We start from the raw sequence: 144,179 nt of genomic DNA on the forward strand, positions 1-144,179 counted from the left end.
CCCTTACACACGACGTGTGGTAGAAAATCTGAGAGACTGAGCCTCTGTGCCGGGGGTTCTAAAGGGGTGGTCTCGCTTGATTGGATGAACTTTGGGCCTTTCCTAATGAAGCTAATAAGTTAGGAAAGTGGATGTATTTTTGACACTGACTGCAATGAAAAGGAAAGGAAAAAAAAAAAAAAAAAAATTCTACTGCTTTCTATGTACCGTGGGGCTCCCACTTCAATGACTGGGAATGATTCAAGCATGTGAATCTCTGAAAGATACCCCAATACTAGAGAATGGTACCTAACCGCCGTCAAGCAGTATGAATTGGATGGCACTAACGGATAGAACTGCTCGAGGGGTTCACCGAAGCTTGGATCTTAACCCATATTGTGTGGGGTTGCAGTAAACTGACACATTTTCAGGTGAAAATTCCCAGGGACCTAGGAGTAGTACTACTGGGGGCCAAAGGAAAAGGGGAAAGATCACTGGGGACACTTGGGGACAAATAGGTATGGCAATAGCTACCGCGCTCTTGGTGGTCTTGGGTGTGTGTGTGTGTGAAAATCCTATAACGTTATACTAGATTCACAGGATGGGGAACTACCAGCATCGGAAAAGATATCACATCAGAAAACAAGGCATACGAGGTAGATTGAGGCACTATGCTGGCTTACTTACAAAAAGAATTCAGGAAATTGATGTGTCTGGGTAACCTCAGGGTGCTTCACTTGATCCCAGAAGAGAAATACAAGAACTGACTGATGGGTAGGGATAGTTCCATTAAAAACTCCTGCTGCATCTTTAAACCGTCCGATAAAAGCTGTAAGACACCTATGGGGAGTTAGACTCACTGGTGTTGCAGGGGAATATTGTGTCATGTTGAGTTCTAGTTTTTTTCTCTTTTTCCATACCTAAAAGATGATTATTAATGTGAATCTCATCTTTCAGACGTAGGGGAAAATCTGTGAAAGCATGATATACCAAATAAAAAGAGTTAAACATAAACATCACACCTTGCATACATATGTAGATACTACCCTGAATTTTTTTTTATGAAATCCCAATATCTGTATTTTAACTATGGACCTACCAGTGCATGACCGATAACCTCTATCCTCCACACACAGACAGATATTATCATTTATAACTACATACTCTGAGAAGGCCAATTGATGCATTCCTTTAAGGTATACAGCCCTTCTACAAGAGGTCAGATAGTCACTGCTCATCACAAAAGAAATGTTTGTCTGACATTTGTAGAGGAGTCACTTGGAGTGACGCAGATCCTTGCAAAGCACTGTTGTTGGGAATCTCTTTAGAACAACCATACAAATGGATCAGCCATCTCTCTGCAACACGTTTGCTTAATAGTTGTACTTATCCAACTGTTTCCATCCGAATTCCTGGGATACAGCTCTCCTGATACAACGTATGAGTACAAGTCATTCTATGCAGTATGAATATTAATGAAGATCCAATGATAACAAGCATTTACAATGCAACAGGTCTCGCGTTTGCTCATGCTAGAGCTGATCGCGTTGTAAACTCCTAACCCGACTTTTCACCTATCGGGCAAAAGTGCATTTATGTACACAACCCAAAAAAGTGAAATTAACTATGTAAAGCGCTCGACTTCTGCCAAGCGAGATCGCGCTCGTAAATTAGAGAAAAAGAAGTCCACGAGCCCGATGGAAAACAGCGAGCCTCGCATGTTTTCTGTACTTGGTCTCTGCGCTCGAGGAGGGCTAGCCACCGGAAAGGGAATGACGTATGCTTGCCTTCGACTAATGAAAGCAAGCAGATTTTATTAGGTAAGCCCACGAGCCAATAAAAAACACTGACGTGAAGTTGACAGGGCTCCAAGCCCTTTTCTAAATACTATTGCGTCTCGCTGCGATACGCATGCGCGAGCGCATGCAACGCAGGCTCGACCCTAAAAAGGCCAAATGTCTCGACTTGTAATCCTAAATCTCCATTCATTAAAACAAACAAAAAAAATAATTTCTAACTGGAAATGGATGGAGGATAGATTCCGTTATTTGCTTTGTCGAATTTGCCAGCTGAATGAAGATGACAGTGGACAGCCAATGAGGCTGTTGCTGATCTGTCCCCATTTATTGTATTTTACCTCACCAAAATAAAGCCTTAGAAACAGTGTTTCAGATCCGCTGCTTCTGTAACCATATTGTTATTTTGGTAATTATAAGTGAAACTTTAAAAGTACATAAAATGCTGCCTTTATTTAATGCATTGTAAAACACAATATCTCTCTAAACAAGTAATCCAGGGACGTGTACCGAAAGAATAGGTATTCAGTAATTATCAAGTAGTAATTAAGAGCACGTGGTGGATAACACCATGTTTCAGTTTCTTAGGTATAGGAGTGAACGTAATAAGTACTTTCCCAAGGCATTCCAAACCATAAAAACGTAAAATCCAATCAGCTATTTTAATGGTGACATCAACACATCATTTGAACAAACCAAAGTAGATTCTACCAGCCAACAACATAACCTCTGCTATTCCCTAGTCCCAAGGAAAATTCCTGGTTTAGGGAATATGCTGCAATAATCTCTGGAGTCATTTAATACTCAAATTAGCTCCCATTATTTTATCGTTATCAAAATGTTGCAAAATTCACCCTAGTTCCTTACTGACAAATTGACTACAGTCTACAGTGCATGTGCTTTCTAGGTATTTTGTGACCTACATGGTTTCACAATTTTAGGTCCACCTTGCAGTGCACTCTTTTTAAGGTATATATTTCTCATACTAGTGTTCCATACAGCTGCTAACTAATTAAGCTTATCTTTTAGACTAGACAAATACCCAACCAAATATTTCAGTGTTTATTTCGTCTTTATCTATTAGGTTTACTCAAGAAATTTTAAGAGCATCCTTTTGCTACGAATTCCAGTTCTGCCCTGAAATTGCTTCGCATATGTATTCTTTTTGGCAAGAAGTGTAGCGGTGGCATGGTTGCTGTCTCTGAATATCCCATCTACCTTGCTATCAAAATCTGCCATGGACGCGTTCATAGGTTGGTCAATGATTACAATGCAAATTTCAAAGGTGGCTTAGCTGGGCAATTTTATTGAACTATATGAATTAAACAAAAAAATGCAAAAACATATTATATTAGTGTTTTATTCACGGTTTATTTTTAGTGGTTTCAAATACAGCATATTGAGTTTTCTATGCCAACAGAATGGAAGATTCTAATGTACCCATCACACTGCTAAAAACAAAACGTGAGACAAGAAGAAAAGTCTAATTTAGGGTCTTTTCAAGCAACACCATTGTGCAGAAACAGTAACAATAACTGTTCTTCACATATTGCTTTGTCTAATGAGCTTTTCCAGTGAAAGGCAACAATCACAACACACAAAAGGACAGTGACTCGTACCAAGCTTTCTCCACATACAGGGTGAACAAATAGAAAGAGGGTGTGTAATGTCAAAGGGGCAATAAACAAGACACATTTATGAAATACATTACAAAAAACTCCCTTTTACATACAAAGTATCAATGCTCTGCCATGGACTCTATGCTGGGTCATGGGTAAACTTTGTGAATTTCATAAAAGATTATTAACTTTTAACTTAAAATTCATTATCTTTTACTTTAAGACTGGTAAACTTTTTCGAAAAGTCATCTTGATTTGTCTGTTATTTTTCTTTCTGTTATAAATAGAACTATGTAAAAAAAAGAAAAAAAGTGCGACTGACACCTTGAAAGCATGATCGGAACATATATCCGCGAAGGACCTCAGTGATCTGCAAACGCAAGACTTTTCTTGTTTGTTTTTTCATCTCCAAAATGTCATCCTTTTCTCGAGGATGAAAAAGCAACATTAGCAACCCAGACAAACACTGAAAGGTACACTAGGTTCTGAAGGTAGCTATGCTGTGAAATATTTGTAAATGATTGTGCAGTTCCCATTCCTATGGCTCAAATTCAAGTCCTAAACCAAGCTTGTGGCCACCAGCGTTCACGTTCTTCCCATCCAGCAAAGCTGATAGTGTCAATTTGATACCTGTAGGTTAATAAGAAGAAAGAAATAATGTAATAAACAGACTACATCAGAAGAATATAAGATGTAATAAAAATACCAGAGGAAACGCTGCTACATTTCCCTCTTTTTACCATTATTAACTAATGCATACTAAATGTAGCAACATGAAACATATTGGTTGTAATGTGACGCTAGGTTAAAAACAAGCATTTGCAATGCAACGTGTCTTGCATTTGCTCAAGTTAGAGCAATTGGAGTTGTAAATTCCTAACTGGACTTTTCTTGCCACATGAATTGAAAATGAAGTGTAAAACAGTTAACAGAAGCAAGCCGATTCCAAGCACCACGAGTAAGAGTTATTAGCTCCCTGCCTGAATATCTAGAAAGGATCACGGTTGGGATGTAAGGCAAACCGAAACTGGAGGAGGGGCCATTACATGCTTTAACAGGAGGAAGCGTGACGTAGTGTGATGGCCAACAGAAATGTTCAGGAATGTTCACTTAGTTAATGCGTCAGGGAAGAGGACTCAGCACACAAAGGAAGGGCATTTCACAAAATGCACTAATAAAAATGAAGCATTTAAGACAAGCACAACAACGAATGAATAGCAAGAGTGGGTGTGGTTAAAAGCCCACAGAGATATTACAACAGGCTCTAGAGCGCTTACGTGCTTGACCTTAAAAAGGACTCCATAACAAACCCCTTTTGCTTTTTTATATGTATGAACTGGAAGGCAAAGCATTTTTTTTTATTTTTTTATTTTTAAATCCGACATTTTGCTCTCTCTTTTATGGCTGCTCAGCATTATATAAGATGTTAATCATAAATGTTTGCTATTTATACATTGATTTCTCTGTGTATTCACTGTCTTGAAGGACCGAATTTTAGTGGGACCAAGCAGTACATAGGTAGATGTGTCCTTAGCCAGGTGCATCTTGCTGCTCACGTCTACATGGAGAGAATAATTTATGAGCTATTAGGAGATTCCGAATGCCTGGATCAGCCTCCCATGTGGCGTCGCATTTAGTCAAGAAATTAAGGTCTTAAAAGAATCAGATCAAATTGCTTACCTCTCCAGTCTATGACATGTAAACGCTTAGGCATTGCTGGTATTACTCTACAGGATAAATCTTACAAATCCTGGAGTTCCACACCCTTCTTTATGTATATAATAAACAACAAACCACAATCTCAGGAACAAAACACCACTCAAAGTCACACCATTGCAAGACTTGAAATCATCAAGTGCAAAAATGAAGAGCAGGAGTCAACATTTTCCAAATCCCCAAATGGATCGTACACACTCATTCACAAGTCTAGCTCAGAAAGGATTTGAAAACAAACTCATGTCTTCAAGGGACTCTTCAACTTCCATGGAAAAAGACACAAAGGTGGTCATTACGACCCTGGCGGTCATGAGACTGCCAGGGCCGCGGTTGAGGTCAGACAGCCGCCAATGCAGCAGTCCAGCCTCCACATTATGATAGTGGCGGAGCCGCCACGGTCGGACTGCAGATACCGCCAGGGTGTTGCCAGCTGACAGCCTGGCGGTGCCGGCGGTCTCAATCCCTGCCATGCAAAGGCTGGCGGAAAGAGGGAGCCGGAGGCCCCTGCACTGCCCGTGGACTTGGCATGAGCAGAGCAGGGGCCCCCATGGACAGCCCCTTTGCGCTTTTCACTGCCCGAATTATGGGCAGTGAAAAGCACGACGGGTGCTGTCGCACCCAACACACCGCCACATTGCTGCCGGCTCATTATGAGCCCGCGTCAATGTTAAGGCCTTGCTCTTTGCTGTGCTGGGGGGCATCCGCCGCCCGCCAAACTCATAATGAGGCCCAAAGAGCTTTCACCCTTAAGGTGACTCCAGGATTGCTCTGAAATGGAACTAACTAAAACAATTTAGGGAGCAGCGTGGACCTACATGACTGTCTCCCATCACTGACTTTCCAGGGTAGATAGGGTAAATGAAACCAACAGAGGAATTTAAGAACCAGAGAAGCAAGACAAAACATATCCCAGTCCAATTTCCTGATAGCATAAAAATTTAACACAGCAGTTAGGAGAAACCCAGGATCAAACAAAGGACAAGAGAAACTTTATCATCTAGAACATGGCTGCTTCGTTAGGTGGAAATACCTAGAAGCAGCAAAGATCAAATGCCTGGCAGGAAAGAAGAAACAGAGCTCAGGAGTGTGGCTGATGGATCTAAAACAAAATCAAGTGGATTTGTGGACGTCAAGCAGTTCAAGACTTCTTTTTTGGGTGTGGTTGCAGAAGCTTAATGGACATGGCCAGGTGCTCCAAGAAGCTGAGGAGAAAACACTATTTCCAAAGTTCTTTCAGTGACCCACCATTCCCTGAGACACAGATACATCGCATGAAATGAGTAGAGGAACTTAAGCTTGTTTTGTAGTAAAAGTTTGAGGAATACAGCACAGGTGGTAATAAAGTTTAAAGTTTTGGTAATGTGATTCCTATGGTCCTTGGACAGCAAATGGAACTAAAACAGCAAATTTAGTTTTGGCAGCTATAAACAAGTCATGGAGGAATGAGCTTAAGGACTTTTTATGTTGTCCAAAAGGGATCATTCACACTCTCCTGGTCTTGTGAATGTGTTTTCCAGGGCATCCAGCAAGTTCTAAAATATTTCTTTTTCTCAGAAAAATAGTTTTTCTCTTTTTCAAAATAAAAGCACAAATAATTAACATTTTCATGGAGGAAAACTCAGATAATAGATACAAACTACTTTACTCATTATGAAATGTTGGGGTGCAAATCCTAACACATAGTTAATGATAGCACTGAACATCTGGTTGTCAGGAACTCTGTATGATGACTGGCGAAAACAAGCGAGTCTTCATGACAGACTTGAACTGGGCTATATCTATCTCAAATGTTTAACAAAAATGTCTTTCACAGGACAACAGCCTGGATAATTTTGTCTTTCCAAGAAGTGAAAGATTCTTAATAGTGTACAGGCTGCATCTTTGTTTTATAACTGAAAATCATATTGTGGCAAAACTCTAAAACTAGTACTTTTAGCCTCCCATCCTAAGGTCAGTGGTATGTTCTCCTAACCTTTATAAAACAACCTAACAACCAACATGTTGCCTAGATTGACAAGTGGTTTGAGATAAGGCTTCATGTAAAACAGTTAAAAAAAATTCTTTGGATTCATTTATAAAATCCATCTCGGAATTGCAGAACCTGAGCAAGGCAAAGACGTCCATTTTGAAACATAAAAGTAATGGTTTTAAAATATGTGAGACCTCTTACGCCATTCGATAAATGGCTCCTGTTAAAGATAGATGATAAAGGAGTCATCTCAGAACTTTATCGGATTTTGCAGGGGGGAACAGCGCCCGCCTAGGACTAGAGGACAGTTGCGATGGGAGAGGGAGTTGGAGAGGGAGTTCTCGGATGAGGAATGGGACAGTATTTTTTACAGAATACATCACACAGCCTATAACGCAGCGGGGACGTCATACAAAGTGGCCTCCTATTGGTATTACACTCCGGCGCGTATACACGCATGGGACCCTATTAAATCGGACCTCTGTTGGAGGGGGTGCGGAGGCACGGGTACACTTGTGCATCTGCTTTGGTATTGTCCCACACTTCATCGCTATTGGGAGGGCATTATTGATGAGATTGACATAGCGTTCCACACTAAGATCCCCAGATTTCCATCATATATCTTGCTGGGACTTCCTAATCCCCTTACCTTTCCCTTGAGGTGGTTGAGTGGGAGACAGGTGGCTCTGGCACTTAACGCAGCCTTACAGCTGATCCTAGCCATGGGGGGTACTGATAGGGTCCCGACGCCTAATGCGTGGCTCCAGAAGCTTTGGTTTATCCTTGCCATGGAGAAACTCACACTGGCTTCGCAGCAGCGGATGGGTGAATTGAGTGAACTATGGAAGCCATTTCTGCAGATTCTATCTGCAGAATTTACGGAGTTGACATGCCCAGCTTATTTGAGAGTTCTGAGGCTGACCTGAACCCGGACTAGAATGCTTGATTGAGAGATTTCAGAGGGCTGTGATTTGGTGGGAGGAGGGATGGAGTGGTGGAGAGACAGGAGGATGACACAGACGCTGAGGGGGAGCATTGTTAATGTGTTTTACTTTATTTGTATGTTTGTTTGGTTTTCCTAAATGGGACTCGCAGTCTGGAAGATCTTTAGACGTGCTCCGCATGCTAATTCTATTACTAAGAGGAGACTAGTAGCGAGGCTCGTTTGAGCCAGAACTAGAATCTGTCTAGAAGACTTTTGTCAGTGGATTTAGTGCTCCTGCAGCGGAGATATATACCATTTATTGTACTGTGATGTGCTGTACTTACATTTCGTATTTTGTATTTGCATGCTTCAGTGCTTAAAAATAATAAACAGATTTGATCCATATAATATGTGATATGTTAGATGATTCAGAGTGTCTTCTATTTTGATGCTTAAATAAAAGTTATATGTCTGACTTTTCTCTAATAAGCTATAAATTTGTCTCAGACGGCGAAGATTTATTCTCATTCAGGTTAACTCTTCCCTCTTGGTCTTCTAAATCCTACATCTCTTATTTAACAGAAAAAAACACCTCCCAGTGACGAATCACATTTTTTCCAGATGTGAAAAGTCTTCACAGAGGTAATTAATGTTATGTTCTAATAATGCTACATGTAAACATGAGCAGTATTTACCAACTTTGCTTTACAAGACTTAGGAAATTGTATGTATAACTGTCTCAATCATCAGAACGCAGGAACTGATTAGAGAGTATGGAGGAAGGTTGTGTGGTCACAACACATGCAACATTTGATCACTTTTCATTATAGTGTCCACAAATTATAAATGGCTAAGTCAATCTATTGCTGGTGCATATGGAAACCCAGCAGCGCAGGACACCAAGATGTTAGGGACTAAATACAGTTTTAATGGTGGACTAATGCATTTGACTTTAAATGCAGTCTGCCAAATACAGGACTACACCAAGGCATCATTCCTGTTTTACATAAGGTTCAGACTTCTATTCATATTACACATGCAGACGTTTCTCTCTTGTTTAAGAAGTTATAGCATAATAAAACCAATTCATGGTAGAGGTAGAAAGGAAAAACAAAGGTGGGATGTGTAAGGCCTTGAGCCAACCAGGTTATCGGCACCAGTTGGGAGGATGGGTTGTAATAGGATTTATTGGAAAGGTATGGACGTCTAGAGATGGAAAATATGTGAGAGCCAGTCATAACTCTTTACCTTTTGTTAGTTACCATTCACTCCCAAGATACCTTAATTTAAATGGAATTTATTTCATCATTTACATTATCGTGAATTTTATTATTAAAAATTACAAATACAGTAAACGTGATTATATAAATTGATAATTATAATAGAAATTATGATTATATTAGGTACACCAAGTATAATTTATAAATGTTTTCATTAATTTATTTTTCCAGAATGGCCGTACAGCATCATGAAGAAGACTGAAACAAGCACATCCTGTCCCTCACCGCAGTGTATAATTCATTTATGGTCAAATATCCAATATGGAGTTACGTTGAAAAGGCAGCAGGACTACTCATCATGAGCTCAAGTAAGGAGTCACATTCCACTGTTACACACTGAAAGAAATGTTGAAAGCAACACAGCTCCCCAAGAATTTTACCACAGGAAGTGCAGGAGTCTGTTTACTATGAAGAGAGATTAAGCCACGGAGGTTAGAGTTAACAAAAGGCTTCGAGATTGTGCAACCATTAATTGTGATCCAAAGATCTTAGCAGTTTGTAGTAGGGACATAGTGCCTAGAAGACCATTATCATGCATCTTGGCCATTATCATGCATATATGAACTATGCAAGGGTTAAAGCAAAGGAGGAAGATCATGCATTTAGCATTCACACAGATGATCACTACAAAAATATGAGAGGAAGAGTATGATGAACTATTTCAAAACATTAAAACTGTGATGGTTCCTAACAAAGAGGTAATACTTGTGACAACTCTCACTGAAAGGCTTGTAACCGTCATGACATGCAGAGGAATACAGAGAATAGACTAATCAACCAATAGGCATATTAGAAGAAAATTGGACTTCAAGTTCAGCGACAGCCTCCACATGTAGGAGGCTGGCCTGGCTTATAGTGGGTACCTTGTGGTACTTACACCTTGTGCCAGGTCCAGTTATCCCTTATAAGTAGAATAGTGGTGAACAAGAGGCCAGGGCACACCAAAGAAAGTTCCTGCTGTTTACTGACGCCTCGGGCACGGATTTAGTTTTCAGTTTCGGGCATATCATGGCCTGCCATTACCGCCATTTTCTGGATGTCATTGCTCTTCTTGGAGACTGAAAATCAGGCACGCCTTTCATGGAACTCCTCTTCTATATTCCTACTTTTACATCCTCGCACTTATCTGAAGCCTTGACAAAGTCTAGGAGACGAAACACGTGTCGGCTGCTGGCTGTATTTTAGATTGTTTGAGACACATGTGGTCTTTGACCTGAATATTGACCACACCCTTTCATCTGCCAATAAAAGTCCAGTTTCACTTGTTCTTTGGACTTCGACTGATTGAATGAGCACTTGGATCAACCACACGGAACTTGCTTTGGTGTGTCCTGGCCTTTTGTTCACATTGTTTATGTAACCACTGACTGTTCTCCAGTCAGCGGTTTTTGGACACCTTGGGTGGTAGGTGCCCGGCCAGCTTGGCACCCACCGTATTTCCATTGTTGGATGTGCTTAAAGACTGCTGTATATGGACACTGCTCTAAAACTTGTGTTGATGTGCGAGCACTGTGGCATCTTCCACTTTTTCCTTTTGTGCGTTAGTAGACGAGAAGTGTTTCTAGCAGCTTAGGCTGATAGAGGTAGCTATAGATGAGCAGCTTAGGCTGAACTAGGAGACATGCAAAGCTCCTACTATACCACTTATGTCATATTGCACTATAACACAAGAAAACACAATACTCAGTTACTAAAAATAAAGGTACTTTATTTTAGTGACAATATGCCAAAAGTATCTCAGAGGATACCCTCACTTAGAAGGTAAGTAATATACACAAATTATATGTACACAAACCCAAAACAGGTAAGTAACAGTAAGAAAAGTAGTGCAAACAATGTAGAATCACAATGGGATGCAATAGGTAGAAATAGGCCCAGGGGCAACACAAACCATATACTCCAAAAGTGTAATGCAAATCACGAATGGACCCCAGGCCTATGGTAGGTTGTAGAGGGTCACTGGGACTGTGAGAAAACAGTAAGGGTGTCCGCAATACCCCACCCCAAGACCCTGAAAAGTAGGAGTAAAGTTACCCTACTACCCCAGAAAGACAGTATAGTCGAGATAGGGGATTCTGCAAGAACCACAACTGCCAGCAAAACACTGAAGACGGATTCCTGGACCTGAGGACCTGTAAAGGAAGGTGACCAAGTCCAAGAGTCACGTAAGTGTCCGGGGGCAGGAGCCCACTAAACCCCGGATGAAGGTGCAAAAGGGCTGCCTCCGGGTGGAAGAAGCTGAAGATTCTGCAACAACGGAAGGTGCCAGGAACGTCTCCTTTGGATAGAAGATGTCCCATGGCGTGCTGGACGATGCAGGAGTGTTTCCACGCAGCAATACCGCAAACAAGCCTTGCTAGCTGCAAGAGTTGCGGTTGAGGATTGTGGGTGCTTCTGGGGCCCAGGAGGGACCAGGATATCGCCCCTTGGAGGAGGAGACAGAGGGGGTGCTCAGCAACTCAGAGAGCCCCCACAGAAGCAGGCAGCACCCGGAGAAGTACCAGAACTGGCACTTAGAAGACCTGAGGACAGCAGTCGACTCATAGTCACAAAGGAGGGTCCCACGATGTCGGAGTCCAACTCAACGAGTTGGGCAGTGCAGGACGGAGTGCTGGGGACCCAGGCTAGGCTGTGCACAAAGGAAGTCTTGGAAAAGTGCACAGAAGCCTGAGCAGCTGCAGATCACGCAGTACACAGGATTGCTGTTTGGCGTGGGGAGGCAAGGACTTACCTCCACCAAATTTGGACAGAAGAGCCACTGGACTGTGGGAGACACTTGGACCCAGCTCCTGTGTTCCAGGGACCACGCTCGTCAGAATGAGAGGGGACCCAGAGGAAAGGTGATGCAGAAGTTCGGTGCCTGCGTTAGCAAGGGGAAGATTCAGTCGACCCACTGGAGATTTCTTCTTGGCTTCCAGTGCAGGGTGAAGGCAGACAGCCCTCAGAGCATGCACCACCAGGAAACAGTCAAGAAAGCCTGCAGGATGAGGTGCTACAATGTTGCTGGTAGTCGTCTTGCTACTTTGTTGCAGTTTTGCAGGCGTCCTGGAGCAGTCAGCAGTCGACCCTTGGCAGAAGCCGAAGAGGGAAGTGCAGAGGGACTCTGGTGAGCTCTTGCATTCGTTATCTGAGGAATAGCCCAGAGGAGAGACCCTAAATAGCCCCAAAAAGAGGATTGGCTACTGAGAGAGGTAAGAACCTATCAGGAAGGGTCTCTGACATCACCTGCTGGTACTGGTCACTCAGAGCTGTCCATTGTGCCCCAACACCTCTGAATCCAAGATGGCAGAGGTCTGGGATACACTGGAGGAGCTCTGGGCACCTCCCCTGGGAGGTGCTGGTCTGGGGAGTGGTCACTCCCCTTATCTTTGTCCAGTTTCGCGCCAGAGCAGGGCTGGGGGATCCCTGAACCGGTGTAGATTGGCTTATGCAGAGATGGGCACCCTCTGTGCCCATCAAAGCATTTCCACAGGCTGGGGGAGGCTACTCCTCCCCAGCCCTTCACACCTATTTCCAAAGGGAGAGGGTGTAACACCCTCTCTCTGAGGAAATCCTTTGTTCTGCCTTCCTGGGACCAGGCTGCCCAGGCCCCAGGGGGGTAGAGACCTGTCTGAGGGGTTGGCAGCAGCTGCGGTGGAGACCCTGGAAAGCAAGTTTGGCAGTACCCAGGTTCTGTGCTAGAGACCCGGGGATGCATGGAATTGTCCCCCCAATACCAGAATGGTATTGGGGTGACAACTCCATGATCCTAGACATGTTACATGGCCATGTTCGGAGTACCATGGTGATGCTACATATAGGTATTGACCTATATGTAGTGAACGTGTGTAATGGTGTCCCCGCACTCACAAAGTCTGGGGAATTTGCCCTGAACAATGTGGGGGCACCTTGGCTAGTGCCAGAGTGCCCACACACTAAGTAACTTGGCACCTAACCTTCACCAAGTGAGGTTTAGACATATAGGAGACTTATAAGTTACTTATGTGCAGTGCAAATGGCTGTGAAATAACATGGATGTTATTTCACTCAGGCAGCAGTGGCAGTCCTGTGTAAGAATTGTCTGAGCTCCCTATGGGTGACAAAAGAAATGCTGCAGCCCATAGTGATCTCCTGGAACCCCAATACCCTGAGTACCTAGGTACCATATAAAAGGGGATTATAAGGGTATTCCAGTGTGCCAATGAGAATTGGTAACATTAGTCACTAGCCTGCAGTGACAATTTTAAAAGCAGAGAGAGCATAAGCACTGAGGTCCTGGTTAGCAGAGCCTCAGTGATAGTTAGGCACCACACAGAGAACACATATAGACCACAAACTTATGAGCACTGGGGTTCTGGCTAGCAGGATCTCAGTGACACATATCAAACACACTGACAACATGGGGTTTTCACTATGAGCACTGGGCCCTGGCTAGCAGGATCCAAGTGAGACAGTAAAAACACCCTGACATATACTCGCAAACAGGCCAAAAGTGGGGGTAACAAGGCTAGAAAGAGGCTACCTTCCTACACCACATATTTCCAGACACCAAAGGAAAAATATTTACCCAACCTGATAGTATCATGCTACAGGACTGTTATGTGATCACCCAGTCCATTTTATGCTCAGCTTCAGGTGCCGTCACAGTGGCAGCTAAGGTATTTTTCCACAAAGCTTGTGCCCTGCAGCGAATGCGTTTTTTCGCTCCTCTCACCAGAGCAAGAAACATATTGTGGGGGATGTGGAAATGATAAGAGTGTGCCAAAGTGAGAATGTTTTCAGCAGAGGAAGGTACCACTCTGTCTCAGGAATGCGCATTGGGGCCTGGCCAGTTCTTCTATGTGTTTTCAACATAGACCAAGTACAGCCAGCATTTAAAGTCAATAACCAAAGGGAGGGGTCGATTACTAGAATCTTCCCTCTGGAGCTAATTTAAGGTATATAAAGTGGAGAAAACTTAGCACTGACACAGAGGAGCTTGTTTTGGGAGTGGGTGCACTGCCTAATAAGATGCCATTGGGGAAGTTCTCCTGTCTCAGCCGTTCAGGGTTCCCTGGCTGGATGCTGGCAAGGATGATGATGGATCCGACCCCCATGGCGATGCATTTTAACTTTCAATTATTTAGATTATATACATGTTTATGCTTTGTTGATGCACCGCACAGTTTTTTCTCTCAAAATATTTTTTGTATATCAACGTGCTCTATTCCATTTGAGTTAAATGCATATTTTCATGTATTTGAGTGCTTTTATTTGATATCTGGGAAGTGCCTTAAAATATTAATTACTCAAACTAAGAGTGCTGCATTCCTTGGCATAGTTTCCTCTTGGTTTAAAGCAAAACAAGGATGTTGTAAGAGAAAACCAGAATTTGAAAAGAGAATTATCAGTTTTAAAGGTTAAGGAGACATGAACAAGATCATTGATCAAACATCACTGCACATAAGAACAATGATTAAAACAAACTTGACAGCAACACCATGGCCTTATGATCCATCTGACATTGATAAAGATTCATTTACAGTGCCTGATTATCTTAAACGCTTCCTATTAGGACTTCTGACTGGAGATCCAGAAAACAGAAAGTCATCCAAAAGGGTTGCCTTACTTATGCAATCATTCAGTCAGGACATTATATATGCAGTTGCAAATCACCTACAGAAACCCCCCAAGCAATTGTTGCTCCCATGTGTCATAAAAACAGTGACGGGCAATGTTGAAATCATTTGCACTTTAAACAGACCTGGTCATGGGATTTCATACTCACAACTGGAAGAAATTATACCGCAGCTACCTTAAATGAGCAACTTGTTCTTTCGGCAGACATTCAGCCTCATGCTTTCACTAACTTTGCATGGGACAACATTGATAAGCTGGAAGAGACTCTTATTAGTAAGGGGATAACTCACTGTCAGCGCTATAGCTGTGCAGCTCAAGTTGTTTGGACACAACCTTTCAAAGCTCCTCTTCCAAGCATTGAGAGTCAAAAGCAAACAGCACCGACCACCACAAATACTGACGAATTGTTCATGTACGTTTCTGGTGAACAAGTTGGGCCTCAGCCATTGATGACAAGTACCAAAGTCATGCTGGAATGTGTTGCCCAATTGAAGATTGCACAAAATAAGAACACAATCTGGGTTGTTACAAGACAAGCAGCGAGCCTCGCATAGATAATACCAAGTTCGACAGGATTTATTATCAGTACTAGAAAACTAGTTAGTGTATCACAGGATTCAATCGGCTACTTGCCCACCATTAATGCCCCTGCAACAGAGTTGACAGCTGTTTCTGAAATTTTGAAACAGTCAGAGCTGATAAGGGAATCACTGCATTTGGCGAAAACTGTAGTGGTCATGGATCAAGCTCTTTATGCAAAACCAACTAAGATCATGCATTACGCAACGTACAACAGAATCATTCTTCGAAAGGGCACCTTTTATACCATTTGCAATGTCATGTCAATTCTTGGAAAAAGCTTTCAAGGCGCTGGCCTTCACAACCTTTGCATTGAAGCAGACATGATAGCAGAAGGATCAATATCGTCAGTACTAGAAGGTCATAGGTACAATCATGCAGTTTGAGTACACAAGCGCGTGTATGAAGCTATATTGAGATTATCCCCGAGTGGAGATGAATTACAAAGAGAATATTCAGGTAGTCTACTCCTTCATTGAGCATGTTAATGACTCTGCAAAAGACCTATGCCAACAGAGATTAGACAACCTCTTGCAGAATGGCGCCTTTGCTGAAATAAAACAATTTTGAGATGTATTCCGGGATCATATTCATCATGACAATGGAGATCTCTCTGCATTTTTTGGATGTCGTATATGGATAGTGTTGAAAATGTCTTTCTGGCTCTGCTCCGTGCTGCTTGAGAAGGAAATTGGCATTTACATCTTACCACCATACGCTCTATGATCCCATGGTGTTTTGCATATGATAGAATGAACAATTCTAGATATCTTCCTGAATAACTATGATGAAATGACATTTCTTGCAGTGCAACATCCAGAGATACACCACAATCTCATTAAAGGATGTTTTTCAGTTCAACTGTCAGATGTTAATCCATTTGGATTAATTCTGGTCGATGAAGAGATAGAGGCAACAGTCAACAAAGACAAACAGACTCCGGGTGGTGCAACAAAGTTCAACCTCAAGGCGGGTGATGTGAAAAGATATTATACGATGGCTGAATATAGAAGTACTTTTTTGGGTCACGAAAGGGAAATGGTTCGTAACAGATCAGACCTTACTCATGCAAACCCACAAATGACACAAATTGAAAAAGATGAAGATGCTGTTACGAGGGCTGTTAGTCTGGTTTAAAGCTGAATAAACCCATTTGTTGCGCCACATGATCTTATTAGTCTCTCCACAGCAAAAAAGGCATCTCAAGACAAAGTATCCAACATAATGAAGGCACATGAAATAGGTGAACAGTGCTATACAGACTTCAAACTTTAGAGTTTTGAGAATAATCCAGCTATTAATAAGCTTCATGACCCGATGAACATGAAGAAACTAAAAACCTTCACTAACATCTTCAAGAAGAAGGCAGTGAACATCAATGGAAGGAAAATCATCATGAAAGCAGAGAACGCACTATTTGGTCGAATCATTGTGACAGCACAGAATTGGAACCTCGAAATGGTGGATGTACTCTCTCATCCCTTAGGACGTTTACCAACTCCAAAAGGTCTTTTGCGAAAGACAAACAAAGTTGTTTTAGCACCATACTTGCAGAAAAACATTACCCCTGCCGAGGAAATATCTGCAAATTCTACCACGCTGATTGACGGCATGGTTCTTGTTCAGAAAGTAAAAGGAGAGGAATCAAACTTTGATGAGGCGGCTAGGTCTGTCTTGTCCACGGCTTTGCAGGACGGAAACAGGAGTTAAAGAATCAATGTTGTGTTTGATACGGATAATGAGACATCTATTAAGAACAGTGAAAGGACAATCAGAAGGGAAGAACTCTGGCACCAGTTACAGAGCATCTCACCTTTCCAGATTGCCAGACAGTGGAGGAAATTCCAAAGCCACGTAAGGAATAAAACTCTCATCGTATTTCTGGTTAACGAAAGGAGGAAACCAGAGTATTTTGTAAAACTTAAGAGTAAAACACTGTTTGCGAACTGTGAAGATATATGCGACAAAAGCACATCTGAAGGGAGCCATGAAGTGCCCGAAATCAAAAGTGCACATGAAGAAGCAGATGGTAATTTGTTGATACATGCTGCACACGCTGCTAATGAGGGTTAAGAGGCAGTAATGATAAGCTCAGGTGACACCGATGTTTTTATTATGCTTTGGGATTCCATGAAAGAATCACGGGTAAGTTGTTTCTGAAATGTGGTACTAAAATACGCATTTGAGTCCTTGACACTTGAAAAATAGCTTAAACTCTTAGTGAAAATGTTTGTCAAGCTACGATAGGTCTCCATACATTTACCGGATGTGACACAGTAAGCGCATTTGTGGGAAAAGGAAAAGTGAGTGCATCTAAAGCCTGTCTGCCAACAGACAAATACAGGAAATGTTTTTGCAGCTCAGAGACAAATGGAATCTCTCTGAAGGACTAATGGACAAATTGGAGCAATTCTTGAGCTTGCTGTATGCACCAAAATCTTCAGTTCATCACATGAATGACTCGAGATAATCAGCCATCCTGTGCAAAGAAGGGTGCGATAGACAGTCTTTAACTTTCACCTTTCAGGGACTGTCTGAAAAAACAGTCTGAACATTCAAATTATCAAGCCGCTATAAGCAAGAGATGTCTTCTGAATGATCCACAGACGCCTAGTCCAATTGGGAGAGGGTGGAAGTTAGAAAAAAACAAGAGGGACCAGAGCAACTGGTAGTGGACTGGATGGAGGGGCAGCCAGCACCTCAGGCTGTGTTAGATCTACAAGCTAGCAATTGCATTAGGAACTGCAAACCGCCAACATGTGTCTGCTGTCTAAGTTAGGCTCAAGTGCACTGACATTTGTAGACTTCACATCTGTGAAAATCAAACAGATGCAGAGAATGATGAACAAATTCAGAAGAAGATGACGACGACAAATGTGAATGATAAAATTGTGTTTATATTCACTCATGACAAATTGCCTATGTAAGATGTGGCAACTATAATTATTTGAAATTGTAAGTAAAAATTACGCATATATTCTATATCAATATATGAGGAATACAATGAAGTTGTATTGTTATTTTAAGGACTATATTGTCATTACAATGAATGAATTATGATGAATGTGTATGCTATTTATCAAAAATATGAAAAACATTATTTTTTTTGTCAATGGTGCTAATCCAAAAATAATCAGACGAAAGGCAAACAGTGATGACTTGCTATCACATATTTTCCATCTCTAGGCATGCATACTTTGCAAAAAAATAACGAGTGGTCCCAATGGCCTAAATATAGGGTCCTGGCTCATGGCCTAGGTAGTAAAAGAGAGAGGTTTACATCTATGTTGGCCTATCAATGTGTCATAAAAGGGATAGTAACGTTTTCTACCTTGGCACCCCAGTCTCACTCAGCAGCTTCCATACATCTGTACTCATACTCACCTGGCTTTAGAGTCTGAGTGTACCCTAATCCAATCAGGCTGGAGTTATTCACTTTAGCCTGCAAAACAAACAAATAGTATTATCAATATTTATTTAGGGTAAGTATGTTCAAATAAATATACAGTTTATTACCAAGAAGTAACCAAGATGTCTGATTTCTGTACTGTAATGGGACTGTGGGAATAAAGGTTTCCCCCAGATCCACTAAAAAGTTAAAGTTACTTACTTGTAATCCTAGTCATCCATTATAGCTATCTTCTTTAAATTCATAAGCTTGGCTCTGACCTCTTGTTGAAGGATGAAATGCTGTATGGAAAACCCCACATTTCACAACAAGCTTCTTTTTTTTTTTTTTTTATTACTTCTTGTTTTGTCAGTGAAGCACATTAGCACTTTTTAGATTTAGATTGTGAACAGATTTCCAAACTGGAGGGGGAGGACTTGGAAAAAACAATGAAGGGAACGTTTGTGAGGTAGACATAATTATCATTAAATGCCTCCCTCAAAGAGTACATCATAGACCCCTCACTAGAGCTCACTCGTGCCTGGTCCTGCTCCTTAAGGCACCAGTCTCACTCCCTTCTTGGTTGCTATCTCTCACAATCTTTCTCGCTCTCTTGGCTTTGTGTCACCCATCTGTGACCTCTTGATTTGTGCTTCTTTTACCCATTTTTTAAAACTCTGCTTGTCTGCCATACATCGCTTATCAACACTTGCTTTGTGCCGCTTTTGCATATTTTTTCACTCTGTTTTTGTGTCATAGCTATTCTGTAACCTTAGCTTAGTGTCTCTTACTCTGTTTTCACTCTGCCTGCTTACAACCTTTGTCTTTCTGCCAGTTTACCTTAGCTGTGGCATTGGTTTTCCCACTCTTTTTTCACCACATCAGTGCTTGTAACCTGCTCCCACGCCCACAGTCTCTCTCAAGGTCCTACTTAATGGTGACCACAGTCAGTATGCCAAAGGCAAGTTAGTCTGTGTCTACCTGCGCCTGGACTGCATGCAGGGATAGGAAACCTGGCCCTCCCCTCACCCACCTCTGCCCTGCCGTGCTCCTCAGTCTCCTCAACTCCAACCACCACTTGCTAGGCTGCACTACTGTCATACCGCACCACACAACATGGAGAGAGGGCGGAGATGAGCCTCCTGCAATTTCTTATGCACTCCTCCACACCTTACATCCTTTTCACCATGCCTCATGCTGCTGACAGCACCGCAAGACCTTTGCAACAAGCTCTCACAATACTTATGTAACAAAATCACCTCCATAAACTGGAACTTAGACCATCAAAAGGGCTCAGTCAATGTCACAACTCATCTTCCCATCATGGAAAAAGAACAAACCTTGACCTCCTGGACTAGCATCACCACCATCGAAACCACTGCTACCACGAAGGCCATCCACTCCAAGGGCCCCACTGGACTCTTACACCCCCCACCACCACGTCTTCAACAAAGGACTCCTACTGATCAGAGACACACAAACTCATTCTCACCTCAGCTACATTCCTGTGCCACTGTCACATCCCTGATCAAGAAACTATCCTCTGACCAGGTCACGTTCTCCAAGTACAGACTCATCTCCCACCTCCAACACAAGGCAAATATAGTTGAGAAACTAACCAACCATCACCTCCCTGACCATCTCGGCCACTACCAGCACCTTAACGCCATGCAGTCCGGATTCAGGACCAACAGACAACATCAGCATGATCCTGGACAGGGGAGATATGGCAGCTCTCATTCTCCAGGACGTCTCCGCAGTATTTGACTGCCTCACACCTCATCCTCAATGGACCCTTACCTGAGACTGCCATCTAAAGCCGTGCTCCTAACTGGATTTGATTCTTCTTAAATGGATAGAACACAAGCTGTCAGCCTGGTATCCTACTACTCAGAAGCTTGCAAAATCATCTGCGGAGTACCTCAAGGTTCATTGCTCTGAGCCACACTTCTATGCATACATGATCTCTCCGACCAACGTTATCCAGGCACATAACAATATCATTTCCTACGCCAACAACATGCAACTCATACTCTCCCTCTCGGACAAGACCCACAAAACAAGAAACTAGTTCCCTGCCTGCATGACTGAAGTTGCTAACTGGATGAAAGCCTACTGTCTCAAGCTCAACAGGTATAAGACAGTCGAAGTGATCTTCGGTAAGAACACCTCACCATTAGGGGTGGGTGGTGAACTTCGCTCTCGGAGTTTGCAGAGTTTTTCCCAATCCGCGGTCCGCTTAGTGCACGGAGTATGGAAAAACTCTGCAGAGCGGAGTTTTTCCTCTTTTGTGCTCGCCAATGTTTCATTTTTGAGCTCTAATGAGGAAATCACCACCTCCCAGCGAGATTTCTCAACTCGGTCAGACGCGGATAGTCGCTACCGCCAGAGTTCAGAAATTTCCGTTCGCATTGAGGAAGTTGGGGCTTGAGTAGAAAATCCACTCAAGTGGCAGAAAAGAAGCAGCACCTTCTTCTGCTGCGCGTAGTGCTGTTTGCGCTGATTTTTCAAGGCAGGACAAACACCTGGCGATAAAAATTAGCCTGAACAGTGTGACCTAACGCACCCCACAGTTTTTTGGTCACTTCACAAGAGTTCTGCGCAGCGGAACTCCACCCAGGCCTACTCACCATGAGAATCCAACTGATGGGTGACTGAACTTGGACCCAAACGTATACCCAGAACCCACACCAGGAACCTCTGAATTATCAACAGCAAACTGGACATGACCGCACAAGTCAATGTTGTCAGTGCATCCTGCTGCTAGACTCTAAAGATTCTGAGGTACCTCTTGAAATGGCTCCAAAGCATCACTAGAAAACTGACACACACACACACGAGTCACCAGAAAATTGGACTTGAAGAACCTCCTCTATGCTGGGACACCAAGCAACTCAGTAGAAAACTACAAACCATCCAGACTCAGCAGCCAGACTCATCCTCAATCTCCCACATAGAAGTCGCATCACACCACACCAAGAAGTTCCACTGGCTCCCATTACCCAAACACATTCCTTTAAAAAAACACACACAAACAAACACACACAAAGTAGACTTCACTTGCACATAAACAGTTGCATCTCCTTCCACCAACCACACAGACACTCCACTCCTCAGGACTCCTGCTCGCACACTTCCCACATATAAACAGAGCCACATCAGGTGGGCAGGAGTTGGCTTATATCGTTCCTATAGCATGGAACTCCACAACACATCCTCCGGCTCTCATCTTGAATTCCACAAGAAGCAGAAGATCTGGGTTCTTGATTACCAATCTACCTGCGGCAAGACTAACCACGCACACCTGCTCCACACATTTGCTGGTGGAACAGCACTATACAAAATGCACACAGCATATCATGGTACATAGTAAAGAACTCAATGGCATACAGAGTCAGACATTTCCTTAAAGCCATAATGAAGGCAACCTTATATCAATGATATTGGAAGTTTGCCTAATGCAAAGGTGAGTTCATTTTTTTTTTTTTAGGAAAGGAGTACATTCAATTCCAATGGTGAAAAGGTATTTTTGCAGAGGAATAATAGACTGACTCCATAAAACATCTTACTCACTGGAATGGTAAAAAAGTAGATCTGAGGAGAAAAATGTTTTCTGTATGCTTTGTTAGCTGTTAAAAGGGACTAGAGTCAAATTGTATATTAGACTTAAATAAGAAAATAAGATAAGGCTGTACCGTATATTGTTGGCATGTTCTTGGTTCTACCATATTATTGCAGCACTATAAGCAACATTTCTTCCAAGTGAACATACACTAAGAAATATCTAGTGGTCTTGATAAAAAATAAACTTTAGAGGAGTCTGGTGTAATATTTCAAAAACTGTACTGCAGCTATTAAGGAGTTATTCTTTCACAATCAGAAATGACAAGACGATATGTAGTGAGTGTTACGGCTATGTCAAGAAGGAAGATACAGTTGATGTGGCAATCTTCTGTGAGGCTGATGAAATGCTTGAAGACGATTCAGGAAACCACAATGGTAGTACCTTCAAGATTAACCTTATTGTGTACACTCCACTTGAAGATGGCCTTCAGGAAAAAAATAACCGGGGGGAAAGAATAAAGAAAAAGCTAATACAGCCGATTAAAAGTACACTACAATTGAAGTTGGGTTCTGGGTACACAGATGCAAAGTCTCTACTTTCTGGATTGCTGCTGTTGCAGAGAGCTGAAACTGGGAGGAAACATGGCCAGACAAATATTCTCCAAGCCTTTCGTTGAACAATTTTGAAAGATAAATGTGTCCAGTCAGCAGTAAGTGGCAGGATTTTGGGTGATATCTGATGGTTATGTCATCTGTCTGAACAAGCACAGTCTGTTGTCATGCAGTAGAGGAAGGATTTGAGACCAGATTAACTACATTCACTGCCACCCTATGCCCTACTATGGAAGTGTAAGTCACCATCAAATGAAAACTAATTTGCTCATTGAAAACTATTTCGCCATTTTAATCACTTGGTATCACTAGGAGAATGGGCAGTCCATACGGGGCCAGCATAGCACCTGCATAGGAGCTAACTTGTTGGATTTAATGCTAGAGGTCTTTATGGATTAGCTGAAAGCCTTCAGGGATTTTCTGCTGTGAATTTACCTTGTGAAGCCAGCCATCCAAGTATAAGTAGTCCCAGATCTCCACTGTCCATAGATGGGCTACTAAATAGCCATGCATATAGTAAAGGTTTGCAGAGATAACTTCAGGCCAACAGGAAGGTCAGTTACTGGAAATTAGTGTTTTTTTTATTTATTTTTTTACCAAGGAAGGCATAATGTTTCCTAGTGATAGAAATGTGGAAATTGAATCCTGGAGACCTACAATGCACAAATAGGTCCAGGTTCAGAAAATTCTTAAACAAGCAACATCCCGGACTTTTCTCTCGCATTTCTTTAGAGTATTCAGATCAAGGGTTAGTCTGAATTCATCTTTCAGCCTTTCTTTCTTTCTAAAATTAGCAGTAGTAGAGACCACTGCTTCAAAGATTCAGTTGCTGTTTGTCCTGGGAATCCATGAGAAAGGTGCTGCTGGACTGCTGAGTTGATGATGTAACGAAGTCATTGTACACACTGATAAAGGGCTAGTTCTTGTTAACTTGAATTTGTGTAGCACTGTAGGTGGGCATCCACTGGAAGCTCGAGCCAGGCTTGAGCTGAAAGCCTGCTTCTGGCTTAGTTCTTAGTAACTCCTGGAAACTTGAGCCCAAGAGGAGCCCAGCTTTCATCTGGCCCCTGCCTTCCTCCCTCAATCTACCCTCATGCACAAAGAATTAAAAGCAAATAATTAACATAAGAGGTAAAAAAAGAGACAACCATCTCATTCAATGGCACAAAATGCTTCTCTTAGAGGCTCTATCGGCTGCCGTCCTTGCAAAACAGCGCATTGTTAAACTCATCACAGACATCCTGATCTCCCAGGATATGAAATAAAGGTGGGCTCACCCATTCTGTATTATCTTTACTTGGAAGGGCAGTACCCATGTCACAGCCTCTCTCCAAGAAGCCAAACAGATCCTGAACTTGTCTGCTGGCAGTCCACTGAGCTCTCCCTCGGGGGGTCAAGAGAGTGCCTCAAGTTAATGGCTTTGGTTGGGAGAAGTTTCTGGATGCAGCGGAGGAAGGTGCCAGCATAGTTCCACAGAGATCGAAAACAGCAAGGTCAAACTTATGGAACACATTTGACAGGCAACTAATGAAACACAGAACAAAGAATGATCAGCTGACCAAGATAGCTTTTCTTTCAACGAGACCCACCTCCCAGGGATCTTCATTGCTTTTTAGGGGTGTTCATTACTCTCACCAATAAGACCCCAATTGTTGTTTTGTAAATACATGATTTGTCTTCTCATTTTGATGGTTCTATGCATTTGTTTTCAGCCACTGTTGGGCAATCAGCGTTTCACAGTTCGAGGTGTTTTTGCCGAGGCAGGACACCAGCGGCCTCATCTTTACACACACACATAGCAAACATTTGGGGCTGGGCCGACATTCACTTTCTTTCCCATTAAGTTACTGTGACACGACTACTACATACATTGAACTGAAAGCTGTCACCTATAATGTCAAAGGGCTAAATAATCCCTCCAAACACATTGGCATCCTGAGTGAAGTTAACTTCATAAGAGCACACATTTGTTTTCTCCAGGAGACTTACCTCCTGGAGATGGACTCATGCAGATTGCGATCTCATGCATTCACAGTAAAGTACCATGCCTACTCATTGGCCAAAACGGTAGGCATGGCAATCCCAGTCTCCAGATCAGCACCTTTTGATGAGCACAACCATCCCCATAGTGCCGAAAGATGTTTCTGGAATCTGTCAACCTACCTCAACTCTCTGCGGACTCCGCTGGGAAACCTAAAGTTCCCATCTGAGTGGCTGAAATTTTGGGGGCATCAACAAACTCGAACTTTCTAAAGCCTTGGGCCAAGACAAGTTTACCCCTACTCTTCTATAAATGTTTTGCCCCACAGCTCTTCCGTATACTTAACACTCTCTTCAACTCCTTCAAGACAGAGAAGGGAGCCATCCAATGCCTGACAGTTAGTCGTACATTGCATTGATAACCATACCAGGCGAAGTCCCGACCCTATCGACCAATTTCCTTACTTAAGCTCAACATAAAGCTTTGTTTGAAAGTCCTGGCCAATCGACTCAACAAAGCGATGACGGATCTGCTACATACTCACCAAGACAGCTTCATACTTAACTGGGCCATGAGCAATAAGACTATACTCGCCCTCCACTTCATCGAATTGGCCAGGAAAAAGGGAAGGCAGCATTCCCAGCAGTCCTCCTGTCACTCGACGATGAAAAAGAGTTCAATAGGGTGGACTGGGGAATGCTGTTCAAAATCCTCAAGAAATATGGCCTGGGCAATGGAATAATGGACACTGGGGTGGATTTCTGTACTTTACTGCAATCCCAGTGTGAAGGTAAAAGTCAATCTTCAGCACCTGTCCATATCCGCAGAGGCACCCAAGAGGCACCCAACAGGTTTGCTGCATATAGCCCCTCCTTCATAAAATTAGTAATGACCTGCAGATTCATGTCATCTTGTTCTGCCAAGATATGTTTAAGGTGCCAGCCTTTGCTGACAACATCCTACCCACACTCAGAGCCCCAACACTCACTTCACTCCTCGATCCCTCTTCTAGAGTAATTACAAGCAGTTTCCAGCCTACTGATAAAAATTACCAAATTTGAAGGCTTAATCTGGGTGGGAGAGAATCCTATACCAGACTACCTAGTCAGAACAACGTAATTACGTTGGAAAGAAAACTATGAAATATTTGGGCATCCTTCCAACACCAACCCTCTCCATCTGCACTAAACTCAACTATGAAATCCTCTTGCACGAGGCTAAATTCTCACTGGCCGGCTGGGAGATATCACTTCTTTTTGTGGGCAGAGAGCATTGTGGCCCCTAAAATGACTAACACTGCGCATCTTGAATTTATTCCAAGCAATGCTACTCTCCATGAACAAGGAGGACATCCCCTGCTTCAAGGTTGGCTGTATGTCTTTTACCTGGGAAGGCAAATTCTCCAGATTAGACTTCAAGTCTTGCTGAAAATACTCCAGATAGGGCTTGTTGGGAGGCCCGAATATACTCCATTATGATGCATGGTTGAATGGTTTTGAGGGGAAATTGATAAACAATGGTGCTTTGAGGACCAGGAACTTGAAGCCTGACCACTGGGTGTGGTTCCGTGGGTTTCACAAGACCATGGGAGCAAGCTCATTTATGTCTCCACCATCACCAGAGTGATTCTAGCAGCTCGGGATTCTGACGGTCTTATCTCCATTCTCTCACACTTCACACCAATCACAGATAACACAGCGTTCAGTTCGGGCTGGGCAATACAGGTCTTTAAAATTTGGAGAAGGAGGGTTTGCTTTGTCTTTGGGACTTCTACGTTGAGAGATAGTTAAAACCTTCAAAGACCATACATCAAATATGAATGGGATTCCCAAGGCTGAATGTTTTCATTAACTCCAGATCCACCACGGAGTCTCACATAGTAGCATCAAACTACACATTTTGAGCGCACCTACACCATTTGAGAAGTCCCTCCAGTACCTCTGCAAATTCTAACAGTTGGTCTCTAGCATCTGAGGCCTACTCAACACTCGAATATAAGCAGGAAAATCATCCTTTCATCTATACTGGGCATAAGATTTTAGAATTACATTGGATGCCAAACAGTGCCAAGAGGTGTTTCATCTTTGCCCAAATGCTTGTGACATGGAGATTCTCTATTAAGTACTGTTTTGCTTCCCACCAAATCCAAATTAACAATTCCACCTATTCCCAAGACCTTCTAGCAAGAATAAGGAGACGTAAGCTCCTTCATGCATATAGTGTGGTCATGTGCCCGTCTGAGGGACTTCTGGGACACTATTTTTCTTGTATTCTCCCAAATCTAGGGCCAAGACCTGGACAGAGTCATTGAAATTGACCTCCTTGGCAGACCCCTGAAGGGATGTTGTCCACTCCAATCCAATGCAGGCAAAATAATTTCCCATCTTCTTCTTGCTGCCAAGCACAGCATTCTTTCACCTGGGGAAATAAACTATCCCTACCCTACATATGAACTGTAGCTCCACAAGCTCTAGAACACAACTCTGCTGAAACACAAAAAAATGCATACGATTTGGTGGGCAAACATCAGATCGTTCCAAAACTATGAAGCCCTGTCCTTTCGTACTTAAATGCATAATTCCAGGGTACGACATGCATGTAAACCCTATGAGCATTGGGGGTGCTCGATTTTGTACAGATGCCTCACTTTGGATCTTCTGAAGCTCTACACGATGTGCAATGTATGTTGTTTACCATGCAACTGGTCTGGCATGGGATTATGGTGGAGGAAGATATTTTTTTGTTTGGAAATATTCTACTGTAGTAGTATTGCCTGACTGTTTATTATTTGTAAAAAAATCAAATACATAAATAATACATTTGTTTTCCATATCTGGGCCTTACAGGACCCAAAAGTAAAAACCCACAAGTTAGAAAGGGTATCAATACTACACCAATGACATTTGTTTAAAAATGGAACTTCCAGTGTCTAGCTCGCAGGCTACCTGCTATGGGCTAGCAAAGGCAAGGTTTCACTAAGAGTGAATGCTCTCCATTAATGCATGCTGTCAATCGGTAAGGTGACCCTAGGCATCATCTAACAATGTAATATTAGAGGTAAAGCAAGTGCTTATATAAATTAAAAAGATGTTTTTCTGAAACATATACTTGCAGGCTCGGAGGGAAGAGCGTGCAAACTTTAGAAACACAGAAGGCCCACACTGACCTTGTAAGCCGAAATTAAGCCTGAAAACTTCAAATAAGGAAACATTTTTATTAGATATTGCTTCTGATGTGCCTCCAACCCACACAGGAGGATTCTCAGTCACTTTACCAGATTTTATTCGCTCTTCCAGTAGGTTTTATGGAAACACTCAACATTACCTCCTCTGAAGACACTATGGCAATCGTGATTTCTCATAACACAGATAAGCATGACTCAGATGTGGGAGCGTTGGGAGGGGACACTGTGGCAGAAAAGTGCAGGCGACTGGCAATTCCAAAATCCACTGCATGGATTTTTTCCTTCCAGTCCTGAGATGGAAACATGCTGAATGCAAGAGCTTTCACTTGCTTACCAGACGACCACTCTTTGAGCAGTGGCAAAAGCAACAAGTACAGCTTTGGCACATTCACGCTTATTCAGCATCTTAGTGTCTAACAAGAATCTTTTTTTGAGAAAAGAAGAAAAAGCATTGGGTGAAGGGTCTGCAAATCCTGTCGAAAAAAATGACATTTTCTTTAAAAATGTTGTGGCCTGGTGGGTCCCTTTTTGGTTCCTCCGCAGTGAGTCTCGTCGAATGCCCCCCTGCATCTTTATAGTCCATTTCAATGTTTTTCCACAAAGACCAAGCCTTGCCTCTATTAACGCAGCAACAACAGATTTTCGTTCTTGTCAACCAGAGAGATCGAGTTGCAGGCCCAAGTTAAGGTTTACTAAATCACAATGAACGAGAGGAGAAAATGCCACGGCGCCTTATTACTTTATGGTAATCTGCTTATCTTCTTCTTCGCACACCTAAATTCAGAACTCTTACAGCACAAAGCAGTCCTTCTCTGGGGCAGTCACTAAAGCCCTGAACTCTTTGCTCCGACCTTTGTAAAGCACCCGGACAATGAGAGGTCCAGATACACTATGTAAATGGATAAACATGTGAGCAGTTCTTCTGCAAACTGTGTTGATGCTGCTTGATTTACCAACAGTGACTAATCTTTGACGCTACCTGAATGCTTAAACTGGGTACTTCCTTCAGCTCTGGGAAGTAGTCAAGTGGTAAATCTGATAAAGAGATCTGGGCAAAGGTGCAAGTACAAAGGAGACCCCTTAAACCACTTCATGGATATGCAAAGATTTTTGAGAAAGATCACTCAGAAAGGCCAAGCTGGAGATCTCTGAAGTGCAGATGTAATGAGGCTGTGGGTTTGGAGCCCAGTCAGGGGGATAAAATTGCCTCTTCACCAGAGTTACCACTAGGTTATCTACCAGAGCTACAGAAAGCACACCATTTAACAATTCATGTAGGGTTCTAGCCAAGGTCCACTGTTGATGATTCGGTCAGCAGGTAAGTTACCCAAAAACAAAGAGGTACTCAAAGTCCATGATGTGAGAAAGCCAGACATGCTTATATTGGTATTTTATGTAAGTGCAACTTGAGAATATTGTAAATATAAAGTTCAGTTGATTGGGCACATTGTGACTGAGACATTATTACTCTAATCAAAAAGGTCTGTATAAGAAAATACGGTTTTACAGCATTACAGCTGCTCTCATACTTACAGAAAAAGATGCATCAGAGTCAATCTGGTACTTGGCAGCTATTCCAAAACGTGTATTGCTGTTCCCAGCCGTCCAGGCAAGATTGACAGCTGTTTCCAATTTATCATTTACCTTTTGGTAAATTGATCCACCAAAATCTGTACCATCATTCCTGTTAAATAAAAGCGAAATGGTAATCATGAAATGGACTTAATGTTAGTGAATATTAAAGCTGCCCCTTTTCCCCTAGGAGGGTATGTAATTATCAATCTGAGAAGGCATTTATGCAAAAACTGATAAATATTGCAAATTAAGTTTACTTGGGTAAAATATTCAAGGTAATCCACCAGGTTGATACTAAAAGGGTTGTTTTGTCTCATATATATATGTTCAATTATTGTATGAGCAACATACCGGAACTGAATACAAATCAGGTTTGGGCAGAATCAACACTATGCCACTCTGTAGGACTTTATTACCTGCATCAGTTAAGTGCTTTTTTTCCAGTGACTTGTTAGTTCTTTAAATGTCTAGCGTTCAATAATGAGCAATTTGTATATATTTTTTATAGTTTCCAATGTTACTTTGATTTTGCAAACTAGCAACTCCTGTCCCTGCCATCGAAGCTTCTGTCTTTTCATTTCTCCTGAGGCTGAAAATATTTTCTCCTTTTATCGCCTAAGCTTTTTTCTAATCAGCTGGCTGCACTTCACTGAATTCTGGCAAAGTGGTCCCTTCTCTGCAGAACCATTTATACATACCACCGAGGCCTCCAGCAATCAAACAGCTACTTTTGTTTAAAAAAAAAACTGCACAAAAATAAAATAGTAACACTTCTACACTAGTCCTAAAAACACATCCTCTGCTACAGAGGTACCTAATGCATGCATTGATATGGAAGGATTTCATATTTTATGTGCAGAGTTTGAAACACCGACAAGACATGCCGAAACAAAAAGGATATATGGATGTTTTTCAGCAATTTTACAAATTTATAAGACTAACTCTAGTGAAGTCATAATGCCACAGATTTAAGGTTAGTTTAGAATTTTATAAACACTAAACAATTTTGGTGTCAGGAAAACTATGGGTAAAATAAAAACAATTAGGAAACACCACAACTAACAGCCAAATGATTAAGAGCGATCAGCTCATTGGCTGCAGAGCCCACAAAGAAGTTAGAAAGCATGGTGAAGCTTGAAGATAATTATTCGCAGATTAAATCATATTACTTTAAAAAGATTAGCCAATTACCTAAAATGGAGAGAAGCTCATTGGACCACGATGATTGTCAATAATCCAAGTTGGATATAAGACTAAGGAACTAAATACTTTTCATCAATGATGCAGAACAGTTACATGAGAAAGAAGTGATCCAATCTGCACTTATACTTAGCATGCCAGGTAAGGAATTCTATACTGCCTGGCTCTAGTTCAAATCCCTTATTTTGTTTCTCTCAAAGTGCTGTTCCCAGCGCTCTCCCTCACCATCCAGGCAACTTGGTATCAATCCTGTGAACTATGAGGGTGACTTGATAGTAGCTTCAGTAGCAAGGAATGGCTAGCTGATGTTGCAGTCTGTGGCTGCATTTAAAAAGTAGAAATTAATCTTAAACGGAACATAACTAACTATATAGAGATGAACGTGGGTTTATGAAAGAATCACTAATCGAGAAAATGCTCGCAAGACTTTATTCTGTGCATTAAATTCGTAGAACGTGACTCAAACATATTACAAATACCACTTAATTTTTGCAGAAACACAGTACAACAAAGGAAATTAAACTATAGGCAACAAAACGTCTAAATAGCAAAAATAGACACACTGCAAGTATAAAGCACTGAACACACTGCCAAACAATACTGAAAATGATTGTTTCAAGTGTGTCATACTTTGGAGGATTTTCGTAATAGGCTGCAAGATTTGGGAAAAATGTGAGAGTCGAGTTATGCCTCAAATGGGTACATACAGACTAAAAACTACAGCCACTCACAGTGCATGTTAAGCATAGTCCAAAAGTGTATGAGATATTACAAACACCGTTTTATTTAACCCTACTCACACATTGGTATGAAGTTGGAATTCATCCGTTTTGTAGCCAACAGCAAAGTTGCTTTGGGAAACTCTGGACTTCGTTGTTTCAAAAGTCATCTGGTATCCAGCCAGCCACCCCTCATACCCGAACACTGCAGCTCCACGTATTGATGGTCCAGCAATATCAAAATCCATATCACAGCCAAGATGAATGTGCTCCCGTTTGTAGGCAGACTTAATTTTTGCATTCTTCTTTCTAAATAAAGCAAAATAGAAAAATAACATCTCGGTCAACCAAAAAACAAAACAAAATCGTACAGTGGTCTTTATGGATTTTGCTATATGGGGAGCTTCAGTTGATTCCTTAAACAGAATATGGACCTTCGGTGATAGACTCTCTGCATATATGCTTTTATTGGTCTAAAGGGTCTATGATATGTTGACAGTGGGTTATAGACTTCGGCATCTCAAAAGCGATTTAAAAAATGCTCAAAAATACATAAGCTATCAATTAAGTAACAGGACACACTTAGAATTTAAAAGAACTTGTATTGCACAGCCATGACGCAAGGAAATATATAACATTTAGTAATGTGTGCATACTGGCACATCCATGTATGAAATCTACCGTGCTTTCCAGGGACAATAAGATTTTATTATGCAAGATTTGTAATAATTCCATGATTTCATGCCTTATTTTACTAATATGAAAACTGTTTTTCAGGAGAAAGTGAAACATATTTACAAAGTTTCAGAAGACTGCAATTTTCTTTAAAAACAAAATAACGTCATGTTAGAGACATTATCTCTCAAAAGGATCTCTCCAAATATACATGCAAATCTTCACTAGTTAGCCTTGCGACCCTGTTTTAAAACTGCTTGATGTATGCTATAAAAATGAAACAATTTAACTGAGCTATGTGAAGTACACAGAAAAACCTAGGCCTGATTTACAAAGGAAAGTTTTGAAAGCTACAAATCTCTGTAAATATCCAACATTCAGGGGATTCCCAAAGATCACTTGGAGTAGGTATGGAAATCTTCTCATGGTCTAGATATCCATAGGTACTCCTACTCTACAATCACTAATGTGGATGTGTCCACAAGAAGGGCAATGTTCAGGAGTAAAGAACAAGTTACTTACCTTTGGTAACGTCTTATCTGGTAGGGACACGATCTAGCAGCAGAATACTTACGTTAGAAGCTTCCCCTTGTGGAAGCCTGGATCTGGGAGCTTTTTCCCCATAGCATGTCCGCGTGTCGGGACAGGGTGTCGTGACTCCATACTGACGTCGTCCACTGGATGTGATGTCTGCAGAGTCCCTATAACCCGCTGAAGTCAGTTTCTTCTGTGACTATTTTCCGCACTCAAAATGTGGAGCCACATATAGGAACTGTCTATTGAAACAGTGTGCTAGAACAAAGACACCCCTGTGTAAATATTCACCAAATTCATAAGTGTAGATTTCCATAACGAAATCTCCGAGACCAAAGAGGACTCAGTTCACAGAGCGGGAAGGATGAGAGGGTCTTTAAGGAATCTGTGGCTAGATCCGGTCTCTACCAGAAAACGCATTACCAAAGGTAAGTAACCTGTTCATCTGATAGAGACATCTAGCCGCAGATTCCTTACTTTAGAATCAGATACCAAAGTCATAGTCACCTGAAGGAAGGACTGCGAACTGAGACCTTCAAAAAAGTCTCTAATTATCACAAAACCAGTCTAGAACAAGAGAAAAAGACCAGACAATCATAATAATTAAGTTGAGTAATAATATACCCTAAAACATCAAAACCTGTGGAAGGAACCACAGATAAATAAAACCATAAGACATGAAAAACATGGGAACAAGGTCATCCATGCTAGTATGTCAAATATGTGTCAGAAGCGACCCAATAATACTGAGAGTCTCTCACCAGAGGAAAACCTGTCTAGTACCAGAGAAATAGACAGTGCATTCATAAGAATACCCACGAGGAAACACTCTCTTTACTAAAAGATTTGTGTAAAGGACCACAGTAAGAAAAAGTCACAAAAAAGTTAGGAGCAAGGCGAGAGCATCATCCGTGATTGCGACCATTAAAAATATGTCCTGTGAACAAAACCGGGGTGGAACAATTCAAAAGGACCGGGCATTCATAATAATGTAGGTGAGCCCTAACATATTTCATGACATTAAGCTTGTGGAAGGAACCACGGATAAGGTGTGATAATCATTCAAAAACATGAAATAAAGAAAATGTATGTTAATATGACAAATCAGTGTTAAAGGCGAACCAACAAAATGAATATTAAGCTCACTGCTCCCTTAATGGGATGCAAACCCATGCACGAACACCCCATCAATACTGTGGAAGAGACCACAGCAATGACATCATAAAGACAAAGAAAACATGGGTAGGACACGCTACCCCTCACCGTAGGACAGTACAACCAAATAAGTAAGTGAAGATAAATCTACTTGTTCTTATATGTAGACCAAAACTGCATGTTCTACCTTGCTGGAACACAGAGCAGCATAGCAAGCCATTGAGCAATACCTCTTGCCATGTAAAGGTATATCCTAACCAAAACTACATTAAAAAGACACACATAAAATGCTGATCTCTTGCAGAGAGAACATACAATAGTCCTCTTTAAAAAGAAGTTGATCACAGCAATACACATAAATATACTTTTCCCCAGGAAAAGTAGAGATATTAAAAGAACATCTTCAAGATATTCTCACTATATATACCTACTGTCATACAGGTATAATTAACAAATGCCTATGCAGTAGCCAACGTAATATATATATTTCTCTTCATTTATTACATACCATTTCACATATATTTTTTTTTTTTAAAGCTGAATTAAACAGCAAGTATGAAAAAGAGGCCTTGGTAGTGAGGCAGAAACCAAGGTGAGTATCTGAGTCTTATAATGAATTAGACTTACCTACAGATGAGCTAGAAAAGGTGTCAATGGCGCAAAAGCAGAGAATTTACAAGATTCTGAAATAAAAATGATCTGTCCGATTTGGTATATTCCATCTTATGGCAACACTTCTAAAAGTGTGAACTCAACCTAAAACAAATCGAGTCAGGTAACGATGAAAACAGTTGTACCTGGATGAGGTATTAACATCTAACCTCCACAAGCACAACAGATATACATATCTTCATAGGGAAGAAAAAGTACCCCTGATATATAAATGCTCACTGGGCATACAAGAAAATACTCCACTTAGAGTATGGTACATACCATTATGGTATTATGGTATCAACACCTAAGCTTTTCTTCAAAGTAAAGTAAACAATGTCACCTTTACAACAGGTATATTAAAAAAAGAGATACATCGCTAAGAAGCGGTCATTGACAAACCTGAAGTGGAAAGCCACTACTTCTACACCTAATAATAATAATAATAATAATAATGATAATAATGAAAGTAGCCTTGAAACATCTGGCATGAAAAGCACCATAGGGCCCCAAGGTAATAGACACTCCAATAATTTATCCTTGACAATTTAAAGAAAAATAACATTTGCCAAAAGCAGGAACACTCCACATGGTGCCACCATTAGGTGGAATACACATAGAAAAGAAAAAACCTCACAGCCCTGCAAAAGCATGGCTCCCCTCCAAAATATGTGTAGACAAATAGCCCCATACAAGCCAGTACAGGAGTTATTAACTAAGGCAAAGATTAGAGAGGAACAAAGCTAATTCTCTGTTCCACTCCTACTGTCACAAAAACGCCTGAAAGCAGAGTTGGCCTGTGCACCAAATAAATGGGACACCATCAAAAGGCATGTCTATGAATATGGCTTGAACTGTCTCTGAAAATGTGGAGGTACGAAACGAAACACAGCTATGTAGAGCAACTGGAAAAGCCATGGCCCAACCCATAGAATCCGTAGTATCCATACCACAGCGAATGATTAATTCAGCTGCTTGCTAGCCATCTTGAATCATATGGGCCAGAGTGTTCCGGAGATCATCCAGAAGTGTAGGCAAGATGCCTGCCAATGAGTCCCATAATGAATGAGAAAAACGTCCATGAATACATGGAGCCTTACCAGAGCATAAAGCAAAACTTGTGGAGGAAAAAATATTCCTGCCACAAAAGTCCATACTCATGGAATATGTCAGATGGGACATGTGGGAGAGACTCAATATCATGAGAGCCTAAAGCAGCCTGTACCACCAAACAATGATGAGTAGGATGTCTGAGGACACAAGCCGGATCACCGGGGGCAGGTCATTGCCTATGGGATATAACCTAATCAACAGGGGTCTCTGTATCAGGCTTAGTCAAGCCCCCAACAAAATGTCATGTAGGCCTTCACTGTAAGGAAGCACTGGCTCAATCACTGTTTGGGTTTTTATGGATAACATCAATCAGAGGATCAGAAGTTAATTCCACTGAAGGAACTTTTGGAGCCAAAACCACAACAACCTGTCTCAGCAGGTCAGCCAAAGAGGAACTCGCCTCCGTACCAAGTACAGGAGTTGAAAGTAGGCCTGAGGCTGGGAAAGAGTCCAAACCACTCGCCTTAGCTAGGTCAGCTAGCCAGCTGTCCTCTATATGAGGCTGCTCCATCTGTAAAATAATGTGTGGTATATCTTCCACAGCCTCTTCACCATGTCCCTCAGAAGGATAAACCTGAGGAGACTCCCCACATTGTGGAGGGAAGTCAAGGATAACAACATGACTGGCGTTGTACCCGATGTCAAGAAGGTGAATCTTCAACGTCGATGTCAACTTCAGACGGGGAAAGAGATGTGATGTTGATTGGCGCCACCAGCGGAGTCGAAGTCAGCTGTTTGATTAAAGGCGCAGAAGGTGGAAACCCCAAGGGGTGTGCACTGACGCCATAACCGCTTCTTTAACAGAAGCCAAAGGTCTAAATGAAGCCAAGGGCAAACCTGCCGTGTGAACTCAGTCAAGACCTCTTGCACTTCCTTGGGGCCTACAGACACTCTCAGCGGAAGGTGATTTCCCAAAGATAGCGTGAAGTGAATCATAAAATTCACGCATCTGGGTCAGAGTCACCCCGGGAAAGGAAGGGAAATGTGGGGCAGACTCGGGCCTCGACTCTTCACCCAAGGAATGTTGAGAGGCCATAGGCGGTGAAGTCGGCAACTTAGACTGCTTGCGCCGTGACTTACCTTGTGACGCTGATGGAGAATGACGCCCACAGGAACGACTCCTTGAAGGGGCCCGCAAGCGGCCTCAGTACGAGGAGGAGATTTTGATTGACGTGGAGAGTGGGACAGCTCCGACATCCGTGCAGCTAAAAGCTTAATACAACGCCACATAGAGCCTTCGGCCAGAGACGACAACAGGAGTCGCACTCTTCAGCATTGTGGTGCTCACTAAGGCATCACATACAAATCGAATGGAGACAGTAGCTGGAATTTGTCATCCATGGGACCCACAGGGTTTGAACCCCAAAGACCTACAGGAAAAAGCACACCATCGACAAAAACGCTGAAGTAGGCCGAAAACGGCCTGACTAACCACTACTGGATCCACATTACAAGCACAGAAAAGGAGGAATTGACTTTGGCACGTCAGCAAGGGGGCTATATGGACTCCACTGACGTTACATCCGGTGGACGACATGCAGCGCAAGAGAAAGAAATGGGAAAGAAACGGGGAAGGAATCCTTTAGCACAGCATGGCATAATGTTTCCAATAGGGGAGCAGGTGATAGCTCTACAGAGCAAGTCACTCCTTCAGTGCAGTAACACGACTAGTAAGGATTACAAAACTGTGAAGGTAACCTCAGCAAAGTCGACTAACTCTCAGTTCACATCAACAGGCAATTTACTTTACTTCACGGTTTGCCAAGTCTAATATAAGCCCTATGTTATGCTTAATTTGCGGATAACTCATTCAAAAGGAAAGCAAGGCCCTCAGTTTGAAGAAGGCTAAAACTACAACTAAAACTCTACAATAAGTTACAGGTAGGAAATGGCATTAAGCATCTCTGAAATCAGCACCTGTTAATGAGAACCTTAGAAAAATACGTTTACTTTGATCTTGCTCTTTTTACTTCAGCAGCGTTCTATTTACATTTTATTCAGATATTAATTTTACTGCTAGAACTATTTTTGCATCTACAGGACTGAGCTGCACGTTATTTGATGGACTGGGAACTGAGGACTTCTAGAAGAAGAGTCGCTATGATAAACTTGCACTTACATCCTCTAAGCGGACAGGGAGATCAAAAGAAATCTCAGCCACTGGATCACAAAGGAGAGGAGGACCAGAGGCCTCTGCCACAGGCAAGGAGAAGCTTTTGCAGCTCTCACAGTACCTCAAAGCAAGGCAAGAAAAAGTAATTCAGAAAAAACTTTAAACCCAACAACTACCATAAGGAAGGACAGAAAAAGTGAAGGTCAGAAATCAGAGGATCTAGGAGTGACGATGGATAGATTGGTGGACGGATGGATGGAGAAGGGAATGTTATTACACCACTACTTAGCACACGTCATTTCTTGGCACAGTGTGATGTTAATATTACTCAAAAGAATGGTTCTCACTTTACTGGCCATGAAATGAAAGGAAGTCTAAATTGGCCCTATCGAGGTTTGAACATATGACTTTAACGTCACAGAGGATGTCCGTGTAGGGCATTTAGTTCAATGACAAATGAAAGAGCTGAATCTCCCTTAGAAGAGGATGGGTGAGAATCTGTGACTCCAAAGACATCTGCAATTCAGGAGTCAGATTTAAAACTTTTATCCCTGAATAACAGGGTGGCAGAGTTCCACTACGGTTGTTTATGTGTGGCAAAGCAGAGAGGGTATCAATCAGAAGAGTAACAAGATGGGAAAACCAGGGTCACTAAAACACTTCAGCCACAGGGGAGGAAGAGGGTACATAGTATAACCTTTTAGTTGACCCCAACCAGGTTCCGGAACAATAAGTACAAAGCCATGTAAAACCAATGAAGCTAATGTAAAGGGTCCCAGAGGAGCTGGAACAGAAAGACGACTACTAGAGGACATTTTCAGTGCCTCACCTACAATGATTTTTTTGCAGAAACACAGCATACCAATACCCCATTGGTGTAGTACAAAAAATATTTTTTTTAAAAAGATATCCGGGCGGGATTTCAAAGTGTGCACTGGAGCCCATTCAAATCGTACACCAGGTCATACCTCTGGCTCCTCTATAAACAGTGTGCAGGGCAGTGCAAAGCAAAAAACTGGTCTAGAATCATACACTTTTTCTAAGAAGGAAAAGATCATCTATGCTAAGGACCTGTGCACCCTCTGCAATACACGCCCATTATCTGACTGCAGTTGCTGTCAAGACTGGGACTGCGTTAATTTGCCACAGTTCAACAAAATAAATGTGGAAGACTTCTTCCTAGATACTCCAGAATGTGAGATTGTGAAGTTTCCCAACCCAGTCGCTGTGTTCTGTTGCAAGACCTTGGATTAGACAGCTCAGAACTTAGATCGCAAAGGGAGCTTTCCAAGTTTCTGAATGTTTCTTAAGCACATCCAGTAAGCACACAAGCACTGTCCAAAGAAAGAAGGTTCCAAGGACATTGGTTCTCCGGAGAGGCATAGCTGCTGCTATTCCTGGCTAACCACAAGCTCCTTTAAGAGCTACTTGAAGAAAGGGAGTGAAAGGGAAAGATGCCACAGCTCTAGGGTGTGGGCAGAAGTGTAATCCTGCATGGTTCCTTCAGACTAACTGAGCCTAAGGATCTTATAATGTTTCTAGAGAAAGGGATGGATCTGTCCAGCAAACCTCAAGGGAAAAGAGAATTTAGAGTCCTCCATGGGGAAAGAAGGAGCTAAGAGGCTCAATTACAGTTAGCTGGAACAAGGGTCTTGTATGAACACTGGTTTCCTACTTACAGCAAGAGCATAAAGTCAAACCTCATCTTAATAAACTGTTCCTGGCACGCTCGTTCATAATTTGGGAAATGTGAAGTGGGGCGGGAGTAGGCTAGATTGGGTCATCTTATAAAGGCATGGATCCAAAACTTTACTAAGAGATATTAAGATCCACTGTATGTCAGCTAAAAGAATCTCCCCTTGACACAAATGAACCTTGGGGATGCTGAGGCAGTGAATATGGGGTGGGCGGGGGGGAAAAGAAGCTTGGGCAATCTGCAGATGGGCCCCACAAGGCAGACATAGGTGAGTACAGGGAAGTTAGATAGATCACCACACCCAGCCTTTACAGGGCACGCCCACTTATTGAGGAGACTAGTTTTAAGGGCAAAATCTAAAGCTAGGACAAAAACACTTCATATTCTTTTTCCACTTCTTAGTCCAGTGGTTCCCAAACTGTGCGCCGCGGCTCCTTGGTGCGCCGTCAAAATTAGCCAGGGGCGCCGCACACAGTCTGGAAACCACTCGGAGGTGCTTTTAATCGGTAGCTTTTCACCGTGGTATTAGAAACAAAACCCCCTGCATTAATTATTGTGACCAGCGGAGGGCGCCAAAGTACCATTAATAATATCCCTATGACAAAAGAACAAAAATAGTTTCCAATAAATGGTTTTCAGGAACCTGAACGAGAGAATAAAGAAGTCAAACTGTAAATAGTGTAGGTACAGGTACAGGCTGGGATTACGTTCTCCCACCCGCCAAAAAAAAGTAACATAATGGGGAGCCGTGGCCAACACGGCCAATAGGTCAAAGGAGCCGGGGATCGAAAAAGTTTGGGAACCACTGTCTTAGTCAATGGGCTTGGCATGTTTAAGAGATGAGGTGCAAGATCATAACGCCATGGGAACAACCACAGAGCAAAAGGGCAAGGTGACATTGCACTGGGAATGAAGCGTACCAGACACATGCACTGGCTTTGAGGTGCATGGCCCCTTGATCCATATTTGAAAATGTGTGGTCTGCAAACCACATGGTACAGGTTACTCCATCAAAATATGGACCTAGTATTGCACCAAGCCAAAGGAAGCTGTGAGAACGAGGCTCCACCTTCCAGATCACAATGCTGCAAAGGTGATATGCAATGTTACCACACATGACAACATTCTAATACATAGGAAGTGTATCCTTGCTGGCCTCTTGATCAAAGGAACCACTTCAGGAGCAAACCACGAACAGCTAAATGATGCAGCTTTATAATATGTGCTGAACCAAATGATGAGGTGGTGTAGGCCAGTAAAGAGCCTTAAGAAGCAGCAAAGGGAGAAATCAAAGACGGGGTTCGCAAAAACATAGCTGCCTGACGATTAATGTTGAGAGCCTGTAGCAGACCAAAAGACATGCCCTGGTTAAGTCTCTCTAAAGGAGAAACTTGAGCGAGGCCTCACGTCAGTCTTAAAGGAAACATGAAAAGTCTCAAATCAAACAATTCAAAGACAGACTTACAGGTATAGCAGGTGGCAACACCCACACAATACCCCTCTTCCTCTCCTCCCCGGAGTGCAACTCACTTATGGGGAAAAAAAGGCGATTCCAAATGGTACTACTTCATTCAGGGACAAAGGCTTGAACAGAAATTTAAAAAACAATAAGATCTGAACAAAAATGCTTTCTCATGCTATCAAGCAGAGGGGAAGTATGATGAGGGAATCAATCTATTCTGCATATCTCTTAGCTACTACACACTATGCCACTGCACTCTACGACAAACCATTCTGGACCTTTCAATTCTACGCCAATGCACAGTATGCCATTGCACTATAGTTTGCACCATTTTAGTGCACTGTACTCTACACCACTGCACTCTACTTTGCACATCTCTACTCTAGGCCTCTACACTCACTCTGCACCACTGCACTCTACACCACCGTAGTTTAGGGCACACCACTCTACCCCACCGTGCTCTAAACCATTCTACTCAATGTCACTGTGCTTTATGCCACACCACTCTACTTTAGGCCACTGCAGTCTACACCACTCTATGTCACTGTACTCTGCGCCATTGCACTCTGTGCAAACATACTACACTCCATGCCACTGCACTCTGCACCACTTTACTGCACTCTGCACTTTACAACACTCCACTCTGCACCTCTCTATGCCAGTCCACTCCACTCCACTCCACGCCACGCCACTCTACACCACACCACACCATTCCACTCCACGCTGTACAACATGTCAGAAGGTATTGGCAAAGCCAACAGCTCTCACGCAGCCAAAATATATTAGCTTTGCCAATGCTGGTTTAATTTTGCTTTGTGCTTGGGAAAGAAATCTTGCACGGCGACCTGCTGTAAGGATATCCTGAGATTCACATGGAAGACTTAACATGCGTTTTACAGTTCCTTGTACGTTTTTTTCTCATCTAGTGCCCTTGTTCCCTTAGGCTTTTTCATAGTTTTGGTACTATTTTGTGGCTTGGATCCTTTCCCCAGACAATGAGTAAGTGAGAAGCTGTATAACACTTCAGTCTTATTGTTAGGAAACTAGGAGACAAAAACAGGAAAATCAGAACAAATCAAAAAAAATTAAACGCATTTTAAAACTGAACAAGGGAGATCTCTTTATAAATAAGGAAAACAAAGGGATAACGCTTGTAAATAGGCCTGATTTCTGATAGATAAGCATCGAGCTCAGTGATCAAAAAAGTGGCATCATAGGAATGGTCAAAACTAATCTTCAGTTATTATAGCCAACATCAAATGCACAAGGTTAAACGCTTCTAACTGTAATGCAGTGCTGCGCAAACTTGTTCGCTTTGGTGGCCTATCAGGCATCCAGATTGACTGAGGGAAATCTAATATCTTTCCTTCAACCATAACTACACAGAGATTTCAACTGGGCTTCCCCTTGAAGTGGTGTCAATCAAGTGTCAGATACTTGGGAACAGAGGAGTCTAGAGACCTGGAGGAACTGATGCGTGCGAATTATCGTACTGCGTTGTTTAACGTGACGGACAGCTTCTCTCACTGGATATCCCAGCCACTGTCGCTGGCTGGCCGTATTTCCCTTAAGAAAATGGTCATATTGCGGAAACTGCTTTACCCGTTTCTTAATATCCCACACTCGCCGGGGTGACATTTCTTTAACATACTTAAGACACAAATGATTTGCCCAGCGTCCGTGGGAAAACAGCAAAGGCTAAAATGGGAACTGCTTACTCAACCTTTTGAGCAAGGTAGTTTTGAAGCACCCGATACGGAGTTGTATTATGCATGCTCACAAGCTCATTATGCTATCTACTGGTACAAGCCTCCACCTTAAATGCTACACCTAGTCAGTGAACAGGTTTACATGGCCCCAATCCCTTCCACCACCTACTTCGGACCTAAGGCACACCCCTGCAGCGCCTTCGGACTCCACTGTTGCCTGCACGAATGCAGGGTGCAACCACCAGACCAAAAAGGCTGGAAAGCCACTATTGTACTCGCCCTCTATGCCACTTCATTATCAAGCTGTCACCCCATTCACATGCGAAACTGTGTGCCGCAATATGCTGACCGGGGCCGGAGTTCTTTCCTGGGGACATATATATGTAGGAAAGTACCATCTTGCCCGGCATGTTACTCCCATTTTTACATGTATATAAGTTTGTTTTTGCCTGTCTCACTGGGATCCTGCTAGCCAGGACCTCAGTGCTCATAGTTTGTGGCCTGTATGTGTGTACCTGTGTGGTGACTAACTGTGTCACTGAGGCTCTGCTAACCAGAACCCCAGTGCTTATGCTCTCTGCCTTTAAATTTGTCACTATAGGCTAGTGACCACTTTTAACAATTTCAGTTGGCACACTGGAACACCCTTATAATTCCCTGGTATATGGTACCTAGGTACCCAGAGTATTCGGGTTCCAGTAGATCCCTGTGGGATGAAGCATTTCTTTTGCCACCCATAGGGAGCTCAGACAAACTTTTACACAGAACTGCCACTGCAGCCTGGGTGAAATAACGCATACGTTATTTCACAGCCATTTTCACTACACTTAAGTAACTTATAAGTCACCTATATGTCTAACCTTCTCTTGCTGAAGGTTAGGTGCAAAGTTACTAAGTGTGATGGCACCCTGGCACTAGAAAAGGTGCCCCCCACATAGTTCAGGGCTATTTCCCCAGACTTTGTAAGTGCGGAGACGCCATTACACGCGTGCATTACATATAGGTCAATACCTGTATGTAGCTTCACAATGGTAACTTTGAATATGGCCATGTAACACGTCTAAGATCATGGTATTGTCCCCCCCATGCCAAATCTGGTATTGGGGTGCCAATCCCATGCATCCCCAGGGCTCCACTATGGACCCCGGGTACTGCCAAACCAGTTCTCTGGGTTTTTCTCTGCAGCTACCGCTGCTGCCAACCCACAGACAAGGTTCTGCCTTCCTGGGGTCTGGGCAGCCCAGTCCCAGGAAGGCAGAACAAAGAATGTCCTCTAAGAGAGGGTGTTACACCCTCTGCCTTTGGAAATAGGTGTTGTGGGGAGGGGTAGCCTCTCCAAGCCTCTGGAAATGCTTTGAAGGGCACAGATGGTGCCCTCCTTACATAAGCCAGTCTACACCGGTTCAGGGAACCCCCGGTCCCTGCTCTGGCGCGAACCTGGACAAAGGAAAGGGGAGTGACCACTCCCCTGTCCATCACCTCCCCAGCGGTGGTGCCCAAAGCTCCTCCAGTGTGTCCCAGACCTCTGCCATCTTGGATCCAGAGGTTTGAAGGCACTCTGGAGGCCCCTGTGTGGCCAGTGCCAGCAGGTGATGTCAGACTCCTCCCGATAGGTGCTTACCGGACTAGGTGGCCAATCCTCCTCTGAGAGCTATCTAGGGTCTTTCCAGTGGGCTTTTCCTCAGATAATGACTTACAAGAATTCACCAGAGTTCCTCTGCACCTCTCTTTTTGACTTCTGCCCAGAATCGACCGCTGATTGCTCCAGGATGCCTGCAAACCTGCAACAAAGAAGCAAGAAGACTGCCAGCAACATTGTAGCACCTAATCCTGCCGGATTTCTCAACTGTTTCCTGGTGGTGCATGCTTTAGGGGCTGCCTGCCTTCATCCTGCACTGGAAGCCACAAAGAAATCTCCTGTGGGTCGACGTAATCTTCCCTCTGCTTCAGCAGGCACCAAACTTCAAACTTCAGCATCACCGGTACTCTGGGACCCCTCTCATCCTTACGAGCGTGGCCCCTGGAACACAGGTGGTGGACCCATGTGACCCAGACTGTCCACTGGTCCAACTGTCCAAATTTGGAGGAGGTAAGTTCTTGCCTCCCCTCTCCAGACAATAATCCTGTGCACTGTGTGAACTGCAGCTGCTAGGGCTTCTGTGCACATTTCCACGAAATTCTTCATGCACAGCCATGCCTTGGTCGGGCCAGCATTCTGTCCTGCGATGCTCAGCTCCCTGAGTTGATCTCCGGCTTCATGGGACCCTCTTTTGCAGTGTTGAGAAGACCGACGTGGTCAGTCTTCCTGAACCTGTGTTCAACTACTTCTGCGGGTGCTACCTTCTTGTGCATAAGCTCTCTACATTGCTGAGCGCCCCCTCTGTCTCCTCTCCCAAGTGGCGACATCCTGGTCCTTCCTGGGCCCGGGAAGAACCCTTTTTCTTCAACCGCGACGCTCGCAGCTAGCAAGGCTTGTTTGCAACTCTGCATCCTTCAGCACTCCATGGGACATCTTCTGCACCAAGGAGAAGTTCCTAGCACCTTCTGTTGTTTGCAAAATCTTCAGCTTCTTCCATCCGGAGGCAGCCATTTTGCACCTTCATCTGGGGTTTAGTGGGCTCCTGCCTCCCCTTGGACACTTTTGCGACTCTTGGACTTGGTCCCCTTCCTTTGCAGGTCCTCAGGTCGAGGAATCCGTCTTCAGTGCTTTGCAGTCTGTTGTGGTCTTTGCAAAATCCTCTATCACGACTCTAGTTTGTTTCTGGGGAAATAGTAGTACTTTACTCCTACTTTCCAGGGTCTTGGGGTGGGGTATCTTGGACACCCTTAGTGTTTTCTTACACTCCCAGCGACCCTCTACACACTACACTAGCCTGTGCTTTGTGTTTCCCCTAGGCCTATTGCATCCTATTGTATTCTACAGTGTTTGCACTATTTTCTAACTGTTTTACTTACCTGACTTTGGTTTGTATGTATATTTTGTGTATTTTACTTACCTCCTAAGGGAGTATATCCTCTGAGATATTTTTGGCACATTGTCACTAAAATAAAGTACCTTTATTTTTAGTAACCCTGAGTATTGTGTTTCTTATGATATAGTACCTATGTGATATAAGTGGTATAGTAGGAGCTTTCCATGTCTCCTAGTTCAGACTTGGCTGCTCTGCTGTAACTATCTCTATCAGCCTAAGCTACTAGAACACTAGGGGGCGGATTTTCTTCAGTTGGCCTGGCCATGCTCCCAGGTCTTGAGTTACTGGGGGGAGGTCGAGAATGCACTATTGCACATGATCTCTCAACCAATTACCCTCACCTCAGTGATGGCACTCCTGGGGCATACTGGAGACATTGAAGTGGGTGTTTAGTAAATATGTTTCACTCAGCCTCTTACTAGCTAGGAAACAAGTTGCGTGAAAATGGGGTAGGGGCAGCCCACCGAAATTCAAAGAGTGGTTGCAGGATCTGATATAATGCAAGGATCAGCTCTCTGTGTATGCTGAACTGCTACCACCAAGTTATAGACCACAAGATATCTCGAGCCCTCGAGGTGTGTTTGCTCAGCCGCCCTTCTGATGCTGTGACGGATGCAGGTAGGCTTTCAGATATAGGTTAAATACTAGCATGGGACAAATGCTAACCCGTCGCACTAGCCCTTCTACCCGAAGGAATGTTTAAATTTCGATATCAGGGACAGCCACCATGGCGTAGATGCTTAACAACACTGGCTGAGTGCTTCCTTTCACTGCATTGATGAACTCCAATAAAATGCGCTGCATAGACAGACACTGACATGACTATCTCATAGGGTGCTTTAAGGGCAGGGGGTTCGTGATCGGGTTAGCCAGTATTTGCGATGCCTATCCTATATACGAATTACATGCCAGGAAATGTTATTATTGTTAATTGTGTTGTCTGAAGGATTCTGCACAAGTTATTTGAATCTTATGTAACTTCATTGAAAAAAAGACAATAAAGAAATACTTTTTTTTTAAAAAATAACTGGCTGTACGAGATTCTCGTTTCCATTCGACGTTAAAATGGGCAAATTAACCCCTTAGCTGCTGGGCCTTTTCCCCCCCCCCAGTGCTGAGCCCTTTTTTGGCTATTTGGGGTAGTTCGCGCTTAGGGCCTCATAACTTTTTGTCCACATAAGCTAACCACGCCAAATTTGCGTCCTTTTTTTCCAACATCCTTGGGATTCTAATGGTACCCAGAGTTGGTGGTTTCCCCTGGAGGAGACCAAGAAAATAGCCAAAATACAGTGAAAATTTAGTTTTTTCCAAAAAAATGGGAAAAAAGGGCTGCCGAAGAAGGCTTGTGGTTTTTTCCCTGAAAATGCCATCAACAAAGGGTTTCTGGTGCTGAAATCACTATCTTCCCACGTTTCAGGAACGGGCAGACTTGAATCAGAAAACCAAATTTATCAACACAAATTTGGCATTTTACTGGGACATACCCCATTTCTACTATATTTGGTGCTTTCAGCCTCCTTCCAGTTAGTGACAGGAATGGGTGTGAAACCAATGCTGGATCCCGGAATGCTAAACATTTCTGAAAACTAGACAAAATTCTGAATTCAGCAAGGGGTCATTTGTGTAGATCCTACAAGGTTTTCCTACAGAAAATAACAGCTGAAATAAAAAAATATTGAAATTGAGCTGAAAACAACAGCCATTTTTCTTTATGTTTTACTCTGTAACTTTTTCCTGCGATGTCAGATTTCTGAAAGCAATATACCATTTTGTCTGCTGGACTCTTCTGGTTGCGGGGATATAAAGGGCTTGTAGGTTCATCAAGAACCCTAGATACCCAGAGCCAATAAATGAGCTGCGCCCTGCAGTTGGTTTTCATTCTATACTGGGTATACAGCAATTCATTTGCTGAAATATGAAGAGTGAAAAAGAGGTATCAAGAAAACCTTTGCATTTCCAAAATGGGATCAAGATAAGGTTTTGAGGAGCAGTGGTTATTTGCACATCGCTGAATTCCGAGGTGCCCATACTAGCATGTGAATTGCAGGGCATTTCTCAAATAGACGTCTTTTTTACACACTCTCTTATATTTGGAAGGAAAAAATGTAGAGAAAGATAAGGGGCAATAACACTTGTTTTGCTATTCTGTGTTCCCCCAAGTCTCCCGATAAAAATGATACCTCACTTGTGTGGGTAGGCCTAGTGCCCGCGACAGGAAATGCCCCAAAACACAACATGGACACATCCTATTTTTTTTATAGAAAACACAGCTGTTTTTTCCAAAGTGCCTACCTGTAGATTTTGCCCTCTACCTCAGCCGGCACATAGGGAAACCTACCAAACCTGTGCATTTCTGAAAACTAGAGACCTAGGGGAATCCAAGGAGGGGTGACTTGCGGGGCTCGGACCAGGTTCTGTTACCCAGAATCCTTTGCAAACCTCAAAAAGTGGCTAAAAAAACAAGTTTTCCTCACATTTCGGTGACAGAAAGTTCTGGAATCTGAGAGGAGCCACAAATTTCCTTCCACCTGGCGTTCCCCCAAGTCTCCCGATAAAAATGATACCTCACTTGTGTGGGTAGGCCTAGCGCCCGCGACAGGAAACGCCCCAAAGCGCAACGTGGACACATCAAAATTTTTGGAAGAAAACAGAGGTGTTTTTTGAGAAGTGCCTACCTGTAGATTTTGGCCTCTAGCTCAGCCGGCACCTAGGGAAACCTACCAAACCTGTGCATTTCTGAAAACTAGAGACCTAGGGCAATCCAAGGAGGGGTGACTCGCGGGGCTCGGACCAGGTTCTGTTACCCAGAATCCTTTGCAAACCTCAAAAAGTGGCTAAAAAAACAAGTTTTCCTCACATTTCGGTGCCAGAAAGTTCTGGAATCTGAGAGGAGCCACAAATTTCCTTCCACCCGGCGTTCCCCCAAGTCTCCCGATAAAAATGATACCTCACTTGTGAGGGTAGGCCTAGCGCCCGCGACAGGAAACGCCCCAAAGCGCAACGTGGACACATCAAAATTTTTGGAAGAAAACAGAGGTGTTTTTTGAGAAGTGCCTACCTGTAGATTTTGGCCTCTAGCTCAGCCGGCACCTAGGGAAACCTACCAAACCTGTGCATTTCTGAAAACTAGAGACCTAGGGGAATCCAAGGAGGGGTGACTTGCGGGGCTCGGACCAGGTTCTGTTACCCAGAATCCTTTGCAAACCTCAAAAAGTGGCCAAAAAAACAAGTTTTCCTCACATTTCGGTGACAGAAAGTTCTGGAATCTGAGAGGAGCCACAAATTTCCTTCCACCCGGCGTTCCCCTAAGTCTCCCGATAAAAATGATACCTCACTTGTGTGGGTAGGCCTAGCGCCCGCGACAGGAAATGCCCCAAAACAGAACGTGGACACATCAATTTTTTTCATAGAAAACAGTGCCTACCTGTGGATTTTGGCCTCTAGCTCAGCCGGCACCTGGGGAAACCTAGCAAACCAGCACATTTTTGAAAACTAGAAACCCAGGGGAATCCAAGATGAGGTGACTTGTTGGGCTCGGACCAGGTTCTGTTACCCAGAATCCTTTGCAAACCTCAAAATGTGGCTAAAATACCACGTTTTCCACACATTTCGGTGACAGAAAGTTCTGGAATCTGAGGGGAGCCACAAATTTCCTTCCACCCAGCGTTCCCCCAAGTCTCCCGATAAATATGATACCTCACTTGTGTGGTTAGGCCTGGTGCCTGCGACAGGAATAGATCACACAACGGTCAATGTTGGTCCTTACGTGAGGCAGCTGTTGACCCTGGGGTGATCCATTCCTGACACAGGCACTAGGTGTAGGCACTCAAGTGGGGTAGTGTTTTTATCAGGACAGGTGAGGAGTCACTGGGTGGTAGGAATGTTGTGGATCCCAGCATATTCCTGTAGTTTGTGTGACAGAAATGCGAGAAAAATAGAGTTTTTTTTCAACATTTCAGCTTTGCAGGGTATTCTGGGTAAGAAAACTTTGGGGAATCCACACAAGTCACACCTCTGTGGACTCCCCCGAATGTCTAGTTTCCAGAAATGTTTGGGTTTAGTGTGTTTCTCTATATGGCCGCCGAATCCAGGACCAAAAACACAGGTGCCTGCCTTACAAAACCAGTTTGTTTTGCCATAGACAATTTTGATGTCTCCACAATATGATTTGGGTGGTGGAATTTGGGGCTGAACTAAATTGGTGAGCTCCCAAGAGAGCACTCTCTCTCTGCTTGCCGCCGCATTCACCTGCTCTCTGGGTTGGCCTAACCCACTATTACCCAGTTGCACGAACAGCTTGCGAAGGGACAGCAGGACTGTCCTCATCACCTCCCTCATAATGTACTGGAAGAGGAGTTTTCGAATGGGACTCCTTGGACTGAAAAATCACTCCCAGAGTCTGCGCCATTGTCCTATCCCTCAGATGCTGTCTCAGTATCTGATGTCTCAGTCTCTGATCCTATGTCAGAGCGGTCCTCTATAACCCGAGTGCAGGCAGCAGTCATCCATCAAGATGCCATCTCTGCTATTGGCTAAACTGTTGCTCTAAAACACTAGCCTACGTAGACAGTCACAAAATCGATGGTGTGTGTGAGATACGTGCAACAGTAGAGGCCACCTTACCTGCGCTTCTTCCCTCAATCAGCACGTACTTTCAAGACACTCAAAAAACACCTTGTCACATACCATTCGTCACAGTCTTTAGCACCTCCTGCGCCCAGTCCAACAATCATTATTGGTGCTCCCACTCCCTCCTCCTCGGATTCCCTCATTACCACCCAGCAAAAGTGCCCTTCATCTCTCCATAGACTTTACTAATGTACTCAGCTATTTACATAAAATACAGATGTGCTCTTTGCAGTAGGCATATAAACCTTCTGCGCTTCTTTATGGCACTAAAACTGCCACTAGACAAGTCGGACCCTTTTCCCCCCAAGGAAACCACACACATATTGACAAAAGTGATGTATATATGACAGCCAACCACCTGAAACTCAACTCAAGCAAAACTGAAATAATCCTCTTTGGCCCTCACCAAAAAAACCTGGGACCCCCCATGGTGGCCCACCACGCTAGGCCCTGCACCCACCCCCGCCAACTACGCACGCAACCTCAGCATCATCCTAGACTCCTCCCTCTCTATGACCCAACAAATCAACGCTCTTACCTCCTCATGCTTCAACAAACTCCGTATACTGAAAAACATTCAAATGGATCCCCACAGAGACCAGAAAAACTGTCACTCACGCACTCATCAGCAGCAGGCTTGATTACAGAAACGCCCTCTACGCCGGCACCACTCTAAAACTCAAGTGCAAACTACACGCATCCAGAACTCAGCAGCACGACTCATCCTCGACCTCCACCGACACGAATACATCTCTCCACACCTCAAATCCCTCCACTGGCTCCCCATTGACAAAAGGATCACCTTCAAGATCCTCATCCTCACACACAAATCACTCCACAACACAGGCCCTGCCTACCTCAACGAGAGTCACCTTCCACACCCCCACACGAAACGTCCGTTCAGCTGACCTCTCTCTCGCCTCTGACCCCCGCATCAAACACACCACCACCGGGGGCAGATCCTTCTCCTACATTGCACCCAAAACATGGAACGCACTCACAACCCACATTCGCAAGACCCAAAACCTACTTCTTTTCAGGAAGGGCCTCAAAACCTGGCTTTTTGAACAGTGAACCTCCTAGCCCCTTTCCCTCCCCCCCGTAGCGCCTTGAGACCCTCACAGGTGAGTAGCGCGCTTTATAAATCGCTTTGATACAGATCTACCTATATATATATATATATATATAAATATATATCTACATAGATATATCTATAGATATATCCATGTACCTAGATATATCTATCTACATAGATATATACATATATTTTTTTTTAGTTGTTGTATGGTTTCCTTGGGGGCCAAAATGGCCCCCAGGGAAACCCTACAACATCTAAAAAAAAAATTGCCCCCACAGGGGGTCACCCTGCCCACGGGCGACCCCCTGTCATTTCATTTTTTTTTTTTGGAAAAAAAAAAAATCCCCTGGGGGGGGGCGCGATTGCGCACCCCCCCCCCCCCCAGGGGGCACCTACCTTTTTTTTTTTTTTTTTTTAAGAAAATTATGCCGGGGGGGGGGGTGGGCGGCCCGTTTTCCGGGGGGGGGCCGCCCCCCAAAAGTGAAATCCCTGGTGTCTAGTGGGGTTTCCTGGCCCCCGATCGCAGCTGTGCTGCGATCGGGGGCCAGGAAACCGTTTCAGAAGGCCTCATAAGAAAGGGGAGACTCTCCCCTTTCTTACGAGGCCTTCTGAAACTGTTTCTGGCCCCCGATCGCAGCTGTGCTGCGATCGGGGGCCAGAAACAGTTTCAGAAGGCCTCGTAAGAAAGGGGAGAGTCTCCCCTTTCTTACGAGGCCTTTTCAAAATGTTTTCTGACCCCCCCGATCGCAGCTGTGCTGCGATCGGGGGAGCCAGGAAACCTGAAAGTGTTTCCTGGCCCCCGATCGCAGCACAGCTGCGACCGGGGGCCAGGAAACACTTTCAGGAAGGCCTCGTAAGAAAGGGGAGACTCTCCCCTTTCTTACGAGGCCTTCCCGAACGTGTAAAAGGCCGTTTTCCCCATGAAAGCAGGAAGCGGCCGCAAGGCTGCTTCCTGCTTTCATGGGGAAAACACCTTTGCAACGTCAGCGCGCCTCGCGGCGCGCTGACGTCACAAAGGGGCGGGTGGGGGGCGGGGGGAGACACGGTAGCTTCCGTGTCTCCCGGGGGGGAAAAAAATAAAAAAATAAAAAATCCTCGGGTGCGACGCACCCGAGGATTTATTAATGCCCTTCCTGGTGTCGGCCACTGGTCGTGACCCGCACCAGGGAGGGTGTGTGGGCGTCGGCCAGTGGCCGACGCCCGCACTTAAGAGGTTAATATTTTTTAAAAAATCAAAGTAACTTCTTTCCAATTTTTGGACACAAAATGCCAGAGACGTTTTAAGACATGGGCAAAGTGAGCGTTTCCGGTGCCCCACAGATTTAGATCAAGCTCTGTTCTGCAGTCTTGTCCGGATTAACCTGAATAATTCTTAAACAGTTTAAAAAATGTTTTCCTTTCATTTTTTATGCGGGTGATGTGTGAGTCTATTACAGACATTTTCCAGAGAAATGTGTTCGCGTTTCATTAAACATCCATAAAAAAGTTTCTTTTAGAATAAAACAGGATCCCAGACACGAAATAGGAGGGCTGCAGAGAGTATTTGCAGTAATATTCGTGAGCTACTGCAATGTCACAATATTGAAAATACAGGTCACTATCCCTGAATATTAAATGCAAACACATTCAGAATTTAAGGGAGTGCGCCTGTGCACTGTCAGTGGCCTGGCCAAAGGGCATGAAAGAGCTGAAACTGAATCATAAATTCAAAGGTGTTCCAAGCAGAGACCACAAAATACGTTAGCTCAGGGCCCCCAAAAACCTTAAACATTCATAGTTCGACAGGAAAGTCAGCTGGAGGTCTAGGAAGTCAAAGTTAATAAGCGATCTGGAAGCAAAAGAGGAAATACCATAGGAATGTAAAACCCAAGAAGCGCAGTACTCCCCCCAATGCAGACCAACAATCTGGTTGGTTAATCAATACCAGGCAGGATCGGTTTGCAAGAAAATAGGGAAACTACAGCAGGCTTAAATTTGCAAACCGGAGTTTATTTGCATCCAAAGGTGCAGCCACAACTCAACCTTCTTATTAACGCGTTCTCATTTACCAGCAAGCATGGTTATTTACTTACCTTATCCTTAGAGCCAGAGCCCCCTTCCGGAGATATCCTTCTCAAATAATAGTCATTTATATTACCCTAGGCTGATAGATTTACTGAGTGAGGAAAATACCTCCTGATCTGAGTTGTCCTCTAAGCTGAGAATCAAGGTCTCTGCGAAGCCATGCTTCAGATCTAGCCTTGGATGTTCAATACACTGAAGAAGAGAGAGGAACTGAGAGGCAAAGCAAGAGGGCGAGCAGGTGAAAATAAATGAAGCTAGCATTGCGTAGATCAGTTTGTTTTTCCGCAAGTCGACATTAACGCCACGCTGCAACTGTACCTAGCTCTGAAAACTGGAAGTCGTAACCAGGATTGAAAATGGGTAGCAAGCGTTGTTTTGTCATAACAAACAATTATACATTGTGTGGTAAAGGAGCCCTAACACAATGTGATTCAAACATTTCAAACACCCCAGTGATACATCAAGTACAACAGAAACGTTTTTCCGTTGAAGATGTGTTACATGTTGACAACATGGAATGATTAATTAGGGCGGAAGAGGCGAGAAAACAATTCAGGAAATACCGTCTTTTCAATTAGTGGCAGGCCCAAAGCCCAGTGCCTTAGCACAGCTGTAAAACGCTCTGGCAAAGACAACAGGACTAGCCTTACATATTGGCAATGCCAACCCTTTTTGCCGATAGTGTGCAGCATAGGCCAAAAAGAAAAAAAGCGTGCATGGACGTGACTGCTGTTGAGGGTCATGTCATTTTGTAGGCTCGTGTCTGTATTATAATATAGGTGCACGTTCGCCCACATGACGTAACTGCACTTTAATTTGTCTATTTGCTGCTCTAAGATGGTGTTACCCCCTACATAAGTAAATATTTTTTTTAAATAGTATTTAAATAGCGCTCACTACCCCTGACGGGGCGTCGAAATGACATTTTAAGTGTGCAAAATAGCTTTTATTGTAGCAGAGCGCCTGGCAGCAAATGGTAGCAACCTAAAAAAAAAAAAATCAAAGTAAATGCTTGCAAGAGGGAGCAACAGTGGACATGGGTGTGGGAAGCAATAGGAAGTAAGGTGGAAGGATAAAGATTTTAAAAAGCCAATTAGGGGGAGGTGGGTAACATGGAAGAGAGCAACAGGAGGGGGAGTAACACATTAGCAAGAGACCAGCACATGAGGGCGAGAGCAACATGGAGCGAGGGGGAATTTGGCAAGGGAACACAGTGCGTTTAACAAAAAAACAAGTAATGGAATGGGTCTCAAAATTTACTCAAATTAAAGCTATTAGTGCTGTAAACTCCTAACCAGACTTTTCTTGCCACAAACTGAAAAGTAAAACAGTTTCACATAAGCAAGCCGACGGCCACCATGAGCGCAAAGCAAACAGAAGTTTACTCGCAGTGAAAAGTATCAACAAAAGTGCAATTATCCATGTAACCAGCAAAAGGGCAAATATCCATGTAACAGGGTTGATGTCATGCAAAGCACTCGACTACTGCCCAGTGAGATCGCGCTGCCTACAAAATAAAGAGAAAAAGTAGTCCAGAAACCATACGGAAAATATGGAGCCTCGTCTGTTTTCAGTAATTGGCCGGTGCGTTCATGGCAGGCTAAACACCGGAAAAGTCATGACGTATGCATGCCTTTCACAAATTAAATCAAGCGAATTTTAAAAGGCAAACCCACGAACCAACCAATAGTTATAAAGTAAGGTTTTGTTTTAAGGTGTACGTTAGCACAGGATCAGTACACTTACTCTTGAATCCATTTTACTCAATGTAGTGGTAATCTCAGAAGAGGTAATCTCTACGGTGGTAATCCCTGCAGTGGTAATCTCATCGATAGTAATCCCAGTAGTGGTAATCTCAGCAGTGGTAATCTCAGTGCTAGTAATCCCAGTAGTGGTAATCTCAGCAGAGGTGATCCCTGCACAGGTAATCTCCATGGTAGTAATCACAGTAGTGGTAACCACAGCAGTGGTAACCCCAGAGGTAGTAATCACAGTACTGGTAATAGCAGTGCTAATCCATGCACTAGTACTCTCAGATGTAGTAATCACAGTAGTGGTAATGCAGCAGTGGTAATACCTGCAGTGGTAATCTCGAAGGTAGTAATCAAAGCAGAGGTAATCTCAGCAGTGGTAATCCCTGCTGGAATAACGTCAGAGGTAGTAATCACAGCAGTGGTAATCCCTGCAGTGGTACTCTCAGAGGTAGTAATCATAATAGTGGTAATTAAGCAGTGGTAATCCCTGCAGTGATCATTTCAACTGTGGTAATATCAGCAGAGGTAATCCCTGCAGTGGTAATCTCAGAGGCAGTAATCACAGTAGTGGTAACCTTAGCAGTGGTAACCTCTACAGAGGTAGTAATCACAGTAGTGGTAATATCAGTAGTGGTAATCCCTATAGTGGTAATCTAAGAGGTAGTAATCACAGTAGTGGTAACCTCTGGAGTGGTAATCCCTGCTATGGCTATCTCAGAGGGGCTCTTTCAATGTAGTAGATTCTATGAAGTGGTACATGGACTCGGTTGTATTTTAAGCGGTGACATACAACTATTCGCGCTGGGTCCTTGGTCTGATATATTCATTGCATTTGCCTGTGAATAACACTCAAACATTTTCTGTTTATACCAGGCTTCCCTCAGGAACATGTTTAAAACCACTTTCTCCTCAACCAGAAAAAGGACCTCTGAACTGAGTACAGCACAGCGCCTTCCTGAGGGGGCACCTTCCTCATCTAAAGGTAAACATCTTAATTTGTTTAGTTTTTACTCAGCAGACTACGGCCTTATAAAACAATGGGACTCGGATAGAATCTATTTCACAAGTATTTGCAATGCAATGGGTCTCGTGTTTACTCGAGTTAAAGCTATTAGCGTTGTAAACTCCTAACCGGACTTTTCTTGCCACAAACTGAAAAGTAAAACAGTTTCACATAGGCAAGCCCACAGCCACCATGAGCGCAAAGCAAACACACAAAAGGAAACAGAAGTCCGCTTGCAGTGAAACGTATGGACAAAAGTTCAATTATCCATGTAACCGGCAAAAGTGCACTTATTCATGCAACCGGCAAAAGTAGAATTATCCATGTAACAGGGTCAATGTCATGCAAAGAGCTTGACTTCTGCCCAGCGAGATCGCGCTGCCTGCGAAAGAAAGAGAAAAAATAATGCAGAAATACGAAAAACATGGAACCTTGTATGTTTTCAGTAGTTGGCCGGTGCGCTCGAGATGGGCTGAACACCAGAAAAGGCATGACGTATGCATGCCTTCTACTAATGAAATCAAGATAATTTTAAAAGGCAAACCCATGAACCAACTAAACGACTGGGCTTGACATGGGCATGGTTAAAAGCCCATAGGGAGATTAAATCCGGGATGGAGCGCGTTGCGCTCGACCCTAAACAAACAGTTCCTTAAAAGGAGACAGTGGAAGGATATAAGTCAATCAGTCAAAAAGATGGTAAAGAGCTATGCCGCTTGGGAGGGACAGACATGTTCCAAACTGATCAGTACATACCATCATGCAAAGTAGTGAATGTTCTAGATGTCCAACTTACCCAGTGTTAGGAGAAAATGACGAGTCAAACGTCAACTTCAGTCCTTTTGCAAGCTGAACAGAAAACACATTCATCAGTTCATTTATCAACAGAAGTGCAATAAAACTTGAACTTTAAGATTGTGTCTTTCTTGCTCTGATATGTACCTGGTCCTCAATTGTGATTTCGGTGCCCAGAGTATTGTCTGTATTCCACTTCTCTGTAAAGGTGAGACCATATTCTGCCCACTTGTACTTTGTTTCAAGACTACCAGTAACTTTACTGGTCTCAGAGTTTGCTGAACCGGAGCTTGTAAATTCCTAAAAACAATGAGAAATACACTTGTATTTTATATTTTCACTATGAAATAATGTATTTCAGTCTAAAGACTCATAAAACGATTCAGATTAGAATAACAGAGGATGAAACAGTTTTCATAAATACCATAAACTGTAATGCCCAAATCAATTTGAATCAACCATGTATTATGTAGTTAAGATATCTACACCCTCAAATGAGGTTTGGGGTAGATAGTCTGAAAGGTTTTATGAGGTGTGGATCTAATTTACAAGTATGAGGATCGATGAATCCCTCAATGAAAATAGTTACAAGAGTGGTTAACACGACATTCCATGCTCAAAAGAAGAAACTATACTATGCAACTGTATATACAATGCTACTGGAGTAGGGTTTTACCCTGCTCCTCCACCAATGACCAGTGCAAACAGAAGCTAGAAGAATCAGGATAAAAATATTATTTTCAGGCTTGCACAGGCACATTTCCCTAATACGTTTCCTAGCAAACAAATTCCCATTTACATTGTCTGTTCGTTGCAGGAATTGTCCCTTACCTTCATACCAATCAAGTCGCTAACCAACAGGAACCACCATCGGCCTAAATATTTAAGTTGTCTAATCACTCCTCTCTCACGCCTAAATCATAAATTAACAGCACAAAGGACAACACACTGACACCCAGAAATCGAACGTCACCACTTATGATGCTCCTGGAATTTAATGCAATGATCATCCTTCATGTTATACATTGAACACAACTGTGTGAGAGATGTCAAAACTAAACACATCAACACGTGAAAACTCAAGACACTGGCCTGCAAGGAAACCAGCAACCATGTAGAAACGAGCATCTCAGACAGTCCCCATGTGCCAATAGGGCATTCTGATGGTACATGTGCACTACGCACAATCTGAGCACATAAGCTATTATCTTCACTTCTTACAGTGGATCACATCTTTCCTCAAGAGATAAACTGTAGGTCCTTCAACTCAGTCTACAGCATTCATAAGTAGCATTTCCATGGGTTCCTTTCCTTTACCATTGCTCTTCGATCTGTACATCATTTCCTTCAAGCATTTCACCCACTCATCTAATCGTTATTCATACGTATGAGGATCGCATGCAACTACTGTAGAGTTTACATGAAAAATTACACCCTACTGCATCCCAATAAGCCCTCCGTTTACAGGCTATAACAGAGTGGAAACAACTCAAGTTAAACAGTTTTATAATTGATGTTGACAAAAAAAAACATTTCACAAAAATGTCCATCTTTGGCTATTTTCTGTCCTTGGGTAATGGGATCCTGCTTGATCGTTACTTTGTTATTGCATAATAAAATTAATCTTTGATTTTCCAGGTTCACGTTTCAATCACTGAAAGGTTTTCCAAAACAGTCTCTTTATTTTTTTCCTCACTGTTACCAGAGTCAATGCTGTATTATCGCATTGACTATGTAGATAGCTCAGTGTTTGGGGATACCAAAGTAACAACTTTTGTCACCTTCAAGGGACCCGAAATGCCACTGCAATCCTTTTGCTAAAGGCCAAAATGAGCGATCATACACATATCTCACAGTGTAATACTATTTAACAATATGTGAGATGATGTAATTTAAATATATATTACTGTCAATCCCTAAGTGATAAAAGCCCCTACTATGCATTACCTAGTTCCTTCACTTCAGCCTACGGACACCTCTGCTTCAAAGGCACACTATGTTGTGAAAATTCATTTTTTCTGATCAAATCACAAAGCTACTTTGACTTCTTAATGAACTCCTTTGTGAAGAGTTACTTCCCTGTGTATCACACAGCAAATTAAAAACGTGTGCTGACTAGCCACTAGCAAGTAGTATATCGCCTTTACCTTTGAAAGACCATGGCTGGTTGCGGTTTTCCATATTTATCAGCTTGCAAACGCAATCACAACTAGTCCTCTTCTATTTACACCTTGCAGTATGCTGCCTTTCTTTACACCTACATATTTTATATGTACTTCATAACAATGTTTCTTTCTGAACAGTACCATTATGATTAGTTCATACAAACAGATCATATTTATAATAAGTAAGCCTGGATACAATGCAATTTCAGGCTAGTGTAAAGAATGGATGGAATAAGCTCTTATCATTATCGGTTTAGTACTGAAATACCTCCAGGCATTATGCACTTAGATTTCATGAAGGGATGCTCTTCAGTTAAGTTTTTAAATACACTTACACGACAGTGTAATTTAGAGAAACTAGTAGATAGCATGATTTGGTATGTAGCCTTACTTACGTTCGGGAAAAGCAAATCTGCCGCGCTTTGCGGTTACCAATACTACCAATGCAAATCTGGATGCCTTTAAAATGTGCCAACACTGGCAAAGCGAAAAGGGGCATGTGACTGGTAAACTTGAAAGTCAAATTATTATTTTTTTGACTTTTCAGAAGACTGCCACTTTACATGATGCAACTCGGGTTGATGCATGAACAAGATTTTCCTACTTTCGAGATGGCAGCTATGTTCCATGGCGCAACACAGTGGACACCCTAAAGTATGGAATCTAGAGTTTTCTATACATTTAAGTCGGCAGCCGGATTCCTTCATATCAAGATGCAGCGTGCACATGGGTAGCCATCTTGAAAGTATGAAAATAGACTTTTGAGATGGTTGGATGTTGCTACTGGCTTTGCCAATGCTGGGAAAGTGTTAGGGACAACACCCCGAGCATTTGCACGACTGGCACTTGCGTCTGTTGTGCAGCAGAGGAACTGAGCCCATCTCTGGCTTTACCTAGTGAGGCACAGATTGGGAGCTAAAGAGGTGCCTCGAGTGGGGCAGGATAGGGGAGGGAAAATAAAAGAACGGGAGAGGTGAAAGAGCTAGAGGGAAGAAGAGGACAAGCTCTCCCATGGAGTGCTTCATATAAAATGAAAAACGTTCCACTGATTCAGCAATGGAAGGATACAATTCAGCAAAGCAAAACACAAGGTAAAAAAGAAATGATCAAGGGCCTGAAAGAAAACACGAGCAAGGAGGAAAGCTCCCCGATAAAAAAATAGGAAACTCTGATGGAGAAGAGAGCCATTCAACGACGTGCAAGAGGCTGACACTATGTCCACTGTATGGACTGCTGGCTGCGACGGTCAGATGAGGCATGCTGTAGTGTGACTTCACAAATGTGGGATTATATATGCGCTCCCTGCATTTAGGATATGCTTTGCTGAATTGCGGCAAAGCGGCACACCAACTGGCAATGCTTTCAACCAAACCATGCTTAGCCAATATAAGACAGTCACGATGTTTGACATCGACTGCCACCATAACGAAGATCATGGGTCAGACCATGGGTACTCGCAAACATTTTCCCAGGGGCCAAAAAGTTTGTTCTGTGACGTGCCTGGGAGCCGCATTGATGTCAGGGCAGTGGCGGTCGGGTGGGGTGGCTGGGGGAATTGGTGGCAAAGTAGGTGTAGGAGAAGCAAATGATATACATCTAGTGGCTGAAAAAAGCAATGGGAAACCAGAAAACCTGGAATTAATCCCGGCTTACCCACTTTTCCAAATTGTGTGATCCTAGGCAATTGTTTAGTCTCACTTTCCCTCCTTTTTCTGCATTATCACATTTAATATGACCTCGAAATACATGATTCATGGTGTGCGCTGCACAAAACCTGCTTCTATGTTTGATTTATTAAACTATAATGTTGTTCATGTATGAAAGGAACCCAGGCCACCCATAAAGTAAAGTGCACATACCAAGTGACTTGCCTCTTTAATTTACTATTAGTGGTGTTCTCAGGGTAAGGGAAAGAATTTATGTTTCCAAATTTATGTTTGAAAACTATCACTTTTAAATGAATGCATCTCAATGCACTGATAAAATAAATTGTACTAAGGCGAAAAGGTTCTGCATGTTAACTAAATTCACTTTTTTAATTTTGAAGAGACTGTCTTAGTTTTACACTTGTGCTGCAATATGTCTTTAAAAATGAAGGCATTTCTAAAGTTAAGTGCAGGAGTCCCTAGTTACTTACTTTCTATATCACCAAATAAGTTTGAAATAAATCATTGTGTGTCTATTTAATATTTTTATTGTTAGTGCGGAGTCGAGCAAACAGCTGCCTAGTGCTCTTGTTGTCCCAGGGGCCACATGTAAAGATCAGAGGGGTCGCATGAGGCCTGCGACTTTGAGTATCCATGGGTCAGACACTCTGCATCTTTTTCCCTTTGATATTAGTTCTGACATCCTGAGATTTTGATCATGGTATTTTGTACATATTTCCAATATGTTTCCCCACTTAACTAATTTATGTTTTGAAATTATATTTTCCGTCTACACTTTGCATGCAGTACAAATATCTCTCAGCTTAACTGTATTTTAAATGCATATTGACTACACAGATTTATAAAGCTGAAGATACCTACTCATAAATGTGTGAGCATTTTTAAAGCACGTTTTATTCCAGAAATCCATCTTTTACAGCAGAAGAAAATTCAAAGCGTCAAGGTTATGCTTTCAGTTTCCAAAAGCCTTGATCAAAGTTAATGCCTTTTATTAACGGCTGTTTATTAATAAGCACCACAAATGAACTCATTTCATCGACCTTGGAAGGATGAAAGACTGACTGGACCTAGCAGGCGGTGAACCTGCGGTCCACACAGAGGTTCACGAAGGGGATGGGTTAATCCACCGAGCCGCCATGTCCACCATATAGAGCATGTGCGTCAATGAAGGGGGCGGAATCTGACTAAAACACATTTCTTGTAATTATGAGTGCTTGCACCCCATTGAAAACTAATGCAGACAATGATGAAAGTGCAATTAAACCTGAAACAATACTTCTGGATGCAACACACCCAGCAGTATAATTTTCACAGTATTACCAATGGAAATATAAAGTGAATAACTTTTAAAAACCAATAATTACAATGCACAACGCGATATGCGTAAAGCTCATAGGTGAGCAGACTAGCCAACAATTTGTTCACTTCTTTTTCTGAGATCATGCGGTTGGTGTCCTGTTTTCCGAGGTCTATAAAAGTAAAATGGAAAATCTGAGTGGGAGAGGACCTTGCGCTCACGTTTCTGTTTCACAGAAACACTCAGAGCCCAGTGTCTATTCTGACAACATTCCAGTGATTTGACAAATTTCAGCGATTTAGTTACTAGTGTTCAAGTATGAACTGAATAAAGTGTTCAAAATGTTTCTTGGCTAGTAATGCCAGATCACACATTTACTATTATTTAAAGAACAACCGGTTAAGTGTGCATGGTTTCAATGAAACCCTCTAAAGCCCGGCCATTGCAGCCAGAGAGTCTGAAAATGTCAACCTATTTAGCTGTAATATTTTTTTTTAATCATTAATGGCATTTGTTGATTTTCCATGGTTCATGCCAATTTAAGAAACTGTTCATTTAACCTTGCAAAACTAGCTCTTCTATCAGCACCATGAAGGCAGTTAGAGTCGGAATTATCTTACTGGTTCATTGCATTCCACAATAGTAGCAAAATGTACACATTAAAATGCCTCAAAACGTCTGTGTAGATGTGAGAACAACTGCCCTGTGAGAATCATGTTAATGAAGTTGCGGATCAGCCCATACAACTCTCTCATTCATTATAACCACACACATTTCGGTGGGCCTACACATTCTATGTGCACTTTGGTTCAATAATCAAAACTATATTTCAGGCCCTCTCTACATTCTGGCTGTCTCTCGATGTTTCTGCTCTTCTGGTGGTTAGTAGTCAATATTTCACTTTTGACGCCTGTCTTTCATTGCCCACTATTTTTCTTACGTCTGTTTGGACTTAAACTCAGCTTCTTTTTTCGGTTTCTCCTTTTAAAGTCTCACAACAAATAGCTTTAGCTCTTTGTTGTCAAACACTTAATTCTTCAAAATACATTAAAATATATACATGTGGAGGGCTTTGGGTTAGCCCCTTGCTCTCGATTGAAGGGCTGTCCTGGCAAATGTGTGCATAATCACAAACAAACCACATATATGTCATCAAACTGGACTGCTTAAGCATCATGATACATATGCATGCATGTATGGGAGCACATACACAAGTTATGTTGTCTAGTTAGGTGTATTTGTAAAATGCACTATCACTCCTGAGAACATCCTGGTGCTGAGGAAGTGTGAACACCTAGACCTACCCATGGTAAGTTGGTTAATTAAAAAACTAGATCTTCTGCTTCTTGTGGAACTCAAGAAAAGAGGAGGCTCTGATGTGGAGTGGAAGGCTGTTCCATGCTTTAGGAGCAAAGTAAGAGAGCGCCTAATTTCCTGATCTGGTTTGGTTAATGCCTATAATGATGGATGGAGATGTGACTGTTCAGGTAGGTGGGGCCTAAGTTGTGAAGTGCAGTGAATGTGTGTGAGGAGTTTGAAATGAGCAGGTTTATTAATTGTGAGCCAGTGGAGCTCTCCGAAGTAATGTGATATGAGTTTTGTGTGGAAGGGTGAGGATGAGTTTAACTGCCGAGTTGTGGATGGTTTGACCATTTGAAGATCTTCCTCAGCATCCTCAGAGTCTGGACGATTGATGCAGTGATGGCATTGACTTGGGAAGTCATGTCCAATCTGATGTTGATTATTCTGAGGTTCCTGGCATTGTGCTGGGTGTGAGCCAAGTTGGGCCGGCGACCCGTTGGAATCCCATGTTGAGGTGCACTACTTCTGTCTTGTTGGTGTTGAGTTTTAGACAGTTGGCTTTCATCCAGTTAGAGACTTAGGATATGCATGTGGTGAACGTGTTTCTTGTGTTGGGGTCATGATTAAGAGGGAGAGTAGGAGTTGCGTGTTACCTGTGAAAGAGAGGATGTTGATGTCATGTGCAGAGATGATGATGGCCAGAGGGGTCATGTATGCTTTTAAGAGAGTGAGGCTGAATGATGTACCTCGAGGTACTCTGCAGATGAGATTGAGGGCTTCCCAGGAATGCTGTGCCAAGCTGACAGCTTGTGTTTTATTTGTTAATAAGGAGCACATTCGACAGAGAGGGAGTTCTTTGATGGCAATCTCAAGCAGGCACCTGATGATGATGGGGTGTAAGCCCATGTCAAATGCTGCAAAGAGGTTAAAGAGAAGAAGGGCTGCTGTGTCTCTTCTGTCCAGGAACATATGAATGTTGTCTATGGCGATCAGGTCTGTACTGGGGTTGGGCCTGAATGCAGATTGAGGCATTGAGGAGCGTGTGGCTGCTCAGGTAGTCAATAAGGCATCAGGTGATTAGTTACTATAAGACCTTTGCTGGGTATAGTAGGAGGGAGATGTGGCTGCAGCTGAAAAGTGTCACTGGGTCAGCAGATAGCTTCTTGACCAGGGGAGTGATGGTGGAGCTTTTCCAGGTGTCCAGGAATGTGACTGAGTCGATTGAGGCACCGAAGATGGGTGTTAGTGCTACACTGATTGGTAGACCTGTGGTGAAGGGGTTGTTGGGGGCCAAGGTTCTGATGGAGCCCCTAGTGGACGATCATCACGGTAACAGCAATTTTGTGGGCCATTAGGTCAGAGTTCTTCAGCGGTAATGGGAAATTCAGTTGCAATGGTGAAGAGATCCAGTGGAGGGTAAAAGTTGCCGTATTTGGAGGTGATTTGGTTACAGAAGAATTCTGAGAACTTGTTGCAAAGGTCTTGTGACGGTGTGATTTTGCTGGAGACTGCAGAAGGCATGGTGAAATATTTGATGAAGGCAAAGTTCTCCTTGCTGGCATTAGTGCAGGCGTCAATGCGATCTGCAAGGGCTGTGTGCTTGGTGTTCTGTATACTCAATACATATTCACAGCAAATTTAAACACACCGCCGCCAAAATATTAAGTTTTGAGGAATATACTCTATGTTTGTCCAAGGCAAGCCGTTTTGTTTTGAAATCACATTACTTAACGCATTACATAGAGACAGGCGACCCACTGAAAGCTTGCGCAAGGCCCGAACCTGAATTCTAGTTTCAGCTTGAGGTCCTGATAGAGCTTCGATCCAATGAGGAGCTGAGCTTTCATGTGGCATCTGCCTGCAGCCTTCGTTCTCCCCAAGACGTGGCCTTACGGCTAGAGCTGCCAACTTTGGAACTGGAGGACCAGGTTCAAGTCTCAGTGTCAGTTCAACATCCTGCGACTCTAGGAAAAATCACTTAAATCTCCAAGTGTCTTAAAAAAAAGATAATGTGACCTTGTGTCATGTAAGTGGTGTTTGTATAAAATGCTTCAGTACCTTTGGATCGAATTTTCCGCTCTATAACAACTGCAGAAAAATGTGCAATGAGATTAAAAAAAAAAACATTAACATAAATAGGAGACAAGGAAGCTCATTTTTTGACTATTTGTGCAAAGTGAAACCAGAAAACCCGGAAACATTGCCAGTTTCCCTTTAAATTGTGTGATCTTAGTCAGATATTTGATTTAAAAAAGAAGTATTTTTCCTTATATTCATGTGTGAAAGCGCTTTCGAAATGTTTGAGTTCAGAATACAGGGTTTTTATGACAAACGTTTTTCCTATTGGTTCACTAATGACACTGAATGGCAGCTGCCACACATTTCAAGAACGGTGGGGGTGGGTTGGGGGGTGTCGAAAAACAAAATAAAAAATTAAATTAAAAAAATAAATATTTTTTTTTAAAAAAAACACTTACTTGTCCACCACTGGCCACCTCACTGCTCTCCCAGTGGTGGTGGTGTCTTAGTAGTCCCTGGGACACCAGCACAGGCTCCCCATGCAATCTCAAACTTCTTCAGGGCTCAGCTAGTGCACTGGCTTTAAAAGCCAAGCCAGACTCTTAGCTCGGTTCTACCTCTTCATTTCTTGCCTCGCCCACATCTAACATTACATTAACTTGTTACTCTCCTGTTACCACTGAACTTTAAGCTACCAATACTACCTGAAAGAACATTATGAAATGGTATTATAGCCAATTATTTTTTAGCACTACCATTGTGATTAGTAGGATACTGATGAGGGGCTGAAAAATATGAGCGATACCTTCTCTGCAGGAGACTTTAATAAGTAGAACAGCAGCCACATTATCCACACACTAACGTCTGCTACAGTTAGTCTACACAATGACATTTTGTGGCAGCTGTAGCATGAACAAAACGGTTGTAGTGGCCAAAAAATGTTCATGCCAGACAAAAATGGCATTTAACCTGGGTTAAGAAAGAACTACTGGATAAAAGACGATCTGTGACTGAGTTAAGCATCAATAGGCACACCAAATTTGCAAAACTGGACAGCATGTCACAAACGTTATCAAACAAACAGAACTATCCAGAGTAGATTCATTTTCAAGTTTGAAATCACAGAGTTATAGAAAGATGATGTCCAACAGACATCAATCTCTGGCAGAAAGGGTTGAAAAGGCAAAGCATTATTCATTTTCATGAAAGTACATGCGGGTGCCACTAGCAAACATATTGGAGCACAGCAGTTTACAGCAGACTGAATCGGTGAACTGCCAAGGATTAATTTTAAATAATGAAGGATGCAGGGTCAGGCTCTAAAGTACATTGGAGTTAGGGTCCCTAGTGAGGAGACAAAAGGACTTAGTATGACATCTCAGGCTCACCCTAACAGAAAAGAAGCCAAGCCACTTACCTTGAGAAACAGCAGCCTTTACCACGAGAGCCGAACCACACCCTGGACCTACAACGCTGTCATTGCATCAGATGCGTCTTTACCACACATGTCGTTACAATGCCATGCTTTAGAGAAAGCAGCATTGGACTTTTAAGTCCAACGCTTCCCTACTGTTGCGTAGACTGGAGTTGGAATAGTAAATTATTCTGCTCCAAAGTCCAGCGCTTTCCCGAAGGAATGTTGCTGTAATGATATGATTGGTAAAGGAATGCATGTTAAAGACACATCCATTGTAATGACTGAGTAGAAACGGCATGTGCTGTAAAGGCACGTGTTCTTCAGACATACAACTGTTACCATATGCAATAGATGCGAAGGTCTATGAAGTTGTGCTATTTTCTGCTTGAAGATCAGGAATCCCCTACCTCGAAGGAATTTTCTGATCAGGTAGTTTTTGTAGCAATTTTCTGAAAAGGTGTAGTACATAGACAAGTGTGTGTTTGTATGTGTAAATCAGAAGAAGAATTTGTGTGCAAAATGTTTCTCATACTAACCAAACCGTACAAGAATGTCAGACTGCAAAACGCCACCTAATGAAGCAATAGGTAATGGGAGGTTGTCTTACAAAGACTCCTCGTTGAATTTGCCAATGGGTTAAAATCGTCTAACTTACTTGGTCATTCCTGGGCTTTTTAGCTGTATACATTTTTTTAACACTACCTCTTGCACATGACATGAAACAATGTGTCTTACACTTGATGGGATTACGTCATTAATAACTCACCAGTCCATTTTCAGATTTTGTTTTCACGTCAAGCTTTATTAAACCAAAACCTAAAAAAAAGACAAAAAAGGGACATGTTCAAATGGTTAATGTAAAATCTTAGTTTCTTGTTTACAGCTGCCCTGTAGCTGCTGAATTCAATGCATTTTTCTGATATTGTTTTTCAAAGTTGCGTGTACAGTAAAATAAAGATTTAATCACAGGAGAAGTTCTTATTTTCATTTGTCCCTATATTATGTAACGATTTATCTGCCCTGATGTCAATCAGTGGGTCATTTCAAGCTACCACGAACAGGTGTCTTCAGCCATCTTTCTGCATGTCCGATTAGCTTTCAGAAGTAAAGGCAACAAGGTTCTGCCTGTCTGTGAATCTAACAATGACCCTTTAAAGAGTAAACATTTCGATTTCAAATAATTTTCACCCTGCAATGAAGTTTTGATTCTTTACTCATTCCCTTAAGAGAAATGTTTGAAAGGCCCGATATCATGTGGTCTACTGTTATAAACGGAGGCATTCAAGGCCAGGTTTCTAAACAAAAGAGCAACAAAAGTAGATTTTGAAAAATCCATTGTTCCTTGAGCGCAGGAAACCATGTCAATGTCTATCAAAAACATGATTTAGTCTTATCGCTTCAAACATTAAGTCTTGAGAAATGCTGAATTCCAAAAAGAACGAAAAATAGAAATTTGGTTTGCAACCGCATTATCTCAGACCTTGACCAGAACCTACCCAAATGAATGCTGACATCGAGCACAAGAACCTCATTAGAGATATTTGCATTCCACTGGCTTACCCTGTGGTGCTGGAACAATTTTAACAGTGGGGGTGCTGCCATCATTGTTATTGTATGTTGTATCCAAGTGTCACACAAAAGACAAGTGGAGCAAATGTACCACGCCCCTTCAGCAGGTGAGTAGTAAGGGTGTGGTATGTACCCGGTGGTGCATTTGGGAGCTGTAGTGAGGCACTGCTCTGTCATTTGCAGATAACACAATTTCTGTTGAAATGGCTACGAAAATGTTAATGGAAAAACTGTCTCACTGATAAAGTATATGTTGCACAAACAATAATGTTTGGAAATTTAGTTCCAGCAATTATTGATCGTTTGCACATCACTAAGTAAAGTGTCTTAATTTGTTTTGATCTTATTCAAATCTTTTTTTTCCAATCCCACTTCAGAATTACAAAAATACACAACTTTGGCAACATGACCTAATAATTCTAGGCTAGAAAGAGGTGAATGAATTTAAGAGAATGAATAGTTGAGAAGCGTGTATGGGATTTCTGCCATGTTTAAGTGTAAGCGTAAATAAGTCTACTGAATAGAATGCTACGGAGAGGCTTGACCAGAATGGACGTCTCAAATTAGGCCCTTCAGCCTGGCATTTGTCTGGTGCCAATATATACATTTTGTGAAGTCGCTAGGAGTCAGGTACTAGTGAGGCAGTCTATTACACAGAATTTTGTGTTCCTGGAAAACAGTTTTGGAAACCCAGTACTCTCAACTATTTCCACTTGGTGAATTTCTGTCTCTACTGTCTGTCCACACCGTTTTCATTGTCACTAGATTCATCTTGGCCATGTTCATCAGTGGTAAGTATAACTGCATCACTGCTCCAAAAGCAGCATTGGCATCATTCCGTGGGTTTGCTGTTTCCCATCTTTGGATAGTCTCATCAGTGCATAAAATGTTAAGAACTGCACAGATAGTAGAATATGTTTGTTGGAAGTTTTAGAATATATGTAATCTGTCACTGCCCCCACATTTCCCAATGTAGCGATGCCTGTCCGGCTAAACAGCGCCAAGTCTGCAGTCCATTCGTCTATCTATGTTCACATAGTCGGTTAGAACCTATAACGATAAGTCATGCGTAACCCACTTTTGTATTAAACATGAGCAGTACTCTGCGTCAGCAGAATTTAATAACGTCCAGTTGCTTGGGGGAGTTGTCATGTTTACTCTTGTCTGTAAATAACAGTGTCAGTATTAGACTATCACTGTGTACAGTGAGCACGCACTATACTTTTGAATTGTCAGGCCCTGATAACCGTCTGGCTAACCTTTGGAGCTGGGCAGCCAAGTAACAGTTCAAATTCAGGGACACCCAGCCTGCTACACGACATAGGTTGTTGTGACAGAAGTAATGAAATTCTGTGTCTGCGTCCCCACCATAACTTACACATCAATATACTATTAACTTAGTCAAACAGACGCTCTGTCATGGTAGTGAAAAACTGAAGACACTGTCGTAGGACTGTCAGATCAGTCAGTGCCCCTCTACCGAGGGCTGTGAATGGGTAGTCCGCTCACAAGGTGCAGGGTTTTAAGAATTTTGTGTAAGGTATTCCGTATGTCATCACTCCCTGAACTTGTGCAAGCTGCAGGATTTTTTTCTAGTCTTGAACAGAAGGCATGTGTGGAAGAACAGAATAAGAATTTGACTTCAGCAGGATTAAACGTATGCCATGTGTCCATTGTTAGGCAGTTGGTGAATTCTATGGGTATCTTGGCTCTAAGCTATGTTTGGCAAGGAAGGAAAACACCCATCCTTCTCCACACTCAAGACACTGTCAAAAGTCTTGTCTGAACAACACTGGGGTTCGTAAAAGTGAGAGCACACGGGCTTGTTACTGACTGCAGGAACTCTGCTTATGAAACTTATCTACAAATGATTGTGAATAGCTGTCCGTCTAATAGACCAAATACTATTCTAAATCTACCTTCTGGATCTACTTTTATCACATTGGCTACAAAAGGAATTACATTTCTGATGCATAATCAGTGCCCTTCTGGGATGAAATGAACATGTGGTGCAAAAAGCTTACTTTTACCCCTTTCAGGCCCTCTACTTCAGCCAAGTACCTCTCTTAAATAGAGGCCATGCTAAAGCTCTACCTGTGTAAATAGGTGTGCATCGTATACCTTTTCGGCAGGATCCCTAGTCCTCTCATATTCCAGGTTAAAATCATGTATGTTTCTATTGTAGGCATTCGTGTGTACTCCATTTGTGCCAATCATTATGATACTTCGTACTACTCAGGCTCATCTACAGGTGACAGTTTCCTGCATTAAATTATGTTCTTGCCGCCTAGCTCTCTGTGTGCATGCAAACATGGCAACTAAGTAACACTTACGTAAAAAATAACTGTTACTTTACTTCTTCTCCATGATGAAGCTTGAAACTATCTGGTCCTAGTAAAACATAACCTATCATGATAGACAAGGAACTTTTGGGACCTTGAATGCATGAGGGTAGTAGCCATACAGATAAAGGAACCACCGTCAGTCACTGGTGTTACAGCTAATTTGCGAGAAGCCACCTTATCATAGCTACCCAATGTGTTATGCATCTCTACTAGTGCCTAGAACCATGTTCAATATTTATGCAATATCACAGAATTTAGCTGCCTCTGAGCCTTTGATTACTTGTCGGTCATTAGTCTCCATCCGCTGAATCTTCTATCCATTGCCCTTTTCGAGGACTCTATCACATTGATCAAAGCTCACAGACCATTTTTCTGCCAATACTCTTGCCACATGTAAATGCGTGAAGAAGTATAGGTCTTTACCATTTTAATTTTTCTGGAAAGACCTAATACATATTTCAGCCCTGCTGATCTGAGGTATCTCTTAACCTCAATCCTAGATCCTCACTTTCAATACCATTCTCCACTTTTCAAATTGAATGATCAGAAGGGCCTAAGGTTCCGACTTCCACATGCGCTCACAGTGATCTACCCAAGTGCGGCCATTCCTATGCGTGTCTTCTCTCACTTTCGCAGGGACTATCTTCCTCCAGTCCCTGGCTCAGCACCTTGCATCCCAGGCTCCACCAGTACCAGCTCCAATTGGCCACACTTATTGTTCCACCAGTACCAGCTCCAACTGGCCACACGTATTGTTCCAGGACTCAACTCAGCAGTCTAGTTTGTGCCTGCAATGTTTCAGATTCCAGCCTGCCAGTTTTAGGTCTTAAGATGTCAACAGTGACAAGCTTTGTCAGGATGCAAGTGAGGTGAAGGGATCTTCGTGGAAATGCATCTATTCAGCCACCTTGCAAGGCAACATCTACCCACACTTGAGTCTTATAACCCATGAATTTTGTTTTTTACTGTATGCTTACATGCAGGGTCCTTGCCTCACTGTTGTAAAGACAAGAAAGTATTGATTCTAAAAAACAAACATGATACCCCTATTTAGATTTAGGAGCAAGACTCATTGTTTTAGAATTGTAAAACTTCAAGGTATAGGAGGTAGCTTTTAGTTGGTTCTGGAGAGTGAGCCAAAGAAGCTTGTGCAGATCTACGACAAAGGCTGGCTGAGCTAGGGAGAAAGGTGTGTGTGGCATGTGCTTATTTAAGAGCGATATTGAGGTCCTGTAAACTGCTTTCAGTACCAGGAACACAAAAAGAAGAAATGATGGACGGAATGTGGAACATTATTAAACATTCACCCCCAGTCACAAATCGTTTTTTGCTTGCCACACCATTCCAGTTGGGATCCAGCTATATGCAAATCAGTCTTCACCCTGCTCCCCATAGGAACAGGCCAGCCCAAACTGCCAGTCCCTTCCTGTTCCGGAAACAAACATCCAGGGAACAGTTTTGGTGTATCACTCCACATCAGCTAGGCTAGCTTGAATCCAGTGCCACAGAAGGCACAGGACCCACATCTGGGCATCCCCTTTCCACTTGGGGTGACAAGCACCAAAATCCCCCCACAACAAAAAAAAAGGATGATGCACGGAATGCTGAACAATGTCAAACATTAACTCCCAGATGTGCCTAAATCCATCATTTCTTTGCTCGCCAAGCCATTCCAGTTTGAACCCATCCATATGCAAATCAGTTTAGATCCTGCTCCATATGTAAATAATCCAGACACCGATACACCAAAACCGGTCCTAGATGCCTGTTCCCAGTCCAGAGAGGACCTGGCCTGGCAGTTCAGGCTGAACGGTTTCCAAGGGAAGCAGGGTCAAGACTTATTTGCATATGGCTGGGTGCAAACTGGGGTGGCATGGTGGGTAAAAAAAAAAAAAAGAAACGATGAACTGGGTTGCAGCTCGAGCGATCGCCACTGGCAGAGATTAATTCAAGCATTTCATCCATCACCTTGTTGTTTTTTCAGTAGTAGGGTGAGCAGCATGTACTGTATCACAATGGTTCCCAACCTTTTCACTTCTGTGGACCCCCATTTTATCAATACTGGAGCCCGGGGACCCCCACTGAATCATTATTGGAACCGGGGGACCACCACTGAGTCAATACTGATAGCTGGGACCTAATATTATTACATTTTTTAAGCAGCTGCGGACCCCCTAAAGAGGCTTCGCGGGCCCCCAGGGGTCCCCGGCCCACAGGCTGGGAACCACTGCTGTATCATGTGTCTAAGTTACAGCCACTCTGCCTGGTTTAGGCGAGATTTGTTCCGTGTGAGCAGATCTCAAAGGTCATGGGTTTTGTTTAAGAGAGTGAATACATACTAGAGAAGTTAGCACGTTGTTAGAATAGTCTAGTCTGGTCATAACCAGAGCTGTAACCACATGGATGGAACTACGGCATATTTTTGGGATATTGAAGAGGTAGATTGTATCTGCTGTGAGGTAAATAATGAACGACTTCAGTCACATGCTGGAATCACACTGAACCCATACATTCATAGGAGAGAGGGAGAGTGTCAAGGTGATGGCAGGATCACAGGGAAGGAGCAGGCCATGGGGCAGATGAGGAAAGGTAATTTATGGTGTCCATCTTTGAAGGGGTGAGCAAAAAGGAGTGGAGAGCCACCAGTTTCTAAAGACACTGGGAGACAGCTGCAGAATTTTAGCTTGGAAAAGAGGGATGGCACCATTAGTGTTGTAAAACAACCTCAGATTTTCCCTCGCGGAAAACAAACATTTTTGATCAAGTAAACTGGGATCTTGTCATTCAGTAACACCCTTCACTAGTACAGAACAGCGCCAACAAATAGTTTCCCACCCTCCTCCATACAAGAAACAGAGTTTTGAAAAAGTAAAAAAAAAATACCATATCCTTTTGTGAAAACATCTCTGGCAGCTTTTCCTAGGTCAACATAGGTCGGAGGGACGGCCATTGTCTGCCAAAAGAAGAAAAAAAATAAAACATTTACGTCAGAAAAGATTTCTTCCTGAACAAGAAACCTGCACACTTGAAGTGTTATTCAATATCATACTTTTTTTAAATAAGCGTGAAACAAGAAATCTGGAATACAAATATTGTAATGCTGTCAATGATACTTTTAGAGGAAATAATCATAAATTTAGTGCTAACATGTTCCTACCGTATTACGAATGTGATTTTTTTGTTGGAAATCCTTTTATTAAACTCGTAACAGACTAACAAGAGAATTAAAACTAATCAACTGCAAAACTGTTAATGCCTTTTTGAAATTCAATAAAAAGTAAAGCCATTTAGATATTATGAACAGAAGTAGAATATTAACAGTCCAATAGTCGGTTGTATTGTGAAGTGACTGCATAATAATCAAAAGTAAAGTTAACATTTGTTTTAAATTACATGAACAAAACCAGGAAGGGTTATAAAACGTAATTCCATCTAACATGTTAAACCATAAACAGATGAAAGCATAATCTCATACGTTACTTTCCCATTGGCAATTCTTTTTTTGTTAGTCACACTGTGTTGGCACAAAAAGTTCTCCTTTATGGCTCTGAAGTGTGCATCCCTGCTCTGACGCTCTCATGTAGTGGGTCTGAATATGTGTGATTTTTAATCGCAGCGTACAAGACATTAATGTGTGTATGATGAGGGCCTGTCTAGAAAAGGACTGAGAATCCGAATGGGGCTCTTTGATAAGGAGGATCAAATGTGCTCCTGTTTTCTAAGCAGGATTCCCATTTGCTCATTAGGATGGGGAAGACTGAAAATGGAGTTAGCAATTGATTATACCTGAGAATGGGACTTTTCCTTGTTGCCTGTACCATGAGCGCACCCTACTGGTCTCGACCATTTAAAAATTGTCTGTCAGTCCCTCATAACCTGGTCCTTCGCCTCATCCCTCGGGAACATTGAAGTTGCATGTATATTCATCCTATGTTTGGATAGTAGGGAAAATGGAAGTTTGCAATGTTTTGCCACAAGTTTAAAGAGTGTAAGGAAAATCATAATTTCACAAACTCAGTTTTTATTTCTGATGGACACTTATGAAGAGAAGATTTTTGCTCGTAGACTAATATGTTCATTAAAATTGATAGGTATCTCAGTCCAAAAATCGTTCCGAATCAAAGAAATTGTATTAATTTCAAAACACTACATTAAAATGCGGCTACAGTATTTTGGGCCAATTCCATTCAGTGAGCAGATTTTGGGGCAAGCAGAATTAATATAAAGTGTTATTAATAGACTAACTTCTTTTTACAGTGTGTTTACATCTATTTTCATGAATGTATTAAAACCGTAAATGCAATACGATTTATCAGTCCAAAGTGCACTGACACACGAGTCCAGCGGTTATGCAGAGCATCCCAACAATGTGTAGTGAACGACACACTTTTTTTGTTTTCGGTTACATTGGGTAACCCTAAACGGCGTTTTCAATGCGTGCTAACGCGTTCACAAGCAATTGCAACATTTTCCCCCGAGGAAGGGCTTACGCCCGAAACGCATTGTGGGTAATATCGCCATTACCTTTGGCGGCACAATTACAATATGGGAACATTATTATGTTTGGAGAAAAACTGTAATTATGATTACGAGTTGCTTAAAAAAAACTATCAATAAATATATATTTTTACTCTGATAAACGACTGATGAACTTGAGCAAATTAGCAAATATAGTTTTTTTCCCCCCAGCGGTACCCAGCAGTATATTCTAAATTATTTTTCTAAGCAATTAATGTTTACCCAGACACAGCAAGCTTTTCAACTTGCTGAAACTCTATTTATTACAGCTATAAACAACAACAAATTAAGGTGTCATTGGAAAGAGGGGGACCGCTGATTTATGTTTACTGCTCCGAGTACTAACGGGCCACGCCCTCTTATCTGTCTTCGGGTGCTCCTTTGTCATCTTTAGTGAGTTTAGAAGATGACAAAGGTGTCATAACATCCACATCTGTCAACTTCCAACCACTTAACTTTGGTCGCCACCATGATGTCTCATTTGAGTAAAAACCCGACCTTTGACCTTCTCCACATTTCCACGAGACCGGTGTGCAGTTTCCTACTCACAGTAGCTCATTCATTCTCAGTGTCTTTTCGAGGCACATGTACAAACTCGCTCTCCCCAGCCCTCGCTCACTCAGAGTACTTGGGACCTTCCCCACCCGCACCTGGTGGGGTTCAAGACGAGGGGTGTCTCGGCCGTAAAGCTATCTGTGAATGGAAAGTGCCACAGCCTTTTCAACTCTGCCTGTTCCACCCTGCCGATGCTCTACTGCTTTCCAACTCGCTATCAACTCATCAATTTTCGTACAAAAGGCAAATATCGATCTATAAATACAGGTGAAACAGTATTCTTTATAGGACTGACAGGTTTGAAGCATAAAAAAGTGTTATTTGGCAGCAAAACTACCCCTTTCAACTATTTGCATGAAAATTGGATTTGCACCTGATGCTTAATTCACTAAAGTAGTTCAAAGTTGAAAAACAAGAGACGCCGTCAACTGGGTACAAACCTACACGAAGGCCTGGACCACAAAGTGTTACTCGCGCACTGGTCCCTTCGAGAGGGCCCAATTAGGACTTGCAGATTTGTCACGCCAAGGTAGCTGGATGCAAATCACAAAAGACCTTCTGTGTTCGTGGCGCCAGCAGGCTCGTGATTTGACAAGACAGCCCAGCTCATTCTGTTAGATCAGGAACCGAGTCAATGCGGTCGAGTCCTGGGGTAGAGTGTTTGCTGGGACGGTTTTTTGAGCGGTGTGAGCGGCTCGCCGTGCAGAAGCATGCGCTCAGTTAACTGGGTGGGTGCAGTACAAAAGCAGATGGAGCCAGTGGTCTCGAGTGTGGAGACATCCATCTTTCTGCTACGACCACATGGAATATTTTGTTTCGGGCACAACACCATGCTGTTCAAAACAGAGACGAGTCCTTTTAAGTCCTGGTCATTTTAAACTGGCGTTTGTGCGCTCTAAACGTCGGGGCGTGACTTTTAACAAAGAGGTTCAGTGTACTTAGAAACAGGAAAACGCCCTGTCCTCTCCAAACCATGGGCACACCCCACGAAACATTTTACGCATTAGGCAGATCTCCAAGTTGTCTTTTCATGTTTCATGCAAGAACAAACTGGTATGTGCGGAAATTAAAAAGAATGTTGCTCCGACAGTTGGATTTAACCAGAAAAGGGGTGGGTAGAAACGTTTGTGAATGTGTCAAGTAAGTACCCGATTTATTTGGCTCGAGCCACCGGTGTGATTACAGCGTTAACAGAACAGCGACTTCAAATTATGATAAGCCAAGTGCATTAAACTTCTTTTTTTAAATACACCTTTGCTGTCGAGGCTCCTTGAGAAACCAACTGTAGAAACTGACCTTTACACTGCAAAAAAAAAAGAAAAAAAGAAATGAGGCGAGACTGCTTCGGTTGGCATGCCTCTGCTTCACAATGCCAAGCATTCGAATTGAAGCCTGCAGCTTTGGTTTTCCCGGTTGTCCCGACAAACCATGGTTCTCGTTTTCATGGGGTCGGGGCAAGAAGTAGGCCACTGCACCGCAGAGGCACACTGAGGGTCCACTGAGAGTCATAGCGTGCTCTACAGCCATAAGCTGATAACTGGGACAGACAAACGGACGGATAGATGGATGGATGGCTTTCATACGAGAATGATGCAATATTAACACCAATAAGGAGCCATGCTTACTAATGCAAAATCAATCCCACCAGGTCCACGAGGGTCAAGCCAATTGAACACACAACTGATATACCACTTAGCTGAACTATGCTCAGAAGAACAGACAATAACAACACGGAAGGCATAAACGGGATGATACCTGGAGACTCAGCAGCATACTGTAAATATGAGAAACAGGGGTTTACTGCACAGATGATACACTTGTTTAACCAGTTCCAGTAAAAATCAAATCTGCCTCTAGTAGAGTCGTCTGGATTCGCTTGGTGAATTGAAGTGGACGAGAAAAGCATGAATAAAGTTTGTCGCAGGTCAAATGATTGGCTGTTCGGAAATTACCCTTTACCCCCCTTACACCAATGACAAGACAATTGATCACTTTTTCGCTTCAACATTTACATTTAATAAATATCACTCATTGTAGTAACATAATCTAATATACTTAACAGAAACAAAGGCTGAAGAAACAACTTATTTATTATTTGAAAGAGTTACTATCACTTTTTATTACATGGTAGCTGTCGTACATTTTAATATGCCATAAGTGCGCCGGGTATTCCCAGACGTGGGTCCCGGGCTCACTATGCCACTGGATTCAAGCTAGCCTGGCTGATGAAGGGTGAAACCCTGAAACCGGTCCCAGGATGCTTGTTTACAGTCCAGAAAGGACCTGGCCTGGCAGTTCCGGCTGGACTGTTCCCATGAGGAACAGGGTCAAGACTGATTTGCATATGGCTGGGTCCAAACTGGGGTGGCATGGTGAGCAAAAGAACGATGGATTAAACCCAGATCTGTGACTGGGGGTGACTGTTTGATTGGTTCCGAATTCCGCCCATCATTTGTGTTTTGCTTTGCTATTGCCGCCATAAGTGCGCCGGGTATGCCCAGACGTGGGTCCCGGGCTCCCTCTGCCACTGGATTCAAGCTAGCCTGGCTGATGAAGGGTGAAACCCTGAAACCGGTCCCAGGATGCTTGTTTCCGGTCCAGGAAGGACCTGGCCTGGCAGTTCAGGCTGGACTGTTCCCATGAGGAAAAGGGTCAAGACTGATTTGCATATGGCTGGGTCCAAACTGGGATGGCATGGTGAGCAAAAGAACAATGGATTAAACCCAGATCTGTGACTGGGGGTGAATGTTTGATTGGTTCCGCATTCCGTCCATCATTTGTGTTTTGCTTTGTACATTTTACATGCCACAGCGATCGATGACTTGGCTCGTGCTTAAGCTCTTAGTGCTAAGGCAGACCTCTGGCTTAGCTTAATATGCAAGTGTCAACAATCTCCAATAGTATGCCGCTGTGGGTGCCCCAAAGAATCCCACATTAGCAGGTGATAGGGAATTTCGACCAGAAGAAAAGTAGGATGTTCTTTTGTACAACAGTATACTGCGGAGATGGCAGTGGCCAAAGGGTGCCAAAACATGCAGAATTAACTGGACTGAAGATATCCAGGAAAAAAGTGGCCAAGGGAAGCTGTGGTGAGCACAAGTAACAGTACGACTGCTGGGTGATGAACACCAAGGGCAATGGCAGCTGGCCTGGGTTGCTTTTGACATTGGCTGAATTACAGATCTCCGAAGAGAATGTAGATAGTAAAACAAAAATATTCCAAGAATTGGTTCAATTCTGAATACCTGTGAGATACAGGTGAATGGTACAGGCTTGGTTACAGATACCCAGGGTTGGCAGCTGGTAATGCCGATCTTATCCAGTAGAAATGTCCTTTGGGTAACAGGCTTGTTTTGGGAAAAGACCAATAGATTGACAGTAGATGCTAGTCAGCACTAAGAGGGGTCTGTGGCAAACCTTCTCCCTGTCCTTTTACCCAAAAGGTTTAGGGCAGTGGATCTTTTTCAACTCTGTGTAAGCACATGACCAGTACTGGCAAGAATGGCAACTTTCACCCACAGCAGGACTTTGGACAGGAGTGTGGAATTTAATAAAATATCTACCTGTCCATGTGACAAGTTGCTTTATAAATCTACTTGTCCTGTAAAAAAAATCTACTTGTCCCTTTGGTGCTATGTAGTGCAACGACAACTTATGGAAGCAATCTCATTATATAGGAGCTCTGATAATAGCCTCTCTGATTAAGCCAGGGAAAATATTATAATACAAGTTTGTTTTTATTAAAAAATATCTCTCTCTATCCATCGTGTTAGCTTTCTTCAAGGTGAGTGATATTAATCTAGCTTTCTTCAAGGTGAGTGATAGTAATCTGAGCTTTCAAGAGAAGCGTAACTGCACACAAAGTAGTTTTGTTCAGTGCCAGGAACTACTGTGGCAGTGTGTGCTTTCTGAGACTAGAAACATTTTGCCAATGTTTGTTACAACAGTGAGGGCTCAACAGCTCCCACAACAGTAACGTTTTACAAAATCCATGTCAAAACAAGATATGCACTGACAAAACCAAACGACTGCCCACAATATCCAACCTATTGGATTTGCCAATGCTTTTTATGTTCAGGTTTCCCATAATCTTGTTGAAACTGGTTGTACTGATTTTCCATTATGAATTTTTTTTTGAAAGACTAGAATGCATCAACACATTTTACTAAATGATGTTTCAAAGAAATAGTATCTAAAATTTAATGTTAATTTAGCAAAACAGTTTTTCCCCCTAGTGGTATTTTCTGTGAACATTTTATTTTGAAAGCAAGGAAGCGTGCCGCACGCTTTCAAGCTTCTGAACATATTTGCATCTAATCAGAGAGCCTCCTGGGAACATTATATGTAGCTTCATATTCTTTAACTTTGCAAATGTGTGTGTACACATCTACTAAAACCACTGTCAGTAGTGCAGGCTGACCTTGCAACTTGATTTAGCGCCCCACCCTAATAATAAAGGCTTTGCATTAGTGAACCATTAACAGAAGTTCGACCATATGGACACAAATATTACCTCAACTGCAGACAATTCCCTTCCCTTCTTCATAATGTGTTACTGTAAACTGGTAGCCAAAGGGTTTCTGTTGTATTGAGTTGGGCCTACTTATCTGAAGGACAAAATAAACATGAAAATGTGTTTTCCTTGACCCCAAACAATATGTACAGGGCATCGGGCTATAAGAATTCCACACCCCTGTTTGGAGAAGTGTGATAAAGAGTGATAAAGAGTCTCTCTTGATCAGCATGACCTTCATTAGTTAACCACGCAGTGATAAGCATATTTTAAAAACAGATGTATTAGGGTGCAAGGAGACTGGGGCCATTGTCTGGCTTTGATAGCCCTTCAGCCAGTAGAAGATGTAAATTGGTCTGTTCAGTCATCTGAGGGCACTCTTGGTTATCGTAAGAGTGGCTGCACCATTGATTACCCTTAAATGGTTCTGGGGCTAAAGTTCCTCTTCTTATAAGGGGGAGGGAGGATTTAAGCAGTGGTGTAACAAAACTTGAGGGCCCCCCTGCAAAGTACATAGCGGGGCCCTCTGACCCAGTCATGAGCTCTCAGGACAGTGGCCTGCCACCCGTGCACAGTGCCGGTCAGTGCGGGGTGTGTGACTGCATGCACAAGGGTATTAAACTAACTGGTCCAAGACCCAGTCCATGTACTGTGCTGAGGGGGTCCCCAGGAGCTCAGGCACCTACACACTGCGCGGGCTAATTAAACACCACTGATATCTATATAGTATGTGGGACTCTGGCTTGTTTTAAAGCAATTCTAAAATATTTTTGCAATAAATGCAAGTTTTATAGATGTGTTTAATTTTGCACTAGATAATCTATTTTTATTATTCATGTTTACAAACATGCTTCCTCTTTCTTATGACAGAGCTACACACCAAGACTTTAAGTGGTTTGTGGGAAAGGAGATGGCAAGAGCATTTATTATAAGGAATATATAACTCTCTGGAGTACATAATAAGAATGTTGAAAGTCATCTTAGAGTTCCATATCCTTATAAAGGAACTAGGCTGTTCCACCATTTGGTCATATAACTCCTCATTGACTTACACTATCCTTAATATGTACAGCAGGGGACACTTTATCTCATAAAGTACCCCCACCAGTTTAACTGTGGCCTAATGTGTACCCCTACTAAAATTCACTTCTAAGGTCACTACAAATAGCCTGACTAGTGTTTTAGTGCATATAATAAAAACCCGTAGAGAAAAAGTGCATATATATGTGATGGCCCAAGCAAGCATTGTTAATTGCTGTTTTGGTTCAAATTTAAAAAACATTTTGATGGGTTCCCATTCATTATAAGAGGTGCTGTTACCTTTTCTATGCACATGAGCGGATTGAAATAAATGACATCCTCACACAACACATCCCCTTGGTTTATTGCATTTGCAGATTACACCAGGCCTGCATAAATGCTATCCCTGTCCACTGGCAGCAGGCTGTTAACGAAACAAGATACCTGTGCACAACGCAACTGTGTTAGTCACTGAGAAAAAAAGGCTGGTATTAGAGGAGAGTATTTTGCAGGAGGGGGTCTTCTTCCTTAGCACTCACCCACTACAATCACACATGTGCAATAACCCCTTCAAATCTTTCACCACTCACTCAACGCTCTAGCTATATTTTGTACCCTCCACTACCTCAGAGCAGAGCCCTGGTTATGTTAGGATTGCCACCTAACCGGTTTTATATGAGCAAGAGGTACTGTAATGTCCTGGCCGGGAGAACAATTAATACAATCAGGTTGGTATTTTTCCCACTTATCAGTACATAGACAGGTAAAGTAAGAAGAAAACACATATGTGTTCTACAGCTACCCTTCTGACCCCTGATTAACAATGTAAATAAACAAAGTCATAAAAATAAAAATAAAATGGATATAGATGAATTCATATAAAGTTCTACTTTAGAATTATGTTGGGGCCATTGCAAAATATTAAAGTGTGAACAGATGGCCATACTTTCTTTTGGAAAGGTGGCAACCTAACGTCTGCCACAATATGTTTTGTGGTGCCTTTTGAGGGGGGGGGGGAGCACCTTCTTTTAAGCCTGCCAGGCTTAGAGTGAAAGATAAACACAAGCTATTATTTTGTTTCTTTTCACTTCTGAGTCAGTCCGTCAGCTCAGAGCAGGCTGCACTATGCGGACTCCTACCGAGAGACACACACCCTAGACAGAGTAGCTGAGAGGACACCTTCATATGTAGAAGACTGCACAACCATGTGGGTGTTCGTTACGCCCTTCGATTTAAGAACTAAAAACACGAAAGCTGGTGCAGCAGACTTCAGGCATGGAAGTATCAAAACTAAAAAATAATAAATACAGGCATTTTTATTTCAGCAATCTTTTCACAAGTTTAGTTTACAAGATTGGTTGGAGAGTTAAAAAGCTATTTTGACTGACTAGCACAATGTAGTGTGTGGCTGGAAGGGACTGCACTCATCCCAACAGCATTTCGTCGTGTTCTATAAATTAGCTCATTATATCTTGAATGTGAGAAAGTACCCGTTTTGAAGCACACACCCCTGTTTTTTCTGGACTGATGCTGTTTTTTGTTTGTCTCTATGCACTGGGATACTGCTAATCAGGCACCAATACATGTGTAGTGACCCCTAAAATGTGGTAGATTTGGATAACCATTTATTAGCATATTTAACTTTTCTATGAGGTCATAGAATATGGTGCCAAAACACACACATGGCATGGAAAGTGAATGTCACCTGTGGACTGCAGCCATTATTGTGTCATCTACTAGTGTGTCGGAGAAAATATGGCTTGAATCTACCAGAGTAGTATGACTGCTTCTGAACCTGCAGTCTGACCTGTCAGGGAAAACTCCCTTTTAAATATTAACAGGGAAGCCCTATGTAGACCTTGTCGCACAAGGCAGGGTTAAAGTTATTTAAAAGTGGGACATGTAGAAATATAATGTTACCAAATTTCTGGAGTGTCAAGGTCCCAAAGACTATTTACTCTGTGGAAGGTCTCCAGCTGTCCTATAAGGAAAACTAGAGAACAGATTAAAATATTAATTCTGCATCTTGGGTTTGGAACCTGCTAGAAAAATAGTTAAACCACTATTGTTAATAACAATTAAAATCCCAATTCAATGGTGAAGTTGGGCTTTTAATAAATATTTAGGAAAATTAAAGTTCAGAAAGTTGTCGTTCCCCTGTTTTGGAAGCTCCTGAGAGCTAATTTGCATTAGCTCTCCAACAGCTTCCCAGGAGGTTCCCAAAACAGGCCTGGATGTGAGGAGTTGTTTTTCTTTCCCTTGCAAGAAGACTGATTAGGATGGACTTAAGAACTTCATTAACTTGTAAAGATGCCCGTCCTTTCACAAGCAAAGGAAAGGTGCCACCTGGAGAAGGCAACCCTTAGTTACCCTAGTCAGGCTGGCACCAACCCCAGTGGAAGGAGAGCTAGCTCCCTTAGAATCAGTTTCTAGTGAACAGTGAGGAATGGACTGCTTATTTCCTTGGCCACACCTATGGATGGGCATACAGGCTCTGGCATTTTTCATTTTGGGGACAGAGAGCAATGCAGGATTATTTCTGGATGGGTAAGCAGGAAATGCTTCAAAAGTGAGTAGGGTTGCCCCTGGGAAAGTTTATCACACTATTTAGGGAGGAGGCAGGAATCACCCCATCCACTAGCTGGTACTAACCTAAATGTGTCACCCCAAGGCACTCTCCTCAGAACACTCTCTGGACTCTCAGTTGAAGAACTGAAGAATTACATCTGCCTTTTGAGACCTGTGAGGTAACCCTAAGAGCTGGACTTGCTCCCAACTTATATCCAGGGCAATGAAGTGAACTTCAAGGGTCAGTTGTCTGACGTCCTGTGTGACTACAGACTCAAGTTGCAAGTGTCCTTTTCCCTACAGTGACAACTTATCTGCAGCAACTGGATTTGGACCCACCTAGTTGCCCCTACTGGAGTGAGTCTTGACCCAGAGTGCGTTTGTAAGGCTCTGGGATTCTTGGCTTTAACTCTAATTCTCCTAACATCTAAAGAGTTGGGACTTTGAAACTTTTTGTACTTCCACAGCTCAGGATTTCCAGGACCAACCACCCAAGCCAATTCACCCAAGGCAGAAGTTCACTGTGCTGAAGAAGCAGGTTTTCTCATCTGGAACTGCTCCAAAACAACAAAATCAGTTTCAGTGGGTACTCAGGAAGAGAAGAAGATATCCAGCTTTGTGCAGGTCTATGTCTGATAGAGCCAGAGATCTTGTTTCACTGGAGGATTCTGTGCTCCAAATAAAGAGAACAAGCTTAAATGTAGAAATGTTAACTGAGCGAAGTATCTGTCTGACACAAGGAATTCTCAGAGTGAGAAATTAGCATTTTCCTGATCAGAGCTTTTCCCTCCAAACTAACGACTGAAATGGGACCTAGTCCAACAGCCAACTTAGAGAGGACTTCCTCTGACACAGCCTGCAACCTTGTCCCACTGGAGGATTTTGACTTTTACTCCGGGTACCAAGTCCCAAGGTAAAAATCACTGAATAGGACAAACCTGGCTGGTGTACCTGACCTGTTTCATCACATTTGGCCTGACACTGCTCCAAGGTCCCAGGCTTCTGGCTCCCCTTACGGGATTTTTCTAATTTTAATTATTACATTTTACTCTATTTTTCTAAATTGGACTGCGTTTTTTATTGTGTTGTGTTTCTGAATTTCTAACTGTTTTGGTACTTCTGCATGTTTTGCCATTTTCTTTAAGGTTAAGCCTGTCTGCTCTGTGTTCTAACTTCTGAGGGTTGAGCTCAGGTTTAAATTACTGAAACCTTTGATTGGACCTAACAGATGATTGACTTTATTACTTGTGGAGGACTTGCATCCACCGTAATTATTTCTTAAATTCTAAAGCAAGGGGCATAATTTTTTCTCTAATGCCTATTCGTAGATAAAAATAAAGTAGAGTGTTTAATGCACATTGAAACTCATAAATTGTCTGCGTGGTTACTAAGAGGTGGTTCTCGGTACTAGGATACTGATTCAGTAGTAGTAGTGTGCAACTGCCTCGCTCTTGGAATACAAAAAAGCACGGTGTGGTGAGGGTGAGCGCCAAGCAAAGGATGTTAAAGTGAATATCGTGGCGCCGGTGTGCAGCAAAGAATAATAAAGCAGGCATATGCAGGCCAGCAGAGGAATCGAGTGGTGTTAGCAAATTGTGGCATTGGGGGGTGGTAGTGAGCTGAAAGAACTGAGAGAAGAAAATGGTGCCCCCAAGGAGTGCTGAAGTATAACTAAACAAGCATTTGCAATGCACTAGGGACTCACATTTCTCCGAGTTACAGCTATTAGCAGTTGTAAACTCCCAACCGGATTTTTCTTTCCACGGTGAAAGAAAAAAACAGCGCGATCGCGCTGCTATAGTTCACTCATAATTAAACCTACCGGCAAAAGTGCAATTAACTATGTAACAGGGTTGGTGTTATACAAAGCGTTCGACTTCTGCCAAGTGAGATCGCGCTGCGAACGAAAGATAAAAAGTAGTCCACAAACCGGATGGGAAACAGCGACCCTCGCATCTTTTCAGTACTTGGTCGCTGCACTCGACGTATGCGTGCCTTCGACTGCTGAAAGCAAGCAGATTTCAACAGGCAAGCCCACAAACCAATCAAAGACAACTAAAGTGACGTGAACAGGGCTCGGAGCCCTTTTCTAACTCCTAAAGCATCTCGCAAGCAAAACGCATGCGACGCAGGCTCGACCCTAAAATGTACTGCCCACATATCAGCAGAGGAAAGTTACCAGTCATCCCATCAGAAATGATGTAAACTAACAATGCCCTTTGGGGCGGAAAACACACAAGAATAAGAAGACCACTTAATATTTAAGAGGGAACTGACACAGACAAGAACACATTCAAACATGAGCAATGGGTCGGACCCACAGCCCACTATAGACACAGTATCACAGCCAATAAGTCTTCAATAAGAACAGCTAAAACAGTCGGTAGGTGAAACCTAAACATTGATGAGGAGGTGGAAAGGATCTGACACTGATTTGCTTTTTTTATTTACAGTTTATAAACATGTGGATCACTTTTAGTGCAGATATTTTATAAACCAAAAGTCGATGTGATAATTGGTTAAAAAAAAAAAAGTTCTCTAATTTCCTGCATTGGTAAGCCATACCTGATGCTTTCAAAGTCTAAAAGCATTTGGCATTACCATTACATGCGTGTGGCTACCAGTCCTCCACAACTATAAAGTTACTTTCAAGGCCTGGGGCACAAACCTTCATGAGAAGTCTATTAAAAGCATATGCTACTGTTGCCATTAGGTTATCGAAAAACTGCTAACATCTTGAACTATAACTGGAGAAATAAATAGCTATAACCCAAAGAATTATTTGCAACACCTTTAGTCATTAGCTTTGCAATAAATGTGAGTAACATTAAAGATATGAATGTACTAATAGGCAGGATGTATTTTCTTTAAGTTGTTTTGGAATTTTGCTGCCAAACAATCCACATATAGGATAGAACAGTGTGCATTCACAGATTTTGTAAACAATACGCTTAAGTGCAGAAAATATAGCAATAACCTTACATGCTCTACAACTGTAGCTTTTATAAAGAGGGTCACTAAAAGAGGAGTTGGTGCAACGTTGGACATCTCTCTTGAGCTTTAACTTTGAATGAATCAAAGACTGGCCACTTAAATAGGCTACTATAACTCTGAATTCTTTCTTCTTGCAGATATACATCAAATACACTTCATTACACAGTTGTAATCACAAGTTGCAAAATAGCAAATAAGCCTGGAGTTAAGTCGGTTTGCACAAAAGGAGCAAAGTAGTAGTAATTTGTTGTTGGAAAGTATAGATGAAAGGCTAAAGAACAATGGAACACATGGACAGATTGATGAAAATGCATGAGCAGAGCCCATTAATGAGTACCTACAGATAAAAAGAGTACCAACGAGTGTGGATGTAAAGATGAAGAATGTGAGGAGAGAAGTCTAAAAAAAGAACATATTTAAGTTATTGAAAGCGTGAAGATGGGCAAAAGGAAGAATATTTACAGAGGATGGATGAGTGGAGATGGATCGACAAGTTTGGGGTGACGAGGGATTTGTAAGTAATTCAGTGCAGAGGACGAACCCAATGGATAGATGAGTATTTCACAATAACAGATGTGGGGCTTGATAAGTTATTCAGAGTGAGACTGGATGGGTGGATCAGTTAGTAATTCCGACTGAGAATGAAGGGGGACATGAGTAATTCAGGTTGAAGATGAATGGACAGACTTGTAATGCAGAGTACAACGAAGAATAGGCCCATATCAGTCTATGGATTAGGCACAAGGGTTTTCGTGAGGCAAAAATAAATGGCTGATTGGGTTGTAGTGGGTGAATGAAATATGGTTATGTACAGCGAACCATTATTATTATTAATAATAGAATTTATATTGCGCACAGCTACCTCAAAAGGTTTCCCGGTGCAGACCGCATGGCAGGGGTAGGAAAAACATACAGCTTAAATAGCCAAGTCTTCAGGCCTTAACGAAAATCAAGCAAAGATGAGCAAGCGCTAAGGTGTTCATGGAGAGAATTCCACAATTTCACACCCAAATATGAAAAAGAGCGCCCTTTTCATGCGTGAACGGCGAAAGCTAGGTACCATGAAAAAAGATCTGGAAGAAGATCTCAAAGGTCGCAAAGGATGCTAAGCAACAACCAATTTTTTTTAATATAGTGGGGCCAAGGCCAACTTTAGCTTTAAACATATAGCATAAGTCTTGCTTATTTTTCTAAGCCGTATGAGCACCAAAAAGCAAGTAGAGATTACTTTGATTACTTGGGGCCACATACATAATGCACTGTCTGATAAGACCTACATTTTTTTACTTGCGAGGAAGCAGTAGGAAGAGGCCCAAGAGAGGTCAGCCAGTGTTGTGGTCCCCATAGCAAATGGTGCTTACCAAGGATCACAACCTTTGTCTTATCTTTGTTAAGTTTAAGCATATTGATGTTCATCTAATGAGCAATACGACTTAAGCACAAAAAAAGATCAGAGGGAGGCCTGTGACTGTGTTGAAGACAGTGAAAAAACAAGCATTTGCAATGCAATGGGTCTCGCATTTGCTCGAGTTAGAGTTATTTGCATTGTAAACTCCTAACCGGACTTTTCTTATCACATAAATTGAAAATGAAAAGTAAAACAGTTTTACATAACTAACCAGACTTTTCTTGCCACATAAAATGAAAATTAAAAGTTTCACATAAGTGAGCCCATGGCCGCTATCAGCGCAAAGCAGACACACAAAAAGAAACAGAAATTCGCTTGCAGTGAAACGTATGGGCAAAAGTGCAATTATCCATATAACCAGCAAAAGTGCAATTAGCTATGTAACCGGCAAAAGTGCAAATATCCATGTAACAGGGTCGATGTCATGCTAAGCGCTCAACTACTGCCTAACGAGATTGCGCTGCAAAATAAAGAAAAAAAGTAGTCCAGAAACCATACGAAAAACATCAAGCCTTGTATGTTTTCAGCAGTTGGTCGGTGTGCTGGAGGAGGGTTAAACACCGGAAAAGGCATGATTTATGCATGCCTGTCACTAATGGAAGCAAGCAAATTTTAAAAAGCTAGCCCAAAAACCAACCAAACTGATGGGAGTGACATGGGCGTGGCTACAAGCCCAAAGAGATTACAGCAGGGACAGACCGCTTTGCGCTTGACCCTAAAAAGCAGTGATAGAAAACTCACCAGAAGTTTTGATTCAGTGAGAGACAGCTGTGAAGCTTGCAATTTTACTGATCGCTCGTTGTTGTACAACAAAAAAAAAAAAAGAAAACGTGAGATTATGCATTGCGATTATTTTGGAATTAATAACAAACACATACATACATTACGTTCATTCTTTTATGTAAAGGAGCAGATAGGGCATGGTGCTCGTGACTCCACCAGGAGATGCCGCCTAATGCAGTGAAGTGAAGGCAGGCACACTAAACAAATAAATAATTCCCTTCATGGACTTGCCTATATTGGGTCACAATTATGGTACTGAGAGAGTAATTTATGCACCAAATAATCAATTACTGTATAGCCAAATGTAAACCTCACCTAGAATAAAAACCCACAAATACCAACTTTTTCTAAATACGTTTTATTTTATTCATTTTATTAAAAAAACTCTTCAAAACATTTTTTGTCAGTTTATAAATTAACTATATTTCTATGCGTCATCATGCATGGTTTAAAACTTCAAAGAAGTACAACATTACATTTTTTTTCATCTTTAAACAATAAAAAAAGGTGTTCTTCATATATTGACAATATATCGCAGTACCATAATTGTGCCCCAATATTGGCAAGTCCATAAAGGGAATTCTTTATTTGTTTATATATTTACCCTGTCCCCAATTGGTAGTGAAGGGTATCTCTCCTGTTTCTTGGAGTGACAGCACACTAAACGTGAGCCAGTCTAGAACTACTGCCTGAGAGGTTTAAGGCCAGATGTACGAAGCATTATTCAAGTCGCAAACGGCGAATCGGGCCATTTGCAACTTGAAAAATGCTATTTGGGATCTACAAAGCCTAAGCCTAAACTTGTTTACCGAATCGCAGTTTGGGTTTTGCGATTCGGTATTAGGAAGGGGCATGACAAGGGCATCCGTTTCAAATACCGAATCCAGATGGTATGTATGATTGTTTTGTGACCACAAATGCGCTTGCAAAACAATCGCAGTTCGCACTAGTTTCAAACTGGTGCTAATACGTTCGCAATCGGGATGGGGTCCCCATGGGACCCCTTCACCTTTGTGAATGGCAGCGAAAAATGAAAAGAAAACTTTTCATTTTTGATTTTGAAATGCATCTTGTTTTCCTTTAAGGAAAACGGGCTGCATTTTAAAAAAAACTGCTTTATTTAAAAGCAGTCACAGACATGGTGGTCTGCTGTCTCCAGCAGGCCACCATCCCTGTGAGGGCAGCCATTCCCAATAGGGTCGCAAATAGCGAACTACCTCATGAATATTCATGAGGAAGGTCATTTGCGACCCCATTGGGAATCGCAAACAGTGACATTGTTGTACATCAGGTTTTGCGACTCGCAAAGCCTGAATTTCCTACATGTGGCCCTTAGTATCAATGTAAATTAATGAAAAGTCGAAGGCCACATCTGTGAGATGCCCAGTGTGCGCGAGACAGCCACAGTGGATACAATCTCTGCTAAAGCTCTCGTGACATCAACAGAAAGGGATGCAGTAGCTGCGAACCACCTCTAAATCATACACGTGCAGTGGGATGAGAGGAACTCCTGCGGCCGCTGTTCAGGAAAGGAGCAGAAGAGTAGGCATCAAAACAGCCCTCTTCCTGCTTAGTAGAAACATGCAGGAACTGGGCGACTGGGCAAGGCAGGTGTTAATTACAGTCCCGGGAGCTGTCTATATCTTTAGAAACATTTTCAGTTAAATTTGAATCTCAAACAAAATCCTTCCTACAGTTGACAGGAATAAGATAACCCAAACTAGATTGGATTGTGACGCTTTCCTACAATCAAAGAAAAACTGAGAAGCTGCAGCTGGGGCGACTAACAACATGGTAAAGAGTTTCCCCGCAGGCATTACTTTCCTCACACTACTTGAAGCACAGCAGAGTTAAAAGCTCATGCATGGCAAGGTTCACAAGGGCTGTTTCTTCTGCAGAGACACACATCCGGTCATTTTTAGGTCTTGCATAGGCAGCTCTTGCACTGCCTTTACAAGGCATAGTGTAACTCATCTGTGGGTTTGAAACACGCCCACCTCTTTATTACTTTGCATGCCCATTAAAAATACTTGTTTTTCTGTGGGACGCTGCTTACATTTGTCCCTCCTTTTGGTGTGCTGCTACCGCCCATGGGCCTGTTACTTGTAGACTTTCACTTCTGGGTCATCTGTCTTACATTCAAGCACTATTTTTTCTTTTACAGGCTCGGGGAGCAGCTGAAGTAAGTGCTGTACAACCCTGCATTTGAGCCTCTCCTAATTCTTGTTTTTTGTTGTCACTAGTAGTGCGCACAAAGGCAACAATAAACAGCAGGGTTTCACCATTGTTTTACACAGTTTTAAAAACTCAATAGGTGTCAACATTTTATTTTTGGAAGGTTGACTTGAACCACGTTCCCAGTTCCGCAGTTCGTCTCTCCAAAGCAATTGTCTTTTTTAGCGGGATTTGTCAACATTTCCCTCAGTCAGTTACCCTCCCACCACACACCCACCCTTAATCCAGTCCTCCCTTTTGCTTCCCTGCGCGCCTACGTGAGCACATGGGAAGGGATTGCCTTCATTACACAAAAGTGTGCTGTTAGGAGGGGAATGTAAGCATTCATGAAGATGGCACTTTATTCAATTTCAAGGCCCCAACGCAAGGAGAGAGTTGTCCTAAATACAAAGCGCATCACTAAGGTAAGAACTTCATAAATACTACTTCATGTACAATGATTTCAGAGACTAATCACATTAGAAAGGCAAGGTGCCAGCACAGGACAAGCACATTCACTTAAAACTGACAGACTTGCATCTGGGGTCAGTCAGTCTCTCGCTCTCTCACTCTCGCTGTCTCTCTCACTTCCTCTCGGGGCCCCTCCCTGCCAGCCCTCACAACATCCAGACACCCATAGCCTATCTCCTTCATTGGGGCCATAATTCTTCTAAGATTGCCTTTTTGCTTCGATCTCACGTCCTAGTATGCTACGTTCACTTTGATTATAATTTGCTAGCCAACATATTTTTATTTAACTTAAAGCATATGTGCTGAATTTGTCAAAATGTATATTGTGTGTGGATATTTTTTTTCTGATTAGGTAGTAGTTAGGTGTGCTTTATATTTCATCTGCACTGAGTTTCCTTACAATTGTCCTTCTTTTTGGAGGGATTTAATTTTTCCTCGCAATCAGGCCTTTCCTGTACATAGTATTTGCAAATCTTGGCTGCACTAAAACACACAGTCATTAAAAGAAACACATTTAACAGACAATATGAATACCAGAATGGAGCTACTAATCTTTTGTTACTATCAGCTTTAAGAACGCGTGCATTAAGGAAATGCTTGTTTGGTTAAATAGTTTGGGTTGTCTAAAACATGTTGCTTATCCACAGTACGGAAATGCTGTTTATTTAGTGCAAACCTGCAGAAATACGTTGGGGAAAAGGAAACGCTGAGTGATGAGAAAAAGGCAATTTTGTTTGCAAGTGATACTATTTTGCTGTATGCTTTAATTGTGGCTATTAGTGATTTTCCTGGTCACTCTCCGCAGGCACCAGCCTTTCTCTGGCAGCTTTCTTGCAATACCTTCTCACCTCTGGTATGTTTGACCATCTACCTCTTTCTCTCTATGCTAACTCTTGATAATGCTTTCAGGAATGACTCATGGGGGGTTCCCAGACTTCCATGAAAATTCAGCGGGGGTCCCCAGCTTCCAGTAATTAAGTGGGGGTCCCCAAAAATCTTGCATTGTACCTTCCCTGTGGGTGCGGTTTGATTTGTGCCTGCTGTGTGAAGGAAGCTTGCATTGTGCCTTCTCTATTAGGCAAGTTTGCATGGTACCTTCCTGTACCTTCTATGTGAGGGAATCTTTCACTGCTGCCTGCACTGTATTTGTTCCTTGTAAAAGGGAAGCTTGCACTGTACATTCTCTGAGACAGACGCTTGCATTATCGCTGTATCTACTCTGTGTGAAGGAAGCTTGCATTGTTGCTCTGCTGTATCTGTGCTGGGTATGAGGAAAGCTTGCACTGCTGCTGCCTGTGCTCTATCTGCTGTGTGAGGGAAGCTTGTGTTGCTGCTGTGCTGTATCTGAGCAGTGTGTAAGTAAAGCTTTCACTGCTGTCTGTGCTGTATCTGCTGTGTGAGGGAAGCTTGTATTGCTGCTGTATCTGAGCAGTGTGTAAGTAAAGCTTTCACTGCTGCCTGTACTGTATCTGGTGTATGTGAGAGAAGCTTGCACTGTATCTTCTCTGTGAGGGACACGTGCATGGTGCCTTCTCTGTGACAGAAGATTGCACTGTACCTTCCATGTGAGAGCAGCTTGTATTGTACCTTCTTTGAGAGGGAAGTTTGCATTGTACCTTCTCTGTGAGAAATGCTTACATTGTACCTTCTCTCTGAGGGAAGCTTCCACCAGTTATTAAATAAACTACCTATCACTCTCTCTCTCTCCTTTCTATCTAATCTATGCAACTCTCACCCACATATATTCAACATGCCACATAATTCCACTGCACAAATACACTCCATACCACACAATACAATTCCACAAGTAGCAAAATACATATAACAAATTTCCACTCCACACCGCATACATTCCTTACACTCCAAACCAAAACACATCAATAAAATATATTGTCATTTTCAACGATTATAGCTCTAACTCTCGCAATTGTGAGACCTATTCCATTGCAAAAGCTTTTTTATTCAAGTGAGCTAAAATAATGAACGTACTGGGAATCGCCATAATTCTCCAAACCTCACAAGTAGGTCAGGTATTATGGAGAAAAAGAAAAAGTGCTTGTGTGTAGAATTTTTCAGACGTCATTAAAATTGCTCATTTTCCTTCAATATTATTATTGATAGGCTTGAAAACGTAGGACCATTATAAGCAGCACAAAAATGACAAATCCGTGTGAAAAACCTGCCCCTGGAAAAGCTGGTTCATGGGGAGAAAATGTGCACATCCCGCAGCCCACAGATAAAACCAAGAACTGACTGAAGGTGTGGCTGTTGCAGTATTTTCACACCTGGAATGTGCTTTTTCACGTTCACGCCACCCTGCATGCAGACGGGCGAGGCAGGCGCCCAAGCATTGCATGCTACAATCACAGTTCAATTGTTTTAAATAGGATACTAAAGCGAGGGATTTACGTCCACATCAGATGTGATTACTTCCCCTCACTCAAACACAGCGCTGTCAGATCCGATTAGTGCAGGCCAAGACACTTCATTAGGATGTAGGGCAAATGCATCTCATGGGAAAAACAGTAGGAGATGAGGAAAAATATGGGTGTGACTGAGGTTAAAACAATGATCACGGACATGGAAAATGTTAACAAGCGACTAAACTATGCTCCAAAGTCAAGTCTTTTAATACTAGCGAATTTCGTGTGCTTGACCATGTCTTCGTGTATGCAAACCAACCGATTATCGCTTACAATGCAGTCTGCCAGATAGAAGTGTTAACGCTGAATTCACTAATGATTATTCATGTATTTTGACTGTTGGATTTGCGTAAAAATTGTATAAACTTAGAGAAAAATAATGCATGCATTTGAAGGTGCACCCTCCAGAATGGCCACCACTGTTCACAAAGTTTACTTATTAATGGCTTATTAATATGAAATGATGAGCTTATGTTTGATTAAAGTAGTAATATGTCATATAATACATTACCCTTAATCTTTATTAATTGCAGGCCTTAACGAGGTCTTTGCCTAGATACACGGCCTCAAGTCAAGCTGCATTTCTTGATCGTCTTATAAAATGGATTTTTAGAGAATTAAATTGTGATTTTCCACTGTGCTGACCAAGTGCTCCTAGCTAAAAATCTTTCTCATGAGAACTGCTTGCTAGGAGATTATGTATTTGCTGGTGAAACAATGTGTAATGTAATGTGTGTAAGGCTGACCTTCCCAGGAGAAGACAATTAATTCCCTGACTAGAGTATAAGCTGCAACAATATTGTTACCTGATGAGCGCAATAATGAGAACAGAAGAAAAGGGAGCCAATCATCGGCATGTGAACCATGTACTAGTATAGATTTTAAGTTTTTGTTTCGTTGGACTAACTGTAGAATATGCGATTCTTAAAACAATAGGGACATGGGAAGTAGTTTTAGGAAATCTAGCTTAGCCGGACTGCACTGGGAAGAGAACACCATTTGCCCATTTTCTGTTTTGCCATAACACCATTATTTCCTTGACTGTCCTGAGAAGAGACGTGCATAAGTTTATTGCTTAAAGAGAGTATGCTTTTCCAAACTTTGATGCTGAATCCTGTCATAGCTGGCTGATCCAAACTGAGGAGAGGTTTACTGATAACGTTATTGGTTGCTATGTTTATTTGCTTTTGTTTCTAGGTACCATCGCTATTTTGATAGAGCCATTGTTAGATGTTTTTTGCAAATTTGTGTGACAAAACTGTTTTGCATGAAGTCCAAACATGCTGTGCTAATCTGATGTTAGTTAAGTTTCTCACTGATGAAGTTCGCTACATGCAATAACAGTTGATGTATTTTCTTTGCTGAATCTAAATGTATGTAATATCATTTGCGCAGTTATTCTTGCTATTAATTTGTACTGTAACTTTAGAATGTGTAGTAGCTCAAGCTTGGATTAGATTGTGATTCTTTTGCCGATTTAGTAAGCCAGTGTTGTTATTGTATGTTTATCATTTGACTTTGAGACTAAGTTACGTGGCATTAACATTGTTAATATAGGGAAATAAACATTCTAACTTTTACATAAAGATGTGGTTGTTGATGGCCGAAAGGTCATGGTGTGTGGAAATTACTGACTCCTATTGATTATTGATATAGATTGTTATGATTGTTGATCTGTATTGGTACGGAGGTTTATGCTGAGGAAAACTCTAAGCGCAGACAAAGAGGTCCATCGGCCTATTCGCATCTCCCTTGTAAGTTTACTTGACAAGGTCTGACGCGCTAACAGAAGCTCTGTCCTGGTTACGATGGCTTTAACAAGAGCAGCGGCACACCTAATAAACAACCGCCAACCAATGGATAAAATGATAGAATCAACCCTAAAGCCAACGCCATGATGGCGGAAGCTATGTTTCATTTCAAACTAAGGGACTGCAACAATCAGTCTGGGGAGGGAGGGGAAACATTAGAACCGTATAAACTGATCCATACCATATCAACTAGACTGACTTATGGTAAAGGGAGAGGTGACCACAGCGTGCAATACTGGGGTACTGCCACTGCAGTGTCAGGAGTGGATGAAAGCTGACATGAGTTTAAAATAAATAGTCTGGCTGCTGTCTGAAGAGCAAGAGTCGCTCATCTAAAAGCATTCCCTCATCCAGGAGAGAAACACAGCATGGTCCGATGACTAAGAACTAGGCCACTGTGCTGCCAGTGATGTATTTATTTTTTTACATAGCGCAAACTCAAATGTACTGGGGTGCTTTACATGAGCACCAGTGACATTACACAGTCATTTTTGGTAGGCAGGGGGAGATTTAAGTGATTTGCCCAGAATCATAGGCTATTGAGCACACCGAGATTCGAACCTGGTAAAGTCTTAAAAAGTGTGTGGCCAAATAAGCTTAACTAGGCATTATTGTCAAGAAGCAAATCCTAGGTCATTAACGGCGTGACTTAAAACATGTAAACTAAAATCCTGTGCTCCTCACAGCATGCCTGACCACTATCTGATTGTAAATCTAATTTTCCGTTACTACCTACAGACTAGAGATGGGCAAGCCAAAAAATGAACAGTGAGCCAAACTGGAGCCGAGCCATTGGTCTGGTTTGGCTCTTATAGCCTGGGCACTAGACGAACCCTGTAAATGTTTGCCATGTCAATTATAAAACAAAACCACATAAAATGTTATAAAATGTCTTCAAAATCCAAAAAAGTGTATTTAATATGTGAAATCTCTGACATTAACACATCATTTTAGAGCACTGCACTGAGAAGTATTTATTAGAAGTGATAGTTTTTAAACAAGAACTTAGAATCATCACTGCTACTGTCCCCACATTGGGGATAATGCTACTAGTGAACCAAGAGAGACAGATGGCAGGTAAACCCTGCATGTGGCACAGATTATTATAGACAGAGCAATATCTGAGCCTACTAAATCAAACTGCACAACTGGTATTCTGATCTCACCTACAGGAAAGTGCTTTCGTAAGCAAGTATAAGAAACGGAGTTTGGTGATATAAAATATTTGCATAAGACCAAACAATTTAAGAGGGGAAGCTGTAATTTATCCAAGTTTTCTGTTTTCACTGCATACACATCACCCACTAAATTGGTATGCAATTGTCTCTCCTTCTTATGTTAATGCTTTATTACCTCTTTGTGCAATGGTTCTGCAGTTTTGTATATAGCACAAACTCAACCCAACAGTACTGGAGGACCTTACATGAACGCCAGTTACACTACACAAGTTCTTATAGAATTTTTTTTTTTTTTAGGCACAGGAAGATAAAGTGACCTTCCCAGAATCACAAAATGTTGAGCTGAAGCCAAGAATCAAACCTGGTTCCACAGTTGCAAAGCCAGCAGCTCTGGCTATAATGTCACATCCTGGTTTTGTAAAGTGAGGGTGGCAGGCAGAAGCCACATGACAGTTCGGCTTGTAATTGGCTCAAAGTTCCCACAGGACCTCAAGCTAGGTCAGAACCAGGCTTTCAGTGGCCCACCGACCTCTACTAGACATGTCACATAACAACCAACATGTATATCTATAATAAGCCAGAGATACTGGATTTTGTTAATTACAATTGAAAATGTTTCAGTTCTGAAAATGTGAGACAGTAAATTATGTATTACTGAGGTATGTGAAGAGGTAGTAGTTTTTGGAGTGTCTCATTAATCAAGTTATCCCCCTCACACCACTTTCCTCAGCATTCTCTTCCTCCGTTGGACGTTTAGGCCTTTTTTTCTCCCCACATTGTTCTGAAATCCTCCAAAGGCATAACTCACACTTTCCAACAATTACAATAGAGATATATGCAACCACTGTACTATATGCTCTGTAGAAAGGCCAATGATTTATGCGCTTGTATATCTGCACACCTTTAAAATTCACTGACTAACACTGTGAGAAACACACAGTGCCTTCTGTCTCGACTCCAGAGCTTTCAATCATGCACAGTCAAACACCCACCCACAACCTGAATTCACTCAGCCACCTAGAGGTAACTCATATTAAAATATGTACTATGGAAAAATCGTATAGTGCATTAAATAATTACGGAAACATGTTCAAAAAAGCAAAACTCTGTGGGAATGCTGGAGGAAATATAACAAGAAAAGTAAACAGGGATTGCATTGCTGTACATAACAGCTTCAGGGCTTTTAAAGACATTGTTGAGAAATCTATCAGTGTTTTATGATCAAAGCTAAGGACACGAAAAGACAGCGAGATAGAGATCAGGTTCAAATGTGTCAAGGCGGATCTTGCTGGTTATCAAACCGTCAAGACCCAACCGACTTAAAGCGCTGCCTATAAATCTTTTCTCCCGAGTGCATATCCATAGCTATGGCAACCTGGATGCAGACATTCCTCCTCAGTATATGTTCACGCACACGCACAAATGCAGAACACATTTATAGTAGATATAACGCATGGAAGCCTGCAATGCCACCTGTATAAGGGGTCTCCAATTTCCTTCTTACAGTCAAGTTGTGACAACCACAGTGACCTGTTATAAGAAAATGGTCTAGCTGCTTAACTGTAACCAATTATTATAGCTGAGTTGTGACATTATAATGCCTGCTGGCAGAACCAGCAGCCAAAGTGAAAGGCACGTCACAGAGCTTAATTACAGCTGCAGTTTAAACAACAGAAACAAAACATGCCTTTTCACTGTTATGATCATTTTCTTTCCTAAAAAGAATACTAATCAGCTTAACACACAGATGTATGGCAACTTAATAATTGCAAGCTATAGCTCATTACAGGAAAGAAAATCTCTCTACGTGTTACTAATCATTCTGAGAAACAGACTTTCAGTTTTTATCTGATATAGACACTAAACTGTTTCTAAATTGTTTTTGCAACAAATTACTATCTGTATATGTTGTGTTTAATTTCTAATAAAGAGCCTTTTTTCTATTTCCGCAACCATATTAACTGTTACACAAGAAAGAGCAAGACACCAAGAACTAAGCAATTTGTGGGAAGTGCAATGGTGCGAGTTCGAATTATTAGGAATAAAACACCCTCTGCCATATGTTAAAAGGATATGGCAAGTCACCTCTGAGTTACATGGCCTGAGAAAGGGAACTCGTCTTTCGGCCTCATTGCTCTACAAGTTCATGGAACTCCTTGGTGGCGTGCAATATGCATATGATGTACATCTAGAGATAACTTCATCCTTATATACGATATAAAAATAGTCCCTCACCCACACAAATTAAAACTTTATAATACCCTAAACTGTATTTCTCAGTTATGTAATTTATGGTGGTTAATTTATGTTCCTGTCCTGATCCTAGTTTATGCCTTAATTTGCATTAACACTCCCATTTAACTCGGTACTTGAAAACTGAAACAGAATTAACCTCCCACAGTCAAGGACGGTCCAAAGTGAACTGGCTACCGCTTATTATTAATGGAGACTACGCTTTATCAGAGCAGGTGACATGATGAAAAAAACTGGATTCATACAGGGAAGTACCACTGAAAAGAAAAAGTTGAAATAAATATTTACAGGAGAGGGAATAGTAAAGCTGAGAATTGTAACACTGGACTAGAAAGAGAGACAGAAACTTCTGGGTTGCAGGTAAAGAGGAAGGATGATGAGAATGGACTAGAACATACAGAAAAATAATAGAAGGATAGTTTTCGGTTTGTATTGGCTGTGCAAGTAGTTGCAAAACATACTGATAAAATTATCTTCTTCTTCATAGTCTATGATGCCTGATAAGATTGATGTTGTGTCTTTCAGCAGTGTGTGAAATGTGCATCTGTTTTTGTGAACTTACATGGAATTTCAGGAAATTATGTGATGGTATATGAAATACAAATCCATCATTTAGGGCTATATTTTAGCATGAAATGCTTCTTTGTGTCATTTTGAACGTGAGGGTGCATTTCATGGTAAAAATAACAGCACGAGAAGTGACTATCTGAATTATTCCCACTTGTTCACTGTAAACGATGGCTGTGAATATGTGATGTGGCACAAAAGGAACATTTTGAAAATTTGGCAACACGAAATTCACAAAATTATACAAATTACACCAGCGCAATTTAGATTTTGCCCGGGCCTAGAATCTTCCCATTCATGCGGGCACTTAAATGAAGCAAACTGGTGTTGTTTAACATTGAAACAAAAAAATCTACTGTAGGAGGGTCAAACAAAAATGGAGGAAAGCAACACAACTGAGATTGGCATAACAGACATCCAATCTTGAACAAGGATTAGGTCTATGAAGTAATGTGCACACAGCTGTCTCCTATATACAGAGTGAGCTTTACCAAGAGGAGTATTCTTTCACCTCGTGCTATTGGCTGTTTGCAGCATCCTTGCACCTTCCACAAAGTGATTCCATTGGAATGCATTAGGAACTAATTTACATCTGAAAAGTACCATGGCCATGCTAACCCAATTCAATAGTTTTTCTTCTGTATATTTCCTATACAGAGTGCAATTCTTTTTTGCTCAATTGTTCCAAAACTGCAAAGCCAGTAAGTCTGGCTTTAATGTGCTGAACCGCATATATGCATGATAAAGCAAATAGCTGGAAAAAGACATGTACAGTTCTAGTGGGTTATAAAACCTTGAGTGTTAGGACCCTTTCAGAGGGGCACTGGGTACACAGGGGACACTGGGCCCAACTGCGGTGGTTGAGGCATTTTACTCCTTATGTCCCCGGGCCTGACATACGATGGATCCTGAGAAACTGGGTCAAACACACCTTCTGTACTTGACTCTCAGTATTAGCTATGGCTGGGCACTTCAAGGCTCTTGCAGGGTGTGCGGGGTGGGGATAGATACCGATTAGTGAGCACAAACCACTCATAACTGTAGGAGACTGGACTGGCTTGTAGTGAGTACCAAGGGGTACTTACACCTTGCACCAGGCCCAGGTATCCCTTATTAGTGTATAGTGGTGTCTAGCAGCTTAGGCTGATAGAAAAGGTAGCTTAGCAGAGCAGCGTAGGCTGAACTAGGAGACGAGTGAAGCTCCTACAGTACCACTAGTGTCATATGCACAATATCATAAGAAAACACAATACACAGATATACTAAAAATAAAGGTACTTTATTTTTATGACAATATGCCAAAAGTATCTCAGTGAGTACCCTCAGTATGAGGAGAGCAAATACACACAAGATATATGTACACAATACCAAAATATGCAGTAATGGTCTTAGAAAACAGTGCAAACAATATATAGTTACAATAGGATGCAATGGGGACACATAGGGATAGGGGCAACACAAACCATATACTCTAGAAGGGGAATGCGAACCACGAATGGACCCCAAACCTATGTGACCTTGTAGAGGGTCGCTGGGACTATTAGAAAATAGTAATGGTTAGAAAAATAGCCCACCCCAAGACCCTGAGAAGTGAGTGCAAAGTGCACTAAAGTTCCCCAAAGGACATAGAAGTCGTGATAGGGGAATTCTGCAGGAAAGACACAAACCAGCAATGCAACAACGATGGATTTCCAGTCGAGGGTACCTGTGGAACAAGGGGACCAAGTCCAAAAGTCACAAGCAAGTCGGAGATGGGCAGATGCCCAGGAAATGCCAGCTGTGGATGCAAAGAACCTGCTACTGGACAGTAGAAGCTGAAGGTTCTGCAGGAACGACAAGGGCTAGAGACTTCCCCTTTGGAGGATGGATCCCCCACGCCGTGGAGAGTCGTGAAGAAGTGTTTTCCTGAAGAACGACCGCCAACAAGCCTTGCTAGCTGCAAATCGTGCGTTTAGGGTTTTTGGATGCTGCTGTGGCCCAGGAGGGACCAGGATGTCGCCAATTGCGTCTGGGGACAGAGGGGGACGATTCCGTCGACCCACAGGAGATTTCTTCGGAGCTTCTAGTGCAGAGAGGAGGCAGACTACCACCACAGCATGCACCACCAGGAAAACAGTCGAGAAGGCGGCAGGATCAGCGTTACAGAGTTGCAGTAGTCGTCTTCGCTACTTTGTTGCAGTTTTGCAGGCTTCCAGCGCGGTCAGCAGTCGATTCCTTGGCAGAAGGTGAAGAGAGAGATGCAGAGGAACTCGGATGAGCTCTTGCATTCGTTATCTAAAGAATCCCCAGAGACAGAGACCCTAAATAGCCAGAAAAGAGGGTTTGGCTAGCTAGGAGAGAGGATAGGCTAGCAACACTTGAAGGAGCCTATCAGAAGGAGTCTCTGACGTCACCTGCTAGCACTGGCCACTCAGAGCAGTCCAGTGTGCCAGCAGCACCTCTGTTTCCAAGATGGCAGAGGTCTGGAGCACACTGGAGGAGCTCTGGGCACCTCCCAGGGGAGGTACAGGTCAGGGGAGTGGTCACTCCCCTTTCCTTTGTCCAGTTTCGCGCCAGAGCAGGGCTAAGGGGTCCCTGAACCGGTGTAGACTGGCTTATGCAGAAATGGGCACCATGTGTGCCCATGAAAGCATTTCCAGAGGCTGGGGGAGGCTACTCCTCCCCTGCCTTCACACCATTTTCCAAAGGGAGAGGGTGTAACACCCTCTCTCAGAGGAAGTCCTTTGTTCTGCCATCCTGGGCCAAGCCTGGCTGGACCCCAGGAGGGCAGAAACCTGTCTGAGGGGTTGGCAGCAGCAGCTGCAGTGAATCCCCGGGAAAGGCAGTTTGGCAGTACCAGGGTCTGTGCTACAGACCACTGGGATCATGGGATTGTGCCAACTATGCCAGGATGGCATAGAGGGGGCAATTCCATGATCATAGACATGTTACATGGCCATATTCGGAATTACCATTGTGAAGCTACATATAGGTAGTGACCTATATGTAGTGCACGCGTGTAATGGTGTCCCCGCACTCACAAAGTCTGGGGAATTGGCCCTGAACAATGTGGGGGCACCTTGGCTAGTGCCAGGGTGCCCTCACACTAAGTAACTTTGCACCTAACCTTTACCAGGTAAAGGTTAGACATATAGGTGACTTATAAGTTACTTAAGTGCAGTGTAAAATGGCTGTGAAATAACGTGGACGTTATTTCACTCAGGCTGCAGTGGCAGGCCTGTGTAAGAATTGTCACAGCTCCCTATGGGTGGCAAAAGAAATGCTGCAGCCCATAGGGATCTCCTGGAACCCCAATACCCTGGGTACCTCAGTACCATATACTAGGGAATTATAAGGGTGTTCCAGTAAGCCAATGTAAATTGGTAAAATTGGTCACTAGCCTGTTAGTGACAATTTGAAAGAAATGAGAGAGCATAACCACTGAGGTTCTGGTTAGCAGAGCCTCAGTGAGACAGTTAGGCACCACACAGGGAACACATACATATAGGCCACAAACTTATGAGCACTGGGGTCCTGACTAGCAGGGTCCCAGTGACACATAACAAACATACTGAAAACATAGGGTTTTCACTATGAGCACTGGGCCCTGGCTAGCAGGATCCCAGTGAGACAGTGAAAACACCCTGACATACACTCACAAACAGGCCAAAAGTGGGGGTAACAAGGCTAGAAAGAGGCTACTTTCTCACAATAACTCAGAGTGCACAGCAGTGTCAATAAATCAATGTCCAGTCAAAATACTTATTTTAATATTAAGAATAAGTATTTTATTTGTAACTCCATACATTCAAAGATGCATTATGACATTCATAAGCAATATCAATCCTTTTGAGGTCAGGGCTCTAGCGTTTCACTGGCAAATCCATGTCCCACTCGCTCCTCATAATGTCATGGGGTTATTCCCCATTCGCTGGTGGCTGCATCACGAAAATGCTCACTAGGAGGTCTTACTCTACAGTCCACTCCTACTTTAACAAAGTAGTCCAAAGTGTTTTTAATGCAGCATCACCTATAACAGTAAGTCACTGTGGCCCAGTAGGCCCTTAACAAGCCTTACCCACTGCAGCTTCAAAGAAGAGTTCAGCATCTCAGTGGGTGCCCCGACTGCAGACACTGGAAATGCTCTTGTCCTGATCAGTTGAGTCAAGCTGCATGCAGGATCACAGCAGCACCCAGCAGGCGCAAGCTCTCCCTGAGCTGGAGGTGCTCTTGTGCTTCGTTCTGCAAAGTAAACTCAGTGTGCTCTTTCAGCAAAAGGGGTTTGATCCCAGTGCTCCCGATCTGGTCCAAGGGATGGCATGAGGCACACCTGATATCCTCTTGAGCCCATAGGACAGGTCGGGGCAGTTCTCAGTGACTATTTTGACCCACAGGCTGCAACCATTTCTTTCCCTGGGTGGCAGCCCGAACTTTGCAGCTCACTTGGTACCTGCAACGCTTCCCACCACACAGGGTTGTCGTGGTACCTTCTAACAAGGCGTCGGTCTCCTCTGCACAGCAGTTTATACCACGTGACCCCCCCACAAAGGCAAAGTCCACTCACCGCACCAATGTGGTATGGGTTTCACTTTCCTTTCAAAGCATACAGCTCATGATTATTTTCACGGAAGCCCTCTCTTGGCACACACAACGTTCACCAACCTGATTCTGCATAGTGCAACTGATGTTGCCTCACACCGGGAGTCCTCGTGAAAGGGCTCTCCACTCGACCTCACTCTGACTAATGCTCTTCTCTTCCACATAGGGAACACTGGTCTTGGCAGGCAGCAGAAACTCTCCCTCCAGAGCAGGTGATCTTGGTTTCCCTCAGTGATGCCCCTCTCATCCACCCGGGAGACTAGCAGACATTGACCAACAGACATGGCCGACAGTCCTGGTCACAGACAGAAGTCTTGCAGGGCTTCTCTTCACCACACAGCCCGTCTGGCTGCTTGGCAGAGGACACATTTTGTGGTCTCAACCTACCCTTTTTTTATAGTCCCTTTCTAGACAACAAATGTGATTTAGGGTCTGGGTCTTTGAAGTTTTATGTTGAAGCTTAGCTTCTTTTTAAGTGTACAACTTTATTTTCCCCCTTGGATAGCAGTCTGTCACAGAAGGAGAGACTCTGAATCTGACAGTCCCACAACACAGGCCATGGGAGTGATTAGAGTTCACACCAGGATTTCAGCCATAGGGATATGTGCGTCAACATGTTAAGCCCAGGACCCCAGCCCTAATCTTTATAATTTCCCTTATCAGCCTTCACTCCTTCCTGATATGTGTATAGACTCTTTCCTTGTGCTCTCTCACTGAATCAAAGAGAATCCTTTGAAGAATACAGGGGAAGTCTCACTCTCTCCCTTATCCAGTGTGTCCTACCCAGCTCACAGAATGCAGCATTACACAAATCTGTGAATGGTGGGGGGGGGGGGGGGGGGGGGAGGTGGAATTCCTCTACTCCTCTCAACCCTGCAGGCCTGGGGCTCCCAAAACTGAACCCACTGTCCTCCATAGAGCGTGCCATTGCAGGCACTCGCACTCAGTGTATATACACAGCACACATTGTTCAATACTGTCACCTCCATGTATTGTTCCACTGCAAGCACAAATACATTCAACATACACAATCACTCTGTCTTTACTTCTCAGCACTGCATACTTTCTGTATTGTGCCATGGTGTGCTAACTGAAAACACATCCAGGGCTAGCACATGCATTCATCATGCGTGCACAGCACAACACTTCACCTTTCATGTACTGTACTTCTTGCAAGCACACATACACCTAGAACATGCTTCCACTGCACACACACTTAACAGTACTACATCTTTTATGTAATGTACTGCTCTCTAGTCTACATACACCCAACACATGAATTTACCATTCACGCATTGCCCCGCACTGCTTTATCGCTGGACTGTACCTGTCCTCATCACACATACAGCCAGCGCAGATTCACTATTACTGCACTGTGCAATACTTTACATCTAACTGATGAACTCCAAGAGTGAGATAAGCACAAAAAAGCTGAACTTTTAAAAGGCGAGGGAGCCTGTAGGCCTCACCCCAGTGAGAGGTCACAAAGGACCTGTTCACTCCTAGTGATCACAATCATGCTCGTGCTGCTTAGCTCTTGGTGAAGGCAGTAGCCTTTCAACACTAGAAGGGTAGCTCTTTTGGCGTTCCTCCTGGTCCAACAAGACTGCACTCTACGAGACAGGTCATGACCCACATGCATGATTTGTGTTTGCCTATGACAACAAAAATCAGAATTAGTACTCAAGGCAGGGGTAAACATTGATTACCATGTTGAGGACTTTTGCATCCCAACAATGAATGCTCACGTCTCGACTTAGGCAGTGATCTAGTGGATACTTAGTTTTTTTTTCACCAAAAAAAATGAAACTAATCAGATATTAGGACATACACAACTGCCTGTAGGACTTCACCTCCAGTGATTTTGACTAAAGGGCTGGTCATCAATGGGTCGATTAGCTAAGCCGTTTAATATCAAAAAAGGAAATTAATACAGTGAATGTAATGTGAAACTAGGTACATTATTTCTTTATTATTTATGACACAGAAAAAGCGTGTCCAAGAATGATATTACAATGCTACATAGACCTTAAAAATACAAAATCATTCACTGGCCAGGTACTCCATCTCATAAATCTCTGGTTATAAACAATCTGTATCTGTGTCTATAAACTAATAACAAACAAGGTAATGGAACTTTGTAAACAATGCTTCAATCAAATTGAAACAAGCATTTTTCAAAATAGCTGTTGCTTTTACAACAGATAGAAACTTTGTCAAAGGTTCAAAATAACTCTGGTTCCATGATTTTTGGGATATCTGAAAACCAGTGTTCTATTACACCAGGTCTGGAGTTTAAATCATTAGAATCAAATGCCTCACTTAAAGAGTACTGCAGTTAAAAAAAAAAAAAAAAGAAGAAGAACAGAGTTAGGCTGCAACTGGGCTGCTGCCACCCGGTCCGGGGGCTGTTCCAACCACCTCAGGCACATGCCTCACTTGACTATGAAAACAAACGAGGACTTGTGTGTATTCGATTCCATTGCCATCAGATCTGGTACGGCTGTGGGATATTACCTTCATTTGCCCTTCCCTTTACTCTATGAAAACATTCAACTCCAACTTGTAGGAAGCTGTTCTGGTGTGTGGTGAGCACCTACGGTGTTATCACCTTATACCAGGTCCAGGTATTCCCTATTAGTTAGGTGTAGGCAGTGTCTAGGAAGCCAGGGCTCTCTAGAGGTAGCTGTGGATGAGCCGCCTAGACTTATCCAGGAGACATGCAAAGCTTATGCAATACCACTAAAGTCACACAGCACTTACACATATGAAAGAACCACACAGTTTTACAAAAATAAAGGTACTTTATTATGGTAACACAAATACTAAAATACTGTATAAGCAATACACCACTCGGAGGTGAGTAAACATACTATTATATAAACATTTGAAATCAGTAATTAGCATAGAAAGCAAAAGTAAACAGTAAAACAATAGAAAATAGTGAGGGCCCTAGGGGGAAACCAAACCATAGACTAAGTATGGAATGCAAAAGGCAGTCCCCCACCAAAGGAAGTGGAACTAGGAACCCCAAAAGGTAATTACTAGGGTCCCCCCCCCTCCCCAGCGACCAGGAGAGAAGAGGTACGTACCTGTTCTTTCCCCAAACCCACAGGTAGCCTTTGGAAAAGGACTGTGCAAGACCCAAGCAAGACTGGAAGGAACAAAAGGTGGATCCTGACAGAAGAGGACCTGCAAAAGAAGGGGACCAAGTTCAGTTCGAGTTGGAGTTATGGTTGGGGCAGGAGCCACTACCCACCCTCCTGGAGGTGTAGGACTAGGTCAACGGTGAAGACCAGGAGTCAGCTATGTAGAACAGGAGAAGAGTCCCAGAAGTGATGCAGACGATGTCCCACGTCAGAAGAAGAGTTGCAGTCAGTCAGTGGTGTGGAAAAACCACCAACAAGGCTTGGCAGAGGCAAGAGGTGCAGATGAAGAGTTGCAGAGCTGCCGGGGACCGGGAAGGTCCAGGGGGACTCAACCCAAGGAAGAGAGTCCGATGTGACCCTCAGCAGTGAGGAGAGTCTGAAGAGGAGGATGCAGCCCCCACAGACAGTTCACAGGCAGCAGGCACAGGGGTCGCAGTGAGGCCCACTCAGCCCACCTGGAGAGGAGTCCTGCGTTGCTGGAGCAGCAGGCAGAAGACTGTGCTTTGCAGGGAAGAGTGCTGGAAGCCAGGGCTACACGTAGCCTGAAGATCCCTTGGAAGAAGAGCCAACAGGCCTTGGAAGCTGCAAGAGTTGTGGTGCAAAGGGTTACTGTCCTGCAAGGAGAGGCAAGGGCTTACCGTCTGCCAAGATAGGCAGCTGGTAGAGAGGAACAAGAGGACCACTCCAGACCACCACCTGTGATGCAGGATCCCCACCGTTCCAGAGAAGAGAGGGTCCATGCAACTGGTCGTTGTTGCAGTTGGTGCCTGCAGATGCAGGGGAGTGACTCCTTAACTCCAAGGGAGATTTCTTCTTGCTTCTTGTGCAGGCTGAAGACTTGTTGCCCTCAGAGGATGCACAGCCAGGGAAATGTTGCAGTTGCTGGAAGGAGCCAGAGAAACAATGTTGCAAAGCAGAATCGTCGCTGGGGTTGTGGATTGTTGGTTCCTGGAGGGTCCCGTTGCAGTCCCAGTGGCCATAAAATGAAGTAAACAATGCAGAGGATTCCTGCTGGAATCTTGCACGTCGACTCTGAAGACCCACCCCATAGGCAGACCCTAAATAGCCCAGGAAGGGGGACTGCTCACCTAGCAGGGTGACCACCTATCATGAGGGGGCTGTGACATCACCTGCCTGACCTGGCCACTCAGATGTTCCCAGGGGCCTCTGTCCACCTTGGATTCAAGATGGCAGAATCAAGTGGCCACCTAGAGGATCACTTGGCACCAACCCTGGGGTGGTGAAACACAGGGGAGTGGTTACTCCCCTTTCCATTATCCAGTTTCGTGTCAGAGAAGGGACCCGGGGTCCCTTGACTGGTACGAACTGGTTTATACAAGGAGGGCACCAAATATGCCCTTCAGAGCATACCAGTGGCTTGGGGAGGCTAGTACTCCGAAGCCACGCAACACCTATTTCCAAAGGGAGAGGGTGTTGCCTGCCTCTCTCAAAGGAAATCCTTTGTTCTGCCTTCCTCTGCTTGAGCTGGCTAAGCAGCAGGAGGGCAGAAACCTGTCTGTGGGGAGGCAGTAGCGCGGGCTGCCCGGAAAACCCCAGAAGACTGATAGGAGCAATGATGGGGGTCCTCTAAGGAGCCCCCAGAATGCATGTAATCATGCAACAAATACTGGCAACAGTACTGGGGTATAATTCCGACATGTTTGATACTAAACATGCCCAGGTTCGGAGTTGGACACTGGTAGTGACGTGTCCAGTACACGGGTAAAATGGCTTCTCCGCACTTACAAAGGCCAGGAAAACGGGGCTGGAGTTCGTAGGGGCACCCCTGCTCACACACCGGTACTTGCACCCTGCCCTCTCGGCTAAGAGGTCCTGCCAATGAGGTGGCTTACAGCGACCTGGTGCAGTGACCTGTAGTGAAAGGGTGCGTGCACCTTTTCACGCAGGCTGCAATGGCAGGCCTGCAGACACATTTTGCATGGGCTCCAATGGGTGACATAATGCATGCTGCAGCCCATGGGAAACCCCTGGTGCCTCAATGCCCTAGGTACCATATACTAGGGACTTACGTGGGGGCACCAGTATGCCAAATGTGGGATGTGCTAAGTCCTAAGCAACCATATTTAGAGTGAGGGAGCACAGTCACTGGGGTCCTGGTTAGCAGGATTCCAGTGAACACAGTCAAAACCCACTTATAGCAGGCAAAAAGTGGGGGTAACCATGCCAAGAAGAGGGTACTTTCCTACACAACTCACTAGCTGCTGCTGTGTCCCGATGGTCTGGGAGGTCAGGCAAGGCCACTTAATCCACTGGTTTTCATTCCGAGTAACTAAACATATAATGGGCCTGTAAAAACCATATCGCAGATGGCAACAAATGTCGCCAGCCTAGTTATTTTTCGTATTTGCTCCTTTAGAGTTAGCTGTCCTGAAATTCTGATTATGTATAGAAATCCCTAGACCTGTTTTAAAACAATAGTGCGTGCATTTTGGCATCATTCCTGAATAGTCGGAGGTCAGCAATTTGCCTTTAACTACAGTACTGTACTTGGTGTCCCATGCTGCAGAAATAAACATGATTTTCTTTTTCTAATACTATCATTATCAATTTGCAGCACGTCCTCACTAAGTCAAGTTAGACTACAAAGACAAAGCTTATTCCACGCTGCATAAATCACTGTTGGATGGCAGTATGGGTACAATGCACAACAATCACCAGCCCTACTCTCGTAGTGAGGACCATATTTGATGCTGCGTGCCTGCGTACGTACACAGCAACACAAAGGAAAGCTACAAACACAGAAATTAAACTGTGGCCAGAAGACAACAGAACTTACTGCAGTCGCAAGTCACTTCAGGGGAAAACACACAACAGCTCGCAGTGGACCAATTCGATTACAGTAAGGGTCTTGATTAACTACTACAGCTTAGAAAGCCAGCACAGAAATGCTAGATTTGCCTGGTCCACAATAGAGAGAAATGGATGTTAAATAATCGCAAAAAAATGTAATGTGCGGCACCAGGATCTGGAGTACAATAAAGTATCTTCTCTTTGAAGACAGAGTGACCAAGTTACTGATAGTGCGATTCTCTTTTAAGCTGCCCCATCGAGGATGGACGCAGAGGTCAACTCCTTTTAGCTACGCTAGCCACCAGTGCTTGAAATGGAAAAATAGAAGTGCAGGTATTCTGTAGCAGAGTACCTAATTGTTTCTGAGAAGTGCCGGTACTATCCAATTAAAAGTATTAGGTTTATCTTGAGAAGTGCAGGTACTCTCCCTCTAAAAATAAAAAAGCCACCGTATTTAACAAACTGCCTTTCACAAAGCAGCTGCCTGCCAATACAAAAAGTTGTGTGCCGGTCCAGTCAGTAAACAATGTCAAAACTCTTGCTCCCTTTGGCCATGGCTCTTACCTTAAATTATTGGTAAGCCCAATTCCCCAGGAGCTTTTATAGCTTGTATCTTTGGATGGTTCAATCTCACCTGAAACAAGGTGGTATTAGGTGCAGTCAAGGCCTTGCACTGAAACACAACAGATATACTGCATACAGCAGGTGGTCTGCTCTAGCTCCTCACTGAAGGGATTATTTTTTTTAACTCGAAAAAAAACCATGGTAGTTACCATATCTAACAAACGAAGATATTAAGCACAGACGCAGTAGGTGTTATTATTCCTCTCAATAGAGCTCATGTCAACGACCTCAGAAGGATGAAAAGTTTAATTAACACATTAGGGAGTCAAATCTGTAAATGGCACTTTATACACAAACTCTCTATGGGGGAGGGGTGGTGAATCTTATTAGCTATCAAAATATACTTGTCACAATTGGAAACAAACGGCCAGATGTATCAAAGGGTTTTACCCATTCTGTGTCAATGGGAAAATGATTTGGTACATACGGCCTCAAGTAACAAATCGTGTCCTTACTTCTCTCAATCACACCTCTACCTCTTCCTTTGCTTAAAAAGAAATACCTGCCTGTCCTGCATCCATCCCTTCTTCATTTCTGCTGAGGACAAGACACTAAAAGGCTCCCCGCAAACTTCATACTCACCAGAAATGGAAATGGTCTCTCCTGCCACCACGCTTCTGTTCCCCGACAGTATGTTTCTCTGTAACCTCCAAGACACAGGACCAGTCTGTAGCGTCATTGCATTAAACTAACTAGCCTATCACAGGCCAATCTTCCTACAGGAAGGGTGTGGAAAAGTGTTTGAAACAGTCGATGAGATTCTACCTGCATGTGAGACACTGGGCGAAGTGCATGGGAAAAAAAAAAAAGCATTTAGTAGGCGAGTGCTGACGTATTGGCTTTGCCAATGTGGTACTGCATTTAAATGTAATGGGACTGAATCTACAACATTGGAAGGAAGTCTTACCAGGCCCTGCCACGAATTTATGTCGAGCAACATCAGATACACGCAGTTCAGTGCTTAATTTGTGCTTGTTGTTTCCGGTGCTGAGCACCGGCACCTATTTTTGAGGGCCGGGGCTTATTCTTCTGCCTCAAGCATTTACTGCGAGCAAAAGACACATTTGGGAAAGACAGAGGAAGGGTAAAACAAAAAAGAGTCACAAAGGGAAAAAGCAGAAAGCTGCAGAAGTGAGCCGAAAGGGCAGGAAGTTGCTTTATATGGATTAAAGAGGCCCGAGATGGCTTCAGGATTACGCTGCCTCAGTATTCCGGGTCCCCACACTTAATTGCAGCAGTCCCGTGTTTAAGAGGGGGGCTTTGGGCACCTGCACGTTTTTATTTACAAATTAAGCACCAACACAGTTAATGGTTAACTCAGTGACACGCCTTGTAAACAGTCATTTTGTTAGTATAGTTCTCCTTTAGCAATCCAATCACCAAAACACCATCAGCCTTTTAAGGAGCAACACTGCCCTACGGACACACAAGACTGATAGCTTGAGAAATCATAGACGCAGTGGCGGCCCGTCCTTTAGGGTGGAGGGGCCACGCCCCCCCACCCCATGAAGAGTGTCTGTCAGGCCGAACAAAGGTCAGCCTGGCAGACACTCTTCATGCTCAGGTCAGGCAGCCAGGAGAAGACATGCGCGATTTGTGCAGACTCCTGGCTGCCTGAGCTGAACTTTGCTGGGCTGAGGAGATCACAGCTCCTATGGGCGTGACCTCCTCGTCCCAGCAAAGGTGCCTCGAGGCCCTCCCCTGGGTGACGAGGAAAGCGTCACCAATTGACACTCTCCCTGGGCGCTTCAGTTTAAGCCCTGACGCGCCCAGGGCGAGTGTCAATCAATGACACTTCGTCACAGAGTGGGGTGGGGTCAGCAGTCTCACTGACCCCATCCCACTCTGTGACGAGGCTGAGACTGCTGCCTTCCCTCATTGGCTGACCTCAGGTCAGCCAATGAGGGAAGGCAGCAGTCCCAACCCTCCTGGGACCTGGAGGCTAAAGGTAAGTGTGTGTGTATGTGTGTTATGTTTGACATTGTATGTTTGGTGCGCGAATGCATGTTTGAGTGTTATTAATGGATGTGCGTGTGTGTGTGAAAGAATTAATGTGTGTGATCTTGTAAAATGAATGTTTAGTGCGTGCGTGCATGTTTGAATGGAATGAGTTGTTAATGGATGAGTGTGTGTGTCTCTGTGTGTGTCCCGCCCGCCCCCCCCCCTCCCAAAGCTGCCAGTCGCCACTGCATAGACGATGTCCTTTAGAAGAAAAAAAAAAACGAGGAAGACCTCGCAACTGGCAACATACAGTAAACGAAGAGGTCCAAATGAGTGACAGGAAGGAGACGGTTAATAACTACATTGCAAGTGCTCACCGAGAGATCTGTTTAATGTTTGCCGTAAAAGTGCCAATTGAAACCATTAATTAATATAAACAATAAAAATGGTGGGAACACATTAAGACGTATCATTTCCATGAACCTTGCCAGCATGGAATCTAACACACCTGACAACAAAGACAGCAGACTCGAACCTTTTCAGACTAATCACCTTAGAACTTAACATTAAGGTCCCCGGTGATGTTCAATAATTGTGAACAAGTTGTATGAGCTCAGCATTAAAAGAATTGTCATAAAACCAATTACAAGAAATTGGCTGCACTTCGCAGTTTTACAAACTCAGCTGGGACAAGAGGTTATAAAATACCAGCACCCTGTTAAACAAACGGCAAAGGGCCGATTAATTAGAAATTATGTAGGCGCGACAGCAGAGCAATCTTATTTAGATGGTCACATTGAATTCCATAAAAGTGAAAACACTAAGCACACGAGGCTGCAGCAATTACAGGTGCTTTCTTCCTTACTTTCGTTGCAACAATTCCTCTAAATAGGCAACAAAGACAAAAAATTGATTTGCTTTACAACATTTGGCACTTAGCCCGAAGGCACAAAAGATCATGTACCCGTGCATGAATACTGGCACATGTTTAGAAAGCAAACTCAGTAAATTAAAAGGTTAATATCAGAGATCCCCTTTCTATTAACCAGTCTCTCCAAATAAAGCTCTCTCTCATCCGTTTAGTCCCAAAAAGCAATGACATTGTTATTTTTGTGAGTAAACCCTCTCCCGATTACTGGCCTGTACAGTGCAATTGGATGGGAAAGATAGCTCCTGAGAATCTGCAACTTTCAGGGGTGTTTCTCCGGAACCTTAGTGCTGCCTGTAATGAAACTAAATCAAGACTAAACTCCCCAGAAAAAAGAGAGAGAAGAGAAAAAGGTGCCTCGTTCTTCATTTCTCTTTTACACTTTCTTTCACGCAAGTACACGCCAGAAAAATGAAGATCGGTTGGGAGAAGGAGGAAGAGTAGACGAAAAGGCCACTTCCCAGTGCCCTCTCAACATCCTTTGATCCTAAGCACATCACCCGTGCATGATAAATAAATCTGACCTTTTGTAACGTTACTGTTGCTCACGTAAAGCATCCCAATGTCAAACTGAGAAAAATGCCTTTAATGAAACCAAACAAAGACTGCTGACAAGAAACCTCTGTGTATGCAGACCAGCAAAACCTGAGATGGTGCGTGAAAACAAGGGGCGCGGTTCAATAAGCAAGGACGATGAAAAACTGGTGAAAGGGAGGAAGAAACAATTTTAAAAAAATAAAAAGCACAGCAGATGCGGGGAAGATGTAGTAGCTCAATCAAGTGGGGCACAGCGGGCGGGCACTGATTAGGTTGAATTAATCTGAGCTTGGTCTCTGCTCCACTGAAAGGATCAGAAGTTACATTTGGCTTGCAGTGACCAATTAACAAGGCTGCAAAGATGACAGACACTGATGCCAACTAATGGTAAGCATTAAGTGGGCTCCAAGACCTTTCCTAAACAAACGTGTTACATAAGCAAAAGCATGTACACTGCCAGTATGGGAACTGTAGTGCTGTATGCAATGGGGGTGGGGTGAGTAAGCATGGGGGTGGGATCAAAGGCATGTCGAAGAACAAAAATATTCTGCAACTTTCTTCATTCTTTCAACTTTGGGTAAGTACATATAAAATTAGGCACAGCTTAAATGGAAAAATAAATGCAAGTTAAGTTTTTTTAGTTGGAAATGCACTATCATACATTATGAACCCTCTCTCTATTAGTTAATACACTACAGAGGTCTGTCAGCAGCCAGAGAGCAGTAGAACTGAATCCTGGTTGGTGCAGTGGAGAATACTGACTTGTGTATTGTTTAGAGCTAGAAGGTCCCAATCTGTGGCAGAAAACACTGTTAATATGCAAGTCATTGTTTTAACCTTTCATTAGACAGTACAAAATAAGCTGCTATAAAATGCACAACTTTTAAAAAAATAAAGTGCTTCTAAAATATAGATTTTTATTAAAACTAAGGCAGTATATAGTACAGGTTTTTAGAACTGTTCTTTAAAAGCACACACTTCACAGCTCAGCTACTATCTCTCTTGAAATACCACTCAAAAAAATAAATCAGTGACATCAGGAAGCTTCAAGTGAGTCCATCATTTAAAGCCAATACCAGCTTCCAAGCACCCATTACATTTGCAGATTAACATGTTGCGCACATTGACATTTCTTTCAGGCAAGCAGGCACCCTGGCAAGAAGGCTTGTTTAGGTACCTGCCCCTCCCTTGGTTTAATAGTACAGGAGACTCCCTGTCTTACACTTCTGCTTAAGCACCTGTTGGAATTAAACTGTCCTCAGGTGGTTGTCTTTTCATCAAAATTACAGGAACTTTTTTTCTTAGATTAAAAAGTATAAGCACATCATTCCCATCAGATCCCACCCAGTTCGACTACTGGTGTGCAGCGGCAGCAAATCTCAAGGGGAGGAGCAGTGGGACAGAGGGGGTGAAAATAAAATATAAAATAAATAAACTTACTCCTCACCACGATGCCGCTGTCTCCTGCCGCTGCGTTCCTCTTCCCAAGATGTGGGGTCCCAGCATTCACTGAGACAACAGCGCAGGCTCCCCAGCAATCCTTGTGCTGCTTTCATGCTAAAACCTAGCATGAAAGCAGTCAGGATTGGTCTGAGCGGCTTGTACAGATGCTCAGACACAACCCTGGGGTCTGTGCAGGATCTCCAGACCGGCTGGTTACCCAGCCGGGTTGGAGAAACCTAGGTGCGCATGTATACTTGGCCGGCATGCGACAGCTGGCCAAACACACATGCGCATTTAGGTGGCTCTCACCTCCTCCCACCTCCTGTGGCCCAGCCCCGTCCCTCCATGCACTTCTGGCTGAACCAACAGAAGAAAAATCTGATCTGCTGGCTCTTAGCCAGGGGGGAAGACACCCCTCCGCCATTGCGCAGCAGCCCTCCTTGTGTGTGAGAAGTTGTGCACACTCTTAGATTTGGCCCACTGGGGCAGATGGAGCCAACCTGGGGGCAGAGAGAGCACTTATAGCACGTGCAGCTCTACTCGGGCAGTTTGAAAGAAATATTTACTCATTTCACTAGGTGCGCCGTCTGTTCAAGTTACTTATAAACGCGGGGACAGGCAAAATCCTTTAAAGCAGAACCCCATCTTTTTATGTCCCGGCTGCTCAAGGGTAAGATCATTTTGTAGTAAGCACAAAGTGAAATAAATAAATAAAACAAGAAGGGCATATTCAGTACTCGAGTCTTGTGCCTGGCGTTATTGGCGTTCCGTTAGAACTTGACCCTGCTGCATTAGGTTTTCTATGTTGTTTCGAGTGCTTACACAACTTCTGCCACTCACATATTAATACGTAGGCTCAGATTTGTATTAAGGATCTGCAATCCAGTTACAAAAGGCCGAATAAAACAGACTGAAACTGGTTTGCCATTACGCAAGGCGGTTGTAACTGCTCCATTAGTCACCAGGCACAGAAAACGGCAGCAGCGATGTCTCCTTGCCTCGTGCAATATGTTTTTTGTTATTTCCCCAATTACTATTACAATGTAATATTTGTGTTCACGCGCTACAACATTTTCTGAAAATGACATATTTAAAACAAATTCAGCGACTACGATGTAATACATTCAAGAAAAGACTCAGTGAAATGCGAGATCTGATGTTATATCCATGAAGTCTATGCGTAGCCATTGATAATAAAACACATTTGCGTTTTAACAGCTGAGAACGTAGCCTTTAATCCGAGCTGCCCGTTATATCTGATGGAATTACTGTAAAGGGCTGCGGTTTGTACTTTTGGAAGATGGTCTGTCTGCTGTGATCGCCGAGACAGCCGCATCGGGAAGGGCCCGTGCAGTGAAGCATGAAGTCAAATCGACTAGGCCGCCCGTTCTCTACATAAGGTCACCTCCAGGACTGGGATGGGGAGGGCCAAGAACCGAAAAAGCCCTCGCTGCGCAGACATCTGCAGCCTGCTCACGACCCAGAAGCAATGCTGCCAGAGCCAGCAGGAGCTATTTTACTGCTAAAACGCACGGATGTAGAAAACTGTACACACATCAATTCCGGTTATTCGTTCATATTACATCGGGAGCGGCCTCATTACCAGAGCCAGTTCTTCGATAATAACTACCACTGTGAATCCAGGTAGTCAGCAGACAGAGCAGGATATGTACAGATACCATTGTGCATGCAGTTTATTTGGTACGAATGGGCATATAACAGTATGCAAAATGTGCATTCACTATCGTCAATCACCCATTGAGCAAACTGCAATTACATTTTAATGGTGCGCGGCATAGCTGAAATAAAATGTATGTACAAATGAGGAACAGTTTACCAATAGATGCCCGTGAAACAACAAGCAGCAAGTTAAATAATGACCGAAGAAGTAACACTTAGGCATCACTTGCCTGAATGCCCAGGAATTGCTTTATTGGTACTATTTCTAAAGGATAACTGATTTCCGGCGATGCATGGTGGGGAGGGAGTAGGAAGCAGAAAGGGATTTTCAGTGTCACATAGAGGAATGGGAGACGGATTTCAGTTACACGAGGAGGATGGGCAGCGCAGGTCACGGCAATAGTGCGAAGGGTTAAAAATAAGGCTTAGAATGGCATACAGGTAACAAGTGAGGGTCGTGCGAGGAACAGCTGGGAGTGCCACAACCCAGTGACACGTAAAGGGCAAGTCAGAAACACACCAATGGTGATGCATACGACACACACGGATGGGAAGGGCGTGCGTACTACGCACGGCTGGGAAGGGCACATGTAACAGTAACACAAAGACAGATGGGAAGGTCATGTCACCAGGACACAAAAATGAATGGCAAGGACATATATGACGCACGGGGACTGTAAGGGAAATGTCGCGATACAAGGATGGGAAAGGCATCACACGAGCACACAAATTAATGGGAAGGACATACAAATGACATGACATAGAGATAGGAAGGACATTTTACAAAGGCTCATAGATGAATGCAAGGGCATGCTTATGATACATTGGGAAGGGATGGAAGGGCATGTTGTCATGAAACAGAATGTGATTGGGAAATTAAGTGCCAGAGGCACAAAAGGATGTCGATGGCATTAGTGTCGGGAAGGGCAAACCACGGTGACTTACTGAGGGGTGATGCGGTCACAGCGACACAAGGGACGTGCAGAGCACCTGTCACAGGATCTCTCCTCCTCCCTCCCCCATGCACCCATCAGAAGGTCTCCGTCTAAGCCCGTCACAGTGCCGCACGCGGAGGACTTTTATATCTCGAAGGATTCCTATAAAATGATCGACCTGCCTAAGAGGAGACTGACCCCGGTTTTGAAGCCCATTTGTTTCAGTGGTCCACCGGCTTCAGTACTGGCCGCCCTTACCTTAACTGCAGAGCCGTAGAGCTGCGGCCGGGAGAAGAGCGACAGCAGCTCGAGAGGGGTGGGACTTCCGGGGAGCCGAGTGACAGAGCAGCGAGAAATGGGCGGGTCCTTTGGTCTCAAAGTGACGAGGGTAGAAAGGGGCGGGCTCCCATTACAGCTAGTAATCTATTAAAAAAGACAGCCATGTTGGGGGTGAAAAATAGCACATTCGTTCATTTAGTACACCTAACATGGACGTCGCGCGAGTTACAGCGGTTTGTGATAGTGGGTAGTTAATGAGATGAAACGGTTGCTCTTCGCCGCTGGAGCAAATCCCTTTGTGTTAGCAGAAGAGTTAGCTCTCAGTTCTTTCTCCGCCTGTAGAACGTTATGTAGAGTAGTCATTGCCTATTTGAGCAAGGACAGATTGAGGAAGCAGCATACCTACCAATGCAGGGACTGTAAATGAAAAAATTCTAACATTCTAGCCAAGATTTTTTTTTTTCAGTAGCCAAACAAGTGAAAGTTTAAACACTACATTTCCAATGAACAAAACAGTCACATGACCAACCACATCGAGACCCCAGCCCTATATAATTCCCATGCAGCACCACCACCACTTCCATAGAGTTAGAGAGAGAGAGAGGTGAGGAGAGATTGATGAGAGTTCGTAGTGGGAGATTCGGAGGGTGCTCGGTCGTGAGTCGGAGAGAGGAACTGCTCTTCTCTGGTGCTGGGCCTGCGTCTCCCTGGCTTGACCGGGGCCAGGCTGCGTGCTGGAGAGGAAGGCAGGCATTCTTTCACTTTGATTCTTCCTGATTAATTCCCAGCTGCTCTTCTTCAGTGCTGGGCCTGCGTCTCCCTGGCTTGACCGGGGCCAGGCTGCGTGCTGGAGAGGAAGGCAGGCTGGCAGGCTGAATACCTGAGAAACATTTGATTCGGATTCCCAGCTGCTCTTCTTCGGTGCTGGGCCTGCGTCACCCTGGCTTGACCGGGGCCAGGCTGCGTACTGGAGAGGAAGGCAGGCTGGCAGGCTGAATACATGAGAAAACCACAAGGACTTTCCCCAGACCCACCTAGGTGCTTGACCGGGACCAGGCTGCACGCTGCAGTGGTTAAGGGGTGATAGCACCACCAACGATGGAAGCTGATGCCGTGGCTCACCCCAGCAACACCGAAGACATGGAATGGCATACGAAGGTAAAGAGAGGACGCAACTCATGCCAGAGCTCACCGGAAAAAGCCCCAAAGCTTGCTTGCGCACCTGCCGGAAGCTCCGCAATCCCAACTGCAAACCGCTTCCAGGTTCTTCAGAATGCCCAGGACAGTGACTCCCACCCCCAGGACCATGAGTCTACTGAACCTGAGAACTCTTCAGGTCCCACAAAGCGACTGCGGATCCCTCCCATCATCCTGAAAAACGTAGCCACCCACAAGGTCCTTGTTGAGTTACTGGAGGAACACTGCACCTCCACGTTTACAATCAAGCCCCGGCAAGACCACGCCAAGATCATACTCACCACACCAGATGACTACAGGAGTGTGACCGGCATGCTCACGGAACAGAAAATGGAATACCACACCTTCTCATTGACCACTGTAAAAGCCCAGCGTTTCGTAATACGGGGACTCCCAGCAAATGCATCCCTTGGGCACATCACTGAGGACTTAGCGCAACTTGGACTTCCAGTTAAAAATATAATACAGATTACCTCGCCGGCGGACAAGAACAAGAAATTTCCCTTGTTCATCGTAACTCTGTCGCAAGGCCATGATGGGAAGCCAGCAGACCTCTCAACAGTCACACGACTCTGCAGCTGTACCGTTACCACAGAAGCGCCTAGAGGGAAACGAGGCCCAATAATGTGCTACAACTGCCAACGTTTGGGGCACACCTCTGCATTCGGCCATCAGAAGCCAAGGTGTGTACGCTGTGGAGGGGAACACACCTCCAACAAATGCACCAGGAACCGAGAAACCGAACCAGCGATATGTGCAAATTGCACAGGAAATCACCCAGCAAGCTATCGCGGCTGCCCCTACCTGCAGAAGGCAAAGAAGGATGAACAACGCAAGCAACTCCCCCAACCACAAAAGGCTTCTCAACACCCACCAGCTACAGCCCAGGGTCACAGGAAGACTAACAACCACAAACCCGAAACGGCACACAGGATCCCAATTCGTAATCCAACCAATACCCATAGTGAAGCTCGTGTGGATGGAAGGACTTTCGCAGAAGTTACAGGACCCAAACAAGACAGCCCACCACCAACAACTGCTCCGGGACCAACCTTTGAAACAGGCACTGCCATCAAGTGGCAGGAACTCATCATGAAGATCGCGAAAACAGTCGCAGACATGAATATCCACCCTGTGGTGACAATGGTGGCAAATCTCATTGCCGGACTTTTCCACAGTGAAGAAAACACCTGCAATGGCAACTAAATCTAAAAGAAACTCCCTCTTTTTGATGTGGAATGCCCACAGCATACAGAAGAAAACCGCAGAACTCCTGCACCTGATGGAAACCATGGATGTGAGTATAGCGCTTATCTCCGAGACCCATCTCCAAGGAAACCAGAAGCTTAACCTAGCAAACCACAGGGTGTACCGCACAGATCGCCCCACTGGAGCCAAGGGCGGAGGAACAGCTGTGATTGTGAGCACAAAAGTAAAGCACCACGAGATTGCACTACCACCAGTGGGGAGCATTGAAGCAACTGGGATACAGATCCAGACAACTGCAGGACCCCTGCGACTGATTGCCGCCTACTCACCCCCAGGCAAGCTATGCCCAAAAGACCTTGATGCTCTACTGGACCCCAGCATCCCAACACTAATCGGAGGCGACCTTAATGCCAAGCACCAGTGCTGGAACTCTCGCACTGCAAACAGCAAAGGACACGCTCTACTTGCCCACTCAAAGAAAGAGGACTTCGTAGTGGCCGGCCCGACTCAACCAACACACTATCCAGGCTCTGCGCTGCACAAACCGGATGTTCTGGACATAGTCGTCATGAAGAATCTCTCCCAGTCTATGGAGCTTGAAACCCTAACAGCGCTGACGTCTGACCACAACCCAGTGTTGATTACAGTTGGAGACGTGCTTGAAAACCAGACGCAGGGCCCCAGGCACAACTACAAGAAGGCAGACTGGAGCCTTTACAAGAGAAGCCTCGAGGAGACACTGGTCCCAGGTCCCTTACACTGCATCGAAGACATTGATAAGGCGGTTCACCACTTCTCAGCTGCAGTGCACACTGCTATTGAACGCAGTGTTCCCAAGCAGAAACCCCAACGCTGGTCCATCTATGACCTCCCAAATGGCATCAAGAAGTCGATTGCTGATGGGGCGGAGCCAAGATGGCGACCGGGAGAGACGCTTGAATCGGCGCTCCTCTCGGGTTCGCCCAAGAAGAACTTGCGGGGCGCTCCGGGGGCGCCGCTCCCGCACCTCTTGTGGCGGGACCTGTCCTGTGGGTGGTTCTCGCCCCAATGCCGGCTCCGTGATCGTTGGGCGGCCGCGCGGAGGACTCGCCGGCAAGTGAATCGCGCCGGAGTGCCGCGGCCGCCATTTTGCTGCCCGCGCCGGGCTGGACGAGGCCCTGGAGCCGGGCAGAGAGGTGGGTGCGCGGAGCTGATGCGGCCCACCTCGTGAGGGCGTGAAGCCCAACATTGGATGAGTCCCGCGCTGAGTGCCCCCCGCTAAATATTCGTTCGCCGGAGGCTTCCTCCCCTCCCCCCCCCCTATACCGGGTGAGGGGGGCCTCGTGAGACAGCAGCGGGGGGGGCCGGCGCACGGGGGCCCCGGACTGATGTGGAGGAGTGAAGGAGCGTGGTGTCGTGCCTCCCCCTTCAGGGGGCCCTGTAGGAAAGCAACAGCAGGCTTGGGGGTAACCTACTACAAGTGCGAGCTGGGAAATGGCCCCTGAATACTCCGGATGTTATATGAGGCGATGAAAGTACTGAGCGAGCCCGTGAGTCATCAAAACTGTGGGCCCCACTCCTCTTCTGCGTGCCGAAGAGGGACTGGAGCTGGGTACTGATTGCTGACCTCGTGTGGTGCTGGCTGGCCTGATTGCCCGTGAACTCACGTAAAAATCCACCAGTAGGCCTGAGACCGCAAAAATTGCAGCCTGTACCGGCGTGGCCCTGAGGAGAAGAGCGCGCCTTATTCGCTATCGCGGCCTAGAGTACGAAAGCGATTGCCAGAGTTCAGGAGGCACCAGGTCGCGATAGACAAGTCAAAATGGCCGGGAGGTCTAAATCAGCAAAGAATCAGGATCGGAACGCGCAGGGTCAGGCACCTGGAGACCAGCAGCATACGCCCTCCTTGCAGTCGCTGGAGTCCACACTCATGACTCACTCCTCACAATTTGAGAAAGTGTTACAAGCAATCATGGACACCAAAACATCGTTGGAAACCAGGATAGATACGGTATCGCAAGACTTAAACATCCTCAGGGTAGATCACGGCAAACTATCTGATAAAGTGAAGTCAATGGAGGAGGCAATAAGTGCGCTGACCCCAAAGGTCGAGGAGAATCAAAAACAAATTCTCCGCCTGAATGCAGAAGTTAAGTCACTGCAGAGAAGAACAGAGGAGGCGGAGGGCAGATCCCGCCGCAACAATGTTCGGTTTCTTGGCTTTCCTGAAAAGACGCTGGATCAAAGCTCGGAGCTTCTGCTGGAACAATGGTTAATCAGGGAGGTTTTGAATGGCTCTCCATCCAAATTTTTCTTGGTGGAGAGAGCATATAGAATACCAGGACGCCCTCCGGCACCGGGCCAACCTCCGAGACCACTGATAGCCAGATTTCTGAATTTCAGGGATCGGGATACCATACTCCAACGGTTCCGCAGCAAAGGCCCATACAGCTATGAGGACTCGAGAGTGCATGCTTATCCAGACTTCACCCAGGAAGTACAAAGGCAACGTAACTCCTTTAACCAAGTCAAACAACGCCTCCGGGAGTATGACATAAAATATGCACTAATGTTCCCCGCCAAATTACGTGTAATTTTAGAGGAACGCACTCACCTGTTCACCTCACCAGAAGATGCCTGGACGTGGATGCATGCTAAAGGTGTAGCCCAGCCACGCGGGGAGGCTGGGGGGGATGCAAACTGGACAACGACGAAACAAAGGAAACGTTCCAAGAAACATACCAGGGGCCAGCCCACGGAGGAGCAGGCGGCGGAAGAGAGAGCAAGAGCCCTCAAAGAAACCCCCCTGTTAACTCAGAATTCTTTCGAGTTGCTCAGGACCCACCCGGTGGAGGGGTCGGATTCGGACTCGTTCAGCTCGGACTCTACACTAACGGAGGGTGTGAGGGGCCCGGAGATCACCCCCAGATCCGCAGACATACTTTAAATGTTCACCACCGAACTATCCCCCCGAGTGGGGACCAACCTCCAAGTCTGGAGCACAGAATCTAAAATTGCGACTTTCTCCTGAAATAGGTGGTAACATCACCTGAAATTATGTATCCTTGCTTGTTTGTTCCTGGTGATAACGCCTCTATCCGTACTAGGCGCGAGTGGTGGCTTGGTACGGGGGAGGCCTGCGGGGCCGTGCCCTTGGAGTGCCCTAAGACAACTGCGGACTGCGTCCGCAAAAGGATGCGAGCCCCTAAAATGAGCCGCATCCGGATAGTATTATTGCCCCCCCCGCAGATATCCATGCGGATATATCTTTACCCACACCCACTATGGGTGTGTTGCTTGTTGCAAATTCACAGTTGGGGTTGGGATCCAGTTGGAGTGGGGAAGTGGGTAATCGTTAGTTTGTGCACTACCGGCCTGACCATAATATTAGCTATTCGCCCTGTGGTGTGGGACCCGGGCGGGGGGTGTGGTGGGGGGCCGGGGGCTGGGGGGGGCCTCCCGGGGGTAGGGGGGCAGGACATTCGTTTACCCTCAAGTGAATGATGGCCCAACCCACTGCTCATAGAGCGTACAAATATGTCATAATCACCTGGAATGTCAGGGGATTGGGGACCCCGAGTAAGAGGTCAAGGGTGCACACAAGACTTAAACGCCATTGCACGCATATTGCAATCTTACAAGAGACTCATCTGCGTGACCCAGACTTGCAGGATTTACGCGCTAAATGGGGAGGTCAGATAGTGAGTACATCCTATTCATCATTTGCGAGGGGGGTTCTCATATGGATAGCAGGGAATGTCCCCTTTACTCAAACTTCATGCAAGATAGATAAAGAGGGCAGGTATGTGGTGGTGGAGGGCAAACTAGACGGCAAACAACTGGCAATCATAGGGGTATACGCTCCTAACAGCGCACTATCTGAGTTCCTGAGTTCACTTACCCCAGCGCTATTAACGCATCCCGAATCACCTGCTATATGGGGAGGAGACTTTAACTGCACACCAGACCCAGCATTAGACAGGTCAAATCCCCCCACACATTCAACAGCAATCAGACTCCTCGGCCGTCCACTATTGTCATGGGCCAGTAATATGGGCCTTCACGACATATGGCGTATGAAACATCCACAAATTAGGGAGTATTCTTTTTACTCAGCTCCTCATAAGGTACACACAAGGATTGATTTGTTCTGGGGCACTCAGGAGATCTGCACGGGGGTCAGCGGTACAGACTACCTAGCCAAGACATTATCAGATCACTCACCGCTCAGTATCACTTTGGATTGGGGCAGGAGGCGCCATGCTATCCCAACGTGGAGGCTACAAGTGGAAGCATTACACGACCCTGCATTCATAGATGCACTGAGGACAGCGCTAAAACAGTATTGGGAATCTAACACCGGCACACAAATTTAAGGGCAACAGAATGGGATGCACACAAAGTGGTAATCCGTGGGCATTGTATCTCCACTACATGGGGGGTTAGGCGTACACTTCATGCAGAGGTTAGCAAACTGGAGGAAAAGCTAAGGGCATTAGAAAACGCAGTTGCTTGCAATGTAACGCCATACTCGGCTCTGAGGGAAACGCGCGCGGAACATGCAAAGGCTGATGCTACATTACGCCTACACGATCACAAACATCACATGGCTAGACTACAGGCGGAAGGCGATAGATCTGGTAGGCTGCTCGCGTGGCTGTTGCGGGAGGACCGTCGGTGCCCTCCAATAGGGTCGATAATTACAGGCGTAGGCGCAATAGCCACCACACAGGTAAATATAAATGATGCGTTCAGGGAATACTATACACAATTATACACCAAAAGTACATCATGTACCATCCAACAGCTTGAGTCCTTCCTAGCAGACTCTCCCCTGCCCCAACTAACAAACACTGACAGGGAGTCTTTAGAAGCCCCCATCACGTTGGGGGAACTCAACAAGGCCCTCGAACAATTACCTAGGAATAAAGTCCCAGGGACGGACGGACTGCCGTCAGAATATTACTCCACGTTTGCGACACACCTTAACACATATCTCCTGAAAATATTCGAGGAAGCAGAGGTCGACGGAAACCTGCCCCCCTTGATGAGAGAGGCAATGATAGTGGTCCTCCCAAAGCCTGGGCGTGACCCCACTGATGTCAGATCCTACAGGCCCCTCTCACTGTTGAACCTGGACTGTAAGATATTGGGCAAAATTCTGGCTAATAGGTTAGCTCCCTACATGCATATCCTGGTACACGAGGACCAGAATGGATTCATCCCGAAACGTAGCACCTTCCTAAACATTCGGAGGCTGCTCAGCGTGATGGGTGACTCCCTCCCGACTGCACTCGAGGAAGCAGTGATATCGCTTGATATAGAAAAAGCGTTTGATACATTAGAATGGGACTTCCTGTTCGCCACCATGCAGTTATTTTGCCTTGGCCCAAAATTCATAAACTGGGTACGCATTTTATATACTGCCCCGCAGGCTAGGGTAAAGACGGGAGGAGTGGTATCAGATGCTTTCTCGATTTGCAGAGGAACAAGACAGGGTTGTCCGCTCTCCCCCCTCCTATTTGCCTTGGCAATGGAACCGCTAGCTGCACGCGTCCGGGCCAAAAAAGAAGAATGGGGGGTGTCAAGGAATGGTACTCTCCACTCCATATCATTATACGCAGATGATGCCCTGATATACGTACGCAGGGCAGAAGATGCATTGGCCCCAGTGATGTCGCTACTGTCTGAGTTCGGAAGGTTATCTGGTTTAATGGTTAACTGGGGGAAATCCTGTATATTCCCACTAGTCAGCTGGCCCCCTGTGAGGCAAGAAAATGTTCCAACGGGTCACCTAAAATGGTGTTTTCACACATTTAAATATCTAGGGATCAATGTCTACCATAAGCCTGAAGATCTAAGGGATGGAAATCTGGGGAGAGCAGTGTCTTCTGTAAAGAGCTCGTTATGCTTCTGGAATAAATTACCACTCTCACCACTGGGTAAGGTAGCTATAGCAAATATGTTGATATTACCTAGACTGTTGTATTATTTTGCGGCCCTACCAATCACTATCCCCAAAAGTTTTTTTATCGGTCTGAACTCTATTCTACTACAGCTGGTGTGGGGTGAGGGCAGAAGGCGGGTTGCACTGACCACGCTGCACCATCCGCTAGCAATGGGTGGACTGGGCGCTCCAAACTTCGAGCTCTATTCCGCGGCAGCACAGCTGCAGTGGATTTTATATTGGCTACATAGGCCTAGTTCAGCAGAAACTATATGGCTGAAGTCCCGTCTTCAAGACTCTCCAATACTGACCTGGCTGCTGGATAAGCAGAATAAAAGCACATGCACCAATCCATTGATGTTAACGGCACATTCATACTGGAAGAAGTATGTCCAAGGGGGGAGTAAAGCATTTCCTTACTCTCCACTCCTCCCACTGGAGTGGCTCCCCGGTTGGACAGACGCGGGTTCATTTTCACCCATAACTTGGCTAGAGGCGGGTATAAATGAAGTGGGAGATTGCTTCGAGGAAGGGAAATTGATGACCTTCGAAGCTATACAGGCCCTCACAGGGATTAATCGTGGGCAGTTCCTGGCATATCACGCAATATGTCATGCAATCAGGAAAACATGGGCATCAGTCGACTCAGAGCCTGATATCACAGCTACCCTGCATCACATGCTGAGGTGTGACTCCCAAGTAAAAGCAGTATCAAACCTTTACAAGCTTCTGAACAAACCCCCGGGTGACAACCTGCAGAAAGTCAGGGAGAAGTGGGACAGTGTATTGCCCAACCCGGTCTCTGAGTCAGAATGGTCAAAAGCTTTGAGCCACACACGAGAGGTATCAAGAAACCCTAGATTCAGATATACACAGTTTAATTACTTACATCAGACATACCTGGCACCGGCCAGGATCAAACGTATGTTCCCCGGGTCGGATCCAGCCTGCCCCAGATGCAAAAAACCAGCAGCACAGTTCTATCACATGGTCTGGGAGTGCCCGAGGCTGGGAGGGGGCTGGGAGAGGGTGGTTAAAACCTTAGCGGACATCACGGGGCTCAACTTGAACATGGATCCCAGGTCCTGCTTACTTGGACTGAGGCCAAGAACGAAAAGAATTAAACACTCACACAGGTTTGTAGACTTAGCGTATGTAATCTACAAAAGACTGATAGCTATGAGCTGGAAGGCTCGTAACATGCCTGACTTAAAAGTCTGGCTTGCCCTCACGCTACGCTGGGCTCGCGCTGAGCATCAGTTACTAATAAACTTAGCCCGTAGGGGTCTGGGTCGGATGGGAGAGGAGGCCTGGGGTGTATTAGTCTCCAGGTTGGAAGCTAAAAATGACGAAAGACCCCCCTGAATTATAGTCAGCGGTGCCCACTTAGCGGGCTGAGGGCCTAGCCCTCTGCAGAAAGATAACAATACACTTGGAGGCACACACATATCTTGCATTAATACCTCACCAACACTGATGACCTGACGGCTCGCCCCCCCCCCCCCCCAACACAAGCATGCCAAGGCATCAATAGTTCTGCACACTTGACCAATGGACATTAGCGCAGAGCTCTGCATCATGGGATCCTCCCGCCTTGTCCTCTTCCCCCCCCCCCCTTCCCTCCTACGCTGGGCTCCTTCGCCCCCCCCCTGCTCCCGTGTGGGGGGTGTCGGGGGCTCTGATCACCGGGGGCGATAGATCCACGCTGCACCTGTACGCCTCGCCTTACGTGGCGTTGGATTGACAGTGTCGGGCAGGTTTAGCGGGCCGGGAAGTGCACACAAGTTCTTAGTAGTTTAGTTTATAGATAGATACTAATAGGGGAAAGCCGGATGACACACCGCAAATTGATGTTGAACTGTAACAATGACTTTATTTGCAAGGAAATGTATGGCTTTTTGTTTTGAAAAACTAATAAAAACATGTTTTAAAAAAAAAAAAAAAAAAAAAAAAGAAGTCGATTGCTGACAAGAATAGAGCCCGGAGAGAATGGCAAAGGAATCGCACCCCTGACCTGCTGAAGAAGTACAACGAGCTGACAAGACAGCTGAAGATACAAATAAGCCAGCACAGAGGTGAAAAATGGGAAGCAGCTACGGCTAACTTGAAGGACTCTGACAACTCTCTCTGGAGAATGACCCGACGCTTGACTGGGAAGAATGAACCAAACCCTCCGATACAAGGAAAGACTCATCTGGCATGCAGCAACAGGGACAAGGCTGAGGTCTTCGCTGACACGCAGGAGGCATCCTTCCGGCCAAATCAGGCAAGTAAACTGGCAGCAGAAGTCGAGCAAGAGGTAGCTAAGTACCACCTGGAGTACCAACCAGAAAAAGAAGCCACAACCATAGCGGAATGCTCAACTGATGAAGTACTGGCCCTGGCAAAAACACGGAAAAACGGCAAGGCCCCAGGAAAGGACAAAATAGTCAACCAAGCCATCAAGATGCTCCCAGATGCTGCAGTTGTTCGACTTACAGAGATATTCAACGCATGTATGCATCACCAGTATTTCCCTAACTCCTGGAAAGAAGCAAGAGTCGTTGTTTTCCACAAGGCTGGGAAACCACTACGAGATCCTGCAAACTACCGCCCATTAGTTTGCTATCTGGACTATCAAAACTCTTTGAGAGAGTTATCCTCGCACGTCTCACGGACTTTGCGACAAGCGAAACATCCTCGCCAAAGAACAGTTTGGGTTCCGGAAAGAACACTCAACAAATCACCAACTTCTCAGAGTAGTGGACATTATTAGCCATGGATTCAACATTAACAAATCTACTGGAGTAGTCTTTCTGGATGTAGCCAAAGCATTCGACCGAGTATGGCACAAGGGACTACTTTACAAGCTTATCAAGCTCAAGTTTCCAAGCTACCTGGTCAAGCTGCTATCTAGCTACTTGTCAAAACGGACCTTTCATGTGGCGGTACGAGAAGAATGTTCAACATCACGCCCTATTCTTGCTGGAGTGCCTCAGGGATCAATTCTTGGACCATTCCTCTTTAACATATTCACAAACGATATCCCAACGGACTTAAAGAAGACTGATCTTGCTCTTTACGCCGACGATGTTGCAGTCATCTCCCAATCCTTCAGCGAAAAAGAAATGGCTAAGAACCTTAAGACATCACTCAGCAGACTCTCCGAATGGTACAGCGACTGGCAGATCACCCTGAACACAAGCAAAACTACAGCGACATTATTCACCAAAAAGGTGAACAGGAAGCATCCCCAGATACTACTCAATGGAGAGGAGATTAAATGGGAAAACAGCAGCTCCTATCTGGGGGTGACTCTGGATCACAAACTCAGCTGGAGGAAACACATAGAGAAGACTTGCCAGAAAGCAACAACAAAACTGGTTGCATTGTACCCACTCCTGAGGACCAAGTCAATGCCTATGCAGAGCAAGGTACGTGCAATCACTGCAATAATTCGACCAACAATGACGTACGCTTCACCAGTTTGGAGTGGCTGCTGCCCGCAGTATCGGAAGGACCTGCAGAGACTGCAGAGCAAGGCCTTACGGATCACAGCAGGTGCTCCTATCTTCGCAAGAACAGCAGACCTCCACAGAGACCTAAGCGTTGAGATGTTGGATGACCATCTCCGTAAACTCAACGAGGCATTCTACAAAGGATTGGATCAAAAAGAAAATCCACTGATCAGGAAACTTGCTGACATTTCTGCAAACCCATTTGACCGCTACCCGCGACCCATCACAGCGCTAACCTTGTGAAACTGAAAACAGCAACTCGGCATCCTAACCCCATCACTGCCTGAAGGCTGCAGCCTAGGCAGGAATCCAAAACAAATCACTGCCAGAAGGCATCTTGAAAAACAAAGACAAGACTCTGGGGAAAAAACTTGCTGAGAATCCTGCAAACCCGCTAGACCGCTATCTGCGACTCATCACAGTGCTGACCTTGTGAACAAACTTCAATTGTGACAAAGTGTCACACACCAATAAGAAAATCGAAACAGCGCCTAAAAAATAACTCAAAATGAATATGGAGTAATGAGGCAGCTGCCTCGGTATCCAAAAACTCATCACTGTCAGAAGGCATCTGACAGACGAAGACAAGTAAACTCGGACCACCACTTCCTCTTTCTTTGCATAAGGAAAATCAAACAGTTAAACGACAAACCACTCAAAGTCCCAACGGGAGACTAGCTTGAAACTCCAGAACTAAGACTCTGACGACCTCCACACGTCGCTGATGGCAGGATTATTCTCCAAAGAGCCTGGAGAGATGAACACACTTGTTGACATCCATAGCCAAGCAACCAGCTGGTTCACTTGTCCTCATTCCCTTAAAAAGAAGAGCAAAAGCACCCAAGCCATAAACACTGGTCCAAAACAGACATAACTAAGCAATTATATAACGGCAATAGGGTGGGAAAATATATCACATTACTGTAGGTAAATTCTACACATCTGCAGAACAGAATAAACACAAAATGGGTGGGATAATCCTTGCCTCCGTGTCCCTATTAGAATTGAAAAATTCTTGATGCAAATGCTAGAAATTTCTTTACTCTATTTGAGGACTGGAGGCTCCGATTATGCTTGTTTAAAGCTGAGCCACCACTAGAGTATAGCATCCATTTTAGGACATTCTCATTCCTCACTCCTCATCCCTACTTCTCATCCCTGCTTCTCATCCATCATCCCTACTTCTCATCCATCATATATTATCCCTACTTCTCATCAATCATCCCTACTTCTCTTCCATTATCCCTACTTCTCATCCATCATTCCTACTTCTCATCATCATATATCATCCCTGCTTCTCTTCCATCATCCCTATTTCTCTTCCATCATCCCTACTTCTCATCCATCATACAGCATCCCTACTTCTCATCCATCACCCCTAATTCTCATCCATCATCCCTGCTTCTCTCCCATCATCCCTACTTCTCATCATCATCCCTACTTCTCATCCATCATCCCTGCTTCATCCCTGTGGGGATGATGGATGAGAAGTAGGGATGATGGAAGAAAAGCAGGGCTGATGGATGAGAAGTAGGGAGGATGGATGAGACGCAGGGATGAGACGCAGGGATGAGAAGTAGGGATGATGAATGAGAAGTAGGGATGATGGATGAGAAGTAGGGATGATATATGATGATGAGAAGTAGGAATGATGGATGAGAAGTAGGGATGATGGATGAGAAGTAGGGATGATGGAAGAGAAGCAAGGATGATGGATGAGAAGTAGGGATGATGGATGAGAAGCAGGGTTGAGAAGTAGGGATGAAGAGTGAGGAATGAGGATGTCATAAAATGGATGCTGTACTAGAGAAGCAACATCTACAATGGGTTTATAATAAAACAATTTAAATGTAGATTGTGATGAGCAATCAACCGCCCTCTATATATCCTCCAGACGAGAACCTAAAGCAAAAGCTTTAGAAGCCATTGCTCCCCTAGGGGAATGGGCTTCAAACATGGAGGTGTCAATACGAGCTTCACTCAACAGCCATTGCATCCATCTGGCCAAAGTAGCCAGCACAACTGGAGGAGAAGGCTTTTGCAAAGCAATCAACAACTGACCCCCATGTCAGTACGCAATTCAGCTGCACTCACCTCATAGCCTTTTAGGCACTGAAGTACACAAAGCCTAGGGTTATCAGGGAAACTAGGGTATGAAACTGGTCTAGAATTACATTTGGTATGACATGAAAAACGCTCGCAAGAGATTAAATACAAGAGTATGGTAAACTTAGCAGACAGCTGCTTTCAAGAAAGATATTTATTGACAGGCCAGGAGTCCAAAAAACGCAAAACTAAATTCACATCCCAAAGAGTACTTTGGCTGAGAAGGATTAGCCATACGAATACATCTCAAAAGTTTATACACTATGGGGAGCTCACCTACATGCTTGCCGTCAGTAGGTAAATGTCCAGCTTAATTGGCTGTTCACTGTCCTGTAAGCCATTCCAAAAGAGGGACAAAAAGTTGAGGATCAAACTACAATCTGCATTAGAGGGATCTGAATCTTGTTCACGACACCAATTATACCAGCGCTTCCATGCGGATGCAGAGCATTTGTGAGTACAGGATGACCAGGCCTGGGAGATAAAGTCATTAGACTCCTGCAAAAGTCCCGGGAGATTCCATCTTATCTGGAAATTCTCCAGGCCACCAGAGAGAGATGTTCCAATAAGATTAGAGGATGAGGAAGGCCCATTGGATCTAGGAGAAGATTCCAATGAAAGGGAATCAGCATTTGCCAAGCCAAACTCATTTCCAGGATCACCTGAAACCAGGCCTGAGCTCTCTAAAGAGGAATCACTAAATTTAATTCCATTTTCTGTTGACGCACCTGCGCCAGAATTCTGGAAATCATCATGAAAGGGGGAAAGGTGTAACTCAAGAATGGGCACCAATCCTGAAGAAATGCATCGGTGGCTAGAGCCTCCAGATCTGGACGCCAACTGAAAAACCTTGGAAGCTGCTGGTTTTGGAGTGACACAAAGAGATCTCTCAAGCACGGTCCCCAAATGAGAGGGAGAGAGTGGAAGACTTTCGGATGTAGTCTCCAAATGCTGTAGTCCCAAAGATGGTGAGACTGCCAAACCGCCACAGAATTGTTGCGACCCAGAAGGTATTCTGCCACTACTGAAATTCGATGCTGAAGAAAGAAGTGCTGAATATCCTTGGCTATCTCCGCAAGGAGGCAAGACTTAATCCAGCCCAACTTGTTCACATAATCCACTGCTAAAATGTTGTCCATACGAAGAAGTATGCAACAATTTGACCTCTGAGGGGAAATACTCCAAATCGTAAAATAACCTGCTAGGAGCTCCACGCAGTTGATGTGGAGGTTCAGTTCCTTTCTGGACTAACTGCCCCTATGGAAATCAGGCCGCAACGTGCACTCCAACCCCAACAACTTGCATCAGACTTGATCACTACTTCTGGAGAGGATCCGAAAACCACTCTCCCGTTCCTGCCTTCCATGTGATATAACCACCAAGATATTTCTGCCTTTACTTCCTCTGATAGGGGAATCTGTTCTGAGAAAATGAGACCCTTTTGGAGGTAGTGAATTTTGAGCCTTTGCAGAGCCTGCTAATGAAGGGGACCCAGGAAGATGGCCTGGATCGACGAGGCTAATAAGCCCACAATATCGGCTATCAACCTCAGGGATACAGTCTTTTTGCACAACAACAACCTCAACTCTTTCTTGATGTTGCAAACCTTCTGGGAAGGCAAAATCACTTGAGACAGAATAGAGTCTGCCTGAAACCCCAGGAACTCTATTAGTTGAGAAGGAGTCAGAATCGACCTCTGAGGATCTATGATAAATCCCAGGTCTTGAAGAAGAGAGATCGTCCATTCTAGCTAGGCAAGGATCAACCAGGGGCATTGTGTCATGATAAAGATATCGTCCAGGTATACTATGAGGCAAACCCCTTTTGATCGCAAAGTGTTTGCTATAGGCTGCATTATTTTCTTGAAGTACCAAGGGGCTGATGATAGGCTGAAGAGGAGGACTTAGTACTCAAAGTAAAGACTTTGCCAAACGAATTGAAGGAAACGACAATGGGGAGGAAATAAAGGAATGGTAGGGTAAGCATCCTTCAAATCTATTCTGACAATCCAATCTCCCTCCTGTAAAAAGTCTCTTAACAAATGGATGCCTTCCATTTTGAAGTGACGGTAAATTACCCAACCATTGAATTCCTTCAGATTTAGCACTAGGCAGAACCCGCCACCTTTCTTTTCTATCAAAAAGATGAAGCTGAGGAAACCTCTTGGGTGGGGGAGGGACTCCCTTACATATGAGATCTAACACCTCTGAGGAGATGAACGCCTGATTTTGTAGGGAAAAATACATTGCGGATGGAGGCGAGGGTTGAAGAGAGGAATCGTAAAACTCCAACCTGTAACCTTGAACTGCATTCAGAACCAAGAGTCCTGGGTACCCTTTTGCCAGTTGTGTAGAAACAACCTGGTTCTGCCCCCCAGTATCACCTCTGAGATTGAAATTATTCTCACCTGTAGATCCAGACGCCTGGAAGAAGCTTGCGTGGCTCTGGATCTTCCTTTGCAGAACAGTTTCAGCCCACTTGAGGATGGGAGAGATATAAGGTGGAGGAGGGATGGTGATAACCTTCTCTATTTTGTTGAAAAAAGCCTCTTTGAGGCCCTTGATAGTAACTGCAGCCGAAGGCTTGCCTACTAAAGCGTCCAGCTCTGCCGAAAAGTGGACGTAGGACCATCTTGATGGATCCCTGTGCTTTATCCAAATTGCTGTAGGTTGGCACAAAGTTAGACAAGGGGGCCAAACAATAAGCCTAGGGTTAATGACCAGACTCGGATGACGCAAGATCAGTAAGTTTCAGATCCAATTTTAGAAGAATGGAATGGCGCCATTCACTGGAGATGGCGCAGTTTGCATTCCCTAAGAGACATAGGGATCTTTGGGACCAACCCACCAGGACATCAGGGTCAATAGGGGCGTCCAATTCTTTGGCATGAATCCCTAATTCTTAGTTAAAGGACCAGGGACATCTACTAATTTGTCTTGGCATCCCGCCAAGCACGATTGATTCTTTTCTTGGGATCTTTTGAAAATGTCTTTAAATATGCCACCAGAGTGGGGTCTATGGGGGTGATTCCGACTGGGGCGGGCGGCGGTAGCCGCCCGCCCCGCGGGAACCGCCAAATGGCCGCTCCGCGGTCGAAAGACCGCGGAGGCCATTCAGGCTTTCCCGCTGGGCTGGCGGGCGACCGCCAGGAGGCCGCCCGCCAGCCCAGCGGGAAACCCCTCCCCACGAGGAAGCCGGCTCCGAATGGAGCCGGCGGAGTGGGTATGTGCGACGGGTGCAGTTTGCACCCGTCGCGTATTTCAGTGTCTGCATGGCAGACACTGAAATACTTTGTGGGGCCCTCTTACAGGGGCCCCTGCAGTGCCCATGCCATGGGCATGGGCACTGCAGGGGCCCCCAGGGGCCCCGCGGCACCCCCTACCGCCATCCTGTTCCTGGCGGGAGACCAGCCATGGGGGATTCTGCAGGGCGGCGGGAAACCGGCAGGAGACCGCCGGTTTCCCGCATCTGACCGCGGCCGAACCGCCGCGATCAGAATGCCCTGCGGGGCACCGCCGGTCTGTCGGCGGTGCTCCCGCCGACCCTGGCCCCGGCGGTCTCAGACCGCCAGGGTCAGAATGACCCCCTATATCTGGGGTCACTGTGACTTTACTAGGAAGGTTCGGTCTAGGACACTCGGATCTCAGCTGAGATCTGACATCTTTGTCAAACCTTTGACGCAAATGAGATTGGATATAATATGCAACCTCAGTAGGTGGGAACCAGAATGTAGATCTAGGATAAATGACATCCTCTGGCTCAAAGGAGAGAACCTTTGGAGGTTGTTGAGTCACTTGGGAGTGGCGGGACCTCTTTTGGAGTTTACTAGGACTCGGTTCATCTCCATCATCAGAACTGCGGGAAGTGGAACACAACTAGAATCATCTTCCGTGGGCACATTTTTGGCTCAAGAGGATGCGCTTTAATCATGCTCCTTTGCAAGCAATCTCATTAGTTTCTCAAAGTCCGTTGCATGCAGGTCACTAGTACTCTTGTCATTTAAGATGGTCTGAGAGGCTATGGATTCAAGGCCACTACGAGAGAGAGGGATAGATGACGGCTTGTGTTCAGCATGTTCCAGACAAGGTTTTTGGCTCAGCAGAAAAAGTTTCCAACAGGGCAAAGAATCTACATAAAACATATTAAATATTGTAAGTAGCCTTGAGTTATTAGACAGATTCATCTCAGCATGATAATTTCTACATAACATAGAAGACTGTGAGCTCCAGGTGCTATCCCAAGTATGTGTGATTGTTTTGCTTCAGAAGATGGGTTATCTGTAAAGCTTTCCCCAAAGTATGAAGGCTGCATGTAATATGATCTTAAGCACCTTCAGAGTACGGTTATTTTAAGTCTTTGGGCAAGTTTTGCAGAGTGTGCACTGTACTAAATAGATACCTTTTAATGCTCTGTGGTGTATTTCTCATGGGAGTTTCACTGTCTACAAACAGTGTGGTACAGAGTTAACTCTCTCCTTAGAGTAAACAGTGTTAACAGTACCCACTTTTCTACTTATATCAACCTAATTTCTCAATGTAATTTCAGTGACTGTCAGGGGTTTGATACAGGTAAAGGCTGTCTGTAGTAGGGCATTAGATATGTAACCTGGCTTGACTTTCCCTGAACTGTTGTATACAGATTGAACACCATGTGCAATACAGGTTACACTTCTATCTGTGGTTCACAGTCAACAAGAACTTAGCCTCCCATGAAGTGTATGGTATAGGGTCAATGTTTCAAATGTTTAACATAACACAAGCTTGCTTCATCTATGTTTATAGAGCAATGTGTGCAAAAGAAACCTGGATGATTTAATCAGTGATATCATCAATGATGCCGTTTGAGATGCCATCAGTGATGTAAATGATGTCATAGAACATGTCATGAGCGATGTAATATGTGATTTCATAAGCAGTCCATGGCAGAGGATAAAGGGGTGCAAGTTATAGTTAGCTCTGCTATAACTCGTGAATTTCTGTGTTTTTGAGTTCAAAACATTACTGCGGTCACTAATATATTAACCTAACTATAATGTTACTATAACCTTTGTTTTTTCAGTGAATTTCTAATTTTTTTCTAAAAACAAAAACACATCCTTTTATCACGCCTCAGTATAACATTACTTTAACCTTTGTTTTTTTAGTGAATTTCTATTTTTTTAAAGTAATATTTTATGACTAACAAACTCCCCACAGGCACTCAACCCCACAAATGTTGGTCGAGCACAGCAGGGGGTAGTAAGGCTCTGTGGCCAATGAAACCAGAGGCAGACAACCCCCCAACCCCCGCAGGCAGCAAACCTCATGCTGCTCACAGCTTTTCATCACAAATTGTGTGGGGTTGGCTGCAGGGCCTGGTTTCAAGCCAAACCCTGCATACGACTCTCTGCAGGTAGCTACCCGGAGGCAGGCAACCCCACGCTGCACACGGCCTTTGCTCCTGCGTGGTGTGGGGATAGAGTGCATGGCCTGAGTTGCAGCCACCCTGACTCTTTCCATACACAAACTAGTCAAAAAGTAGCACCTTTTTGGAAAGTTTCATGGAGATTCATCAAATGGTGCCAATGTTATTAACAACGCAAAATACGGGTTTCCTATGGAACAGCTGACCTAATTATAACTAACCATTATCCACCACCATTGGGTAGTAATAGTTAAGTCAGCATTTTTTGCGTTGCTAATTGTCATTTGCAAATTGAACTAACTATAACATAACGTTAACCTTTTTTATTTTTTTATTTTTTAGTGGCTATATTTATATATATATATATATATATATATATATATATATATATATATATATAAATAAATGTATTACTACCACTCCAGACCGGGCCCGTAGAGAGCCTGCACCCGAGGGGGGTATAGCGCCAAAACAGGACAATCTTTCAAAAATACAAGCCCCTAGTGTAGAAACCTATTGCCATCTTGGAAGAGTAGTTCATATAACAACAAACACAATAAAATAAACAGAAAAGGGTATTTTTAATTACAGCATACCTGCATTGTGTTCTAATATCTTATTAGATGCTCGTGCTAAAAGCTCTAATTGAAATTAACATTGAAAAAAAGAAAGTGGAAATAATATCATGCTGCCCCGGGGACCGCCACCTCCTCAGGGCTTTAATCTAATATAATGAGGAGTGCATGTGGCCTCCCTGTAGCCCGGAGACCTGTACCTCCTCTGAGCTTCAAACATGTACAATGTGGGGGGCACATGCTGAAAATCAAATCAGGGCTGAAATCAATAATAATGTGGTGGCTTTAATGCCCCCTCCCCACGGCCCCTGGTACCGACATCTTGCCTGGGCTGTAATCAAATGAAATGCTGGGGTCCTGCACAGCCCCAGGGACCGCCACCTTTTCAGGGCTTTAGTCAAATCTAATTTGGGGGCACGCAGCCCCCACGCTGTCCCAGGGACAACCACCTCTCCGGGGATATTTTAAATTGGAGGCGGCCATTGATGGCCCTGGTGAAGTCCTGGGGTGCCACTTTGACAGCTCCTGCCAAGTTATAGCAAACACTTCTCTTTCTGCAAGTGAGAGCTGTTATTCAGCTCTCACTTGCAGAAAATAAAGTTTTTACCAGTTTTCCTGCAGGCAAATATGTGTGCAGGGAAACAGAAGAAAACATTGCTCCGACAAGCAGGGAGATATTATTTAAAACAGGGGCTTCAGGCTCCCCCCCACGGTCCTCTCTCTCTCTCTCTCTCTCTTTCTCTCTCTCTCTCTTTCTCTCTCTCTCTCTCTCTCCTTTCCATCCTATAAAGGGATGGAAAAGAGAAATTGTTATTGCAATGGCCTCTCCATACAATGACTTCAAAGAGTCAGACTAGCAAGATATTTGGTAAGAATGTTACAGTTAAGTTTGGATGCAGAGCAGAACAGAGTCATTTCTGGCCTAATGGTCAAGTTCTTGTGCTGTCACTCATTAGGCTGAAGGTGAAAATCCTAGTCTCGCTTGGCAGTGTGTATGTTTATTTTCTAGTGTTTTCACTGTTGAGCTTTCCTAGTGATGTAACATTAAAGTATTTTTCCCCTCAAAATCTGTGGGTTGAATGTCATAGCTATGTCTGGATGCTACACAGTAAGGCGTCACCTCTGGCCTAGTGATTAAGGTCTCATAGATACACACTAAAGGTTAAGGGTTCTAGTCTAGTTGAGTCTGTGGTAATTTCCTGCTTTAGATTCTTTTCAATTATAAATAATTAAGTTACATACTGAAAGGTGATCTCACTCTTTATAATCAACAAAAACATTTTTATTTTCAACTTGTCCGGAAATATCTAATTCTAAGTATATCATTCATCAAAGCCTAAATCACTCTCTCACTCTCAGTCTCTCACTTTCTCTCTCTCTCTCAAGAGTGTGTGGTTATGGGGGTTGGCTGCAGAGGCTGGCTACAGGCCAGGCCCTGCTGACAACCGTCGCCTCTCACGGCCAAAGGGCTTGCGCGGCAGTGGTTCGATTAACGTATAGTAATAACATTTATTTGACGTAAAACAACAACCTAGAAATTCACTGAAAAAAAAAATACAGGGATGTATAATTAGGAAATAGATTAAAAAACCACAGAAGTTCACTTAAAATATCAAAGGTTACTGGGGCGTTATAGTTAGAAAATAGAATTTAAAAAACATAGAAATTCATTAAGAAACCAAAACAAAGATTAATGGGACGTCATAGTTAGGCTCTGTATTTACTCTTACAACACCTGTCCTCTAAGCAACATTTTAAAGGGCTAGTGACTACACTTATAAAATAGAAACATCACATGAACTTCAGTTCTATATCAGCCAAGTTATTCCATGTCGTGCGGCATCTTCAGCCAGTTGTGGCTCTTTATCCAACAGTATGTTGCATTCTTGAACTTGAAGCTTTTTTTAAACATTGTAATTATGAATTCAAACATCCTAACTTGAAAAACACTGTTCACTAAAAAGAAACTCTGGCTGACATTCTGAAACATGATGAGGAAACTTGGTAGTCATGTTTTCTATCCTGTCAGTCACACAGAAAAACAAGTTCCTTCTAAAAACATTGCTGCTTTATCTGTTTCTGAAAAGAAGATTTGTGATAAGGAATAAACAGAGCATATTTTATTTTTGTTTTATGTTTTGTAAATTCTGTATGCTCAAAACACAACATTCTTCTTCATGTCTTTTCACACATTTTGCAGTATGTGTGTATGAAAGAAGCTGTCATATCTGCTTTCCAGGTGGTTGTACCAGTGCACCATTTTCTCCTCGTTGTGCCTCTACAAGAAGAGCATGTAGCTCACAAGCCGTGCTAGACCCACTTAGGAATCCGCATGATCAAAATGCAGAGAGAAAGCCAATGAACGTACAGTTATAGACATATGCTAAATATAGTTGATCAAACACAAGGTCTAAGGTTTCCTATTTTCAAGAATGAGTAATTCTAGTAGTCAATGCTTTTATTTTGCATTGTATTATTTGTTTCCCTAAACTTATAATGGAATTTAGAGTGCCATAAAGACCATAATGCCAAGTGAAAAACTGGGCTTGATAAGCTACTCCTGTATGAAATCGGAAAACAAGAGTATAAAGACAGAAAGTGTATATGTGGAAGGAGTCACAATCATATATACCTCTCAACTCACCCTCATTTTGAATATGGCATCCTTTCGAGCCTCCCAACATGTCATATACTTCAAAGGGGTGACCTGTCTTTCAAACCTTGCATGGCATCCAAAATATTGTTCACCTATATTGTCTTCAATTGGCCACAAATACCCCAATTGGCTATTTTTGTTGACTAAACCACATGATCACATTAAAAAAATATTGAAAGAAAAGCATGTACTTTGTGAGGAATTCAGTGAATTTGGGGTACACGTACAGGCCCTCAATTTGGTGTGATAGTGAAAGGTGGAAGGAAGACAAGCAGCACACTGTTCAGATCTAGGCTGATTGTGCAAGCAAGGAAATCCCTTTTATTTAGCCCCTAATGACATGGTGAGTAGGAAAAAAAGAAAGACACAATTCTGTTGGCAATGCAACATTGGTTTAATCACAATATGGCCGGGAGGTCAGTCAACCATGTGGAGCTGAAGCTGATCTCAAAGTGCTGCTCGCAGACAGCCCCTTTGATACTCAAAAACTACAATGACATCAGGCGCGCTATCTTGAAAAAACAATAAACAAGTCACAAAATAAGACAAGCTGCTGATATAGTTCCATGTAAACACCACACCACCTGCATCCTTGAACTTGAGTCCTTCCCCTCTCGGTTACCCTTATCTTGCAATCCTGACATACCTTTAAAATGATAACCTTCCCAGGTGTGAGTGTTCTGTTGCGCTTTTCCTTGGATTTCTTACCTGACGTCCTATACTGCTGACTCAGACTACCTTTAGATCACATATTTTCCAATCAGCGTCTCTGCTAACAGTGGGAGTGGGGGATGTGCTTGTGTGCTGTGACCGTAAATTCCTCAAGGCTTTGTTAATTTTGTTTTCCTGTTTAACTAAACGTGCTGATCTTGTGTTCTGCTTTCCTGTGAACTCCCACCTACTCTGTGTCCTTGGGAAACTTAGGCTTGTACTTGTTCTTTAATTAGGTACAGTTCTGCAATGCTTTCTGCTGATGTCTGTGGTAGAGAGAGATTACCTTGCATTTTATATTTTCCTTAACATTCCCCCCTCTAATTGATATTTCAACTATTTCCTCTCTCCCTGAATCTATGCTTGGTATTAGATGATATATGTTCCTCATGGTATCTGTTACCTGTGCTGGTGATTTAGTTGTGAACATCCTTCCTACCTTGACGCTCACTCTTTTACAGCATTTTATCACTAACTGAAACACACAATACATCAAAAGCAATACCACAATAATTGGCAACAAGGCTTTAAACAGTCTTGACATCCTAGATGGTAGCCAATCAAACCAATAGTTAAACCTGTCAACTGGGGCACCTCCTTCACCCCTCATTGTTTTTTGTAAGTTATGCAGCGTTTGTATGACTTCAGTCAATGTTCCATTGTCCATATCCTATCTTGGTGCACCACCCCTCTTCCCCCATAGCCATCATCAAGTCCAGCACACACCTGCATTAGCATTTCTCTCATGGCTCTCAGTTCCTCTTCGATGGCACTGAACCCATTCTCAGTGGCATTGATCGCGTTTATCAGTTCCCACCTAGTTATTTGCAATGATCAGGCAGTTGCCTTTGCCTGGACGAACAGTAAGACACTTCCAAACAATTGGGCATCATTGAAAAGCCTGTGCTCCTGGGGGACATCTTCCCAGGTCATATTCCCATAATGTTCTGCAGCTTTTTTTCTAGGAAGATGGTGAAGCAGGGTAGTTGGACGGTTAATGGGATGGTCATGTAATTTGGAAATGTACATTCCTGGACTCCCCAGGGAGGAGGTGTGCAAGGTGGCTAAGGGGCAGGAGCCACTCTAATCTGGAGGAAGTTGTGTGTGTAGCCACTCTCCACATTGCCAGTAGTGGTACATCAGGCTGGAGTGGCCCCCTGCATTTCAGGGTTGTCTACTGTGTTATTGCAGTTGGTGTTTTTCCCTACACTGAAAATGAAACATAAAGACGCAGATATTAATCTCATGACTGACAAGGGGCTTACTGCACCATCCACCCAAGTCTGTTGTGCAATGTTGTTGTCCCATGTTTGTGTACAGTTTCCTATTGGGTCCTGGCCAATATCAGTGCCATTCCAAAGTGATATGGCCCTCCAGGTTAACTCGATATTGGGATGCCACTGATCATGGTCATAGAGTGATACAATGATTTTCAATCCTGGTCTATGTGCACAGTCTGGGGATAAGGGGTTTAGTAAATATTTGCTGCACTGGGTCAGCAAGCCCACCACCCCTAAAAGCCTAACTCTTGAACTGCTGCTATCCATTCTTTCGCCTTGTGATGACCTATTTTCTTCATTTGTGCTATTTCGTCCTCAATGGCCTGCCTATCTATGAGGAAATATAAAGTTTCTACAAGTGAGTCATACTTTGTGACTTCAACCCTAAAATATGCTACCTGGTCTTGTGTTGGCTGCATTCAGGCTTTAATCCTACAAAGGTAGAAGTGTGAGAGGCATAAGGCTGTTCCCTAGGATACTTCTTTAGTTGAGTGTAACCTATCTGACCTTGTGGCGAGGGGTATCAATGAGCATACCAAGCATGATTCATTGGTGCTTTCTAGTCCTATG

The 144,179-nt window shown here is 43.7% G+C and overlaps 1 protein-coding gene across 1 annotated transcript; it reads right to left on the reverse strand.

Annotated features, from left to right (window-relative positions):
• Positions 1 to 3,052: 3,052 nt before the first annotated feature.
• VDAC1 (voltage dependent anion channel 1) lies at positions 3,053 to 119,154 on the reverse strand. Its single transcript, XM_069199201.1, has 9 exons — positions 119,029 to 119,154; positions 73,752 to 73,821; positions 67,721 to 67,770; positions 57,235 to 57,387; positions 57,089 to 57,141; positions 31,766 to 31,993; positions 29,724 to 29,874; positions 18,846 to 18,903; positions 3,053 to 4,024 (listed from the first exon to the last, which is right to left on the reverse strand). Exons 2-9 carry the CDS (start codon positions 73,816 to 73,818, stop codon positions 3,933 to 3,935), a joined length of 852 nt encoding a protein of 283 aa, XP_069055302.1. The 5' UTR covers positions 73,819 to 73,821; positions 119,029 to 119,154; the 3' UTR covers positions 3,053 to 3,932.
• Positions 119,155 to 144,179: the final 25,025 nt, after the last annotated feature.

This window comes from Pleurodeles waltl, chromosome 7 (assembly GCF_031143425.1).
Source record: "Pleurodeles waltl isolate 20211129_DDA chromosome 7, aPleWal1.hap1.20221129, whole genome shotgun sequence".
Classification (NCBI taxonomy): domain Eukaryota; kingdom Metazoa; phylum Chordata; class Amphibia; order Caudata; family Salamandridae; genus Pleurodeles; species Pleurodeles waltl.

What these genes read in the sequence shown, in the direction of transcription:
- VDAC1 (XM_069199201.1), bottom strand. Translation starts at nt 73,818, where the DNA reads ATGGCCGTCCCTCCGACCTATGTTGACCTAGGAAAAGCTGCCAGAGAT. An exon ending in TGTTTTCACAAAAGGATATG is followed by an intron (nt 67,771 to 73,751) that starts GTATTTTTTTTT and finishes TCTTTTTTTTAG; the next exon opens with GTTTTGGTTTAATAAAGCTT. An exon ending in TTCCAACTTCATACCAATGT is followed by an intron (nt 29,875 to 31,765) that starts GTGAGTAGGGTT and finishes TTTATTTAACAG; the next exon opens with GAATGATGGTACAGATTTTG.